At 46.0% G+C, this 117559-nt stretch overlaps 35 protein-coding genes and 1 non-coding gene across 36 annotated transcripts; 26 read left to right on the top strand and 10 right to left on the bottom strand.

Moving 5' to 3' along the window:
- Positions 1–257: 257 nt before the first annotated feature.
- BDP55DRAFT_t234 lies at positions 258–338 on the top strand. Its single transcript has one exon. It is a non-coding gene; the product is annotated as a tRNA-Gly (tRNA).
- A 1597-nt stretch (positions 339–1935) lies between these two features.
- On the top strand, positions 1936–3347 carry BDP55DRAFT_695505 (NADH:flavin oxidoreductase/NADH oxidase; the record flags this gene model as incomplete). Its single annotated transcript, XM_060577474.1, has 2 exons — positions 1936–2528; positions 2591–3347. The coding sequence occupies 2 exons, from the start codon at positions 1936–1938 to the stop codon at positions 3345–3347; spliced, it is 1350 nt and encodes a 449-aa protein (XP_060427208.1).
- A 290-nt stretch (positions 3348–3637) lies between these two features.
- On the top strand, positions 3638–5090 carry BDP55DRAFT_695504 (ankyrin repeat-containing domain protein; the record flags this gene model as incomplete). The annotated part of the gene is made up of 3 exons (XM_060577473.1): positions 3638–3809; positions 3959–4040; positions 4358–5090. The coding sequence occupies 3 exons, from the start codon at positions 3638–3640 to the stop codon at positions 5088–5090; spliced, it is 987 nt and encodes a 328-aa protein (XP_060427207.1).
- Positions 5091–6083: 993 nt separating this feature from the next.
- On the top strand, positions 6084–6857 carry BDP55DRAFT_730661 (uncharacterized protein; the record flags this gene model as incomplete). The annotated part of the gene is made up of 3 exons (XM_060579719.1): positions 6084–6147; positions 6213–6479; positions 6619–6857. 3 exons carry the CDS (start codon positions 6084–6086, stop codon positions 6855–6857), a joined length of 570 nt encoding a protein of 189 aa, XP_060427206.1.
- A 37-nt stretch (positions 6858–6894) lies between these two features.
- Positions 6895–7641, top strand: BDP55DRAFT_634150 (uncharacterized protein; the record flags this gene model as incomplete). Its single annotated transcript, XM_060572634.1, has 1 exon — positions 6895–7641. One exon carries the CDS (start codon positions 6895–6897, stop codon positions 7639–7641), a length of 747 nt encoding a protein of 248 aa, XP_060427205.1.
- Positions 7642–10202: 2561 nt separating this feature from the next.
- On the top strand, positions 10203–11530 carry BDP55DRAFT_556669 (uncharacterized protein; the record flags this gene model as incomplete). The annotated part of the gene is made up of 2 exons (XM_060569612.1): positions 10203–10417; positions 10522–11530. 2 exons carry the CDS (start codon positions 10203–10205, stop codon positions 11528–11530), a joined length of 1224 nt encoding a protein of 407 aa, XP_060427204.1.
- A 3471-nt stretch (positions 11531–15001) lies between these two features.
- On the top strand, positions 15002–15376 carry BDP55DRAFT_730657 (uncharacterized protein; the record flags this gene model as incomplete). Its single annotated transcript, XM_060579718.1, has 1 exon — positions 15002–15376. One exon carries the CDS (start codon positions 15002–15004, stop codon positions 15374–15376), a length of 375 nt encoding a protein of 124 aa, XP_060427203.1.
- Positions 15377–16722: 1346 nt separating this feature from the next.
- On the top strand, positions 16723–19166 carry BDP55DRAFT_670513 (cytochrome P450 55A3). The gene is made up of 7 exons (XM_060575389.1): positions 16723–17084; positions 17194–17457; positions 17549–17661; positions 17749–17932; positions 18044–18202; positions 18299–18488; positions 18653–19166. Exons 1-7 carry the CDS (start codon positions 16809–16811, stop codon positions 18763–18765), a joined length of 1299 nt encoding a protein of 432 aa, XP_060427202.1. The 5' UTR covers positions 16723–16808; the 3' UTR covers positions 18766–19166.
- BDP55DRAFT_634146 (methyltransferase domain-containing protein) lies at positions 19078–20257 on the top strand (the record flags this gene model as incomplete). Its single annotated transcript, XM_060572633.1, has 4 exons — positions 19078–19123; positions 19214–19234; positions 19282–19448; positions 19565–20257. 4 exons carry the CDS (start codon positions 19078–19080, stop codon positions 20255–20257), a joined length of 927 nt encoding a protein of 308 aa, XP_060427201.1.
- A 245-nt stretch (positions 20258–20502) lies between these two features.
- BDP55DRAFT_556739 (ribosomal protein S26e) lies at positions 20503–21115 on the bottom strand (the record flags this gene model as incomplete). The annotated part of the gene is made up of 3 exons (XM_060569620.1): positions 20503–20602; positions 20832–20934; positions 20989–21115. Coding segments are annotated over 3 exons (330 nt in total), but the record flags the coding sequence as incomplete, so codon positions are not given.
- Positions 21116–22368: 1253 nt separating this feature from the next.
- Positions 22369–22899, top strand: BDP55DRAFT_556727 (ubiquitin-40S ribosomal protein S27a; the record flags this gene model as incomplete). The annotated part of the gene is made up of 2 exons (XM_060569619.1): positions 22369–22746; positions 22810–22899. The coding sequence occupies 2 exons, from the start codon at positions 22369–22371 to the stop codon at positions 22897–22899; spliced, it is 468 nt and encodes a 155-aa protein (XP_060427199.1).
- A 283-nt stretch (positions 22900–23182) lies between these two features.
- BDP55DRAFT_695498 (family 18 glycosyl hydrolase) lies at positions 23183–24675 on the bottom strand (the record flags this gene model as incomplete). The annotated part of the gene is made up of 3 exons (XM_060577472.1): positions 23183–23972; positions 24042–24398; positions 24488–24675. The coding sequence occupies 3 exons, from the start codon at positions 24673–24675 to the stop codon at positions 23183–23185; spliced, it is 1335 nt and encodes a 444-aa protein (XP_060427198.1).
- Positions 24676–26271: 1596 nt separating this feature from the next.
- Positions 26272–28324, top strand: BDP55DRAFT_670497 (TLC domain-containing protein). The gene is made up of 2 exons (XM_060575388.1): positions 26272–27613; positions 27685–28324. Exons 1-2 carry the CDS (start codon positions 26729–26731, stop codon positions 28174–28176), a joined length of 1377 nt encoding a protein of 458 aa, XP_060427197.1. The 5' UTR covers positions 26272–26728; the 3' UTR covers positions 28177–28324.
- A 1137-nt stretch (positions 28325–29461) lies between these two features.
- Positions 29462–31787, top strand: BDP55DRAFT_705607 (NOSIC domain-containing protein). The gene is made up of 3 exons (XM_060578040.1): positions 29462–29838; positions 30023–31145; positions 31211–31787. Exons 1-3 carry the CDS (start codon positions 29669–29671, stop codon positions 31442–31444), a joined length of 1527 nt encoding a protein of 508 aa, XP_060427196.1. The 5' UTR covers positions 29462–29668; the 3' UTR covers positions 31445–31787.
- Positions 31788–32348: 561 nt separating this feature from the next.
- On the bottom strand, positions 32349–33778 carry BDP55DRAFT_730649 (ATPase; the record flags this gene model as incomplete). Its single annotated transcript, XM_060579717.1, has 3 exons — positions 32349–32570; positions 32622–33072; positions 33144–33778. 3 exons carry the CDS (start codon positions 33776–33778, stop codon positions 32349–32351), a joined length of 1308 nt encoding a protein of 435 aa, XP_060427195.1.
- A 1006-nt stretch (positions 33779–34784) lies between these two features.
- BDP55DRAFT_507944 (prefoldin subunit) lies at positions 34785–35196 on the top strand (the record flags this gene model as incomplete). The annotated part of the gene is made up of 3 exons (XM_060567686.1): positions 34785–34874; positions 34930–35058; positions 35116–35196. Coding segments are annotated over 3 exons (300 nt in total), but the record flags the coding sequence as incomplete, so codon positions are not given.
- A 286-nt stretch (positions 35197–35482) lies between these two features.
- On the bottom strand, positions 35483–36167 carry BDP55DRAFT_730647 (uncharacterized protein; the record flags this gene model as incomplete). Its single annotated transcript, XM_060579716.1, has 2 exons — positions 35483–36093; positions 36146–36167. 2 exons carry the CDS (start codon positions 36165–36167, stop codon positions 35483–35485), a joined length of 633 nt encoding a protein of 210 aa, XP_060427193.1.
- Positions 36168–37883: 1716 nt separating this feature from the next.
- On the top strand, positions 37884–39660 carry BDP55DRAFT_730646 (Mov34/MPN/PAD-1 family protein; the record flags this gene model as incomplete). The annotated part of the gene is made up of 3 exons (XM_060579715.1): positions 37884–38021; positions 38086–39428; positions 39477–39660. The coding sequence occupies 3 exons, from the start codon at positions 37884–37886 to the stop codon at positions 39658–39660; spliced, it is 1665 nt and encodes a 554-aa protein (XP_060427192.1).
- Positions 39661–40525: 865 nt separating this feature from the next.
- On the top strand, positions 40526–41105 carry BDP55DRAFT_556759 (uncharacterized protein; the record flags this gene model as incomplete). Its single annotated transcript, XM_060569622.1, has 2 exons — positions 40526–40717; positions 40836–41105. The coding sequence occupies 2 exons, from the start codon at positions 40526–40528 to the stop codon at positions 41103–41105; spliced, it is 462 nt and encodes a 153-aa protein (XP_060427191.1).
- Positions 41106–41239: 134 nt separating this feature from the next.
- On the bottom strand, positions 41240–42034 carry BDP55DRAFT_730644 (acetyltransferase; the record flags this gene model as incomplete). The annotated part of the gene is made up of 1 exon (XM_060579714.1): positions 41240–42034. One exon carries the CDS (start codon positions 42032–42034, stop codon positions 41240–41242), a length of 795 nt encoding a protein of 264 aa, XP_060427190.1.
- Positions 42035–45184: 3150 nt separating this feature from the next.
- Positions 45185–46585, top strand: BDP55DRAFT_770240 (uncharacterized protein). Its single transcript, XM_060581081.1, has 3 exons — positions 45185–45401; positions 45464–45839; positions 45897–46585. The coding sequence occupies exons 1-3, from the start codon at positions 45270–45272 to the stop codon at positions 46463–46465; spliced, it is 1077 nt and encodes a 358-aa protein (XP_060427189.1). The 5' UTR covers positions 45185–45269; the 3' UTR covers positions 46466–46585.
- Positions 46586–46617: 32 nt separating this feature from the next.
- On the bottom strand, positions 46618–49065 carry BDP55DRAFT_670477 (kinase-like domain-containing protein). Its single transcript, XM_060575387.1, has 4 exons — positions 48861–49065; positions 47921–48614; positions 47652–47843; positions 46618–47593 (listed from the first exon to the last, which is right to left on the bottom strand). The coding sequence occupies exons 2-4, from the start codon at positions 48605–48607 to the stop codon at positions 46907–46909; spliced, it is 1566 nt and encodes a 521-aa protein (XP_060427188.1). The 5' UTR covers positions 48608–48614; positions 48861–49065; the 3' UTR covers positions 46618–46906.
- A 433-nt stretch (positions 49066–49498) lies between these two features.
- Positions 49499–51331, top strand: BDP55DRAFT_670471 (uncharacterized protein). The gene has a single exon (XM_060575386.1). The coding sequence runs from the start codon at positions 49788–49790 to the stop codon at positions 51129–51131; it is 1344 nt and encodes a 447-aa protein (XP_060427187.1). The 5' UTR covers positions 49499–49787; the 3' UTR covers positions 51132–51331.
- Positions 51332–51380: 49 nt separating this feature from the next.
- On the bottom strand, positions 51381–52387 carry BDP55DRAFT_226732 (uncharacterized protein). The gene is made up of 2 exons (XM_060566119.1): positions 52004–52387; positions 51381–51893 (listed from the first exon to the last, which is right to left on the bottom strand). Exons 1-2 carry the CDS (start codon positions 52252–52254, stop codon positions 51686–51688), a joined length of 459 nt encoding a protein of 152 aa, XP_060427186.1. The 5' UTR covers positions 52255–52387; the 3' UTR covers positions 51381–51685.
- Positions 52388–55708: 3321 nt separating this feature from the next.
- On the top strand, positions 55709–57266 carry BDP55DRAFT_670469 (uncharacterized protein). Its single transcript, XM_060575385.1, has one exon. It carries the CDS (start codon positions 55807–55809, stop codon positions 57019–57021), a length of 1215 nt encoding a protein of 404 aa, XP_060427185.1. The 5' UTR covers positions 55709–55806; the 3' UTR covers positions 57022–57266.
- Positions 57267–57538: 272 nt separating this feature from the next.
- Positions 57539–58942, top strand: BDP55DRAFT_670468 (uncharacterized protein). Its single transcript, XM_060575384.1, has one exon. It carries the CDS (start codon positions 57559–57561, stop codon positions 58855–58857), a length of 1299 nt encoding a protein of 432 aa, XP_060427184.1. The 5' UTR covers positions 57539–57558; the 3' UTR covers positions 58858–58942.
- A 1-nt stretch (position 58943) lies between these two features.
- Positions 58944–61276, bottom strand: BDP55DRAFT_705600 (uncharacterized protein; the record flags this gene model as incomplete). The annotated part of the gene is made up of 8 exons (XM_060578039.1): positions 58944–59442; positions 59464–59724; positions 59769–59974; positions 60005–60060; positions 60162–60355; positions 60380–60405; positions 60438–60748; positions 60803–61276. The coding sequence occupies 8 exons, from the start codon at positions 61274–61276 to the stop codon at positions 59150–59152; spliced, it is 1821 nt and encodes a 606-aa protein (XP_060427183.1). The 3' UTR covers positions 58944–59149.
- Positions 61277–71272: 9996 nt separating this feature from the next.
- Positions 71273–73452, top strand: BDP55DRAFT_556613 (P-loop containing nucleoside triphosphate hydrolase protein; the record flags this gene model as incomplete). The annotated part of the gene is made up of 3 exons (XM_060569608.1): positions 71273–73000; positions 73067–73147; positions 73204–73452. The coding sequence occupies 3 exons, from the start codon at positions 71273–71275 to the stop codon at positions 73450–73452; spliced, it is 2058 nt and encodes a 685-aa protein (XP_060427182.1).
- Positions 73453–79608: 6156 nt separating this feature from the next.
- On the top strand, positions 79609–81433 carry BDP55DRAFT_695487 (general substrate transporter; the record flags this gene model as incomplete). The annotated part of the gene is made up of 5 exons (XM_060577471.1): positions 79609–79753; positions 79812–80482; positions 80533–80882; positions 80944–81227; positions 81288–81433. 5 exons carry the CDS (start codon positions 79609–79611, stop codon positions 81431–81433), a joined length of 1596 nt encoding a protein of 531 aa, XP_060427181.1.
- Positions 81434–82789: 1356 nt separating this feature from the next.
- BDP55DRAFT_695486 (serine carboxypeptidase) lies at positions 82790–84618 on the top strand (the record flags this gene model as incomplete). Its single annotated transcript, XM_060577470.1, has 6 exons — positions 82790–83027; positions 83100–83302; positions 83451–83715; positions 83806–84183; positions 84238–84315; positions 84374–84618. 6 exons carry the CDS (start codon positions 82790–82792, stop codon positions 84616–84618), a joined length of 1407 nt encoding a protein of 468 aa, XP_060427180.1.
- A 659-nt stretch (positions 84619–85277) lies between these two features.
- On the top strand, positions 85278–86043 carry BDP55DRAFT_614288 (carbon-nitrogen hydrolase; the record flags this gene model as incomplete). The annotated part of the gene is made up of 2 exons (XM_060571238.1): positions 85278–85450; positions 85508–86043. The coding sequence occupies 2 exons, from the start codon at positions 85278–85280 to the stop codon at positions 85989–85991; spliced, it is 657 nt and encodes a 218-aa protein (XP_060427179.1). The 3' UTR covers positions 85992–86043.
- BDP55DRAFT_730633 (uncharacterized protein) lies at positions 86032–86583 on the top strand (the record flags this gene model as incomplete). The annotated part of the gene is made up of 1 exon (XM_060579713.1): positions 86032–86583. The coding sequence occupies one exon, from the start codon at positions 86032–86034 to the stop codon at positions 86581–86583; it is 552 nt and encodes a 183-aa protein (XP_060427178.1).
- Positions 86584–87123: 540 nt separating this feature from the next.
- BDP55DRAFT_556810 (family 31 glycosyl hydrolase) lies at positions 87124–89798 on the bottom strand (the record flags this gene model as incomplete). The annotated part of the gene is made up of 3 exons (XM_060569626.1): positions 87124–87428; positions 87474–88143; positions 88194–89798. 3 exons carry the CDS (start codon positions 89796–89798, stop codon positions 87124–87126), a joined length of 2580 nt encoding a protein of 859 aa, XP_060427177.1.
- A 169-nt stretch (positions 89799–89967) lies between these two features.
- Positions 89968–90249, top strand: BDP55DRAFT_670461 (uncharacterized protein). The gene has a single exon (XM_060575383.1). It carries the CDS (start codon positions 89988–89990, stop codon positions 90144–90146), a length of 159 nt encoding a protein of 52 aa, XP_060427176.1. The 5' UTR covers positions 89968–89987; the 3' UTR covers positions 90147–90249.
- A 967-nt stretch (positions 90250–91216) lies between these two features.
- BDP55DRAFT_226651 (major facilitator superfamily transporter) lies at positions 91217–93608 on the top strand. The gene is made up of 5 exons (XM_060566118.1): positions 91217–92147; positions 92199–92258; positions 92328–92566; positions 92620–92906; positions 92966–93608. The coding sequence occupies exons 1-5, from the start codon at positions 91539–91541 to the stop codon at positions 93430–93432; spliced, it is 1662 nt and encodes a 553-aa protein (XP_060427175.1). The 5' UTR covers positions 91217–91538; the 3' UTR covers positions 93433–93608.
- BDP55DRAFT_226647 (S-adenosyl-L-methionine-dependent methyltransferase) lies at positions 93505–95030 on the bottom strand. Its single transcript, XM_060566117.1, has 8 exons — positions 94958–95030; positions 94878–94909; positions 94734–94819; positions 94528–94680; positions 94383–94458; positions 94182–94319; positions 93666–94085; positions 93505–93608 (listed from the first exon to the last, which is right to left on the bottom strand). The coding sequence occupies exons 3-8, from the start codon at positions 94771–94773 to the stop codon at positions 93578–93580; spliced, it is 858 nt and encodes a 285-aa protein (XP_060427174.1). The 5' UTR covers positions 94774–94819; positions 94878–94909; positions 94958–95030; the 3' UTR covers positions 93505–93577.
- Positions 95031–117559: the final 22529 nt, after the last annotated feature.

Raw genomic sequence — 117559 nt, 5'->3', positions numbered from 1 at the left:
CACAACCCTTTCACTGTCAAGCGGTAGGAAAAGGCAATTCAAAGACGCCTAACAACAAAGAAATCTCTGGAGGTACGTTTCAGTCGCAGAGCTCGCAGGAGAGAGAATGCCGTTCAGCTATTGCAAGGAGGCCAACTGTCCTCCCCACTACGATCCACACTCGCCAGATTCACCACATCGTGGCCAACCACACCTCCAGCAGCCCAACTTGAGCATCAGCGGATCCTCAACATCTCATACAAATCCAATCATTGTCAGCGTCGATGGTTTAGTGGTAAAATTCTCCGTTGCCATCAAGCAGCGTCGGGGAGCCGGGGGTTCGATTCCCCCTCGACGCAATCTTTTGCCTCCCTCGAGGCCCACGATAGTTTTTCCACCCGTCCCTCCACCGGCCGGGCTCCGGGGCCTCGCATTGCGGAGGTACAACAAGCCGACGGACCAGATTAGCGTATATGACCGAGATGATCTTTCGATGTTCCTAGTACGAGATGGGTTTCGCCCGGTGGGATTAAGATTGATTCCGGCAGGAACCCGGACAGAAGTTGACGGGCCGGACCGAAATGCAGAGATGAGTATCTGATACGAGGTGCGTAGTTGGGACGATGCACACGAACTACGTTTGGTTACACAGGCGGAAGTCATATCCCGCACTCTACGTACCTTAGGTAAGCGATAATGAGAATGAGAACGAGAACGAGAACGCGGACGACTCACAATGGGATTTGAGCCTCCATCTTATCATCTTGTCCATAACAAAATCGCCAAGAGGTACAACGCCCTAAGGAGTAACAAAAGCCTAGATGTAGGTTCTAGACCGAATGAGGTCACCAGAAGTGTGGCCAAATTTTGAGTGCAACCATCCTCGAACGCCGTGGATGTGGTCCCTTATTAAGCACCTGATTCCTCACGCACCAAACTTGACTCAGTGGAGCCGACCGGAAAGGTGGTTCACCCGATCCGCCAATTCCACGGAGAATTTTAGTGTACGGACATTTGATCCCCCGCCTTTCCCCTGTCGTCAGATTAGAAATCTGGCTCAAAGCTTGGCGGTGGAGGGCACGGGGGGTTACGAAGATCTTATGAATAGAGGCCTACACTAGAGGGAGCACCAGCACCAAAGCTCCGAAACGGCACAAATCGCTCTGTGAATCTGTAGTAAAAATCTGTGGTATACACTGCACGTGCAGGAGTAGTACCGTAATGTTAGAAGAATTGGACCATTCATGACGCGGGAAACCCCTGCGTTAGTACCCCACCATGACGCACACGACCCCTAGTGCATTTCTGGGCCGTCTCTGAGGGGCAACTCGAACGGACTGCTGGCCGAAGCTTGGAGGAGCCGAGCCGAGGGACCTTGAAAGTTTGGATGAAAGAAGAGAGAAGGAAGCCAAGAAGCTTCCTGTTGGATTCAGGGGCTTTGGTCATTGACTCACTCACCGGCGGTGAGCAGGATTTGATTGGTGTATTGTGGTCGGTACTTGCATCTGGCATGCAGATGTTGAATCCCTCCAGCTCTCGTAGACTCTTGTAGGTTACATTCTTCAAAAGATCTGGAATGACGACAGTCATCTATTGTAGAGACTCCGAATGCCGAGTGGAGAAGAACCATTGTTCATCGTCCCATCAGGTGGCGTGGCGGGGGATGGGAAAGAAAACCAGGTCCGAATTACAAAGCAAATGTTTGCGCGGGTTTCAGACCGGTGGACGTCAGTTTGGGCTCCGCTGTTAAAGCTGAATAAACAAGGTGTTAAAACAAGTGGACATGCGGTTCATTGAGACATTACAAAAAGCCTCATCCCTCCTCACCTCAAACTCAAAGATAACCTTGGAGCATCAGGAACAAAGTCACCCACAGACACGTTCATCCTTCCAGCACTAGACTTCTACAACTTTCTAAAAACACCACCACCACCACCCAGACACAACCCACCCAAGATGGCACCCTCAAGATACGCCGCCGAGGCCGTGGACCCTAAACCTCTCGCCGAACCCCTCAAATTCGCCTTCTCAGGCAAAGTCGCAAAGAATCGCTTCCTCAAGGGCGCAATGACGGAGCGCCTCTCCTCCTGGGACCCCAAAACCCCCTCCAACCGCGGCGTTCCCAGCCCGGAGCTCATCAACCTCTACCGCCGCTGGGGCGAGGGCGACTTTGGCGTCCTGCTGTCCGGCAATGTCATGCTCGACTACGACCAGCTCGAGGCCGCGGGCAACCCGATTATTCCGCTCGGCGCGCCCTTTGAGGGCGAGCGCTTCGAAGGGTTCCGCAAGATTGCCGAGGGAGCCAAGGCGCATGGCAGTCTGTTGCACGCGCAGCTTAGTCACCCGGGCAGACAAGTCGAGCAGAAGATTAACCCTTCCCCGATCTCGGCGAGCGATGTGCAGCTTGAGGGGGATGTGATGGGTATGCGGTTCGCGAAGCCTAGGGCGATGGAGAAGGAGGATTTTGAAAAGGTGATTGGAGGGTTTGCGCATGCGGCTGAGTATGTGTACAAGGCTGGCTTCGACGGAGTCCAGCTTCACGGCGCACAGTGAGTTTCTCACCATCTACTCATACTTTGAGCCACATCGAGCAATGACTGACAAAACATAGCGGCTACCTCCTCGCGCAATTCCTCTCGCCCACAACAAACAAGCGCACCGATCAGTACGGCGGCTCTCTCACCAACCGCGCGCGCATTATCCTCGAAATCGCCGACGCCATCCGCGCCCGCGTCCCCGACCCGACCTTTAGCATCGGCATCAAGGTCAACAGCGTCGAGTTCCAAGATGAAGGCTTCTCGACCGAAGACTGCCGGGACCTCTGCTCCGCGCTCGAGGCCCACGGCTTCGATTTCGTTGAGCTCTCGGGAGGAACGTACCAGTCTCTCGCCTTTGAGCACAAGCGCGAATCGACCAAGAAGCGCGAGGCCTTCTTTTTGGATTTCGCCGAGAAGATTATCCCGCAGCTAACCAAGACCAAGGCCTACGTTACGGGCGGGTTGAGGACTGTGCCTGCCATGGTAGAGGCGCTGAATACGGTGCACGGAATCGGGTTGGCGAGACCTGCGTGTAACGAGGTCGATTTGCCGCGCAAGATTATTGCTGGGGAGGTGTCGGCTGCGATTGAGACGCTGTTGGGCGAGCAGGATTTTGGGCTGACGAATATGTTGGCCGGTACGCAGATGAGGCTTATCGGACGGGATCGGGAGCCGTTGGATGTGAGCCAGGAGAAGTACAAGGATGTTTTTATGAAGTCTTTGGGGACGTGGATGGAGGAGATGGGGAAGAATGAGGATGGGAGCAAGTTTGGGTATATTGATATCGAGGGGTTGGAGTTGCAGCCTTTCGGGAAGCCATATGTTTCTTAGGTTGTAAATGAGTGACGGATGCATACTGCTCGGCGTTGGAGGATAGAGTTATACAACGGGTCTTCCGTAGAGTAGAATCAGTCAAATGAGTTCTTGAGTATCAGCTGGTCATCGGTGGGTGCGAGTTGTAATGTCTAGCAGGTTTCTTGGTTTACTTGCGCAAATTCATGACATGTATTGAGCTGCGTCCTTGTGGAATATCATCAGCATGATGACTAAATACCACTTGGCTGCGCACGTAGACGGGATCCCAGGATACATCAGATCATCAACATCAGACGCATCGAATCATGCATGCCGGTGTCCATGTGCCCAAACTCAATTGCAGACTACAGGCTTTCCCTAGCCCTCAGAGATTCTTTATTACGAAAAAACACAAACAGCAAAAAAGCACTGAAGTTGTTACGATGATGGGAAAGCGAACAGACGGAAACAAGCCGAAAGACCGGCGAGGGCATCAAGGTGAGCTCCCGTCGGCACCAGCGGCAGTGACGCCGGTTGCCCCGCTTCTTCCCCGCCGGTGCTCCCCCCGTGGTCCACGGGTGACGGCGTGTCGCCTAAATGCTTCCCCCCCACCCCTGAAGCATCCCTGTCTTCCTCCCTGTTCCCAGAGCTCGTGACAGGGACCTTCCAGGCGCCGTGCACTAAATCCGGGCAGTGGCCTGTCATCAGCCGCCCCCTATTGGCAATCTCGTCCCAACTTGCCGTCTGCCGTGCTGTCACTTCATTCTTTCCTGCCTGTTCACCTGCCACCCATTTTCTCGTCTCCGTCATCACCAGCTCCCACCACCTCACGTCGGCCGCCTCTCTTTTGGAGATAGCTTCAGCAGCAAAAAAGAGCATCACCATCAGCGATGCTGCCATCGACCTCTTCAATCGCTCGACCAAACCACACTCGTTAAATCCATTCCGACCGACCTCATCCACGCCCATCATGCAAGCTCTCCCCATACCCCCCTCCTTCGCAACACCCACGCGTGGACAACTCCAGCTAATCTCTCCCCCTCCAGGATCGAACCCTCCCTCCGCGTCCGACGCGCCATTACAGCAAACGACCCCCTTCTCGTCAAGCGAATCCTCAAATCCCACCCCCGCCTCCTCCACAACCCAGACCCCTCCCCCGAAGCCCTCTCCAACTCGAACCTCCACCTCGCCGCCTCCCTAGGCCACCTCCCCATCGCCAAAGTCCTCGTCGACCACGGCCACGAACACCCGGATCCAGCCCTCAACGAGCACCACCAAACAGCCCTCATGCTCGCCGCCGCCGCAGGCCACACCGACGTCGTCCACTTCCTCTGCGAACGAACCCCGCACGTCATCCTCCGGCGCGACATACGCTGGCGCGACGCCATCATGGAAGCGAGCCGCGGCGGGCACGATACCGTGCTGCAGATCCTGCTGACGTACGTCCCCGAGGGCGCGCGCGCCGCCGTGCAGAGGGCGGATCTGGACGGTAATACGGCGCTGCATTTCGCGAGCAGTAATGGGAACTTGCTTGTGCTGAGGACGCTGCTTGCCGCTGGCGCCGATGCTGAGAGGAGGAACGTGTGGAGCTGGACGGCCATGTCGTACAGCGCTACCGTACAGGCTGAGGTGTACCTCAAGGGGCTTGTTACTGAGGTGGAGCGGCGCAAGATGGTGAGGCAGGAGGTTGAGCAGCTCAAGAACTCTGTCAAGGGGGCGGCTAGCATCAAGGGCGGCGCGGTGCGGGTTGTTGAGGAGGATGTCGAGGTTGAGGACTGAGGCTGTCTAGGATTTGGACGCGCTCAGCCTTTTACCTGTTCCGAGTCACCAGCTCACGGGACTTTGCAGGTTTCTCAGTCGACATAGGCTCAGACCTCGACGGGACTCATCGATGACGGGAATCTCGGAGCTCAGAACTTTTGAGAACGGCAGATGGATCATTCACGGCGCCCCACAACGCCAAACCTCTGCGCGGCACCACCCGTACGGAAGCTGCAGCACTATCCCACAACCGAAGACGTTGGGGGCTCCTCCCTTGTCCACAGCAAACGTCATGTTCGCCAGTATCAGCAGCCTCGTTCACGGCATCTTAAGTCAAGTAACGCAAAGTGGCCGAAGACACCAAATTACGAGGGCCTAGCGAAATGATCTAGTGGAGACAACCATGTCGACTTTCCCCGACCATGATCAGATGACATGTTGGATGATGGCCAACAACACAAGTCAAGAACATGGTGGAAATACTGGTTCCGCGTCGACTGCGCACATAATTCGTACTTTGGTTTTCTTTGGGCCCTTGAACACAAGTAAGGCTTGTGAGACAGAGGAGCAAACAAGCATGAGAATCCGAGGCCTGTTGGCATTGCTTACATAAGTAGCCAGAGATCTCAATTGCTTCAGCCACAGTCCGCCACAGTTAGCCACAACCACCAAATATATCATCATCACTCAAGACTTTGCAATTCCCCCTTCATGTTCATGTGACTACTTTGCAAACGAGCTTGGCGCAGAGAGCTGTAAAGGTCATCATCAATTCGCCCCTTACATTTCGCCGTGGCAATGATTCACCGTCGTGTGCGAACACACCACAAGCTCATCCCAACTCTGATGGGCGGAAAATAAAACTCAGGAGTTGTTTGCCGCGCATCACTATCAAGTCGCTGATAGTTTTCTGATCAATCATTGACAGTGACACATGGTTTTGACCATTCCCCGCAAGCTTCAAGTCACTGATTCACACTACTGCTCAATGCCATATAAATCTAGACCAAAATGACTGACCAAACTCTTCCTCGTCAACATCCGCATTCATCCACGCACACGGCCTTCAAGCTCAGTATACCTCGGGTACCTAGCACTCGAGCAGTCAACCTCGTCCTTTCAATTACACACAGCCTCTAGTCACCGTGGCGTCTCATCAGTCTCGCGACGTCGAGGAGGAGGAGCCAGAGTACCTGCCCTACCCAGCAACCAAGCTCATCATCGCGCAGTACTGGCACTGCTCGCGCGACCCGCCGTTCTGGGGTTACCTTATTGTCGGCACCTTTTACGACCAGCACAACAGCATTGTCTGGAGCACCGAGATCTTTGCCTTCCAGCGTGACACGCGCGGCGGTGATCAGAGACACGACGACGAAGAGGGGCAGTTTGCCGAGCTATCGGATTCGGGTGAGTCACTGTGTACTGTCCTCATGGGTGGTGGTTATTCACTACCAGTCAACCTGAGATTTCAGATGTTTAGGCAGGATATATATAATCCCGTCAACGTTCCCATTTTGCTGACTTTCCTTCTTCTTGGCATCTACAGATTCAAACACCAGCCAAGACTTGAACGACAGATTTTCTCGCAGCCTCAACCTCGCTCAGACCAGCAGCGCATACCATCAACCATCACACGTCCCGACCTACGAATACCAAACACACTCGCACCACCTCTGGGGCCCTTCACACGCAGGCCCCATCCCCGGCACTTGGATCACGGAATTCAACCACGGCCTCGGAAACTGGGTAAACACCTGGCAACCGAATCACAACCACCACATCTGATCCTACCTCGCTCCACTTCCATACACACACACCAACAATGTCCAACCCCGTCAACGGTCCAGACATGGAAGGCCGCCGCCCCCCCTGGGGCCCTCAAACCGGCGCGCCCCTCCCGCGCTGGGGCGAGCCCTACATCCCGCACACCGGCTACGGCGCACCGGCCCCGCCCTACGGGAGCTACTACTACGGATACTACCCCGCGGCGACCACATCCTACCAGCCCTACCCGGGCTCAACAGCCTACGCCTGGCCCGGCGGCGGCGTCCAGCAGCAACAGGGAGGCTACTACGCCCCCGGCTCATATCCCCTCCAACCAGGCGGCCAAGCAACATACACCCCGCGCACAGCAACCGGTCTACCAGCCCTCGACCCGCGCAACCCAGCAGCGCACCTCTCCAACTCTACAGGCGGAACGGGCTGCGAACCGGGGTATAACTACTTTTTCCCCGCGGCGCATACCAAGATCCACGTGTTTCGGACGAGCACACCGCCGTGGCAACTCCCCAACAACGCGCGGATCCAGTTCTCTGCCTTTCACGTTCCCGTGAACACGACCCTCGCAGAAGTGCTAAAGGGGTTCGGGGCGACGAACGCGAATCCGAAGAAGAACAAGTGCTTTGAGATTGTGCAGGCGGGGAATGGGCGGTGGTATAAAGGGTTGTGCTTTTCGGGGGATGATAAGGATATGATGAAGAAGACGGTCAAGGAGGTTGGGTGGGATGGGGAACGGAGTGGGGTTCCTGGGGGGAAGCCTGTTGTTTGTGTTTGGCTTGTTAAGGATTGAGGGTGAGGGTTGCTTGGGCACTTACACGGAGAGAGAGGGAGAGAGGTTGTGGCTTGAGGTTGAGGTGGTGGGCAGGATCGTGAAGATTGAGATTTGCGGATTGTGGGGGGGGGGGGGTTGATAGTTGAGATTTGGGCAGATTTGCTGCGTTTGGGGGTTGACTCGTTCAACTCGGCGTTTTCTCTTCTCTCTCGTTCCTAATTTTCTCCCTTTCTTTTTCTGCCTTCTTTTGCTGCTTGAGCGGATCTATTCCGACTCTAGTGTAATTATCTGGGTGGAGTTTAGGGAAGACTTTGCATTCGCATCAAGCATTAGGCTTTTGGTGGTTTTCGGCTTGCATTCAAACAGTGCACGCGCTTACTTAAGCATACGTAAGAAATGGACCAGAAAAAACCAAAACTCTCTTTCTCTTAGGTCGTTGAGCTAAACCTAAGCTTAAAAAGTTGTTTATTTCCGCAACAACGTCTTTTCCCGCCGTTGTAGTATGTGGTCGGTGTATCCGTCGACACTGCAACCAAATGCAACATCAAATGCCACAATCCTAGGCCTTAGAAAAGATTCACTCCAGTAGGGGAAAACAACGAGTCGAGGCGATTTAATGAGAGGCGGAATCCGGCCGGGTTGCTTAGGGGGAGCGATGATCGCCGCCCGCCCGCCCACCGGCATCCCTGAACCCCGGGATCATTAATAGCGAACACTTGCCAAGAGTCTTGCAACTCTGGTTCGATTTCGATTTCCGATGTTTGGTTTTCGCGCCAGTGAGATGGAGTGTACCATCCCACCGGTACAAAGGAGCTAGCACATCTGTGTCTGATTCACTACGGGGTTGTCTACTACGTAGGCACTTCGGGACTTTGGGACCTTGGGGCTTTGTACATAGTTTAGGAGCAAGGGTTGGAACCGCCAGTTTTTTCGCATTCGTGATTCGTGAATCATGGCGAGGGGAGACCTTGAGACATGGAGAAGAGTCAAAGAAAGTAAGTCTTAATTGATGTTGATTGCATCGCTTTGTGGGAGAGATTGCGCCCGTCTGCCTGTCACCCATTTGCTCTCTATTTGATGGATCATGGATGCGCGTGTTCGTACGGATCGTTGCGAGAATGCCAACGCGCCAAGGGGCCGGACAGCCGGAGTTGCGGATCCGTGGGTCCCGTGGCTGCGCTGGAGACCTGGATATTGAAATTGAAGAGTGTGTAATTAGTTTGGCAGAGCATTGCAGAACTTCACATCCCAAATAGTGAGTTCCAAAACCATTAGGCTTGTTGTACATAGTCCATAAGAAAGACGACGCAGGACACGAGACGAAAGAGTAAACACAAAAGAATGACAAAAGTACGCGTCGAGGTCTCTGGCGGACCGTTACCCAATAAAGGTCGTCTCCTCCGCCGAAATCCACTAGGCGAGCTCTTCCCTTCTTGGTCCGTGGACTGTTTACACCTTTCACGCCAGTCCCAAAGTGCGAGTGGAGGTTGATTGCAAGGGGAGCTCTGGACCGTTGAGTCGGGGTCCTTTGGGAGAAACACCAGACCACTTTGGCAACATGCGCCTCCTTAGCGCCTTGGCGCGAATCTATCTCCGACGCGTGCATCTACTGGGATCAATGTTGGAACATCCTGCTGACAGCTTACAAGTACAGAGTCCTCAGGATCCAGGAATGTCCGAAAGTTGAGTGGATTGAGAGGGAAGTTGTGAAAAGCGGTTAGCCGCAACCGCGCGCAACGGTCCTGTAATCTGTCTTAACGTCGTTGACCAATCCATACATGCTCCCATCCCGGCCCCCACACCCGCAAATATGGTCCCTGTTGAGTTAGCCAAGGCAGAGCTAGCGACATTTGAAGCGAGTGGGATGCGGCTGGGGAGAGAGTCAAGAGACTTGTCAGAGACTATGAGTTGCCACGATGGAACAGTTGTCTTGGAGAGGAAGTAATTCCAACTGCGGATACCTAACTTGACGATGAAATTGACCAAGCGGACTCGCTCTTGCATTGAATCTCACTGATCGACGCAGTTGAGTAAGAACAACTAGGTTGGAAGAACTTCCTACTATGGACGTGATCGATGCCTGTGGAGACTACGAGCTGTGAGCGAAAACAGAGGTGGGAAAGGGTGAATTTGGCATCTCTCGGCTAGGCCATCCCACCCCCTTGTCTCCCGCGCAGACAGATTAGGAGGGATGGTCCGGCTACGGTACATATATCCTGTGATTGACTTTGGTTCGTTGCTAACTTGCCACCTCTCTCTTCTTCATCTTCATTCTTTCTCAAACCTCGTTCGTTCGCTGTGTGTGCATTGCAGAACTTGGCTGGTTCATGTTCTGAAAATTCCCATTCAGGCTTTCCAACCTCACATTCGTTTTTCATATCAACACTCATTCAAAGTCACTCTCTCACACTACCTAGTACCAAACGTTCCTTTGTCCCACCAACAACTATCAACTTCACCGAAACGTAAGAATGCCATCCATCGCATCCACCGCCGCGGCGGTCGCCTTCGCCGCCACCTCGGCCCTGGCGCTGAGCTCCACCTCGGCCAAATCCGACCTCGACGGCTCCGTCTGGAAGATGCTCGAGGGGACCTCCCCCGCCGCCCGCAACGCCGCCGTCGCCCCGCAGATCCGCGCCCGTAACCGCCCCACAAAGCGCCAGACGGGCTGGAACCCGCCCTCGGAGCTCTCGGGCGCTTTGAAGGAGGTGTGGGCGCACTATGAGAAGACGTATGACGGTGCCATTGAGGGGAACAAGAACTGGGGATGGGATCAGATTATGGCGAACAACGGGTGAGTTACATTTCTTCCAGCTTCGTGCGAGGTTTATACAACGGGACCTCCGCTTCCCTGAACAGCCCCCAAATTGCGCAAAATTTCAACTAACACCAGCAAAGCTCCATCAACATCTGCGTCCGCTGGGACTCGACCGCCTCCATCACGGCCGCCCAACGCACCAAGCTCGCCTCGACCTACGCGGCGCAGTACCAAAAGTGGTTCAAGTGGCTCTACGGCTACGACGGCTTCCCCTACGCCAACATCGACGTCAACATTGTCGGCTACGCCACCAACAACACCGCCCTCCTCGAGGGTTCCACCGACGGCCTGGACGTTCACACGGCCTTCAAGGACCCCGACGGCATCCCCGCGTGCGACCCGGCTTGCAACCGCGAAGCGCACCTCGACGGCGACTACAGCGGGTGCAAGGGCGGCGAGGCCAGCCACTTTGACAGCTCGCTGCAGCTCACCGACGGGCTCGAGGGCGGGTTCGGGTATTCGTGGGGTCAGCAGGTGGGAAGGGAGTATATGCTGAACAACCTCGACTCCGAGAATATTCACATCTTGCTGCACGAAATGGGGCATTCTTTTGGTCTGGATGATTTCTACGACTGGGAGCCGACGGGACAGAGCAAGTTTATCATGCTGGCTGGGTCTGCGATGGAGATTACGGATTTTGATGGGTGGATGTACCGTAACTGGTGGTATGAGCTCTCGCAGAAGCGCGGGTGGGCCAAGACTGGATCCGGGGCTGTTGCTTCTGGTGCTGCTTCGAGCTCGGCTACGCCTTCTGCTACTGCTACTGCTACTGCGTCTGCTGCGCCGATTGTCAAGGAGGAGGAGGTTGCTGAGACTCCTGTCCCGACGCCTACCCCTACTCCTACTCCTACCCCCACTCCTACCCCTACGCCTGCGTCATCTTCCTCTGTCGATGATAATGTCCCTGTTGCGACGTGCGCTTCGGCTGCTCCCGAGCCTAGTGCGGCGGCTGCGGAGGAGTCCGGATCCGAGGCGGCGACGGCGGCGAAGTGGAGCCAGTGCGGCGGGAGTGGATACTCCGGGCCCACTGCTTGTGCTTCCGGATCGTCTTGCACCAAGACCAACGAGTGGTACTCTCAGTGCTTGTAGATGGGGTGTGCACTCGAGTTGGAGGCATGCGTCAACCGGGTCAATTGCGTCCCGGGTGCATTCCTGAGAGGGATCTCGTGGTGTGGTTGGACGTGGGCGTAGTTTCTGGAGGGATGGTGGGCTGGGTGGGCAAGCAGTGCACGTTGGCTTGACCTCGCTCGGTCGCATTGCATCAATGTTCTACTTTTATTCTGTGTATTTACCTTGCGGGCTACTTACATGGCCTGTGTACTTCAACCAACGAAATGTAAATATTTTGCATCACTCCGTACACCCTTGAATCTCTCGAGCCTGTTGTTACTTGCAGCTTGGGCTGGAAGCTGGCGCGAACCGCTCTTGTTGCACACCAGAATGCGTGGGATGGAAAGGCAGAGTCTAGCTCGAACCTTTTACTCTGAGCTCTTTCCTCTTCAGCAAAGGTTGCCACGGCCGCGGAACGTGAGGCCATCAACCACTCAGGCTTCCCGACCACTTTCCCCTTCGACTAACGATTATTTTGAGTTTTTCTTTTCGAATCATCACCCCTTCTGTGTAATTCTATGAGGCTGTCGTTCCCTAGACCAGATAGCCAAGTACTGGCTACCTCCAGCAGTGCGCAGCTCCCACCAATTAAATACCCCGGCCTCTGTAAAACAGGGCTCGATGCGGCAGGACAGCCACGTGGGCTGCAAGGATGGCGCAGACGGGAGGACCCGCGCGTGGCAGCGCTAGCGTCGTAGGGGTCCACAGCGCCTCAAACACCTAAGAGTTACCACGCTCGGTGCTGTTCAGTGGGCTTCTCGTCAGGTGAAGTCCGGCCAAGTACAGCGTCATGCACTTCTGGAAGCCCAGTGATCGAGGCGAGCCTTTTGATGGGATTCCCAACATTCTCAACTCGACAGAGGAGAGCTTGGTCGAGGAAAATTCGACAAAAGCGAAAGAAGAGGGCGGCGGCCTTCGTGGTCTGGGCATTCAAGTGGATTACAAGCTGACGTGGGCCGATCACACCAACAACGTAAGTTTCTCAACCAAGCCCTTCTCTCGCATCACTCAATCAGATTGAGCGCAAGGTCGAAGCGAAGATGAACTCGCATGCGCCGGCTTCACCAGTCAATGTGGGGGGGCCAGGACTTGATCAGATGAGGAACCCGTACCTCTCACCGGCGTGAGGCCCCATCATCTCCTACAGCTGTGCGGCAAAGTTCCTCTCTAGCGATAATCACACAATGAAGGTATCGTCTCACGCAAGCTTCTCGTCGACCGGCTTCACTCGCTCCAGACACAATGTCTTGGGATGCGGTGCGGAGCCTACAGTTTCGACCAACCTGGAGCTGTTCTTCAGAAGGGAGTTGAACCTTGAGCTTATTACAGTTCATCTCCAAAGGCTCACGACCTGTGTCATCGTGCCCCATGCCACTCGACAGAGAACGATGCGGGCTTGATGGAGGGCCAGCGCCAACATTTTTATTCGCGCAACAAGCCCGAGAGGTTTGAGAAGCAACCTTGCTCAGTAGCATACAGCCATGCGAGGGTTGTGGCCAGCGAAGTAGGGGCTGAGTATGACCTCACGACAACGACCAGTAAACTCAGGCGTCCCGAGTGGAGGGAATTTGATCCCCATAACCGAGGAATTGCGGTCACGAAGTATGTCGGTCACCAGGCGACGCGGTTTGGTGCAGAGCTCTGGCGAGATTTATTCCAAGCAACGCCAAAGTCTCGCAACAGACTTCTATCGCTCTCCGGGGTTGCGGTCAAAGGGAAAAATGGGGGGCAGGAAGAAGAAGTCTCAACATCCACAAGGACCCTTACCCCATGCTCAGAGAAGCATTTTCATCCAGTCCCGGACTGGCTCACATCGGACTCAAATTCATACTTGTCTTGGAAAAAGGGTACATTTCCCATCCCCGTTTACATTCCACAACACAATTTGTCACCGTTTTCCTGACTTTGCTTCGCAGCGCCACCGACATCGTGGCCAAGATGTGTTCCCCTATGGCACAGGTGAACACACCGCAGGTCACTTGTTTTACACATGCCCAAACTTGCAAGAGGAAAGATCAGTACTACTTCTCAAGGACAGAATGGGGTGGCAAGCGAACCCGCGATAGTATCTGTACCCCTGGGAGGGTCTACTCACCGACGGCGCCGCCCAAGCTTCCCGCTGGGCCATCAACCATTTCGGCTAACCTCGTGCGCCTAGCAGTGTCTGGAGGTGGGCAACTCACTCTTGTTCATGGATGCTGACAGTCTTGCCATCGCGTAGATGGTGGTGGATGTGCCGGAGCACTCGAGCGAGCTTTCGGATAGAGCTCCGATGCTGTTTGAAGCATTGATCCTCGAGCTGTAGGAGGAAGACAAGGCGCCATGTTGACGGTAAGCAGTGCCCCATCGTCTACAGCGGAACGTCAAGCATCCAAGGAGAACGCACACTAATCGGGTTTTCTTTCTTCTCCTACAGACACGGTCCCCGTCTCGTTGGCGGTGAGGATGTTATGCTTTGCGGCCGCGTTACTACGCTTCGCGGATCGTGACCGACGGTGAGTTCCCACGTCGACCTGGACTCTATTAGATTGCTGACGCGTTTTGTTTTCTTTTCTTTTCTTTTCTTTCTCTTTTTTTTTTTTTTTTGCTTAGGCGGCAATGATTCTGGCGTTAGTTACTAGGTCTTCTTTTAAGGTCGGCATCGTGGGTGGTGATGGATTTGATGTCTTGGCAAGGATTCACAGCTCAGTAACTTCGTCCTCCCTTTGAGCCCCCAGGCAGAAACCAGACTGCTGACAATGCTTTATAGACTTGAAGGCTTCTATGCCTCTAGAGAAGAGTCTTTCAAGGGATTCATAATCAAGCTTTTCGGCCATCACGGCCGAAGCCATCAATAGTAAGTCTGCACCTACATCGTGCTTCCCCTCCTCCTCCACTGTTCCTCAACTCCGCCGCCGCCCACACTGAAGGATTGGAGGGACATGCCCGCTGACAGGGCTCGACAGGCCAGTTGCGAACCTCAATGGGAAACAGTCATCATAACAGTCAACCTTTCTTCAAGGCAAGTCTGAAAAGGCATATATTGATTCAAGTGCTAGGTGGGCACTACACTGTTTTATTCGGACTGTATTCTCGTACTTGTGACTTACATCAAATCTTTTCTTCGATAACAAGATACTTGGAATTTACTGCTATCGCCACAGCAGGCAGCTTTTTTAGTTTTTTTCATCCTAGTAAAGGTTTTTCTGAAAAAAAAATCTCCAAGGCAGTACAAATGTGCAGTGACGTGGTAGGAGTGGGAGTTGAGGGGGGCTGCAAGGTGCGCCGACTCCAGAGCAATCTACTTTAGCTTTCCATCCTCCCTTTCGATCACACGTCTCTCTCAACTACCAACTTACACACCCATCATAACTCTTTCAGATCGTTTTTTTTTTTCTCTTTCACATCTTCTTTTGTACAGTTTCGAGTTGTACAGAGTTGACGGAAGTCACTGGAGCGAGAAAGGATGAGATGGCTATCCCGAACCATGACCCCAGCCGAAGGCGTTCCGCTTCACAACTGCTCTCTATCCCACGCAAAGTCCGCGACCCCATCTATGAGCACCACGTCATCGTCGACAGGGGTTACGTCTATGAATCCGACGGTCTTCTCGGTGGCAGGCTCAAGTGGGCCGACAGACAGCCCTTCGATCTGAACCTGACGTACGCCTGTCAACTCGTCGTCGGCGAGATGCGCCATCTTGCCTTGCAGAGCAACACCATAACGCTCTCCACCATTACTTCGGAAGATGGGCACTTCTATGCAGTCGCGCTTGAAGGCTTACGCATACGTGCTGCTCGGTTTCATGGCCTCGTCGGGCGTAGCCTCGACAGATGCAAGCAGTAATTGTTCCATGTTGCTGGAGGCTTCCTGGAGGGCCTGAGATTCCAAGAGTATCAGGCACGGATGAATACTTCTTTCGAAGACCTTCACAATCATGAAGACAACGAACATGACGGCTCCAGCAGTGACTTGGCCGGCGCGACCAAAATACGCGTCAGCCCCCTTACTACATGGCCGGCCAATACCGCCTCTCGACTTGGATTGATGCGCCTCATAAAGTCTGCGCGCGGTAAATTGAACCCGAAACAAAAATGGGCAAAGAAGAGAATGGAGAAAGAAAAGGGAGCAGACAGAGAGAGAATGGGAAACCTTGGGTTCTTGACGTGTTGTGTCTCCTATTGAGTAGGAATGTTTTGTTTGCTAAGTGGAACGCTTTCGATTACTAGCCCTTGAAGCCCGGCATTGTCACCGCGGAGAGGGAGAGAAAATGATTGCTGAATTTTGGGTCCGAAGTGAATGACTTTGGGTGCATTTGAGGGCTGGTCGGAGGCACAGATTGACTCACTTGGAGCTGATCGCTCACCCCGGTTCCGCCCATCGTCATTCGATTCTTAGATCATCAGCCCTATCGACAACAATTTAACTTTGTGCTCCGTACCCAAGAGCCGGCGGGATGGATGCCGAAATACCAATACAGGTAAAAATACACATAGTTCATCGCAAAGACACCTCATCCATCCCCTCTTGCTCTGACTCAAAACACGGTGGACTTGGCCAAGGTACCTACCTAAGTACCTAAGAGGAAACTCCAGAAGATGAACAAAATCCGCGGATATCCAAAAAAATCTTCTGACTCGAGATGACGAACGATGATTGCTTCCCTCGCAGCTCGGTACTCTCAAACGTCCGAGTTTTTTCCCAAATACGGTAGTCTTCATGACTAGCCAGTCGAAGCATCTGACCCACAACGCCCGATGATTCCGGGTCTTCGGCGGGGCTGCGGTGGTGGGGCCAAGGTTCCGAGAATTCGACAACTCCGCGGACCCCCGCCGCGATCCCGCTTAGTTGGTTTGCCCGCTTGCCCTGCCCTGCGGACGCATGTTTCCGAACCCTTGCAAGCTATGTTTTACCCCCTCGTGGACATTGTGACGTTGGCATCAAGGTAGACTTAGCATGCAGCACCCTGCTCATACCCTGCGATGTGTCGGCCAACCGGGTCGTCCGTATTACACGCTTTGGGCTGACGTCGGGGAGTGTCGTTCGCGATCAGACCATGCTGCTCATCGCACACGACGCTGATGGAGAGGTTCGGGATGGTGGAGGCCGTTTTGCTTACTGCTTCACTGAAGATGAAGACAGAAACAAGGAATACACTTTGGAATGATGGATCTACGCAAACAAGGCCTAGGGAAATCAGATATAAATACAAGAGGCACCATCTCTTTGACAAACTAACTACCGTACTCTTTCTCTACAGACAATCCAGACACTACTCATGTTCTCAGCCTCATTCTCTCGTCTATCGTCAACAGCAACCAAGCTCCGACGATACCCTTCCCGCCTCCGTCCCATCCAGAACACAATGACCACAACCACGCCCCCAAACTTCCCCTTCCACCGCGCCTCAGGCCTCGAGCCGCCCGCAGAATACGCCCGCCTCCGCGCAACAGAGCCTGTCTCGCAAGTAAAGCTCTACGACGGCTCCCTCGCATGGCTAGTGACAAAGTACAAAGACGTCTGCGCCGTCGCCACGGATCCACGTCTCTCCAAGGTACCGTCCCGGCATCCCACCCACCTCATCCCTCCGCCTCTCCCCCCACGTCCCCTTGTATCATGGAATAACAAGCACCGTCGAAGCGGAAGCTAACACCACAGCACAGGAGCGCACCCGCGCCGGGTTCCCCGAGCTCAGCGCCGGCGGGAAAGCAGCGGCCGCGAATAAGCCCACCTTTGTCGACATGGACGCGCCGGCGCATATGCAGCAGCGCGGCATGGTTGAGCCGCTTTTTTTGCGGGATCATGTTGCGAGTATGAAGCCGTATATCGAAAAGACTGTGAATGGTCTCCTGGAGAGGATGGTGGAGCAGGGGTGCGACGAGCCGGTTGACTTGATTGACAAGTTTGCCGTGCCTGTTCCTTCATATGTGAGTGTTTTGATTTACACCACTGGAAGAGAAATTAAAAGAAGATGAGTTTGCGGTCAGTATGGGGGTCCCGCTGACGGTGAAAACTCAGATCATCTACACCATCCTCGGTGTCCCGTTCGAGGACCTCGAGTACCTCACCCAGCAGAACGCCATTCGAACCAACGGCAGCGGTACGGCACTGCAAGCTCAGTCTGCAAACCAGTACGTCCAACTTGATGTTTCCCCGCCTCCCCCCCTTTCCGACTCACATGCTTCGTTGACGGTAAAAACTGATACCCCGTTGCCCAGAGAACTCCTCAACTACCTCGCAAAACTAGTCGACCAGCGCAACATCGAGCCCAAAGACGACCTCATCAGCAAACTGGTCGTAGAACAGCTCAGACCCGGCCATATTGAGAAATCGGACGCCGTACAAATCGCCTTCTTGCTGCTCGTTGCCGGGAACGCGACAATGGTGAATATGATTGCTTTGGTGAGCCTCCTCTGTCCACCCCGTCTTTTCGTCTTGCATCTTGAGAATTTGCTACTCTGGAAGCAGACCACGCCTTTGGCTCCGCGAGTCGACTAACATCCAACACCTCAGGGCGTCATCGAACTCTTCCGAAACCCTACCCAGCTCGCCCAACTCAAAGCCGACCCCTCGCTCGCCTCATCGTTCGTCGAAGAGCTGTGTAGATACCACACTGGCTCCGCCATGGCGATGAAAAGGGTAGCCAAGGAGGACATAATCCTCGGCGGCAAGGTAAGCATTCGTCCACTGGAATGATTCCCGGTCGATTTCCTTCTCCCGTGTGTTAATATTGAACTTCGTCGCCGGATGTTCTAACCGATCACGTAGACGATCAAGGCAGGCGAGGGCATCATTGCCTCAAACCAATCCGGCAACCGAGACGAAGACGTCTTTCCCGACCCAGACGTCTTTGACATGCACCGGACGCCGGACCCGAATCACGCGCTGGGATTCGGCTTTGGACCGCATAGGTGTATCGCCGAACCGCTTGCACGCGCGGAGCTCGAGGCTGTTTTTGGTGAGTTTGTCTGTTTTCTTTTCTGACGCTTTGCATCTTATGCGCTTCTTCTCCCCGACGTGTGACTCGAGTCTCGGGCAGGATGGAAGGAATCAAACCTTTCCCTTTCAGAGTCTTTTTCCCACCATAACCGATGGCGCCGGAGCTAACATGTCCATTCACAGCAACGCTCTTCCAGAAGCTCCCCAGTCTGAGAATTGCCGTGCCGATTTCGGATATCGATTACACGCCCTTAAACAAGGATGTCGGGGTGGTCAAGTTACCGGTGACATGGTGACCGGTGGGAGATATTTCTATTTCAGGCAGGAAAATAGGCGGCAACGTAAGTTGGACGGCTTTAAGTTAGTAGGAAGCTCTCGGTAGTTGATTGATTACCTCTCTTCTCTGCTCTTATGATTATGAAGAAGCTCCTTCCATGTGAAATCGAGGTTAATTCGGGAAAGTAAAAAAGACTACATATAGAGGGGAGGACATCAGACGACCAGGAAGGAGGGGTTAAAGCAAAGTTCACCAGTTCGCAAAGGCCCAGCTCGATCCGGGTGCGCCGGTGAAACGCGGCAGTAAGCAGGCATCGAGTATCGTCGTCCTAATGTCGAAGGTTGACGGAGCCGAATTCGGCGAATTTGCTTTTTGGGGTGAGTAATTGCGTGAGATTTTGAGTTGCGAGAATGCCGTTGGGATGTTTGGCTGCGTTCTTATAAGGGCCTGCCTGACTGACTTGACAGGAGTAGAGCCAGAAGGCGGTTGTGTGTCTAAGCAATATCTCTTGATTACAATATTATTGCTGCTCAAGCTATGAACGAAATGCAAGTCGCAAACAGCCAGATCGTCGTGGGGGATAGGAATAAGGCGGCTCCGTGGTACTCCATCGAGGCTCAAATCTCCCCTGAGGCGCGCAAGATGCTCGAGGAGTATGCCGGCATCCCGCCAGACGAGGTCAGAGATCACGTCGTCGCCATGGTACGTCTTTTCTTTCACTCCCATTCCCTTCTTTCTGTCCCTTGATCACTTCCCACAGCACATGAGAAGACTGAACACAGCTTCGACTGATACTCACACAATGTTGCCATCCACAGCGCGACAAGATCTGGGAAGTCTTCCCCTACCCCTGCATCGGCGAATTCCACTTCCTCGACTTCAACCTCTCCCACCGCCCAGGCTACCCGCAACTCCTCGCCCGCCTGCAGGACAACCCGGACGCACGCCACCTCGACATCGCCTGCTGCGTGGGCCAGGACCTCCGGCGCCTCGTCTACGACGGCATCGACTCATCAAAGATCGTGGCCATCGAGCTGGAGCAGGGCTACATCGACGCCGGATACGAGCTCTTCCGTGACCGGGCCAGCCTCAAAACACGCTTCGTCAACGCGGACATGTTAGACGACGGGGACGCGCGATTAGACGCCATAGAGGGCACCTTCGATACCGCTCACCTGGGTCTATGTCTACATCTGTGGACGAGGGAGAACCAGATGGTTGTGCTGAGACGGGTGATTCGGTTGTTGAAGAAGGAGCCTGGGGTGATGATTGTGGGACATGCTGCTGGTCATGCTGATGGGATTGAGTTGGCGGGGATTCATAATAAGCCTGCGTTGAGGCATAACTTGAAGACTTGGGAGAAGATGTGGGCCGAGTTGTCGGAGCAGACTGGGAGTAAGTGGAAGCTTAGGACGGTGGTGTCTGAGCAGATTGGGTCTCGAGGTGTTGTGAGGCCTAGCTGGTGGGGGACCGACATGAGATTTGTCGGCTTCGAGCTCACTAGGGAGTAGAGTTATGTAAATGGAATCAGACAGCGAACATTCAACATGAGGGGCACATATTGCAGGGAGTGAGAAAACAGTGTCATGAAGCATTTCCTTTGCTAGCCTAGGGCCATGGCCCGATTTCCATTGATGAACGTCATCATAAAGACCAATCCGGTTCCCAAACCATGACTGAAAGGAGAACTTTTTCATCCACTGCTCGTCATTGCAAACACCTGAAACACCGCGTACCCAAGTAGAGAAGAAACTCTTTAGGCCTTGGGGGTGTTGGGGACGATCTTCTTGCCATCCTTGTTGTAGCGGACGCGGGGAGGGGGAGCACGGTTGCGGCGGCCCACGACGGAACGGACACTGGGAGAGTAAGTCAGCATTGGGGGATCTTTCACAGGGCCCGAGAGCAACCGTCAGGTCGGCAATCGACCTCCCCTTGGCAGGGAGGGACCGCATCACCGAGGTGCAAGGCACAGGGGATGTGGGAGCTTCGAGTAGCGCCAAGGTTCTTCTGTAGCGCCTGCGCGCCGCGGTCGTGGTGTGAACCAGACCGACGGTTTGCAGTCGTCGCTCCCGCAGACGAACGTACCGGACAATCTTGCCGTGAATGGCGCAAGAGACACAGTACTGCAGCTTCAGGTACATCTTGGGTACGGTGTACTCCGCGAAGACGGAGGCATCGGATATGTCACCTAATGATGGTCAGTCATTAATGTCCGTGTTGTGGAGAGGGATAGAAGGCATACGGATGGCAGCAGACTCGACCATGTTGCGGATGGTGAAGCGCTTGATCGCCTTATCCTTGGGCGTGCATCGCGAGCAGTTGCTGCAGCGGATGGGCTTGACGTGGCCGCGGCCCTTCTTGTTGCGTCCGCTAAAGGAGGGGAAACCAAGTCAGCGATCGAGTTCGTTGAGGGGTATCATTGCGCCTGTGTCCATCAAGAACCTCGTTCGCCGGCGACATCAAGCGAGTCCATGGTTGCCAGGTATCGTATGTCAACGACCGGGACGTGAGGGTAGAGGCACAGGTGAAGCGCGGTGTATGGGGCGGAGGAGGGTATCGTCGTACTTGTTCTTTCTCTTCTTGACCATTTTGGCGACGTCTGACTGTGTGTTAGTAGATCCGTGAAGAAGAGGAAAAAGAGAAGAGAAGAGGTGTATATCAATTGCGAGGAGACGTACTTGATCTTTTCTGGCTTGCTGAGTCAAAAAATCGCAATTGGTGGGTTTCGACCAGGGCGCGAATTGGTTTTGACGTGCCTTGGAAAAAGGTGCTGGGAGGTGGTGGGTGGAGGCTGCGTGCGTGTGAGGGCTGGTCCAGGGCTGGAGGGAGCGACAGAGAGCTGGTGCTTGTGGACCCACCTCTTGGAAAATCCCACTCTGGAATTTTAGGCGAGGGTGCACTTTACGCGGGCAAGTCGCCTCCGGACTGTTGTACGTACCGCATTTCGCACCACACATTCGATTTCTAGGCCACATGGTTAGCCAATTGAAACTCGTCAAGGTCACGTGGCTTCGCTAATTTTCCAGGTCTCGCAAACCCCCCCACCCGGTCCACCCAGCGCCTGCGCAGGACGGATTTACCGTGCGCTGCGACAGACAGCAGTCATTTCCTTTTAATTTTCACTCATCCCCAACTCGAACCCATCTGAGGATCTGCTTAGGAAGGCAATAGACATATTGTCGAGGTACGTCTGAAGATGCTTCTGCTCCCTCTTTGTTGGCCTTGAGCCCGTTACACCTCTTATTCCCCCTTCGTTTTCCGGCATTTCGTCTTTCGAGTTAGTGTGGGCTCTTGTTTTTCCGCTGTTGCCCGTCACTCGAGCGAGTCTCCCTAGGCGCAATCGTGAAATCGAGAGCGTCTTTCGAGATTACCGAGAGGGCGCAATGGAAAGAGTCTGAGTCTTTGGCAGGGTCGAGCGGCGTGTGTGCGAGCCCGACGAGCCTGTAAAATTGCTTCGCCGAAAGCTCAATCGCCGCCGCTTCCAGCCAAAGCCATCGACATCCAACTCTGCCGGATCGAAGTGGGAAAAGAGGAGCATCGAGGGAGACGGACAGCAACCTTTGCTATCCACCCACATCTTTCAAGGCATCCAATTCTAACACTTCGTGACAAGTAGGCAATCATGCAGATCTTCGTCAAGACCCTGACGGGCAAGACTATCACCCTTGAGGTGGAGTCGTCCGACACCATCGACAATGTCAAGTCCAAGATCCAGGACAAGGAGGGCATCCCCCCTGACCAGCAGCGCCTGATCTTCGCCGGAAAGCAGCTCGAGGACGGCCGCACCCTCTCCGACTACAACATCCAGAAGGAGTCCACTCTCCACTTGGTCCTGCGCCTGCGTGGTGGTATGGCCAAGAAGCGCAAGAAGAAGGTCTACACCACCCCCAAGAAGATCAAGCACAAGCGCAAGAAGACCAAGTTGGCTGTCCTTAAGTACTACAAGGTCGACTCTGACGGCAAGATCGAGCGCCTTCGCCGCGAGTGCCCCTCCGACACCGTACGTTGTTACCCCCAACTTTGAATTGTTTCCCATGATTTCTCTTTACTAACTCGTCTCCAGTGCGGTGCCGGTGTTTTCATGGCCGCCATGAACGACCGCCAGTACTGCGGCCGCTGCCACCTCACCTACGTCTTCGACAAGAAGGAGTAAACTTCCTTTTTTGTTTCGCGGGCGCGAGGTTACGGAAAACAAAAAGCGACAATTATGGGAGGATGGGCTCAGGGTTAGCATTCTAGTCGGCAGAAAGCCGCACACAAAACGGGGGCGTTGATGTACACATCACTGGCTGGCAATGACGATGCAATTTCATGACACTATGACCATTCTCTCACTTCTGAGTCTCCCTGCTTGCCTGTGACATGATCGTGACATGTAACTGGCGTTGATGCTTACAATTTTGATCACATAGTGTTGTGTTTTCTCTTTTGTTCCCTCAACCCGCGAACCCATTTCGCAAATTATCGTACTTCGTCTCGGGATACGTCAGACAATTATCCCGCCTCAACAACCCATGCGGACCACCAAACGTATGAACAACATTCCCAATCAACGACTCGTGCCCAGGCTTATCGGCACTGCTCTCCCACCACATGGCACCTCCCAGTCCCCATCCCCTGATATACTCAGCTTTCTTCCTCGCCATGTGCACCGTATCATACGTAACCATCTTTCTCCTCCCCGCATCATACGAGTAACTCGCCCCCGTTTCCTCGTCATGATACTCCTGCGCGCCGGGCATCGGCAGCACCTTGAAATCAAACACGCCATTCTCCCAGCTCCCCTCTCCGACGCCAGAGTACGGCGTGCCCGGGCCATCGGTATTCTCAAACGCGCGGCCGTACAGCGGCATCCCCAGAACAATCTTGTCCGGGGAGACGCCGTGCGAGGTATAGTGCGCCAGCGCGGCGGCGGTGCTAAAGGGCGTCGAGCGTGGGTTGCGCTGGCAGGGCTGCAGGTTGGCCTGGTGGCCGGCGAGGGAGTCCCAGGAGCCGGCGTAGTCGTAGGCCATGAGGTTCCAGAAGTCGAGGAGGGGGTCCATGGCGGGGAGGTTGAGCTTTTGGTAGTTTTGGGCGCCAGCGGGGCAGGCGACTGTTAGTTCGAAGTGGTACCACTCTGGCAGCGTCGAGGCGTACTGGTCCATGGCGGAGCGGACGGCCTGGAGGAGGGCGACAAAGTCGGAAGCTTCTGAGGGGGTTTGGGGGTATTCCCAGTCAATGTCGATGCTGTAGTCAGGTTTGGTTAGTTGGTCTGTCTTGGAGGTAGGGCATGGGAGGCGGGGTTATTCAACGTACCCGTCAAAGCCCAGATTTTTGATGAGGTCGACGCAGCTGCGGGCAAAGGTATCGCGGCCCTGTGGCGTGCTGGCCGGGGCCTTGAAGTTGGACGAGTAAGTCCAGCCGCCAACGGACAGGAGAATCTTGAGGTTGCGGTTGCGGCGCTTGAGCAGGTTCAGCTGCTTCATGCAGCCGTAGAGGTTCGTCCCGACATCGTTCCAGCTGTCGCCCTCCCAGTGGATGTCTGTGTCGGCCCAGCCGTCGGTGAGGTGAACCTCGCCCGAGTCGGAGCGGACGTTGGCAAAGGCGTAGAGGATGTGGGTGAGGTTCTCGACGGGGAGGTCTTGGGGACGATGCTTACGGGCGTAGATTGCCCTGGGAGCCCGATGGTGTTAGTTACGATCTGTGCCTGGGAATACTGCCCCTAGGCTCTCCAGAGCAGGGGAAGACAACTGATAACGTACCAATTGACAAAATAGGCTACCGAGCGGAAGCCTTGCACTGGACCGCCGCCCATTGCGTCTGTGGTGTTTGATTTGAAAAAGGGGATCGGTAGGCGTGTAAAGAGGTTCGTGTAGGTGTGCGTCACGAAAATGGTGGTAAAGAGTACTATGACAGAGGTGATGAGGGCCGTCGAGCGCGCGAAATGCATACAGGACAGGTTCAGGTTCGTTGCCAAGATGTTGGCCGTGGGAAATGGGATATTTAAAGACGACAGGTCAGCTGGAGGGAAGCAGACGGTTCTTGTTGCTGACTGGTGGTGTTTGTCACTGTTAGGTCAGGTCTGGTCCATACAAAGCAAGGTAGCTCAAGGGTAGCGGCAACGGTGATGCAGCTTGTCCGGGAACTTGGAATGAATGGGCCCCGCGTTGGACAAATCCCATGGGCTTTAGGTCACAAATACGAGTGCAACACTGCCCCTCCTGGGCCCCCCCCCCCCCCCCCCCCCCCCCTTCTGTGAGCTGTGCCTGTGCCTGTGCCTGTGCCTGTCCGCGCTCTGTATGGATACCGCGGGTGGTTGACCCCAATATGCGGCGCAATGCTGCGCGCTGTTACTGGAGCTTGGAGCTGGATGAGGCGTGAGTTGTCGTCAGCTCCCACAGCTGGGCTCCCCTCCTGTGTGGCTTTCCCTGGAAGTCACTCTGACAAAGCCACAGCGTGTGGCTGGGCAGCCGGGCTAGCCTACATTTGTGCCTCCAAGGTACCTTTGGTTGGACTCTCGCTTCGCCTTGAGCAGGCGGGTGATCTGCGAGATAGAAGTGCCTTTGTGCAAAGTATCCGAGGGTTGCCTCCCATTGTAGCGCGTATTATGTAAGGATATTTGGCAAGCGAGCTTATGTAAAAGGCGCATGGACCCAGGCACCTCTTGATTTTCGCATGTGGAGAGCACATGTCTGGGCCGTTCCCCTCCCTGCCCTTCCCCCGTTGAGCACCGGCACTTCCGCGCTGTGGTGGACGGGACTTGGCTGCCAACGGGACGTCGGAGACGGTGAACCGCCTGCAGTGTCATGGGATGGCTCCAAAGTGATGGTCGACATGGGATGAAAAAAGTGTTGAGAGCCCGAGCACCGACGATGATTATGGGACCCTAGCCAAGGGTCTTTTATTTTATTTTTCTGTCAATTCGACAATGGTCGTCTATCTGGTCATTTCAAGAAGATTACTATGTCTGGCGATGGCAAAACATCATGTTGGAAGTCGAAGCCATCGTCCCCTCTGACCTAAAGCAATTGGTGCTGATGACTGAGAATAACCATCATACCTACCTAACCTTAGGTAGGGTACCGACACGTCCAGCCTGTCGCGGACAGCGTGTCGGGGAATTGTTTCCATCGAGTCTCCGATCTCCTACACGTTCCGAATTGAGCAATTGTCGACACTGCCTAACTATTCTCTACCAGTGCAGAAAGAACAGCCAATTCGTTTCTTTTTTCTCTTTCCTGGTAGTCATTCCGTGGATAATTAGGTGAGGTGAACCAAGGAAAAGTCTTCCTCTTCTGCCTCTCCCCAGCAACACTGGTTATTGGCCCTCGCGCATAGGGGGTGAAGGAAAAGACGCTGCTTCCCAGAAGATCCCAACAGGGTGGATCTGCAGAAACGGACGGAAAAGGGCAAGGCTGCCTTACCTAAGGTGCCAGTTGCAGGTCATCCGCGTATCATCCGGTGCGGCCATTCGTTTAATTGCCTCCCCGTCGTCTGGCTGTCACTGCCAGCACTTCCTTCGATTAACGCGGGATCCAGTGGTGTCCCGGTGCGAATTAACCCCCCCATGTCTGGAATTAAGGTAGTGTAAAATTGATCTTACCCACTCTATCCGAAAATCCGCCTCTGCGCAAGCCACGGGGGAAATTGCTTCACAAGAAAAATCCCCCGACGACCGCCGCCCCGGCCGTTCGCTACGAAGTATAAACCTTTTCCTCCAAGCTTTCCCGGCCTCCCGCCCTCCTCCCGACTTCTCTTTTCCTACTTCTTCACTTCTGCATGCTCGACAGGTCTTGGTCGGCTCTTGTCTTGTTTCTTGTACAGTCTCAATCGCCAAAGGTGCACGCGACATCCCGTCTCTGCCCTGAAGCCCCCCTCCTCCAAGTCGACTCTGCTCGGGCAAGCCATCTGCAGATCTCCCCCTTTTCGACCTCGAACATCTTTAGGCTTACCAGTTGTCACCGCAACACCCTCGACCGCTCAACACCTCTCAATTCGCGATAATGACTGCCGCCGAATCCCCCATGGCTCAATCTACCGCCCCGGCCTCGGCCGGCAAAGACCAGATCGCGACTCGCCGACGTAGAAAGTCGAGCGTGCGAGGCCACGGCCACGGTCACGACGCCAACGCCCGCCAGCCCTCGAAGCAGGAGCAGCTCGATCGTCTCTCTAAGCGCAGCCGCGCCCGCGCCATCCTCCGCCGCTGCAAGCACATCGCCGTCAAGCACACCTGGACCACACCCCTCGTCATGGTCCTCGTCTTCCTCTCCCTCTACGCCGTCAACCCTACCGAGTCAAACATCATCCACCACTTCATCTTCCTCTCCTACAAGATCCCTCAGCAAGGACTCGATGCCGCCGCCGCCGGCGCTGACTCCGACGCGCCCGCGCAGTATGGAAAGGGTCTCTGGGATATCGCCTTTGTCTGCTTCTACGCCACCGTCCTCTCCTTCACCCGCGAGTTCATCATGCAGGAGCTCCTCCGCCCGCTGGCAAAGTCCCTCGGAATCCGTTCCCGCGGAAAGCAGCAGCGCTTCATGGAGCAGGCCTACACTGCCGTCTACTTTGGCGTCCTCGGCCCCTTTGGATTGTACGTCATGAGCCGCACCCCGGTCTGGTACTTCAACACCACGGGCATGTATGAGACGTTCCCCCACAAGACCCACGAAGCCGTCGTCAAGTTCTACTACCTGTTCGAGGCGGCCTACTGGGCGCAGCAGGCGCTGGTCATGCTTCTCGGTCTGGAGAAGCCGCGCAAGGATTACTACGAGCTCGTGGCGCACCACTGCGTGACGTTGGCCCTCATCGGCCTGAGCTACCGGTTTCACTTCACCTACATGGGTATCGCTGTCTACCTGACCCACGATATCAGTGACTTTTTCATGGCAGTAAGTTCCCGCTCGCAGACGCGTCCAAAACCCACTTGAGAAAATATGCTAATCAGTAACCCCCTACTCAGATGTCAAAGACCTTCAACTACGTTGACGCCCCCATCACCGGACCCTGGTACTGCCTGTCCCTGGCCTCGTGGATCTACCTCCGCCACTTCATCAACCTCAAGATCCTCTGGTCCATCCTCACCGAGTTCTCCACCGTCGGCCCCTACGAGCTCAACTGGGAGACGCAGCAGTACAAGTGCACCCTCTCCAAAGTCATCACCTTCAGCCTGCTCGGTCTCCTGCAGTCCCTGAACCTCTTCTGGCTCTTCTTCCTCGTGCGCATCGGATACCGCTACGTCTTCCAGGGCGTCGAGCAGGACGACCGGTCCGAGGCGGAGGAGTCTGAGGCCGAGCCCATGGACACCATTGAGGAGGTATCCAAGGTCGACGTTGCACCCCTTGCTGCTGGCGGGGAGGCTGCACAGGCAGCTCAGGCTGTTGCGAATGGCGTGGCCAAGGCGGCGAGTGGAGACGGCATCGCGTCGCGAACCAGGAGTCGCCGCGCCGCTTGAGGCCTTGGGTTCAAAGTCACATGGTTCTAGCTACCTGCGTACACTTTTTTTTGGGCGAGCATCCTTTTGCTCGGACTGTTGTACATGTATCATATTCTTCATTTTAATAACGCCTAATGTGTAATGACAACAAACATTGATCACCAATTTCCCCATCGCATCCAGAGTGACACTTGTGAATTGCGAACCACTAAACACACTCAAGCGGCGGTGTAAGCCAGGCAGAATCGCTAAGCTACTCCGATTTCATGATGTCATTGGACGTTTGACTTTCTGGGCCAACAGCCCCGCGACCCTCCGCCAGATGCCGGAAGCGACGGGATTGAAACGATACCACCTCCGGTCTAAAAGCCTGTGGGAATTTCCTCGGGGACTCCGGGAGTTGGTCTGCAGATTCGGGAAGGATGCTTACAGTGTCTGTCTGTGGAGGCGAATCAAGAATTAGTCATGTGGTTCTTTGGTGGTGGATTTGATTTGGTAGAGTTGGTAGTGTATTGTGCTTGAGGTGCTTCTTGGTGGTGGCATGTGATTGGCATGATGATAAGCAGGCGCTGTTACGTTCGACGAGATTGTCTGCCCTAGGTACCGGACGAACAGCTGGGCTTACGTTGGTTGAGGTAATATAGTTATTTAGTGGTTTACTTGAACGATATTGTTGTTCTAATGAATCGCACGATTGGGATCAAGATTGAGTTGCCATCAAGTGTACCCAAACTGCCTTTCAAATGTTGGAATCCAACCAATCTTCAAATCATCATTAAAATTCATTGCTCAACAACCACACAGCCGTTTGCAGCGTTCATCTATTCAAATTGAAGAGAGATTCTCAGTAAACCACTTAAATACTTTACTTGAGTTGAATCAGTCTCAACCTGGCTATGCTGAGCTGTCCGCACATTTCTCAATGCTGAAACTAACAGCTGCGGAAGCACCAGTGTCTAGCTGCTCGCCATGCTTGATGCAAGACACATATCTACAGCTGACATGACATAGATAGTGACGTGTTTGTAGATTCAAGTGAGCAGACATGTTCCATGAAATAATAGCGCTCTCCTGCGATGATACTCTGCTGCTGCTCTCTCTCTCCCCTAGTCCCAAGTCTAGCCATTGAGCAGCATCATGTCTTGAGCCACACCAAGCGGGAGCCCAGCCACAGAGGCTGCCCCACCATCGGCTGCCGGCGTCGTCTCATGCCGGAGGTCGCCCACGTGACCCTCCCACCACCCACACCACCCAGAAACTGGCCCGAGCGTCAGCATTGGAGCTCCAGAAAAATTTCCAATTGACACCAGTGGGGGGAAAGGAAAAATTGAAGAAAAAAAATCCGAACCTTGGATACTTTTTTCGACCTCTCTTTTTTTGACCAGCACTGTCGACTCGCCTCTGCCCACCCACAATAACTTCCGCGAGGCTTGATTGTCCGGTCCCCTCCCGACTTCAATCAACATATTAAGATCAAAGAGAGAGAGAGAGAGAGAGACAGTTTGCCAAAATGGCCGCGATCAACTACCTCCTCTACGAGGCCCCCATGGGCTACGGTGTGTTCCACATCGAGCACCAGCCCGACAGCATTGGCCTGCGCCAGAAGGAGGCTCAGGAGACCATTGCCGACCTTTCCAAGTTTGGAAAGATGGTGAAGCTGGTCAACTTCACTCCCTTTGAGTAGGACTACCCCAATTCCGCGAATTGTTGGCGATTATGGTGGTGGTGGCAGCTAGAGGCTGGAGGCTGCGCGGCAGAGGGGTTCTCAGAAGCGCGTCTCAGACACGGAACGGCAGCATTGGAGACCAAAACGGAGAGGAAATCAGAATAAGAACAACCCTGCTGACAATACTCTCTCACACAGCACCGGAAAGCAGGCACTTGACGAGATCAACCACATCTCCGAGGGTCTCATGTCCGACCACCTCAAGTCCGTCCTCGAGCTCAACCTCCCCCAGACGAGCGGCAAGAAGAGCAAAATCACCATCGCCGTGGCCGAGAAGAACCTGGCCTCCGTGATCAAGAGCTCCTTCTCCGGCATCGACTGTGAGACCTCTGAGACCTCCGAGGTCGCCGGCGACCTCCTCCGCGGCGTCCGCCTGCACGCCGACCGCCTCCTCAAGGGCCTGCAGACGGGCGACTCGACCGCCGCCGGCCTTGGTCTGGGCCACTCCTACTCCCGCGCAAAGGTCAAGTTCAGCACCACCAAGAACGACAACCACGTCATCCAGGCTAGCGCCACCGTCGAGTTCCAGGACAAGGGCGTCAACCAGTTCTTCATGCGCGTCCGCGAGTGGTACGGCTGGCACTTCCCCGAGCTGGTCAAGATCGAGTCGGACAACCTCACCTACGCCAAGCTCGTCCTCGCCATCGGCGACAAGGCCACCCTCACCGACGACCGCCTCCACGACATCGCCGCCCTCGTCGAGGAGGACGGCGAAAAGGCCCAGGCCATCATCGACGCCGCAAAGGTCTCCATGGGTCTCTCCATCACCCCCGCCGACCTCGAGATCGTAAAGGGCTTCGCTTCCGCCGTCGTCGCGCAGGCCGAGGCCCGCCGCTCGACCGCAAACTACCTCGACAAGAAGATGTCCATTGTCGCGCCCAACCTGCAGACCCTCATCGGCACCCCTGTCGCCGCCAAGCTCATCTCCCACGCCGGCTCCCTGACCAACCTGTCCAAATACCCGGCCTCGACCTTGCAGATCCTCGGCGCCGAAAAGGCCCTCTTCCGCGCCCTCAAGACCAAGAGCAACACCCCCAAGTACGGTCTCATCTACCACAGCAGCTTCATCGGCAAGGCCGCCGTCAAGAACAAGGGCCGCATCTCCCGCTACCTCGCCAACAAGTGCTCCATTGCCAGCCGTATCGACAACTACACCGAGAACCCCAACACCAAGTTCGGTGAGGCCCTCCGCCAGCAGGTCGAGGACCGTCTCGAGTTCTACGCCACCGGCAAGAAGCCCGCCAAGAACTCGGACGTCATGGTAAGTTACTCACAGCCACATGTTCCTCCAATCTGTTCCTGAATCATGCTAACACAACTTAAAAGGCCTCCGTCCTGGAGCAAGTCGAGGGCGACCTCACGCTCGACGACGCGGAAATGGTCGACGCCGTCGCCGAGGACGTCAAGAAGGAGAAGAAGGACAAGAAGGAAAAGTCCAAGGACAAGAAGGAAAAGAAGGAGAAGAAGCGCAAGCGCGAGTCCGAGGTCGGCGCCGCCGAGCCCGAAAAGGCTGACGGCGAAAAGAAGAAGAAGAAGAAGTCCAAGTCCAAGGATGAGTAAAGAAAAAGGTTGAAAGTTGTTTTTGTACAACCCTCCTCCTTTCTTTGCACATACCCCCCTTCCCCAACCTTGTTCCAAAAACTCTTCTGCTCTTTTTTTAACGTAGGTCTGGCGGCAACTACCTTGGGCATTTCCCGGCTTCTCTCTCTCAATCTTGTTATCTACTTGTGGCTTTCTTAACCTGTTCTGTGTTCTTTTTTTTTCTTGGGAGTTTTATGGGGGGGAAATGAGAGAGAAAAAACCGGGCTTATTTGAACGGAGTTTTTGGGCTTTGAAAAAATGTTAATGCATCATTCTACATATGTGTGTATGTACAGTTGAAAGAACAACCAACCGAACCCATACCCCCAGAGCAATTCTCTCTCGCTGTCTGTCTTGTTGTCAACATAGGTGAAGAGTGACCCTACTGTGAGACCATACTGGTGTTGTCTATTGGCTATGGGCCTGCCTCGACTCGCACCATAGTGTAGCTCTACCAAGATAGAGAGACCCACAGTTACTCCAGATCAGGGCCTCAGACTTTTGACAACTCTCCCCAAAGATCCCTATCGTTTTTATAGTAGGCCAACTTTTTAGATTTTACGCTGTGTCAGAGAGGGGGGAAAGGATAAGGTAGAGGTTGCAATGCAGTAGACACTAAGAAAGGGAACAGTAGAAGAAAAAGAAAAAAAAGAGTAATACGTTTGATATTTCCCCCAACCCAAAAATGCCGGCCGTTTCAACGCCAGAGGACGCCCCCAACTCTCGACCACAGCCGCCCCCGCCCGGTACACCACCCATACCATCCCAAATAGTTTCTGTTTCTTTCCATTCTCTCGTTCTCATTTGCAAATAGTATTCCAGAGTCTTTGTTCTTTGCAGTAAACACCACTCCGTCCATACCTGAGAAAAGGAGGTTCCCAGCTCATGCGCCCTCACTACCAAACTCGTTTGTCCACTCTATTTGCTTGGAGGCATCATCGTCGGAAACGGTGGGATGCGAGTCCCTCAGAGCCTGCTTGAAGTCCTTGAGCTCGATGATGGGTGCCATCAGCTCCTCCGAGTCGACGTCGTGGTACGTCATCTCCTTGGCTTGGGGATCGCCAGGCGAGCAAGGTGTCAGCTTCTTCTGACCATCGTGAACAACCTGGATACAGTTAGCATCATTTCATCTCAAGCATATGGCAAGGCAACATACCGGCTTAAAGTGTGTAGCTTGGATAATCTTGCGAACGGGCCCCATCAAAGCCTGCTGGACTACGTTGGCGATATCACTACCAGAGAAACCCTCCGACAGCTCTGCCAGGACGCGATAGTCGTCCGCCTGGAGGTGCGTTTCCGTGTCGCCGACGGCGAGCTTGAACATGCGTGCGCGGCCGTTGACGTCGGGCAAACCAATGTGCACGCGGCGCTGGAAACGTCTGCGGATGGCGGCGTCGAGCTGCCAGGGGATATTGGTCGCGCCCAGGACCAGGATGCCCTTGCTGTCGTTTCCGACACCATCCATCTGCACGAGGAGCTCTGTCTTGATACGTCTTGAGGCCTCGGACTCGCCTTCGCCGCGGGGACCGCATAGGGCGTCGATTTCGTCAATAAAGAGTACCGAGGGCTTGTTTTCTCTCGCCATGCTGAAAAGTGCCTTGACGAGCCTGTTTTGGTGTGGATTAGAATACTGCTTGTGGGTTTGCATTCGTATGTGCAGAATCGGCAATCAACTGACCTCTCACTCTCTCCCATCCACTTGCTTACGAGATCGGAACTGCTGACGCTGAAGAATGTGCTGTTTGCCTCCGTCGCGACCGCCTTGGCTAGATAACTCTTACCCGTTCCAGGCGGGCCGTAGAGAAGAATACCTTTCCACGCCTGACGCTTGCCCTGGAACAGTGACGGGAACTTGATGGGCAGCACGACGGCCTCCTTCAACGTGTCCTTGGCGCCCTCGAGACCGGCGACGTCGTCCCACCGCACATTAGGCCGTTCTTGCAGGATGGCGCCGCTGAGGGCGTTGCGCAGCTTCTTGTTGTCCTCGTCGCCGTCATCAGCGCTTCCCTTACCCTTGCCGCCGCCATTAACGCCCACGGCCCCGGGTTTGTTCCCGCCCCCGCCGCTCTTTTTACTCTCTACTTCGTTGAGGTATGTTTTGAGTTTCTCGGCGCGGTCCATGTACTCGGCCGTCTTCTGGCGGATGAGCTCCTTTGACTTTGGGTTCTTCTCCCACTTCACGGCGAGGACGAAGAGCTCGAGCGACTTTGTGTATAGTTGGAAGGCCTTGTCGTACTCGGCGGCGTTGTCGGCATCGATGGCCTGCTTGACCGTGCTAATGGCACGGCCGAGGAAGTCAGTGATTCCCGACATTGTTGGCAGCGGGCTGAAGTTGTCCCTCGAGGAGCTCGGTGATTAAGCGGCGACGGAGAAGTGGAATTCGTGACAAGGTGGAAAGAGCGGGGAAAGCTCTCTCGTTGCGAGTGCCGTCGTGTTCGTCAGCGCCTTTGGCTAATCGCTTCGAGATTGGACGTCGCAGGATGGAAGAATCAATAAGCTCCCGAGCAGGTCGTCGATGCCTGGCGCAAACGGGTGGAGAGTTGGAAGTTTGGACGGGTGAGGAACCTTGCGGAAGCACTTGCGGGCGTGGATTCTGTGACGTTGCCTGGGCAGTTCGTGATGGACCGCTGCGCTAATCGGGGTGCCTTGGGCAGGTGGTGGGGGTGGGGGACTTGTGTGGGTTACTTGAACATGTTCGTTTAGACACATCAAATGTCTACATGCATTACCTGCCGGCGACCTCAAGAACCGGTCTTTGGCACCAAATATGTCATAGCAGACAACTTGAATGCTTCAGAAGTTACGAATGCAATCTTCAAATCTCAAACTCAATCAAGAAAAGTCTCGGATGTTCAGAAAGCTGGCAAGTATCTCGAATCCGCCGAGACTGACTTCCCACCGAGGCCTGTACATTCGACAAGTGGGTTGCTCCATATTCGACTAAACGGTATCCCGATTTGTCTGTCACCACTACATCGAGTGCTGAGTCGAGGTACCAAGGATCCTCTTGCCGACCACCGCTCAAACGTCGAAACAGAACGAATTATTTCCCAGAGCCTTGACATTTTGGAGGCGTCTGATTCACAAACTCGTCTCATACCTTGACCGTTGGACCGATCTGCGGCATTGTTCCCGAGGTTTTGGGCCCTGGCCAACTCTCTGATTTGCAATTTTTACACTCATTTCTTGTGAACCCCTCACACTCATACTCATACCTCAACCATGGCTGAGGTGCAAGCAAAGCTGCAAAAGCTGTCGGAGGAATACCAGGCGCTGCAACAGGGTACGTTATCGAAATACTGCGATAAGGAATGGAATATTTACTCGTGTCTCATTAGAACTTCAGACTACCGTTCAGTCGAGGCAAAAGCTGGAGGCTCAGAAGCAGGAGAACCTCGGCGTGAAGGAGGTAAGTGAACTCCAGGATCCGACTTTCACGACCACAAGGCTGATATAACTTCCAGGAATTCGACAAGCTCAAGGATGGGGAGCAGATCTACAAGCTGGTCGGCCCCGTGTTGCTGAAGCAGGACAAGGTGGAGGCGGAGAGCACAGTCAAGGGCCGTCTGGACTTCATTACGAAGGAGATGTATGTGCATCACAGTTGATTTCCGAAAAGCAGGATTTCCTTACTAACATTCACCAGCGAGAGACATGAAGGTCTGATCAGGGATGCCCAGGGCAAGCTGGAGAAGAAGAAGGGCGACATCATCCAGATCCAGACCAGCGCACAAGCTGCGGCGCAGGCACAAAAGGCATGATGAGGGCGAGGACGAGGGCGACAGCAACGGTGGACGAACGAGATCAGTAAAAAGCAAACAAAATGAAGGTCTGATGAGAGTGGTGATACAATTAAAAAGCTACTAGGACTATGAACTATACCCAGCAATACTCCGATAAGATTCCTTTCAAAAAACGCCATGCTAATGCGCCCTACCCCGGCGGTGATACCCTCGCCACGTGAGATCCCAAGAAGTTTCATTTTAACGGTCATGATCATCTGCGTCATCCTACCCTCTAGTTGAGAGCCATGATGGAAAAGCCCCATGGCAATCCCATGTTGCGCGCAGGCAACTCAGTCGCCCAGCCAATGGCGTTCTGGTACTCGTCCTCAGACGTAAACTCAGCGTCGTTGACCTTGCCTTCGACGGCGCCCATGATGAGGTCGGCAATCTGGCTCGTTGTGTAGCAGCGTCCAAAGATGCGGCTCTCCTCAATGGTCCGAATCATGGCGGAGCGGAGCTCGCACTCGGCGAAGCGGCGGACCTCGCGGTCGAAGCTGGCCTGCGTAACGGGGCCCTGGTGGTGCGCGGCGAGCTTCTGGAAGAAGGCGACCATGCCGGCGATGGCCTGGGCGAGCATGTGCGCCTTTGTCGTGTCATCGAGGTAGCTGGCCATGGAGGAGGAGTGCTGCTCGATAAGGCCGTGGACGTCGTGGTCAAAGGTTGCGTGGACGACTTTGGAGATGCTGTCTGGGGTGGAGAGGATGCCTTCTGCGTCTTGGACGTTGAAGGTCTTTGCGATTTCGGCGTAGCATTGGGAGAGGGTTGTCCAGAGGGAGACGTTGTTTTGGACGGAGGCCTTGCCCATGCTTAGGGTGAAGTGTGACATGGTGCTGTCGATGCTTTCTAGCGGGTTGTTAGTTGCTGATGCGATTCTGTGGTGGGTAGGGCGACTTACTTCTGCAAGTGGTGGAAGACATGGTTGTGATGGGTGTGAAGTCTCACGAAGATTTGGTTATGAGCTCGTGGATGGAGTAGATGAATGTATACTGGTATTGTGACGAAGATGGATGAAGATAATCAAACAAATCTAAGGGATCTCGACATCAACAAAGGCGGAAAACTTCTCCTTTAATCTCGACTGAATTGTAGCCTTGTGGCCTCATCGGGAGATTCCTCCAAGTCCAGGATGGCTCAGATGGTGGCCATCCCTGAATCTGCCATGGCCGGACGGACGAACACATGGCAAGGACTAGTCGACATTGGGCCCCCAGTCTTTGCGGGAGATGCCCGGCGGCGACCCCCATCAACAGTTTGCGAATTACAACAAAAAAGCAAGGCGGGAAAAAACAGGAGCACGGGTTATGGTCATCTCCTCCACATTCCCGCAAAAACATCAAGCCATCTCGCCGTCAGATTTGGGCTGGATGGCAAGATGCGATAGCTAATAACCTGACGACTCGGCACCGCCACGGCCGCAACTTGAGACAATGGGAAACGACCACCTACAACCGTACATAGGCACATTGGGTAACAAGGAACCGGAACCTGAATACACAGTCTCTAGACCGCCAAAGATCTATCTTTGTCTCCCTCGCTCACCGGCGACTAGCGGAAGGGAAAAAGCGTGGGGGGCGAGTGGTTCATTCGACTCGAGCGTCGGAAAACATGCACGTCAGGCAACATGCGACCCGGTTCGAGCAGGCGGTGGAAGCAGTCGAGCATGGTGCCATGTTGAGACTCGAGCCGCAAGAGGATCAATGCAGATGGAAACAGGAAACGGCTTCACCGGCCCGCCTGGGCGCACTTCGGTTGCTTTGGTTTCCCAGGTGCCAGGCTTCCCAGGTGCTGGATAATTACCTTATTTGTGGTAAAGCTGAGTGGTTGGCGAGAAGTATTACAAAAAATTGGGCGCGTTCCGACATTTCCCGACCTTGGAATGAGGCGTGCGCCTGGCCCCTTGCTCTTCGGTGTCCGTTGGGTTGGCGGGCAAACGAGGGAGCTGTCGTAGATCGAACGGAAATACGGGCGACATGACGTCTAGGTCCTTTGTGGTGTAGCTCGATGAAGCCCTGATGCCTGAATTTTTCATTGCATCGTGGCAATACGATGGATCATGGAAAACTTCGAATTTCTGTTCTTCTCTCGGATTCCCAGCTCATGCCTCAGTGACATTCAGGGAGTGGATCCGAGACAATGGCCCGGATCCTCCCGCAATGACTGTTCTTCCTCACCTGGCTGCTCTGATTCATCGGCCTCGGTAAACGTGATGATGTAAGCCATTTTCGGTGTAGTTTTAGTCACGTGACTCTGTCACTGACCACGTGATGCATTCTTGAACGAGGCCCGAGCTCTCTCCCGTGCCCCTCCATTTGGTGCGGACCTTGTCGGTTTCCCCCCCATCCACGGCGGGGTGCTGCTGGGTGTGCTTCAGGCTTCAGGCTTCAGCCACGAGTGGCTACTCTAGCGCTTCGTCATACGGTCCCTGGGACGAAACTCGCAAGACGTCTTTGACCAAACGGTCGGCTGCTTGCTACCTCAAGGCTGCCACGCTTGGCCTTTCATTTTGAGAAACATGCCAACATCTCCCTGAACGGTGTTCGTCACCACCAGCGACCACATAACGAGACATTGCCGAGCTTGAACCACTATACACCCGAAAGCCGGAGAGCTCCAACTCCTCCGACACCACCAAGATGAACGGCCCTTCGAGTCCCAGGCCCGCGCGGCCCATGAGCATCAAGGAGATTACCCTTGCAGCAGAGGACTTTGACTTCAGGACTACGATCCCCTTCAAGTACTGGGCGCGTTCTGCAGATACCCTATTTCAAGAGGTTTGTGCCCCATTTCGCATGTTTGTTCGCTTGCGCAGCACCCGCTGATGACAATGCGATCTAGGCAACCTTTGCGCTTCAAGATCGCGACATACGAAAAGCCTACCAGATGCTATGGCGACACTCGGTCCTAGTTCTTACGCATTTGAAAACACATCCCGACGCCAAGTTGCCCGAAAACAAGGCGCTCACGAAGCCACTGTTCGATCGCCAGAATAAGGAGGTATTTGGGTTACTGGAGGAATTGAAGCCGCAGATCGACCGCGATTACAAGGAATGGCAGTCGATGAGTGCGTCAAAGCAGAGAGAAGACGAGGAATTCACCACCAGACCCACAAGCTATAACGAGTTCGCTGCCCGAGACCCGACCTTATCCGGAAACGCCAAGATTCTCGATGCCGCCGATAATCAGGAGCTTGCAGTCTCTTTGGCGCAACGAGACTATAAGAGGCGAGATGCTGCAAGGAGAGCAACGCGGCAGGCCGGTGTCAGCGCCGAAGAAGAGCAGGAGCGCCGCAAGGGCGGCCGCTGGGAGGACTGGGAGCAGTTCAGCAGCCCGGCGACAGCCGCAGCAGAGGAGGAAGATATAAGGAGACAGATCGAAGCCACACGGCGCCGACTCGACGGAACCGATGGGGGAACAGACGGAGATACCTTCAGCAACGCGCAAGCTTCAAATTACCAGCGCCAGGTGCCCCCGCCAAGAGCTCCTCCCAGCTACTCATACAACTACCCGTCCATATCACGACCAAGGGCGCTGGAATGGGAGGCATCGCCGTTGGAACCGCAGCGCACTTATACGCCGCCACCCCCTCAACCACCGAAACCGCCAAAGGAGGACTTCACGATGATGCGCCAGGAGCTCGATGCGGCACCTCCTGTAAGGCCGAGCAAGGAGCCATTGACGTCGTACAGGCCGCCGTCAACAGCCAACGCGCTCCAAGGAGGCGTTCCGGAGTTGCCAGCCAAGGAGGAGGTAATGCCACCGGCGGCAAAAGAGCGGCTCGCTTTCAAGCCGGCAGCGTATTTGGAGAATGGCGACCCTATCCGACCCGTGTTCCTCCCAACACAGCTCAGGGATACCTTCCTCAACATCGCGTCAGACAACACCCGCAGAGGCCTCGAAATGTGCGGTATCCTTTGTGGACGACCTGTTAATAACGCGCTGTTCATCAGCTGCCTTCTTATCCCCGAACAGAAATGCACACCCGATACGTGCGAAACCGAAAACGAGTCGTCGATGCTGGATTACTGCATCAACGAGGACCTGTTGGTAGTGGGCTGGATTCATACGCATCCCACGCAAACATGCTTCATGAGCTCGCGTGACCTACACACGCAGGCTGGTTACCAGGTTATGATGCCAGAGAGTATCGCCATCGTGTGTTCTCCAAGGCATTCTCCATCGTAAGTCGCACATACTTTTTCCACAACATCGCTAATCCCATCATCCAGATATGGCATCTTCCGCCTCACAAACCCGCCAGGACTTCCTCACATCCTGCAGTGCACGGCGTCGGAAACCTTTCACCAGCACTCCATTGATAACCTATACACTGGAGCAAAGAACCCGCCGGGTCATGTTTACCACTCCGAGAAGCTCGATTTCTACGTGAAGGACTTGCGACCGAAGAGGTAAGGGAGGAGCCGAGAATTTGCCTTGATGGTGAATTAGAGAACTACTAGCTCGTTCAGCTCAGGACTGTCACCATGGTGGATGAGCTGCTGCCACTGTCGACGACGTATCCATAGCGAGAGACACATGGAGCAATATTGTTCCGGTCTATAGCTCAAGGGTGGGCTTAGGGCGATCTTTTGATTTATTGCATGGCGAGGGCGTTGAGACAGCTTGATGCGTCAGCTATTGGTGCGGGGCAGCTCATCGAGCAACTCAACTGGTACGAATGACAACGTCGGGACTCCGTGGACTGTGCAATGCATAGCCATACGGCAATGTGGTTGATCAATGACCTGATGTGCCGACTACTCAACGATGTCCTATTCGAAAATGTGATGAGCACGGCTGGACGTGTATCATCCGACCTCGTGGTCCAGACCGTGGGCCGTCTAACCTCAGATAGCCGATAGGGAGGGTTTTACGAGCTTTATCTCATGAATACCTGCTTACCATGTATGGCTGAACAGTTCTCAGAGTTTCGCAAGAAATGACTGAAATGAATTCCAAATTAGGCCAGAGCGTTTGTCCTGCGTTGTCCGTCCCATGACTTAATCGTGTCCCGTCGTAAAGCTCACCGCATGCCCCGCGGAGGACCTTGGCCGAGCGTGTCGTAGCTTTGCGAACCATGACGTCACTGCCGCGGTCTAGCGACTTCTTCCTGCATGTGAGCTGTCGAGCTACCCTTCTTCTTATAAACACCAACGAGTCTTTTGCGGCTCATCGTCACGGAAAGAAAGAGATTATTGGAAGGAGAGAAGAGATAGTCATCGTCAAATCACTTCGAATCTCATCATTTCGAAAAGAAAACACCCAAATACACTCGAAAATGGCGTTCCCGACAAACATGCTGGGCATCCTCATCGCCCTCGTCAGTGCGTTCGCCCTCGTGCACTCGGCGGACTCGATCCCCAGGTTGCTCAAGTACGAAGACAAGGCCAAGAAGGCGGCGGAATGGAGTAGGACGGCAGAGAAGCAGCTATGGGAAGTCAGATACACCGTCGGAACAGGCTTCGTCGGCGTACGTTCAGCCTCTCACTCACAGCACATCTCCCTCCCGTCCCTCACTCTCGCTCTTTCACTCTCACTCACTCACTCTTCCAAAATCTCATGATCAACTGACAATCCGCAACATACAGTGCCTCGTCTCCGCCATTGGTGGCATCGCCTTCTCCCTCGTGGTTCCCCGCGGCCTAGGCATCTTCACCGTCGGCTTCCCCATCATGCTCGCCGCGGGCCTGACGTACGGACATCAGTACATGCGACAGTTCTGGGCTTCGAAGCCCAAGGTGCCGATGATGAAGGACTTCAACGAGGCGATTTCGGACTCGATGATGGTCCAGGATATGATGAACCCCTTGGCTGGCGCGTGGGGTCTCATGACGTTTTGTAAGCTTGTTGGGTTGTAGGCGGGACTCTGGGTTCTTATGGGATGAGATTACACAGCGCTGGTTGTAGTTCATTTCCAGACCAATATGGGTCTTTGGCATAATGCATCGCATGATAGCGTCTTTCTTCTTCCTATTCAAGTCAGTTTACCTTTTTATGCCCTCGCATCCCTCCTCATGTAAATCCACGAATACCGCCCCCAAAACTCCTCACTCCCAGTGACACCCGCGAACTTCCCACCGGGCTTCACTCCCGCCGCGAACTCATCCAGCTCAGCCTCCAACCTGCCCACCTCGCGGAAGCCCTGCCTCTCAAACGCCTTCTGCCCGCCCATGGACGACTGAACCCAGCAGTACACACCCGGCTCGACATCCGCCTTGTCGGTGCCCCACTTCATCAGAGCCGAGCCGATGCCGCGGGATTGGTGATCCGGGTGGACGACGTAGGTGCACAGGAACCTGCATTTACAGCCCTCGGGCATGAATTTCTTGACCCAGTAGTTCATTGATGCGTTTGTCAGGGCACCGAGGTCGTCGATTTTCTTGGTCTTCTTCTGCTCCTCAGAGTCCGTGAAGAATGTCTCGGGCCGGGGCTCTTCATCCGGTCCGTCGAGGGGGAGGTCAGTGTCGCCTGCGAATCCGCGCCTCACCCAGCCGACCCAGCCCACGGGGCTACCGCTCGTCGCGTCCTCAGCGACAATGACGTCGACTTTGGGGTGTGCGATCCAGGCTTTTAGCGCATCTTGCATGCCTTTTGGAAAGTCGTCGTCGCCACGGATGGAGGCTTTGAGCTGGGTGTGCGAGTCCTTTTTGCAGGCTGCGTCGGAGATGGATGCAAAGGCGGGGACGTCGGCTTCTGTTGCGGGGCGGAGAGATACGGTGGCTTTGGCGGGACGGGATACCGTTGCCGGTATCGGTGCCGGTGCGGCGGAGGTGGTGGAGGATGCCATGGCTTTCAGCAGCTTGGCGCTGAGCTGTCGGGCGATGGGATGGCTGACGGACACCGGGTGCGGGGGGTTTGGAGGGCTTGGCACGGGTGAAGATGCGGTAAAGGGGGGGATGATGGACGGGGAGGGCCGGTCGAGGTGCTTTATTTTACTTGGGTTTGGGACTTTGGATTCACTTTGACGGGTCTCGCTCAAGCTGGGTAGCCCCCGAGTAAGCTGACCGGGTGACTCAATCGGGGAGGGAAGGCCGGCATTCCCGATACGGATGGTGGAAGACGGAGCGGATCGGACTTTTGTGCCGGTGCATCTTGTCTGGCTGTAATAGGAAGGACGAGTGGTTTTTGCTGCGGGTGTTTTCTTAGGTAACCTAGGTAGAAAAGAAAGAAAAGATATTTGGTAATGAACGAGGACGAGAATTGACCCACTTCCGTTAAGATCGCCAGCTTAAACGTTAATCGACCAGGCCAGCCAGACCTTGTTGTTGGAGACCCCGGCCGTCTAGATTCTTCATCTGGATGCATTTTCTCACTTCGTTGTCGGAGATGAGCACGATGGCATAGCCTGTGTGATAGTAGTGATCACTAATCAACCCTACCTACATGAAGCATCGACCGCGGCATCACCTTGGAGTTCGTCTACTTATTAGTGATTGATGCATCGGCAGGGAAGGATTTCTGCCGCTCCGCCGCATTACTGTAGAACGAAGATGAAGCTTTCAACTGCTCGCTGGGTAATGGATGTGGAATATCAATGCACGTGTACATGGGAAATCTTGAAGGATGAGAACAGTACGGGAAATTGTTGCCTTCCGAGCCCTGGCTTCATCAAAGTTCCTCCACACTATAACGACGAATCTCAATGCACAGAGTACTGGTGATGACTTGATCACCTTCTTGGTGAGCATACGACGACCCTGAGCGCTAGACTCAGCCTCTACGGTTTAGTTTTGTTTTGTTACAAGTCACCAATGGTAAAATTCATCAAAGTCTGTCTGCTGGGGAAGTCTGATGCAAAACCTATACGCAGCGACAATGTCATCATTGGGCGAGGCTCTTTCAAGATTCGAAGCGCTATTTCCGACGGAATGGATATAATTGGTTCATTCACTACAGCCTTGCAAGCTCATCTAGATACTATCGTCATAATCATCGTATTCGGGTCAGCGACGCAACTGATGACCTACTCTGCTCACCAGTCTTGAATACCTGGCTTGGTAACGGGACCAAGACTCTAGGAAAGATTTCTTTAATTTGGAATCTCGATGTTGTACCAGGTCGTCCGAGGTGTGCGTGCTGAATGGGAGTCATCTACGTGGTCTATAGACTACGGAGGGTTTAATGTACAGGGTCTGTAGATCATGTCGCGCCGAAGAAAGGACCGTTGATAATGTGGGGAACTCCGTTTCTGTGTCTCCTTTGGGAAAATGTCATATTTTTGGCTACAGTATCACAAGCAGCTGATGCACAGCTTCCCTCGGCAAGGAGCTCATTGGTCACTACAAGGAGTTTGAACTTTCGATTGAAGATATGTTGCGAACTTATGGTGTGAGCTTCTTCCTCAGCCTTGTAAATTCGTCATCAGAACCAGTTCATAGGCAATGATCGTCACGAACTAGTCTTGCTGGATAGAGAACAAGAGAATACGGTACTATCTGTTGCAAATGGCTGTCTCAAAGACTTAATTAGGGCAACTATCAAACGTTACCTAGTAAGCTGAGGAAGTTGTCCCTAGGCATACGGACGGACCTACACGTAACCGGAGTCTCGTGTAACCGTAGTTATTCCTTGATTTTGTTGTATTCTTTAAACTCACAAAAGTCTATTTTACCAAATGCTTAGTCGAAACTAGACGCATCGTCATTTAGAGGAGAAGTGGGTGCACCTCGAATCACTTTGATACAGTGGCGACAAAATGAACCAAGACCGAACCGAAGAACGACAAAGAACATAATCCAAAAAACGGCTACGAGTGCCGTAAAATACCAAGATTAACGCAAACAGTGTGGCATCACGACACATCGGGAAGTTGCACCTTCAGCTGCGCTCGGCCGTTCGTGGTGGATGGTAGAATAACTCCAGACGATCATGGCAGAATCTTTAACACCAGCAAACTTGCGGTTCAAAATGCTCCCAGCTGTCTAGAGCCATCACGCCAGACACACTTCCAGAAGCTCCTTGAACATTCGTTCGGCAACTTCTGCCGTAAAGAGGTGGGGGGCACACTTGTTGTGACTTGGGGGATGGCCACGGAAAGACGTGCATCCTTTAAAAGCTTAACGGTGTTGCTTTTCTGCTGAACTGACGTTGAAATAGGTACGGCAGCATTTTACCTTTGTAATGCGGATAATGCAGGACTACCCTAGGGCAAGATCTGCAAGATGTGCACTAGACCAGCACGCCAGCATCGCAGCACGTCCTTTCGGCTCCATTCTATAATACGGGTACGAACACGTCGGAGGAGTGATTCGACCACGTTGAACGACGGGAAGATGAGAGAACAAGGGGGGCTAGAGTTCCGTAGAGTTTGGCAGACAGCCCAATCCCGGCCTTGCCTAGCGAGAAGCGTGAGAAGGGTGGGAAAGGGCACCGTTATATGCTGTGCCGCTTGTCGCAAGCTTAGGCGGTATGATATGCATAGCAGAACGTTGCTGATGCACTTTCCACGAGAGCCAACCGATTCATTGGACGTTAATGCGACCGCCCCGGCACGGGCATGACGTTAGTTTCTCATCGAATGCCCGTTGCGGTAAGACCCTCGTCGCAGACTACAAGCCACAACCCTGAAACTCCCAGACAACTCAGCGCCGTTGGACCACCACCTTGCCTGCGCGCAGTATGCGAGAAGGGCAAAATCTGGGACTCTGTTGCACCTCTCACGAGCCGTTGGCCGTTGCAAAAGATTATCATGCTGTGGATAACCCTTGGACGACCGGTTACCGCACCGTTGAGGCTTTCAAGATTCATCCCAGCGTTTCATCCCAATATGCTTGCCTGTCGGGACGTTTTATGACGTACTGACAGGTTCCGCGATCGAAAAAGTTTCTTGATGCCCGCGGAGAGCATATTAAGGGTGAGGTAGGGCCCGAGTCATAACTATGGAGGTGGGAAAGGAGGTTTAAGAAATCATAAAAATTCTTTGACACCCTGCGGCCAAGCCCAGTTTACATGTCAAGTTGAACGCCGCAACTCTACTCCTAAATCCTATAATCGAAAAGTCAACAACACCAACGAAATTTACAATGCTCGGCATCGGAGGCCGGCTATCTGCTATCGTCCCCATTATTGCTTCGGCTGTCGCCGTTGCACTTTCTATTGTGCTACTCGCAGCTGGGACAAACACAAGTAATGGGGGAAACAACTACTGGTTGTCGGTATGTTTCGGTTTTCCGCGAATGCTCGAAGTCATCTTTTACTAATGTTCTCGACTTTACAGCTTAACACATCGAAAATCGGTCAAGACATTGTTCAAATCAAGGCGGCCAACGGCAGCGGAAATGGAAACGGAAATGGCGGCGGCAGCCTCATCCCCGGCGTCCCGGGCATCCCCGCCCCCAACGACCCGACCGGCATCACGGAGGGCCTCGGCAATGCTTTGGGAGGCTTACTTGGAAATTTGACGAACGCGCTCGGAGATGGTGTCTCGGATATCCAGGGCCAGCTCGTGGGCAACTTGACGCAGCTTTTGGGTGTCAAGGATAACTACCGCCTCTACCTGACAAAGATGTGCGAAGCGACATACGCCGACGACAATGACCCGAACAGCAAAGTCACCATTAGCAAATGCGAGAGTTACGATAATACGGGGGCTGGTAAATACCTTTATAGTCCTCTTAGGTCGAAGATTATGTGCTAATGCAACGTTACAGGACTGCGAAACATCACCAACTCGATTCCGTCCTCCTTCGTAGTTGGCACCGCAAACGTCTCCGTCCCCCTCGTAGCCGCCATGGCCGGCACCCTAGATCAAGTAGTCGACCTCGCCAGCGGCGGCGCAAAAGCAATGACAGCCCTCCTCGCCATCGGCACAATCTCCACCGGCATCGTCCTCCTCGCCACGCTCCCCATCCTAATCGTCGGCTTCCTCCGCGTCCTCGTCCTCGTGTCGCTCGTATTCTCCTTGTTAGGATCCTTTGTCCTCCCTGCCTTTGCCATCGTCACGACATCTCTAATCTACGGCGGCAAGAGCATGCTCAACAAGTCCATGTCCGCGTTTGGCATGCAGATTCAGACTGGTGGGCCGTTTGTGGCCATGTCGTGGGTTGCGGCGGTTGCGTCTATGGCTGCGGCGTCGTACTGGTTCATGGTTTGGTTTGTGAGCTTTAGACGTACTGCATTTAGTAGGCGTAAGCGCACGGAGAATGAGATTGGCAACTGGCGTGGTATCTTCCGCGAGGTGAAGGGTGATATGCGCACCTGGGAGGGAGGAGAGAAATAATTGAGGTGGTCAGCTGTTTTGTCGCCTGAAGATGTGGCATCGGGCATGCTTTACCTTATTTTCAGGACACATGGTTGAACAGTACATACTGAAAAGGTGGAGGATATTCTAAGATCAACGTATCATATTAGTAATTAAAAATGTTTCTAGTCCTTATTGAATTCACATAATACTAGTACCATCTTCCATTCACGTGTGATGGTAATGATCGTAGGCCGACAGCGTATGTGCATAGGGGCCAGCCGTACCAATGAGTTTCCTACTGAGCACGCTACCTGGATTCCTAATGTACAGGCGCGGACCAGATTCCGTTCTGGTCGATGCGTAAAATGACAACATAGCTGAGTGGCTCAAGATCGTCCACGCAAATTGGTATTACTTCTTCCTCCAGAAACATCCGCAAAGCATTCTCGAATCTTTGAGTCGAATCGTAAAGAAACTCTACCGAATAGTGACAGGATGGCGAGGCTTAGACCTACGCTTGACGACTCCTCCCCCTTGTTTGCGAATCTTTTGTTGTACGAGTTGCGCATCCCGCCGGTCAAGAACTGCACGGGAGTGTACAATAAGTGGAACGTGAACGTTTAATCTACCGCCTTGTCGGGTGACTGGACGGGATAATGAAACAGCTGGCGGATCGTCGATGTCCATCCTACTTGACCACTGGCGAGGAGGTGGTTGAACAGGCTGAGGACGGCGAGGAGAATTTCCTGGAGGATAGTATGGCTCAGTCTTGCCAGGTTTCGTTGTCAAGCCTCTGCCTTCAAATAGAACGTGCAACATCCATGCAGCGGAGGCGCGACGTTCGGGTTCAAGCACCGCCATCGGCGCCAGGTCCTGGAAGGTTTTGACCGAGTCTAAGAGCGTGTTCCTGGAGAGGTTGTAAAACTGTTCCTGGGTACCGGCGCTGCGTGGGGGGAACCTCTTCATTTTGGTCAAAAGTGCGACGAAGGCCGCGTATAGGGACCACGCATCCATCTTTATGGCTCTGCTCATACTGCATCTGCAAGAGGTTCGAAATACGCGGCCAAAGTTCGGGGGCCTGGTACGCGATGGTGCTGCACATCGTTTGCGCGAGCTTCTGGTGGTTGGCGAGTCCAAAATCGGCCAATTGAAAAATGTAGCGGCCTGGGTTGGAGACGTCAGCATCGTACAGGATGTTCTCAGGTTTCAAGTCGCGGTGTACATAGCCGAGGCTTGCAAGATAGTCGAGGGCGCAGAGCATCTGTTCCAGCACGGCCCAGCAAGTTTCCTGGTGTTGTTTGTCTGTCAAAAGAAGCTTGGACATGTTTTCCAGAGAGCCCGCGCAGAAGGGCATTATAATCTCAGGCTCCATCGTGTCGACCTCGCCGTAGCCCAGATATTGGATGATATTCGCCTGAACCAGGCGTCAGTCTAGTGTTACAAGCCGGGAAAAGAAACGATGCCAACCAAATAACCGAGGATAGGACATACATGATTTGTGCTCTGCATGACTCTGAGCTCTCTGTGAAAGATAGCTCGAGCCCTGTTGATGTCGAAACCGTCGTTTTTGAAAACCTTACGTAATTGAATTACTTTGATACCAATCCATGCGGAAGTCTCCTCATCCTGGCTAATGTATACCTTGCCAAAAGCCCCTTCGCCTATTAGTCGGCGAGCTTGCTTATTCTCTCGGACAACGGCATGCTTCGATGTTCGTGGCCTCGTGATTCGATGTGATAGCAGTTCGGACAAATCGGCCCCTGTAGGCATCTCGCGTGATCCCATGGCTCTCAACAAGGAGAGGGATTGCTTGCAGGTAGCTTCTGCAAGCTCTGCGAGGCGTTGGTTGTTATGTTGAGGCGTACTAGAGATGGATCTCCAGACCAGGGCGAAGCTATAAGACGAGATCTGGATATTGTAGCTTTGCCCGTAGAGTATGACGGCCTCGCCATAGACGACTTTGTTGTCCGGTGTGCCTTCTTCAAAGCCTCGTCGAGGGTCGCGTGCAGCGTCCAACTCGATCCTGGCATCTTGAAGAAGTAGCCCGACAGAGACGGTGGGCACTTGCTTCTTTGACCTAACGGACAGGTGCAAGCTTTGTCGATTCTTCGAATTCAAAAGCGACGTGCTCCCGACACATGGGCTCTGAAACAGAGTCTTTGCGTTTGGTACAGACATCGAAGCGCTTTCCCTCATATTAGTCAGAATTCTACCTGCATTGCCGCAGTCACAAATTCGGAGGATGGAAATCACTCACGAGTGTCAAGAGAGCAATTGAACTACGAACTTCGAAGACTCAATTTGGGCCAACAACAAATAACACGACGAAGGAGATGACGAGGAAAAAGCCCAAAGAGTATGACAGCAATGAATCAGATGTGAAAGAGAATGGGATATGGCTGTGAGATGAGTGTTGAGATTGGGTGCTTACCTTGGTCATCTTAAGCAGACAGGATGAAGCGTTTCGGTGGGATCATTCCTCCGGGTGAATTGGCAAAAACTTGCTGTATGCATCATGCCTTTTTGCTTCTTTTCTTAGAATTCACAACCAACATCGTGCAACAGTAGCACCAAGGTCGCGGCAGGTGGGCGAGACCGCGGCCGAGCCGGGCGGCTCGCTTTGAAGTTGGTGATGGAGGCACGTTGGCTGACGACAAGGATGAAGACGGCGTCAACTAAGCGCGCGGATGGGCCGGCTCTATTTCCGTCGGGTAAGTGTGGGTAAGGTACCCGTACTGGCAACGGCTGTTAGTGGGCCTTAGGCACTAAACTGTAGATCCAAAACATCGGCCTAGATAATGCAGCCAGAATTGCCCAGCTCACCTAACTCCCCAATTCCCGGCGCGAGCTCTCGAGCTTTCATCTCAACCTTTCGCACCCTAGACCCTGCCATCTCCAACTCACGACCACATCCATGTCCACAATACCTTCATTAGTATCATGACCACTTGCCGCCTCTCAAGCTATGCCGCGCTATTTGGACCGACTCCAGCTGGGCAGGGCTTTGCGGGACCACGCGAACCCTCTTCTTGAGGCAGTTGCTGCCAACGATAATCTGCACGCCCATTATCTCAAGCGCTTCGAGAGCGACGAACCTCCGCAGTATAATTCGGAGACCTCATCGGAATATGACGAAGATGATGCTCCTGCAGAAGATCCTGAGGAAGTCATTGATCGACCGCTCGACGAAGACGACATCAAGTGGATTTCCTTTGCAATGGGGCCTCAGATAACCCCTTGACAGCTCTATCGCGTAGAAGCAAAGCGTGAGGAGAAGCGAATCTGGACCCAATGCCCTGGCCCAGTCTTTTATAAGCCCAAGGGTATCCGTCGACAAGCCATTGTCGTTCGCCACAATATGAAGAAGCGCTGGGAGAAACTTGGCATCTGGAATCCTGTTTGGGGATTTTCTGGACGCAACGTAAAGCCCAACGATGACCCTTTCAAATGGCGATGGAAATGGGACCAGGAAACTGGCGAAGAGACTGATCGCCAGCCAGCGGAAGAGGACCTCATCACACGTACACTGCTCGCTCGAAAGGACTTGCGACGCGGCGAGCACGTACCGATTGAGCCGCAGCCTTCGCTTGTGCAAGACGCCACTGCCTCCGAGGCCGAGACATTTCTCACATCTAGGCCTTGGTTCCTATACAAGCTTGAAGTCACTGAAGAAAAACAGCGAGCTGGTCGTGTGTCGCTCAAGGATCAGCAACAGCTGCCCCAGGGTTCATGCGCGGAGCAGGTCATTGAGCGATGGAAAGAGCGTGGGGATTGGAAGGATGAGTACGATGAGGACGGTGTTACCTCCTGGAAATGGAGGCACGAGTCTCCTGCCCCAGAGCTCGAAGATCTCACGCCTATACAAAGTATGGCAGAGTCTGACTTGCTGGACGCTTCGGTCATAGAATTCACTCCATCCGAGCTCGATGAGTTGGAAATCAACGAGCTCCCTTGGAATGAACAGCCGGAGACCTATTGGGTTACCCCAAAAGGCTTGGAAAGATTGCCTGGGTTTCCTGGTGAGATGCCGAAAAGCCACAGTGCCGATTACCACTCGCCCCAGATGCCCATTTCTCGATCAGCTCCAGTTGGGACTCTTGGCTCGAGAAAAGAAGCGTCTGAAAAGATAAACAACAAGAATTCGCTCTCTGCAGATGCATCAGAACAAAAACTTCTGAAACCGCAGAAACGCGCATTGAACTGCACACCACAGAAGGCACGACGTGGCCGTCGTCAGCCGCAAACTGAGGCGACCATCTCCCACGATCATGATCAGTCTTCCCACACACCTCGGCGTAGTGCCAGGATAGCCGGCACAAAACGCCCCGCCGAATCGATCCCCACAGAAGCGCCACCTAGCAAGCGACCTAGAGGCCGGAAAGCTTCGCGTGCTGACCAGCTTACCGTGTCAGAGCCTGGCCCAAGGAAGAAGACTTCTGCGAGAACGCGACCGCCGCCCCAAGAAGAGACGAAAGTTGTGCCCAAGCGAGGAAGGGGTCGCCCGGAAAAAGAGGCACTGAAACCTGCCCCGGCGAAGATGACCACCAAAGCCCAACATAGAGAAGGACGTGGCCGAGGACGACCTAGCAAGAAAGAGTCGGAGCCTAGCTCATTGCAAGAGAGCCCGCCTAAGAGAAGACGGGGACGACCGAAAAAGGAGAATCCTGCTACCACGCGTTCTTCTATTTCCAAGAAGAAATGAATGTGTAAACACATGGTCGACGCCAAGAACCACAGCAGGACCGAATACGGCTCAGTATGCAATCTGCGATTTAAATTCTAGCAATATAACGGATGGATGAGAATTGCGCATGAGGAAAGCGGGAGAGATGGAGCTTTTCACCACCAAGGGAGACGCCGAGGATGCAGAGGATTTTCTGTTGATACCAATTTTAGACTAAGGTACACCAATACCATTTGCCATTGTTTTACCCACATCATCTTGGACGCCCTGGTTATCCTGTCATTCTGCTTGCTGCTGCCGTTGACTGACACGCTCAGAGGAACCAACGCTAGGAGCCCAGGGCCAGCATTTCTCTCTACGGGAGCAATACCCTGACAATGGATGCAACTCTCGTACATGTAAAGAGCGTAATATCTTCTCTACGTAACCTATACGAACTGGCAAAGTAATGACTGTTCCGATGCAAAAGCTACAAATAGAAGCCATCCGGGATTTTGCTTTGAGTCATCGTATGCCGCGAACTAGCAGCTGAACAACGCACACTGTCTCTAAATGCTCAAAGCATGTACAGACTAGCAACCAGAGACATAGTTGATAGTGGTCAAACATCCGTCGCCCCAGTGCTTGGAGCCACAAACCCTGCAGCCGTTGGCACGGATATCCTGGTAATCATACCACATCTGGTTGCCGGTACGAGCACAGCCGGACTTGCCCTGGATGAAGACGCCGCATCCGTAGCCTCCAAAGATGTTGGAGCAAGCTCCCGTGTTAGGTCGTCCACTCCTGTTCGCGGTAGTAATTAGGTTTCGAGTACATGACCTCATAAATCCAGCTGAAATGATGTGAAGTAAAAGTTTCGAAAGACATAATCGAGAACAGCCGGAACTTACCCCGGAGCGCCATAGTTGACGTCGTTGTTACGGATGAGCTTGTTGTTCACCGCATCGTCGCAGGACGCGACCTTGAGAGAAGAGCAGAGGGAGCTTCCCTTGCAGTCGTACGAGTCACGTTTGTCGAGTACGCCTCGGGGGACGGGGGACATGTTCATGGCGACGTCGTGATCATGAGAGTGCTCGCCGGGGATCGCCACGGCGGAGCAGCTAGCTACAAGAGCTGAGAGGAAGAAGAGGCTGAAACGCATTTTGGAATTCGATGTTTGTTTTACAGTTGGTATTGGAGAACATTGATGATGGTAGACAGAAAATAACCTCTTTGTTGGAGTTGTTGAGGGCTTTTATAGATTTCTTCTCCACCATTGTTCAAACATAGATACGCGAAGCTGCGCACGTCTGGGATGGCCGGCATGCCCCCGCTTCAGAGTGAGATTGACCAAAACGAAAAGAACCTGATTGATACATCTGACGAGAGGGAAGCTCGGCGATCCGGATGACAAACTTTGGATCCAGAACTTGCCCACCGGCAGCCGGTAAAACTTTCGAATCCCAGTCCATCAGTACTTGAATCCTTTGTGGCCACCGATGGCACGTCGGCTAACACGGGCTGCAGTCTACGGGCCATTCATCGTCAAGATATGGCACTTTTCCTCTGTTAGAAGCCCCGCATGGGCGAAGAACACCTTGAGAGCCTGCTCTAGGTCCCTGTCGCTATGGGGCGGAACGAAGTTGATCAGGTCAAGATTATGTACATGTAATATGGATACAGACTAGGAAAAAACGTATGTAGGCAGTAAGTGTCAGGGGGTTTGCTTCTAGCTAATCGGGCGATTATGCAGAGCAAAGTATGCAGGTCGGTTGCAACCGATTGGATCGGTTCGTTCTGTAAAAAGCTTAGCTGGAAACCAAACTCGGCCCGTTCCCGAGGCGGATGAGGGCACGTTTGTCATTCGACATCTAAGTAGTGGCTCTGCTTGAAGTCGTCTAGTTCAAGTTTCCTCCATCAGCCTGTAGGTCCAGTCCGCTGTTGCCTGATACCCCGCTTACTTCAAAACCATGTCAATACAAGCGCCGTTCATAGCGAGAACTGTCAACGGACCGTTGCCTCTCCAAGTGCTGAAGGCTTCGCAAGTATCTTTGTGGAGGGGAAATAATGCGTCACTCCCTCCCGATGAAGAAACCAAACTTTACTGACTCCCGACACAGAAGAAGGTAGAGAGCCTTGGAATGTTCCGCAGTCAGAATTACAGTGCTTTGAGGTATCGAGTTGGCTGCACCTTATAGCCAACGCTGTCTTAGAGAGTGGACTATATGGAACTTCTTCATTGATTCTAACTGGCAAATAAGTGAGACTGACGTTCAACTCGAAAGTCTAGTCCATCTGATCTTTACGGTATTAGTCATCAACAACCCCTCTTTTGCTAGATTAGTTGCCGTCTAAGCGGTTGACGACAGGTTGCGTCTGCCTTAGTCCTGGCCCACACGCTCCTGGTTTGCTGTGCCGTTGAGACTAGTGGATTTCTTGAAAAAGGCGTGGTTGGAACAGTTTGCAAAAGCATAAGCGAGAAGTGCAGATTTTTCTGAGAGAGGCTAGAGTAATACGAGCTCGTAGTAATGTTACCTTCCTATTGTTTCTTAGCATGGCAGAATACTCTGATGGGCTTCAGACATTCTTCGCTTATCAAGTTTCCTTAACCCCACAGGCGATAGGTAAGCATGTTGTCATCTTTATGCAACCAACGTCACGACAGTTCAGTATGTAGGGGCCATTGACGATTGGACGGGTAGATTAAGCAGTAGTCCAATGACCACTGTTCATTGAAAGAAATAGTGCACTTCATTTCTACATTTAGGCTGGAGAACACTGTCACATAATCAACATGATTCACCGAGCCGAGCTCATGCAGCACAGAAAACCCTTCCGGCCGTGTTGGTTCCCGTCGGCTTGTAGTCACTGTTGCCTTGAGGATTCTTAGACAGGACGGTGAAGTCGCGAACGTTGATGTACACCGGAGGCTCGAAAGACTCGTTGCACTATGAAGGAGTTTTAGTAGGCTGTTTGGGCCCAAAAGCAGTTAGGCCGCACTTATGCAGTATGTGTGAAGGCCGTTTGCTTCGCAGCCTCCGTCGCCAGCGGTCCCACCGTTACAGCTCAAAAGGAATGCATTCGCAGTCGCGGTAAAGAGAAGAGTAGTGAGTCTCATGGTGGCCTAAATATGAGAGGCAAGGTTGGCCAATGAAAATTCGTCGATGAGTACAAGTACATAGCCAGAGGGAAATTTCTTCTGGCTTCGACACAAGAGCGTGGTGGCAATTTGTACTTTTCCGACTTACAGCTGCGTGAATACACCTCGCTGCATCAAAGTCGTTCTCGGATTCCCGGCAGATTTTCAATGCCTTTTGGACAGGTCGGAAACATTGCTCAATTGAACATAATACTCAATGAAGAAACTTATGGAGACTATGCGAGAGCATATTAGATTAGGTAACCGCAAACTTCCTTGGCTGTTATAAAAGAAATAACAACCCAGACCAAGTGACCCCAGGAGCGTCGCACACACACAATTTACTCCATGACACGTATGCCTGAATATACTAAGAACGACGCGCAATTTTTCATGCAGAGGCACAACTGGAAGGGAAGGTGATTGGTTTAGTGAAGCACAGGACTGCCGAGTCGTCGTGGCTGTAATGGTTGGTCGATTTTTGTCTTTCGCTGATTCGATGAGAAGATGTTGTGCAGTCTTGCGTTTCCAGTCTCCAACGTTAGTCGGTTACATGTACGAAGCTTGAGGTTGCTCTCATTCACCGTCCATGTGACTACATTCTTCAGTAAGTGCAAGTTGCTTTTGGGATGAGAACCATGTTGTGTACGTGGTAGAGTAAACCTTAGAGGATAGGCTTTCTAAAGAGACCAGTGAAAACACGAACAACGAAAATATACATCAATACACAAGTGACAACGTTGAACGCAACGATTGGGTTGCCATTTCGCCCTTCCACTTTTGCTTCAACTTTAGTCATATTATATATCGGCCGTTGACAAAAAGTCCTCCTAAAGGTGCTGTTTCAAACACTGTATCGTGGGGGAGTGTTTCCATTTAGTGTGGGACTTGAACTTGTGATGTGAGCATTTGAACAGTTGCCCCCGACTTGAACTTGTGGAATGCGAGCTGATTCTTTGAAGTAACCTTGTGCGCCCATCAATACCTCCCGGTATAGTTAGACCTGGCCATTACTTTCAATGTCCTGCTATAGGTAGGACGTTGCCAACTAATGTAGTTTTCGCATTTTGCCTTACCAGTGGCCGTGCAACGAGAACAGATTAGACATTGAATAACTCATTGATGCTTACGAGTAAGTACTTAGGGCTACCAGCTGTCGGTTTTCAACTGAATGGTATGCTTGGATCAGGGCGAACTGCATCGAAGGATGGACTCTATACCAGATTGGTGAAGTCGGGCGACCCGTCATTGGTCAGCGAGTTTGGTAATTTGTTGTCGTCGATCTCCCGCCACAGCCGATACTTGTCGTCTTCCGACTCCCACTATTGGCTGCTGTTTGAATCCAGATTAGGCAACACAAAGTAGACTTGATTCTGCCTTGAAGATTGCCACATTCTTACTGTCGGGCGATGGGCTGACTGGCGCAGCATTGATAGAGGCTGCTGACCCCCGGTGCCAAGGCTGGAGCAGAGCGGAAAATGCTTTGCTTTAAAATCCCAAGTCTCCTTCTTTTTCACATCAGGTCAAACCTCTGGATTAAAGTCACTTGAAATCTTGTATAAAATTTGATTCAAAATGTTTGACGGCACCAAAGGGTGTTCTTCCATCGACTACGCGGGCTCACTCGTAACGGTCTGCGGAACCGACAGTTATCAATCCATCTGCATCGACGACAACAACGGAAAAATCAAATGCAATATGACTATGGGAAGCACATTCTCCATTGATGGTGATCTTCCTCATTTTTTCTTATCCTACGGTACCATTGCGTGGCTCAGCAACGTCATCGGATTCTACACTTGGTTCTGCATCATGTCCGGCAATGCTCCCATCAATCCAAACCGGAAGCTCAAGCACAAGACACTTGTATGTCTTGGAGGATTCACGTATGCCGTTTTATTGGTGGCTGTTGCGGCTATCAAAGTCCCTAAGATGAAAGACCGAAACCTCAGGCTCATTGCGATCGGACACGTCGTGGCTACTGTCATCATACAGGGGGCCGTTCTTTGTATTATGCAGAGCAACGCCATGGACGACAGGGAGAAGAACACGAAGAACGGCGAAGATCAGATCGTTGAAGGGAATCCCGGCACAACTATAGCAACCGATGCTCAGGACAAGGCTTCCGCTCGTCCCTCCACAGAGTCCGTACGGTCGAACGCCTCAACGAGTACAGCTGTATCAACATCAGAAAAGACAGGGTTCTTGGATCGTTTCACCAGCAGAATCCCTGGAGCGCAGAAAACCGAAGAAGTTTCCGCAACTGAACATACCGGTGCAGAAACTCCAAAGAAGGAGGCAACAGTAGCACAGGGACTTGCCAGTATGTTCATGGGTCTAGCAGTCTTATCCCCCGGCCACCAGATAATATTGTGGGGCGTCATACGCCTTGCGAAGTGCATCTTCGTAGACCGAGGAAACAATGACACAAGGCAACAGCGCGAAACGAGAGACAGCCTCATTCTTTTCGGCGTTGTCTATGGGTTGATCCTCGTCATCAACATCGCCGGCATCCTCAACTATTTCTCTCATAGTGCTGCGAAGTCTCGGGACGAAGAGAGCGTCAACAGCGAGGAAAGAGAAAAGAGGCGCGCCGCAGAGGCAAAGAAAGTGAGGGAAACAGCATTTTTTGCTGTTGGAGTACTGGCTGGGCTTGTTACTGACTGGAGTCGATATTTTGTGCTTGCTGCGGCAGCGAAGGATACCCACGGGCTTGCGCATCTTGGACATGTCTCCAATTTCAGCCTGGTGACTTTGATTCTGTCTAAGTTGTTCGTACTGGCCTGTTAGTAGTGTCACGTTAATTAGCTTGAAATAGAGATACTGCGAGAACACGAGACAGCAAGGGTGAAAATTGAGCCGGTATTGCTACGAAGACTGGATGGCCACGTGTCTAATAACTTATCCTACCTCAAAGCGGCGAAACTAGAGGAATTGGGTGAATTGTGGCAGGAATCCATGTTCCTAATTTTATCAAGTCGATGAAAATTGTCTCAGAAGACTCGAATTAATGATACAGCGTTTATCAGATAGTGCCTCAGCTTATAGCTTCCACTACCTTAGCCAAGGCTGGTCCATCTTGAAGTTCTTGTCAGGCATATTTACAGTAATGAGAGGACGGGCGGTGCAGGGCGAAAAATTCCACTCTTTCTGCGGCGATGACTTCTTGGCTGCATGGCTGCCTATTCATTGGATTGACCATGGGCTGATCATCGCTAAGTTTGGGCATTCAATGACTAGATAGTCCGCCTCGGCTATTTTGCTACGCCGTAAGGCGAACCAACATATCATACCTTAAAAGCAACGAAATAGCTCTGGCATTCCTACATGTATCTACTTCTGGCGCATGCATCTCAGATGACTCGCAACGAACAACTTCTTGAGCACTGGTTAACTTCTATTCGATTGATTGATGCCGCTCATTTAACGGCAGCACTGGGTTTCAATAAAAGTCCTTTTCAATCAAATCTCAGTATGACGACTTCAGCAACAGCCGACTCAACTAGCGAGATTTCAGACTTAGTTAAGTTTGAGAGAAGCTTACGACATTATCATCTATGTTACGGCTACATCGCCTTCGTCAATACAGCAGTTAGCTTGTACATATGCTGCATGCTCCTCCTTGGGAGACCCCCTCTCAATCCCACTGGAAAGCTACGATGGAAGAAAGTTACCTGCGCTTACTTTGCCATCACTTGGGTAGCGAGTCCAATTCTAATGATCTTCATACAACTGCCTCTTACCGAGTCAAGGGCCATGCGAGATCTAATGACGGGAAGCACAATAACCGTTGCAACCAATCATTTGATAGTGCTCGGAGGACTTTTAAACGTCATATTTTCCAAGAAGAAGAAAGATGAAGAAGCTAAGCAAGGAGTGGGCGAGGAAGTCGTGAGGGCCAACGAAACCGAACTCGGTCTTGAGACTGTTTACCGATTGTCAACTGATTCAGCATTTTCAAAATCAATCGTTTCAATCGAAGCGGACTCCGACAACGAGAGAAGCACGGAAAACGCAAGCCTTCTCTCAAGTTTCGCTAAAAACACATCTGCTGCACAAGTCCAATCAATGACGGAATCCGATGAGAAAGGGAAAAGCGCACCACTAGAGAAGAAATCAGCAGCTGATTCCCTGATCCCCCTACCGGACCGGGACACTCAGGTTTCGGTGTTGGTTTCCATGCTTAATCTACTGCCTGGGTATGGCTTGATGTTTCTTCCCATCTACAAACTTCTATCCGTCATCTTAGAACACGAAACAGTCGGTGCTGAGCTTCAGCGGCAGACCAAGGATATTCTTATCTTTTATAGTGTCTGGGTGATGCTTTTTATTGGTGTATGCACCATCATCATCAAAAGAATACGTTCTCTATGTAAGCAGGACGACACAGAGTGTGCCTTTACGGGAGAAGACGAGAAGAAGAAGAGGGATGCACTGTTAAGACTCGGATGGAAGCTGGCGATCGTAGTGTTCTACCTGCTGGTAATAATGTCAACCGTCTGGATGCAATATCTTGTCATTGCGACAATCGCAAAAGATCCGACTGGCATGTCACACTTGCTGCAACTCGAGAATCTCAGTTTGGCATACGCTCTTGTACCAAAACTTCTTATATTTGCATCTTGAGCTGGACTTGTCGACCTATAGTTGAAATTCTAGCTGCAGTAGATACAAAAAACATTGAACCGTAGTCCTGAAATCTTCCAATGGCTAGCTCGTTTTCACATGTCAGAATTCCAAGGCAATCTCACCCAGCTGCTAACAATGCATAGCCAGTTTCTTCCTTATTGCCTGTTCTGAGACTCCGCACTTATTTTCAAAGTTTTGCGAGCAATATGTATAAGAAGACTAACTTCATCGTCGAAACATATTTACTCTGCGACCTGTCGTAAAATCTCTTCAGTGGGTTGGTGCCTACTCATTCCTCAACAAAGGCATCATCTTCGATCCGCAAGAGGTGAGTTAACGCCCAATCCTGATCATTCGCATACGGATCTTTGTAATTCTCAGCGCGGCCGTTGACGGAGGTTGGATAAATATAGGCACACGAAGCGCGGCCGTTTGCCTCGAACAAAGCAAGATTGTTTCTTGTGATACCGTTAGCAGTCTTCAAGGTAGCCGCTCCTTGACGTTGGGTATCGTTCTTCAGGCCCTTGGCGTAGTGATGGAGCGTGATGCCGTTGAGCGTGCTCCAGAAGTGAGGAAATGTATCTCCTCACGTGCGGTCCTTACCGAACCAGTAACCGTCCCAGTGGCGGATCGCGAGGTCGTGAAGGCGGTAGTCGAGCTGTTTGCCCGCAGAATGGAGGAGGATATTGAGGTGTAGTTTGCCGGCGTCCAGCCAATCCTCGTTGCCTGTATAGCGCCAGAGCTCAAGGAGAGTTACAGCAGCGGGGGCGATTATAGATTGTTCAAGGTTGACTTCGAATGACGGATAGGCTTGTCCGCGTGCCGCGATGTTTGTCCATGGGCGAGAAACAGCCCTTGAGCTCTCTCTAGCAATTCTTCGTTTCCGTGCTTCCCGAGGGCGCGTAGACTTTCGAGGATAGGGAGGCCGATGGCGTGCAACTCTCCGCCGCCTTCAGGGTAGAAATTCTCTAGGGTGAGCATGAACCGCTCTAAAGGTGTCTTCTCCGCGGCTATCCCCCTCAAGTTGAGGTCCAGAGCAGCAACTGTGATGCGAAATTGGAGAACCCAATGCCAGTTGTACAGGCGCTTCTTGCTGCCGTCCATCCCGATCGGCCTATCACGCACGAACCCGTTCTTCTCCTACAGCTTGGTAGAGACATAAGCGGAGTACTTCTCCAGCGACTGTCGAACCTGGACATTCTCGGGGCTTTTTTCTTCAGCCAGCGTGCCATGAGGTTGCCCATCCCCACGCGTTCGCGGCCAGGGTTTCGATCTGTAGATGTGTCCTATTTCGCGAGGACGTTGGCTTGGTTATCGAAAACGCGATAGGCTCCCTCTGCGGGCGTGTCGGGCGTAGTATCTTGCTGATTCTCGATCATGAACTTAGTGCGACTGGAGATCAGGTCGTCATATTTCGGGACGGTGTTGAGGGAAAGTGTAGAATTGTAGCCATTGTCCGTGGTGACCACAAGATTCGTCCTGCCTGGACGCCCGGCTGTAAAGTTGTAGTGACACTTACTTTCGTCGCATTGCAGTACTTGGCCACTAACCTTCGTGTTGGTATTGGCAGAAAGCACCGATGAGAGAGATAGAGGCTGTCTCTCGTGATGGAAGTAAAGTAATCTGTCTCGACTCTCACGAATTGCTTGGATCGAGCGGCGCTCTGCTTGAAGAAGTCGTCCCAGTCGCTATGCCAGAACCACGTCCACGCGATCGTGCTCGACGCGCCCGGCTCCAGGATGGGAATAGAAGGATGAAGTAGGAAGACACCCCGCGTGTTAGACAGTGTGACGGGGTCGCGTGACTCGATACTGTAGCCCACCAATGCGCCCTTTGCCAGGACAAACCCGAGATTTCGATAGTTGCCGCCCATTTGGCTCAGCTTAACCTAGAAAGAAGCTCCTCCAAACGCTTAAGCATGTGCATGCGAGTGAGTTTTGACGCAATCACTTGTGTTTGTGTAATGGTCGTTGAAAAGGCCATAGATGGCCAAAGATGTTGTTCCTCGGCTGTTCAGGTTCAGCGTCGAGGCGCCTTTGTTCGTGAAGGTATATGATTCAGTGAAGGACCGATTCTCATCTGTGATGCTCCGGCTGACTAGGAGCTCAAGCGTTCCAGCAATATGAACTGCTTCTACAGTATTGTCACGCTTCGTGATCTGGGGGAAGTTCCAAAAGTTGCGATGGAGGTAATCTTGGCCCAGATCGGCGTACCCTAGACACCAGCGGCTGCCTGTCGGGAGCCAGGGCGCATTGGAGCCGCTAACCACCCAGTTTACGACATCATTGAAGAGAGGGTCAGTGATTTTGTAGATGGCACCGGTCTTACCGTTGATACTTATACGGAAATCTTGGCTGCTCAGGTCGAGGGCCGCGATGAGGCCACCAAGAGAAGCGAGAATGGCAATCTTCAGCATGCTGGTAGACTGGATACTGCTGAAGCTCCATGATAACCAGTAGAAGCCAATCTCATGGGGCCTTCAAGTCTCATTGCTTGTGTATTTGTATGTCTTTCTCTTCACAGGCCTTCGCCTAGCATTCGACCGAGGCTCGTAGTTGCCCCAGTCTTGTTCCTCTCAGCGTGAAGTATCGGCAATGGGACTGAGGAAATTTTGGCATTCAGATAGGCGATATGCTCAATCCGGAATCTGTGATGGGTATGCAGAAAGTGGTTTTCTAACCACACTGAGTTGGAAGAACCGGAGCTCTCCGTAGGTGCCACCCAGGAGGCCCCTGATATCCTACGACAGGTACGGAGTCACCAGGTCGGGGTAAAGATTTATGGAACTGGAAAGTACTCGAATATGCATGAAATATCAACCAAAACGCAATTCACACGGCTATTCTTACCTTGTAGAATGCAAGTCGCACGATTTACCATGTGTGCGAGGTTGTTGTCGGTTCTCGCACTATCTGTTCGCGAAAACCTGCTTTTCTTGCCGCTGAATCTACCCTGAGACCCGAAATTACGCTCTGTGTTGGGAGGATTTGACAAATTTCCAAAGACGATGGTCATGGCATCCGTATCCCCAGGGGCCCACGGCAAAATACTCAGTACCAAGATCTTCGAACGTACCGGGTTCTAGCGCTGGGAGATTACACAACGGAAATCGAAAGCAAGGCAATAGGAAGGTGCACCTGGGGCTTTTTAGTAGATGATATATTCAGCTCCTAATACAGGAAAAGAAGTCAACTTCCCTCTCGCCTAATTTTTCTTGGCATCTGCTGTTAGTGAATGAGTAAGCCTACCACTAAATTACTAACAGCCGAAAACTCTTCACCTCCCCTTACCGGAGCCTATATCCGCAATGGCCTTATAGCCGCCGTTAGGTACCGGACTAATGTCGGCCGACCAAGCCGACCCCGAATCAGGCTCCGGGATACCTCCGGAGCCGAACCCTACCTTAAAAGCTAAGCGACGCCGCAATACCGAAGCATAGCCGACCCGGCCCAGCTTAACAGGAAGCCAGCTTAATGCTACTACCGACGCCCCTACCTCGGCCGAAGGGCCCATAGCCTCTACCGTATCTACTCCGAGCAGATCTACTATAAGGTCCGTCTTAATAACCTTTATAGAAGAAGCTAGACAGTACGAGGTACGGAAAGACGTCTTTCTAACCATTATACGGTCCGTCGATAGCATTATCGCCAGCTTTAATAGTTCTAGAAAGTAGATTGCGAAAGAAGCTACTACCTATGTTATTTAAACCCTTAAAAGACTAATTAATTACAAAATAAGCCTAATAGCGGCCCGGAGTTAGGCGGCTATCGTCGCACTAATAGCGGGTAATATTATTACGGCGACCTAGAGCGGCTAGAGCTACTAGAGCTCTACCCGCCCAAAGGCCATACTCCCCGCTAAGGATCAGCTACAGGCGTAGCCAAAGGAGGACCTCCGCATTTTTGCCTACGTCCTAGAAAAAAGCTTAACGGCCGCTCGGAAAATCGTACCGTTCGCCGTATAATAGATCGTTTATAAAGCCGTTAGCCTAGGGCTAGCGGACCTTCCCTACGTTTACTATATCAGCATAGGTTACTCTCTAAAGCCGCAAAATAAGTAAATATAAGAAAGATTACTTATAAGTAAGGCAAAGCTAGCGGAATGCCTCGGCGCCTACCAGGTCAAGACGCCTATCAAGTAGTATACTTACGTTATACCGCGATACCTAATAAAACTATACAGTATTAGCGGGGATATCCTGGACCCAACTACACTTATTAAAGATAAGGTTTTTATATAGATAGGATAAAAGCCTGTCCTTGCTCGACCGTCCCGCCTTAGGCCTAACCTAGTTACGAACAAAATATCTTAGCTTATATTATTTATATTAAAGGTTACGCCCTTTAGGCTCTTTAACTAAAACGGTAAATCTCTGCCCGTTAAGAAATAAAGGACGCTTATCCGACATAATCCTGGCTACTAGGGCTACCACTCTAACCGGTTCTATAAACGATAACCGATCTATAATAACTGTAGAAGACCTTTTAATTTATATAAAACAGGACCCTATATAGCTAGGCCCTAATATACTAACTACTACGGCCCCTTCCAAGCTAGCTATATAGACTGCTTAGTAAGGCCTTTGGCCGTAAATAGCGTCGTCTCCCTTCCCGGTTAAAAGGAGCAGGCTCGGATCTAGAAGACCGGCTAGAAAGTATCGGATACTCTATATAAGGCTACTCGATCCGATAGTAATTAAGAGGCAGCAGGCATCCTTACCTCTACTAGCTAGAACTAATAACCCGGCGCTAAGTACGCGCATATAAGAACGCCCTCTACAAGCTCGATCATTTACCTTGGTGACGAAAGTATTAATAATAGTAGTATAGATAAAAACGAGGCGGATAAAGGCGAGGGCAAAGACTCCCCCGACAATACCTCTATCGACCATCCTATATTACCTATGCTAAATAAGAGCTAACGGGTAGCATAAAAGCCAAATTATAACGTCGCAAATACCTATACCTACCTCGAACTCGATTTAGAAATATAAGCCGAGAGCGGCGACCCTATAGATGCTATATATTATATAGGGTAACGTCGGAAAGATCTCCCTAGCGTATACGGCTTTCCTACAGCTCTACTAAGAGGCTTAGATAGATATAGTCCTCGTCCAGGAACCTTGGACGGGCTAGAAAGACGGAAATGTATAACTGAATACGCACCCGGGTTTCGACTTTTTCGTCCCGGTCAACTTCTAGGATAGCAAAGGAACTAGACCAAAAATATTAACCTATATATATAAAGGGATAGGGATGATAGTAGAGTAATAGAGGCCTATCTATACAAGAGACGTATTATAATTAGTAATTAATAAAACGATGATTATCGTTAATATATATAGATAACCCCGTAACCCCTATAGCCGTATAATAAGGATATTATTAAAACTTAAACCCCCGGAACAAGCTTTGATTATAGGTAATTTTAATGCGTATTATTATTTTTAAGAGCCCGGGATAAAGAACGGGAACTAGGGAAATAATATTGTAGGCTAGGTAAATGGCTATAATCTCTTTTTTATTAATAAAGTTAGGGTAGTAACTTAGGATTACGGATATATCCTAGACCTAGCTTTTTTTAATATCCCTTTTACGTACGTATAGGTTAGCCTATAGTTATACCCGGGAGCTAACTATAAGGCTATTATAGCTATTATATTATTATTTAAACGCCTAATATTATAAGGAGAGGGCCACTTATAGCTACGGCTATTATTAGTACCCAATTCGGTACTACCTCGGTTAAAAAACCTAATTAAAAGGAGGCTAGCTATAATACCTAATCTAGGGGATTAACCTACTCTGGTAGGCCTAGACGGGTAGATAAGTTATATTATTAAGCTTTTTTCCCGAGCTATTAAGGCGGTCGGTAAAAAGAGAGAAAAATAGAGAAAAGGTATAGCTTAATAAATAAAGGAATATATAGAGGCCTATAAAACGTACCGTATTACCTATAACTTATAAACCTAAGAAATAGAATAGAACGTAAATCCTTCTTTAATAGAAAAGTAGAAAGTATTCTTAAATATTATAAGGAAGGCTAAGCGAGTATATTAGGCCGGAAAGATCGATAAAGTTGCTTTAGACCGGGACCTTTATTAAGTTATAAATTAACAGAAAGCGAGCCTATTAACTAGAGCACCCTTATTAATTATAAATAACTAAACGATCGAGGATACTAATAAAAAGGCCTAAGCATTCTAGAAAGCCCTTCTTGATAGGTTTAGTATAGAAGATAATGTACCGGGTAACCCGTTTAATATACCCGTCGTTCTAAAATAAGTGATTATTTAGTAGGATAATATTAATAGAAAAAAAGTAAAGATGGCTATTTTAATAAAAATAACGACCCTTAATATAAACGGGATCATTATATACCTCTTTTAGGCCTATTAAGGCGTTATTTCGGAGCTAGTTAAGTAGCTATTCTAGTCCTATATATAGGCCGGCTACTTTCCTTTACTTTTCTATAGAATTAAGGTAGTTATAATCTAGAAGGCCGATAAGGATACTTTTAAGCCTAGGTCCTAGCGTCCGATCGCGTTCTTCTTATATTTAAGTAAAGGATTTAAAAAATTAATAATTAAAAAAATAACGTCCTTAGCGATTATTAAGTATATCGTTAGTCCGTAATAGATTAGAGCCCTATAAGGTAGGTTAGTTATCGATCTAACGACCTACCTTACCTATAATATTAAAACGGCCTTTTTAAAAGGGCTTACGGCGATATTTCTAATTATAGATGTAAAAAGGGTATTTGATTCTATCTTTTAGAACCGGCTTATCATTAAATTATATTAGTAGGGATAGCTATATAGCTTAATTAAACTTATCTTTAACTTTTATTATATCCGTATTATTAAAGTCTAATTAGAAAAAAGCATAACGGAATACTTTCCTTTATTATATAAGCTACTATAAGGGTCGCTTTTATTTCCTATCGTCTTTTTACTCTATATTACGGAAATATTTAAAGACGACCTGGACGTACGATTCGGATATATAGACAATATCGCTATTTTAATTATAAGCCCCTCCTTAAAAAATAATGTCGTAATACTTAACCGAAGTGTAGCCGGTATTCTTAAATAGGGTTTAAAAAATAAAGTCTTTTTTAACCTAAGTAAATATAAGGTCATCTACTTTATTAAAAAGTACGGCCAGCTAGTAGAGCTACTAGAGGTTACGGCGGGGGATTTAATAATTAAGGCCTTAATAAAACCTATATGCTAGCTAGGTATTTAGTTCGATAAAAAACTATTTTTCTAGTACTATATCGATATAAAAATAGCTACGGTAAAGAAGGTAGCTTAATATTTAAGGTAACTTATAAATATAAAAAGAGGACTATTAGCGGCCGCTATATAAAAAACCGTCGTTTCTTATATATTACCGATTATACTCTTTAATGCTAAAATATAGTACGTAAGTATTATAAAGCCGGTTTCGAGATGCTAAGTAGAGATAGATATAAATCCGCCTTTTTAAAAAAAACCTGTTAATATAAACTAGAAAGGGCTCGTATAGAAGATCGATAGTATTATTATAGCGGCGGTAAAGGCCGTTCTATTTATTTAAAGGATAATGCTAATTAGTAGCCTTTTTTAAAATGCCGGCTTATTATTAACTAAAGTCGTTTTAAAAGGTATCTATTTATAGGCCGTAGTCCGATTATAAAAGATCGATTGCTAATACCCGCTAATTATACGGCTTTTTTAGTAAGGATAGTAATAGATAAGACTATAACGAACGGCTAAACTTTTATTAAAATATAGAAGACTAACGTTCCTCTAATTATAGTATTTACTAAGCTTATAAAATTAAATAGTAATTTAATATAAAGAAGAGGCTACGAAAGATTTTGAGTGCTAGTTAAAGATAATACCGGAAAGCTATATAATCGTCTTTTCGGATAGCTCTAAGGTAACGAATAGAGCTATAGAATATGGCTTCGTTATTTATTAAAACTCTAAATATATAGTGTAAAGGTATAGCCGACTCGGATTAGTAGAAATATTTAATACCGAGGTTAAAGGAGCGTAAGCCGGCCTTAAAAGGGCTCTATTTATTAATCGTAGTTATCTAATCTATATATATATTGATAATATTAATATTATATAAGATATCTATAATAAGGCGCTGGACTTGTTATAAGAGGCGTTCTTTAAAATCTAAAAAAGAATTAGGATTTTTAATATACGGACGTATTAGTTTCTAGAATACCAAGGTATTAAAGGAAATAAGGCCGTAGACCGGCTAGTTAAAGAAGGAACGATATTACTGGCGTAGATAGGTTAAATAATAATACTAGTAGGTATTAAGTAGCTTATAAAAGAAAAACTATAAGATTATTATAGGAGATAATGATATAAAGAGCAAAGGCCGTAGTATGTAGATTTAAGGCTTAAGATAGTTCTATTTAGCCCTCCTAAACTAGCCTTACTGCGGGCTATATTATATTACCTATTAGCGGTACGATTAGGTTATAGGGACTTTAAATAATATTACTAATATTTTAATTACGACGACGCTTTAATAATATATTTTTATAGAGAGGTAAAAAACGTAGACTACCTAGTCTATTATTAATTAATGCTAGTAAGGAGGTAACGGTAGCCGATCTTTTATTCTTATAGTATACCCGAGCCTATAGGCCTTATAGGATCTTTCGAGGCCTATTTTAAAAGATTAATTACCGATCTATAAGGTTTCGAGGCCTTTCTCTACATAACGGACTTCTTTTAAAAGATCTATTTACGGTAATAGTATTTATATTTATATAAATATAAGTACGGATTATAAAGAACTTCTTAATTCTAAAGGACGATTTAAAAAAGAATAAAACTAGGGTATTAGTGGGAACTAGGGATAGATAGAATGTATAATGGCTATAAAGTATAATTTAGAGGACAATATAAAGAGACGATATATTATAAAATAGGTAGCCTTAGTTTACGGCCCTCTACGCTATATACCCTTTAGGAGGTCTACGGTAAGGGCTCTAGCCCGGCCGCTACGGTGTTAAATACAACAACAATAACAACAACAAGAAAAGAAGTTTAGCTCAGTGATAGAAACATGTGCTTTTGCTGTACGGGCAGACAGGATGCATTCTCAACTGTCTATGTCACAGGATAGACATCATTGTATGCTCAAGTAGATGGCCCCTGCTTCGCCTTTCTGCCTCTTCAAGAATGCCTCCCATAGCGCAATTTGAAGTGAAGTTGTCGCCTACGTCGAACCACTCCACACAATTACCCACTGACATAACATTACATGTATATTCTTGGAAGTCAGATGGTGACGGATGACTCACCTACTATGTATGATATCGTTCTTCAGTTCTCTTGTCCTGCAATGCGAATTATTGTCTGCTTGAGGTTGCATAATGCAAGGGTGACGGCGAGGCTGATCTCCTGCGGTCTCAACTTTGTAGGTTCAACATTGGCCGCATTGCGACCACTTCTAGGGCTGTTAATTTATCCTTCTTCAGAGCCGGAGATGACAAACACAAAACTTATGAATGATGTAATGTATAGCTAGTAAGTCAGCTTGATCTTGTGGCTGTTGGCCTCTGGCAGTTGCGGTGGACCTCGATGTGGAAATGAATAAATGAGCATCACCGATTGACGGAATGTAAACACCAATGTTCCTTCCCGTTCAAGATATTATCTGGTGACCTACGCTTATTAAATGAACAAATATGAATGAGATTTTAGTACTGAAGATTATTGCTGTCAAATGAGCGTCAACGTTGCTACCACAAACGTTGTGTTATTGAGCCAGGGCCTCCATGTCGTGATCGGGACAACTCTAGTACTTAGCTCTCGAGAACTTTGGATATTATTTCAATGTCTCATACGAAGCAAAGAGTCAAGGAAATGACCTGCTGTCGAACTAAAGTACACAACGCTTTTCTGCATTATGATCTAGTTGACCAATATTGCATCGTTGGCGCTCTGGTAGGATCGAGCTATAATTCCTTGGTTGCCACTACCCCATCACATACGACCATACCCATTGGAAAACTCGGGATCCCGTCCGCTCTCCCATAGATAAACCAATGAGGGCCGGATTAGTAGTTGGGTCGGTGACGACCAGCGAATACCTGGTGTTGTATGTTTTTGACGTTTTTGATGGACGGAGATTGATGTGGTGGACCCTCGCCGAGTGACAGGTATCGTGAAATTAACCGGTACCTAAGGCTCTGCCTTTTAAGGCCACCTGCGTCTTATCCTAATCTTTAGCGACTGTCTCAAGAAAACACCTTTTGATCATACTTCTGAGTAAATGTCTTTCTTTCTTACTCTTTCAATTAGAGTAGAGGCCTGGCAGCGTTTGGCGTATCAATCCCGGAAACAGGAAGAATTGAGCTTTCGTTGTTTTGTCGGCTGATTTGCCCCACTGCCCGCTTGATCCACTGCACATTCATACCGGCCAGCGTACAAGGCTATTTTCATTTTGGTCTTCACTAAGTGATGTGGCCGTAGACGTAGAGTTGCACAGGTCTCCTCGACGCGCCAGAACGGTGACCTGCTGCTACAAACGATGCCATTGATGAAGTTAGAGAACATCTGACGAACTGGCTGTTCTGCCCGCTCCATCCCACAATATTGGATATCAGAGTACGTGGCTGGGAAACAAAACTACCCATGCAGGTTCACTCGAAGCAGCCGGCGAAAGGCGGACAGGAAAAGTGATAGGAAAATCGCTTCTGTCAGCCATCACGCTGTCCTATGATATAACCCGACGGCAATAAGAAGCAGAAACTGTGTATGATGCTGTTACATTCATGCGAAAAGGAATTGCGCCGGACAAAGGAGAGGTCCCGAAACTGGGAGCTTGTACTGATCCTGGGGCGTTCTTTGCGGCGTTAATTTGTCTGGGGAAATTTGCGCCGTGTGCCATGAGAAGTTGGAGTTTGTAGGTAATTCTAACTTAATTAATGTCCTTCGCGTCTGAAAGGTAGAAAGGGCGTATCTTATGCCCTATTCTTGTATTAGTTCTTTTTTTCTTGGCATGCTCACCCATCTCTCTTGTAAGTGACATCCAGGACGTCGAGAGGCAGCCTGCATATTGCGCAACTGGAAAATTATCCGCATACGAAACTCGCATTGCAAACTCGAATTGTCGGCGAAACAAATAGTGGTGCATTGCGTTTTCCTTACATCCCTTCCGTTTATATCCGAGTTAATCGCCTTTCTCATCACTCGACGTTGAGCTACTGTGGTACCTTTTCCTCACCCTTGCTATAGAGTACTTTGAGGAAATGATAGAGAGTATTCTGCTTCCCGATCCATGAGCCTTTCTTCTTGTTTGAGGGCTATGCTGAGGGTTATCATGGATACACGCTCGATGAGCTCGCCAACTCAATGCAACCGGCCAATGCGTCTACTTCGTCACGTTGGTGTTCCTGCAGTGGAGCAATATCCTCGCGGTTCGGACATGGAACCAGAGACTCAGTACTGTCCAGGCAGATCCAATGACTAAGAAGAGACCGCGTCCATGGCTTATTGCGAGCGCCATCATCAGTCCCGCTATTGCAATCTTGGTCACCGAAGTTCTTGGGATTCAGAAACCTTTGGCACAGCTTCTGTTCCAATTGGCTCATTCTCAAATCTGACGTTGGGCATCATGTTCACAGATGACATCCGAAAGCTGCTTATGAGGCTGTTTGCGCAAGGTACGATTGCCAGAGTTATGTGGTGAGCAATGTCTCGGAATATGAAAAAAGAAGAATGGGTTGTCTGAGGATGTGGGAGACCAGACTGAATTTAGTGTCAACGCCTACTACCTCGAAGCCGATCTCAAAATAGATGAAAGATGACATAACCAGATACACCAAGGCGTTCTCATTTATGATGGTTCATCTTATGATGCTCGAGCAGTATTGTGTACATGTAGTTAGCACTCCGAATTGCAGAAATATTTATCTAGTAGACTGTTTTCATCTCAAGCAGCAAAATTCAACGTACCTCGCCAATCCGAATTGTTGGCGCGCGCCTACAAGAGACGCTAGGGTTGGAGGCCACACGAAATTGAAACACATTGATCAAGAATGGCTTATCTAGGACTGATCCGGGATGAGTGCGGAACCCTGCTCAGTTGGAGTTGTGTGCCGTAAATAGATCAAGTTTGGGCTCATATTGTATCTTGTTGGCCAAGGATTGAGCCGGGTCTCCTGCATTTCCCAGCTGTGTCAGGTTGCGTGCGGTTGGGTGGTATACATGAGCTGCGCCGCTCCCTCCGGAAATGAACTAATAGAACGAACCAACAAGCCTAACGACAAGACCGTGGGGGTGACTCTTGAGGACTCTTATAATTTCCTTACCCTCCACGGAAATTTGTCTTGATTGACGAAGTTCTCCGTAGCTCTCAGCTCTATACAACTTGCGTAGACTATGGCAAATATGTCTCAAACCAACCTTGATTCCGGAGCTCTCGATGAGTTGAACTCCGTCGAGACTCGCATCTTATTCGACACCACCGACAAGCTTTCCTCACTTGGCATTGGCAAGATCGTGAACCTCCCCCAAATCATTGTCGTGGGGGACCAATCATCTGGAAAGTCATCTGTGCTTGAAGCGATCTCCCATGTCAAGTTTCCCGTTAGCTCCGGCTTGTGCACACGTTTTGCCACGGAGCTGGTTCTCCGAAATGGCACACAAAGACGCGTCAAGGCCACCATTAGGTTCCACAACGATGTTAGACCTGCACAGGTAATTTGGGTCGACTTTTCTGAGGGAGAAGACATTGGCAAAGTCGTTACCGCCGCCAAAGAGCATATGGGCCTCACGGATTCCAACAGGGGATTTTCCAAGGACGTTCTACGTCTGGAGGTCGAAGGCCCGAATTTGTACCCTCTCACCCTGGTCGATCTACCCGGAATCTTCCACACCGCGACGGCAAAACAGTCGGCGGAGGGCAGAACAACTGTCATGGAACTAGTAGAAAGTTACATGGAAAAGAAAAACAGCATCATCCTCGCCGTCATATCAGCCAGTAATCAGCTCGCCAACCAGAGAGTCCTAGAAGAGGCTGCGAAACACGACCCCACAAGGGAGCGTACACTTGGGGTCATTACCAAGCCAGATCTTCTCCATCCAGGATCTCCTGACGAGCTCGAGTATCTCCAAGTGGTCAGAGGCCGCGAGGTGGTGCACAACTTGCAGCTGGGATGGCATGTGTTACGGAACCTTCCAGACTACGGCAAATCCGAGGCAGATCCTGACTCTCGGGACGTGGTCGAAAAAAAGTTCTTCGAATCTGGGTCCTGGGCTTCCATACCGGTGATTCATCGGGGCATCTCTGCTCTACGAAAACGTCTCAGCCACATTCTCCATGATCACATCAAGAAAAGCCTTCCAGGTGTTCTTGGAGAAATTCAGGAGAAGCTCATTGAAAATGAGGCCGAGCTCACACGCTTAGGGCAGGCCAGATCCAGTCATGCCAGCATGAGAGCATATCTTGTGGACATTGCAGGAGGCTTCGAGAGACTTGTTCGCGACGGCATTCAGGGCCATTACAATGATCCATTCTTCGGCGGCTTTGATGGCACTGATCGGAAGTTACGGTCTCACCTACGAAATTTCAATCGAGCCATTCGTCACATCCTCATTGTGAAAGGGTCATCACAGAAAATTTCCTCTGCCGTTCCTATTCCCAAGAGACGGAAGTTCATGCCTCTGCATCTTGAAGAGTTCCTCGAAAAACATCCATACGACCTTCAGATACCCGAAGCAATTGCCTGGTCGGAGATGGCCACTCAACTGGAGCGGCAAGCGGCTGCAAACCAAGGGACCGAGTTTCCCGGATACGCCAATACGGATTTGATTGTGCAGCTTTTTCGGAGACAGTCAAGGCCCTGGGAGGCTGTCGCTAGGCTACATTTGAAAAAGGTTCTCGTTGTTGTAAAGGGCTTCGTAGATCAGGCATTTGAGCACATCGCTGGACCCTTGGGAACTTGTAGTACCACTTCCAGCATTCTGTCGACTTGCGTCGATCCTTTTTTTGATGCAAAAGAGGAGATTATCGAGAATAAGCTGCGGGAGCTTCTTCGACCTGTCCAGCAAGGATACGCGCTTCCTCTTGATGCCGACTTCCAGGAAGCTATGGACCGCAGAACTTCTGACCCTGATGTGGAGAATGCTCCAGGGGACTTCGACAATGAAAACTCAAACGACGGAAGCTCAGAAGGCTCGCAGCATACGGGTACCGGAACTTCACACAGATGCAATGAGTTCGGAACCCAATGGGCCATAGAAACAATGCAGACATTCTACGACGTAAGTTTTGATGTCCAATTCAAACAATCGGCCGTAAACTTACTGACATGACGCAGATGGCGTTGCGCACATTCACTGACAACCTGATCAACCTGGCTTTGGAGAGCTGTCTCATACAGGAGCTCCCAGGAATCCTAACACCGAAGGATGTCAACGAAATGGATGACACAAGGCTGGAGGAGCTCGCGGCCGAGTCGGAGGAGATCCGGGCGCGGCGTACACAACTGCAGAGCGACATTAAGCTACTCAAACAGGGCCTGGATCAATGCCGCCGATACAGGCCCAGAGGCGTGACGAGTAAGTAAATTTCTATGCCTTGCCGACCAAAAGAAGATGGCCGACTGACCATTTCCTCAGATCAGCCCACCAATCCCACTAAGAGCGCTCAGCAAGAGATTGCTGGAAAATTAGGTGAAAAAAGTTCGATCACTTCAAGTTCAGGACCTTCGTGCTGACTTCCGATGGCAGCTAAATCACACGGCCAACAATCAACCCAAGGATCCATACCAAAGGCAGTGCCCATCGTCAGAACCCCCACAGAAACCGAGCAATCGTCCAGGCCACCCCCACCTAAGAAGACGAAGAGCCCGGTGGTCAAATTACCTCCTTCCGAAAGCTATGCTCCAACTACTGTGAAGCCTGAGAATAGCTCTCCAACTAAGAACAGCGGACTCTGGGGCAACACGTACCGAAAACCCGCAGAATTTGGCGACAAATCCGGCAACCTGTTTGCTTCAGTCCCAACTCGTCCTGTGAGTACAAACGGAACACCAGGACGGTCTCCGGAACAGCCAGGAACGTTCGGCTTTGCGAAGGGGTTTGGAGGGCTGGGAGTCACAGAGTCCAAACCCCTTTTCGGTGGGTTCGGGGGTAGCCCAAGTGGCTCCTTTACTTTTGAGCCGCAAAGTACCGCCGCGGCCACTTCGCCGTTCGGATCCAGCGAAGAAAAGGTTCAGGGTGAGAAGACCAGCTTTTTGATTGCATCAAGGCAGTAAAGATGTTCCTTCTCCGGCTCACTTCCGTAAAGACCGCGCAATGTCCATAGGAGCAGTCGTCTTACTTAGTCATTAAGAGCCCGGAAATGTCCCTTGCTACCCTTGCTCCATGTAGTGGCTATGAAAGACTGGGCGGGAAATTTACCGGGTTGGGGAAGGTTGGCCATTTCTTTTCTTCGGAGACTAAAAGAACTTCTCATAAGAAGATACTAGGCTGGCAACATATAGCTTATGTGCTTTTGTATCATCAGCCACTTGACAAGCAACCGCCGCGTAGTGTAGTTGAGGGCACAGATATGGTACCATTAGTAAACTAATTCGATAATGGACAAGATCGCCTTGATTGGCATTATGATGTGAATTGGGAAAGATAAAGAGGGAAGCAAAAGGAACGCGAATGAAACTTATATTTCCGTTGCCTTTGGGGCCATTGTAGTTAAGGTAAGGTCGCAGTTGCTGCAGCTTGCTTGCGGGATATGACGTCTCCTTCCACGCCTTTTGTCGATGGCACAGCCCTTTGTGCAGCCGAAAATTAGCCTCCAGGGTTTCGAAAAGCTTCAGTCTAGGAGTTCACAGACTTCAACGGAGAAATGTCCTCGACATTGACGGAAATACGCAGCTAGACCCTTCGACAAAGTTATTAGAATATTTGCAATGCCAGCTAGTTTGCATGGAGAAGCCAAATTACGCCCAAAGCATAACTGTGTGCTTATAGAGCAACTGTCTGATTTGTGGCCGGAAATGCGACTTCCAGGACTATGCCCATTGTCCTCTCTTAGAGTTGCGGTCAGACACTTCCAAGATTCTCATTTTTGTCGATATCCTAAATTTTACAAGAATGGACGACTTCAGAACACTGAAGAAGCCGGTCAGCCGTTGCATCCGTCTTCCGGCGCTCCTAACTGTATTCACTTGCACTAATTTGATACCTTCTCCATGCTCCTTGACATTTGAGTATACCTCAGTCCCTCGAACTCAACGCACCGATCACTCTCGGTCTCGGTATTGATATTACTTAGGCATATCATCACATCTCTGTCAGCCGTAATATCCGTCTCGAAAATATTCGGCCGGATTCTCCGGATTATGAGACCAAAGTCGTGATGTTCACCACAAAGAGGCTCCCAGCGTTGAACAACGTGGCAACAGTATGATGGGACAATTCATCGTTATTGAACATGAACCGGAAGCATGACCGTCGTCCCGGTGGGCTGAAACCATAGCCAAAATGCATTGGCGAATCGGAACTGCTCTTTGGTCATGACCATGCACTGGGTGAATTCGGCCTTTTCTTCTTTACGCTCGGCCTCGCTCAGTGCACCGATCTCCGAAGAGAGGATAACAGAGTGTATGCCACCTTCGGATTATTTTTTGCCGCTTTCCATTGAAAAAGTGACGTCAATTGAAGGTCGGGGTCAGGTCCGTCGCACAAGTCAGTTGGTGTATCACACATCAGATGAGACCAGGCACACACTAATACAGAATTTGCCTTTGTGGCGAGACTCTCCTCTACGGTGTGGCGGCCCTGGGCGCCTGTTCTCCTTTCCCTGACCTTTTGGAAAATCTCCCGAAAGCTTTTTGATCCTCATTCCCTATCTGTACCTCATTCATGCCAAGAAATGGTCCCATTCTCGCTAGGTCGCATTGAGCAGGCGAGTCATTGGCAAGTAGGTCATCTGAAAGACGCCACTAGGGTGCATCTCGACACCCAGCAGCAACCATAACATCGTCATTGCTTGGTACTGGCACCCGTGATGCTTTAGAAATCGAAAAGAAACAATCCGATTACTTTCACTCCCATCATCTCATTGATGTTTACACAGCCCGAACCCAGTTTGACACTGATCGCTGTTAGCCACCATGGACGAGCTTGGCATGGTCATTATTTGTTTAGAACCAGTTGTTTGATGTGACCGAAGTGCTTGGCAGTGAAATGGATTGAAGAGAGTGGGTGGCAGAGCAGATTCCTTGTGTTATTCAGTTGCCACGGCTTCACGAGGCAGTCTAGTCTCTTAATCTGAGGTGGTATGCAAACTCCAACCTGGTTGAGATATCTTCCTCGGCTTAAGAGACGTGCTCCTTTGGCCCAAAATCGAAGCAAATCGTGAGGCTGACGATGATCCGCGGGGAATAGGACTTCTTTCCCAAATCAACCTGCTAGGCTACAGCTCGTCGAAGTATCCTCATGGGGTTGTTTCTCCGTCCTGCCCCTCGTCGTCAAACGCGCGAGAGACATGCGCCTCCATAAGACTAGATCCACAGGAGCTGTCCTGGGCAATAGGATTCTGATCCAGTTTTCCCGAAGTTTTGATTATGAAGCGATCAATCAAAGACCCATTTTTGGCCAAGAGCGGGAAGTAGGAAAGTGTTAGCTTGCTTTAATGAAGCTTTGGATGTCATCAAATGACAGCTCTTTGACCTCCACACTGAAAGCTGCAAAGGTCTTGGCAGTGGGGTTCTGATCTAACATGTTTCCTGGTGGCTTGGCATCAGACGCTGCAGACATTGGGATGCTACGATCTCCCTTGGTCGATTTATCGATGTCATACACGAAATAAATGCCCAGGAATGCAACATTGGAAAGGAGTCAAGCATACAGGCGGCTTCGTCGACAATGTCGCAAGCCCATTTCGTATAGTCGTACTAACCTGCGTCAGTGCTATTTGATTCGTGACTCGAGAGTTCCGACTCCCGAGTGTAGACTAAGAACCCTAGCCCAAGTGAGACTCTCTCAGACAGACACAGAACTACGCATAGGATGCTAACGAGAGCCTCTAACAAGAGCTCATAGATGCAACCACCAAGAATGCTGGGTATATGTTAGTGTTGAAATCCCGAAGCTTCAAATATTGTGTGCACAGGCGAGACCCTGCCCAAGGCCATCGGTCAAGACAGTGTCCCTGCCATTTTCTGGAGCACAACCCCTCCAAAAGGCAAGAATACACGGGCTATCTGCGCGGGGTCTTAGACTTTGATCGTTGACATCTGCAATGTTACCTTCAGTATCCCTGGCGCCCTCGTGCTCTTGTTCCATTCTAGCCTAGTCTCGTGTGCCACGGAAGCGGGGGGCGCGGTTAGTATCTCCTAGTGCCCGCAGCATCCTACTACGTCTGATCACGATATCAGGTCCCAAGAGAAGAGGCCATCTCTTGCTTCTGGGTAGCTCATTTCTCAATATTCATCTGACGTGCGGCGTTTTGAGCTTCATCGGTATACCCGTCAATAACGACCTGGATCCTTCGAGTGGCTGTCACCCAATTTCTTTGCATGTTTCGTCATACGACCTCAGAGCTTCTCGCCCACAGAAAAGATTCAGTAACGTCTCAGGATATGTTAATGGGGGCCGTTCATCTTCAATTTCCAACGGTTCACTGCAGCTTGGCTACGAAGAGACGAAAGCATGAGGAGGTTCAGCATACCTAGAAACTTGTCGAAGTAAAGGCAAAGTCAAAGACAACATCATAAGCGGATAAGAGATGATATGGTCTCAATAAAGAGCTTTATGGAGCTCAGCCCCAGACAATGACAGATTTCCCTATCAACAAACGACAATTGTACAATAAGTAGCTTCGCTGAGCTCTTCAAATTCGTAACAACTTGCGATCGAGGGATGAAACCCATTGGCTAACAAGACTCGGGCAGGCGGAGCCACGAGCTCCCCGAATCCGGGTAGTCCCCTCTTTGACGCCGAAACGCGGAGGCGTTTCGCGGCGGGCCAAAGCGCCACCTATCCGTCCTCTTTGTGGATAAGCAAGACAAGGTCAAGGCTTTCTTTACCGAACGCGAGCTACCAAGACCGAAACAATAGTTGGAGATTCCCGAGAAGAATGCCCTGGGCTATGTCAAGGTTCAGTGCTGGGAGACGGTGAGGCTGCATCTCGTCGGTATGTCGAGTTGTATGCGCGCGGATATCTTCAACATCCCGCGTGCAACAACGCAAGCGGTGACAGGGAGATCTTCCGGTACGACTTCGGATCGGCACATCTTATTACGGCCTTTCCAATCATGCACTGCCGTTGTTTTGACGTCCTAGGCATGGGGATGCTAATCACACGGGTTCAGTGTCAGGTTACATCGATCTCGAAGGATGAGGCTCTTGGTGTGGATACCAATCTCAACGGCATATTGAGTTGTGTTAATATAGGACGCTGCTAATGGTGGGTGGTGAAAGCGGTGAATGGCTAGACCTCCTCCCAATGTGTCGGCCGAGAATGGGGCCTGAGACGGGAGAGTCGGCGTTCTGTGACGCTGAGCATCGGTGTGGTTTCCTGATGGGGCTCATTTCATCTCAAATGTGCATCAACCTGTGGCCACTAAAAGAGGAGGAAATGAGGTTTCTTCGTGGACTGGTGTGAATGGCTGGCTTCAATTTCCATCAAGACTCTGCCTCAAGAGGCTTGCCCAGACAGAGACCCGAGTCTGTTGTGGCGAGTATTAGAGCAATGAAAGATGCATTTAGGTTGCGTAGTAATCACCACGGTGGCCCAGAAGTCTGGACGGCAGAACCCAAGTCGTTCTCGCGAATTACGATTTGGCATGCAGCTTAGACTTCGGAGTAAAGTCCAGCTCGGCTCATTGTCAGACCTGCACTGGCTGTAGCTGGGCAAAGCCTCATCGTCAGAGTGTGGGATTGGGTAAGTTTAGCTGGGTTCTGCTGGAGATGCGTTTCTCGGCATTAACTCAAAAACAAGACAAATTCAGATGGTACTAATGTACCCCGCGTATCTTCTAGGCGTGGATACTAGTGGCGATACATACGGCCCGATCCCGTCAAATCGCATCTGCATGGAAATGATCAGTTGAATCATGCGGGCATCCCGGAAAGGATCAAGGCAAGACCTGGGCCCCTTTGTCCAAGAAGCATTGGCGAAGGGTCGCGAGGTGCGAGTGTTGAGGGAGGGTAGGGGGGCAGACTAAGTCTCCATTTTACCGAAACGTCGTGGAAGACGTTTGGCACTTGGTTGCCATGATCAGCGCATACAGGTCTGATTCGACAATGGCAAGGGGAGATCTGATGTCTTCTGACCGTCATATAGAATGAGATTTTGGGTGTTGTTTGCCTCAGGAGCAAGGAGACGGCCTGAATTGAAACGATGTGTAGTACACTTGGCGGACAGAGCGTTCTGGTGGTGCCGTGATGCCCCGACGGCATCCGACGGGAGGCGTTTAAGCTCGCACCACCAACTTCAAGGTCCAAAGCTGGGGTCTGAGGGCTTGGGTTGGGTTTTCCTGGTTGTCCGTGAGTCTCAGAGGTGTAAGACCGCCATCCACCAGGGTTTCCCACTGGCCTCCTACTCGGAGATAGATATTCAACTCATAAAAGAGAAAGCCTCCCTGCCCACTTTCGGGTGGTTTTGTGATTTGGTTTCCACGAGGGCGAAAGGCAAATGCCAAGACAAGAGATCGAAGTAATTGAGCTGGTCTTGAATATTCCTTCTTTTGGACACAAACAACAAATCGCCCATCATGCTCGACTACCTGCGCCGTCACAACTACAAGGTGACACGTCACATCACATCTAATCTGTTGATGGTCACCTTGGTATTTGGCATGAGTGTATTCACATTTGGATATGAGGGCTCAACACTCAACACCATTCAGGCCATGACACGTAAGTATCTCATGTTAATTCGAGCACCAGAAAGCCCAAGCTGACAATTGGCTCCAAGCGTTTGAACAACGGTTCGGCGACTACATTCCAGCCAAGAAGGCCTTCGGATTCACATCTAATAAGCTGGCTTACATGAACTCATTTCCTCTTCTCGTCTACGCCGTCGGTGTAATATGCGGAGCTCAGATCGGCGAGCGATGGGGCCGGAGACTGGTATTCATTCTCACCAATATTGTTTGCATGGCCGGAACGATCATCGTTTACACCGCAAAGAGTTACAATCAGCTACTCGCTGGCCGGATGATTGTCAATTTCCACGTCGGCATGGAGGCTTTTCTCATTCCTATGTTCCAGGCCGAGATTGCACCAGCCGCTGTTCGAGGCTCACTTACAGCTATTTACGGTGTAAATGGCGTCTTCGCAGCATTCATTGCGTCCATCATCACCGATGTTACGAGCAAGCTCACGGATGACAACTGCTGGAAGATTCCGGTGGGTATTGGCTTCATTTTCCCGGCCTTCTCTTTATTCTTCTGGGTCCTCATTCCTGAATCCCCGCGATGGCTACTTCGGAAAGGCCAATATGCCAAGGCAGTTGAGAACCTGGATTATCTTTACGGAGCAATGCCAAACTACGATGCTGAAAAGGAGGCCAAGCTTCTCCAAGAAGCTCTCAACACAAGTGAGACCACTGGAAAGTGGAAGGACTTGGTCAAGGGCACGAATCTGGTAAGCGAGCTTCTTCCGTGGTGTACTCCATCCGCTAATAAGCCATTTAGCGTCGTACCGTCAACGGTCTCATCGCCGCTGCGTTGGCTCAGCTTTCTGGTTCATCATTCTCCAACCTGTACGGCACAATATTCTTGAAGAGCTTGAAAGTTATTGATCCGTTCATGGCAACCATGGTCAAGCGAGGGCTCTTGCTTGCGACTGCAATCACTTTCATGTTCATCATCGACAAGGCTGGTCGACGTCCACTTTTCTTATACATGGGCCTCATGCAAACGGCAGTTCTCATGGTCATGGGTGGATTGGGTACGATCTCACATCCAACGGTCGACATCAACAAGGGCATTGTAGCATTGACGATGATGTTCCCCATCTTCCATTTCGTGTCTTTCGGTGGCCCGTAAGTTACCCCCACTCATGCACACAGCGACTACAAGAAACTTTGCTGACGTCCTGTACAGTTTGCAACTTACTAAGACCGAGATTCCCCACATCACCCTCCGAGACAAGTCGGTCATGCTTTTCTGGCTGACTGCCAACCTCTGCAACTTTATCTCATCTTTCACCTTGCCCTACCTGCTGCAGGAACCGGCGAACCTTGGTTCCCGAGTCGGCCTAATATACGGTTCGATCTCAGCCTGCGGACTGGTCTGGGGCTGGTTCTGCATGCCCGAGATGTCCAAGAAATCTCTCGAGGAGATTGATGAGATGTTTGCCGCTGGTGTCCCAGCCTGGAAGTCAAGACGTAAGTTCATCAATCTTAAACCTCGACGACACTTAGATCGCAGTACTGACCCAAGAGCAGATTGGCGAGGCGAACAAACTGCTAGGATCACCGAGTTGGAGAACAATGGTGTGGTGCCTAACGACAGTGACAGTGAGAGGAACAGCATTGCAAAGTCTGACTTGCAACCGGTTGTTCAAGAAAGAGAAAAGACATCTAAGGTTTGAGACCTAGATCTGCCCATTCTGTACATATTTTCACGACGATCGCATGACATGAGTACATGAAACGGGGTCAGTATATGATACGTGAGAAGAATAGTAATGATAATATCTGACTGTTGTTAACTCCCTGTTCTTTTCTTACCGTCTGCTCGTGACCTGGATGTAATCGCGTGGCTTTTGGCGCCAGCGTCCTTCGTATGCCAGCGCATTGGATTCTAACCGACGGGCTCAAGGGCTCCGAAAGTCTACCATCGGCGCCCCTTCAAGGTTTAGTGAGGTATCGTAAGCTAAAAATCAAGTTTTCACGCAGCATATTTTAGAACGTCCCAAGGGCTCCTAAACGTCACAAAGGCGACGGTTGTGATGGCTGACTTTTGGACAATGGAGGGATCTTCCTTGCATGAATGTGAGGCATCCTCCAATTAGCATGTAGATCCTGAAGAACTTGCCATAGGGCGGCTTGTGCATATAACCGTATTTTTGCGTGGGCTCTCGTGATTGGTGATCGTCGCCAGGGGCTTAACTTTCCACGAGACTCTTCTGCGGAACCTCATCTCACATCCTCAACTCACTCTTGAACGTTCTTCTCTTTCGACTACCAGATTTCAAGACTCTAGTAGGCAATCTTTTATCTGTTCTGTAAGCCTGCCGAACAATTCAGCGCGCTCACCCCTGAAAACGAGGCTCAAATTTGGGGACAGAACTGTTCCGTTCGCCAGCGAAACAGTGTCTAATGGTGACTTTGTTTCCCTTTGATCAGACGGCGCGCTCAGACGAAACACCCGACGAGTTGAGAGACAGTCTGGCCGAGGCTACACCACGGGCAGCTGCACGTTGCTGCACAACCTCAAACAGGGAAAAAAGCACGCAGTTGTAGAGCTGGCCGGCTCGCGATGCCCCATCGAATTGTGGTCTATCCCGCCCGGCTGCATCCACTCGATCTGCCGGCTCCCGAGAACTTTACAAGAGGTTTGACGACAGACGCGATCGGCGCGCTGCAGTAGCCTACAGACTTTCCTCCTTCTTACGTTGTATTGAAGCAACTCTATCTGTTTAATAATACTTCCGACTCCAAGAACACGGGTTTCGCTGCCTATCTGGTAACCAAGCAGCAAAAGCTGAAGCTGCTAGAGGTCCCCCTACGGCAAACTCTAGCTGCGTAGATCGGCTAAGATTGTCCTACCTGACGTCCCCGCGCTACACCCTTCTCAATCCGTGCTCCCACACATCGTGCTGAGTTCAAATACCATCCACCTGCCGCCCCTATTACTGCTCGTTCGTCACCCCGCGGCGATTTAATCTTATCTCATCTACGTCTTCTTGCCGTCTCTATCAACCAGTCGCAAAAGCGGTGCCAACATGAGAGCTTTACTTCCTCACTCTGTGGCCGCTCTAGGCCTGGCCAGCTTCGCTGCTGCGCTTGCGACGCCCAAGAGCTACTCTGTCGATAGAACTTACAGCCTCATGTCTGACTTGGGAACGAACTTCACGGTTTATGAGCACGCGGCAACAAGCTCCAGAACGAGATATGTCCAGGACTCGGGAATCTGCGAGACAACCAAGGGTGTCAAGCAATACTCTGGCTACTTCGACGTTGGTAAGTCTCCTCCCTCATCTCAACTCTCACCATCCTTGCGATGACGCCAGACAATCTGACGAGATGCCGCAGGTACCGACCAAAATATGTTCTTCTGGTTCTTCGAAGCTCGTAAAGATGCGAATACCGCTCCAGTAGCTCTGTGGCTGAACGGTGGCCCCGGCTGCAGCTCCATGCTCGGTCTCTTCCAAGAAAACGGGCCATGCACCTTCAACAAAGCCCCCGGCGCAGACCCCATTCTGAACCCCAACTCGTGGAACAATGTCGCCAACATGGTGAGTCTCCGTCCATCCCGGCGTGTGATTGACACGGCCCCACAAGCTTAACACAACCGCGCTCGTCCTTTTACCTTGATGCCTCCGCATCGTCCATCAATGCTATTAACCCATGTTCCATGCTGACGGCGGCACACCCCATCAAAAGCTCTATGTGGACCAGCCAATCGGGGCCGGTTTCAGCTACGGCACGAGTGATACAGACAGCACCGTCAAGGCCGCGCCAAAAGTCTGGGCGTTGATGCAGTCCTTCTACAGCAAATTCCCCGATTACAAGGGCCGTGAATTCGGCTTGTTCACTGAGTCGTACGGCGGCCATTACGGCCCGGAGTTTATCGACCATTTCCAGGCCCAAAATGATGCTATCGACAAGGGCACTGTGAAGGGCGAAAAGATCAAGATTGTCGCTCTCGGTATTGGAAACGGTTGGATTGACCCAGGTACGCGATGGTCCCGAGACGTTGGCGTAAGTTGAGATGAAAGATGCTGACAACTCGTGATAGTCGTCCAATACAAGGACTACTTGGAGTATGCAGTGAACAATACGTACAACAAAATCATCGACCAGCCCAAGTTTGATGAGCTCACCAAAGCTTACGAGAAGGATTGCAAACCTGCGATGGAGAAATGCACTGGTCTCGAGGGACAGAATGAGGCTTGTGTGGCCGCTGAGAATGCGTGCTATGCAGCCGTTGAAGCGCCCATTGAAGCGGCCAAAACTTTCAACGTCTACGATGTCAGAGCTAAGGACGACAAATTCCCGCCGGGAACCTATCAAGCATACATCAAGAAGCCTGAGGTCATGAAGGCCATCGGTGCCAAATCCGAGTATCAGGAATGCCCTCAAGCACCCTACGACAAGTTCACCTCGACTGGTGACGGTAAGCGTGATTAAGCTGAGCCCAAAGAATTTGGAGCTGACCGTATTCTCACAGGCCAGCGATCCTTCCTTACTAAGCTTCAAGACATCACGAAGAAGGATGTACAAGTTCTCATCTGGGCCGGTGACGCTGGTGAGTTTGAGGCATGTCCTCGTGTGGTATCTGCAACGTAGCTGACTGCCATCCATAGACTTCATCTGCAACTACATTGGCAACTACAATGCGGCCAAGAAGATTGGTGGCGAGGAGTTCGAAAAGGCGGAGATGAAAGACTTTAACATGAACGGCAAGAAGATGGGCGAGTACAAGAACGTCAAGAACTTGAGTTGGTTGAGAGTCCATGAAGCGGGTCACGAGGTCCCAGCTTACCAACCAGAGGTTGCCCTCGAAGCCTTCAAACAGACCATGGCAAAGAAGGGCATCTCTTCACCGTAAAAAGTAATCACCGTGTGGCCGAGTTAGCGAGCTTATAATGATCCATTGATCTTTTCATCTGGACCGTGACTAGTGAAGTTGACGAGGGTTTACGTGCATAGCCAGAGACAAGCTGGTAGATCTTCCAATGCTCCTGACTCTAAATCGGCCATCGAAATCGAGCAGCCCAGTGTACTTACTATGGTTAAGCACGTGTGCATTAGTGGGTGATGGAATCAGTACAGAACCATGGCAGCTAGCTCCGTGCGGCGGCATTGGATACAAGGCAAATCTGCAAGGAGGACTGTGGCGGCTGAGAATTACTGTTTTGGGACAGCATTTCATCAAAGAGGAAGATTCAACCCGCATGAGAGACAATTTCGACCCACTTTCAAGGATTCTCGGCATTTGAAAGGCAAAGGCTAAATTGCGAGCTACTAACAACCAGTTGCTTACTGATTCGGGAAAGCGATCAACGCTCCAATTGTTGTTGAATGAGATGTCCGTCAAATCCATTATCCCTCTAGGGCTGAATTGATGGGTACGATGTCCTTATCTAATCCCGCCAGTCATATAAAGTGTGCGGTTGTAGCGTAAAGCAAGTCTGACTATTACATGGCCCTCGAAGAAGATGAGCAGACTTTTCAACTTTGGCTTCTAGATCCTCGCTGGCTTGCGAAATGACTCCTTCAAAGAACATTCGTGTCGCTCTGGCCCAGGAGGCATCGATTGACTTCGACCTCCAGGCCAGTGTCGACAAGACATGCCACGTTATTGCTGAGGCTGGCCGTGCAGGGGCACAGCTGATTGGATTCCCGGAGACCTTCATCCCAGGCTATCCCTTTTGTATTTGGTATGTAATTCTTGCCCTTTGCCTCTGGCACCGAAAACATGTAATCGAGTTCAAAAGGTCACGTGGGATAGATGTTGACCTTACCAAGCGCTACATCAAGAATTCCCTCAAACGAGACTCGCCAGAGATGATACGTATATGTGCTGCGGCCGTAGAGAACAATATCGAAGTTCGTCCCGGATACTCGAAGAACGAGGACGATTCTCTCTACATAGCACAGTCACATATCGGTTCTGATGGATTGATCAGAATGAATTGGCGTAAGATTGAGCCCACCCACGTGGAAAGAACAATCTTTGGCGAAGGTAGTGGACCATCTCTACTCAATATTGCGAGCGTCCCGGGCGTGGGTAGAGTTGGGGGACTCAACTGCTGGGAGCATACTCAGCCTCTTCTGAAATACCGCACGTATGCCCAAGGGGAGCAAATCCACATTGCTGCTTGGCCACCGATGATGCCGGGCAAGGATGAAGAGGTTTTGTGGAACACAATAGTGGAAGGTCAGTATCATTGCCTTATATGGCTACATGACAGCGGATAGCGTCCATCAGTTCGCCAGGTTCCCGTGCGAGGTCCAAATCATGGTCTGGGAGGAATTCTATCTCGAGCCTCACCATTTTGACGCAGTCAGCCACGATCATCGCCGCCAAATCAAGGGTAAGGGCAACAGAATGGACAAAGAGGAACGCGAAATCTCAAAACTTCATCTCAGGGGAAAGGACGAGTCGATCAGCCATTACAAGGCCATCGACAACCAGATCAACTACCTTTCTCGCGAGATCGCCCGGACTATCCGCCACAAGGACCACATGCCACGCTTGGAAGACACCGGCCAGGGCCTAGGTTTCGATATTGCGGTTCACAATCGTCAAACCTCCCGATATCCCGACTTCGCCTACCTCAACTCGACCATCGACGTCTTGCATTTGAAGGCTCCATTGTACCGAATGAGCGTCTCATCTGAGCTAGCGGCCTGGTGCAAGAATATTGAGCACGCTACTGTTGAGTATACTGGCTACGAGGATCCTCGTTGGACTATCGATGTCACATGCGAGACCAAGAGCAAGAAGCGCAACGGAAAAAAGCGCCTTGTCGTCTCTGGTCTCAAGTCCTTGGAGACCGTATATTTCTAGCTTGTCACACATTTTAACACGCAACGGAAACAATAGTTACGACAGCCAGCGGCACTGGGCTCATGTCCCTACTACATCCTTGGCTCGTGTTCCTACTACAAAGACCTGCTGTTGTCAAGTCATCGGATAGATTGACATTGACACAGGGATTGATGTGGAGCGATTAAATTGGAGGGGTCTTCTTGCGTTCCAATTATTGAGGTGCTATTTCTGAGGAGATGGTTTTGGATGGATCACACATCGAGCTGGCTCGCGTACGAGGTTGTTTAGGAAGGATGATTCTGGGCTAGATTGGACACATCGCCTCATAGAACATCGATACCACATTGCACAATCCCCAATACAACTACCACTCTCATAAACGATCTTCTGCTCTCGGGCGTAGCTTAGCTTTTGCAACCTGAACTCATACTCAAGTAAATCGGAATGCCCCATTGATGACAAGAGTGCTTTGTTCCCCGGGCTGGCATCGCTTCACCGGGCATCACGTATGATTCAGAAAAAGCCTATCCTCTCAACACCAAACGGCACCAAATTCGATTACAAAGTGACGGGCACAGTCCACACTCTTCTTCCGCGAGCATCCAACGACTTCTCTTGAGCCTTGGCTCCGCTTACAATCACCGTCCGCTCTTCTCCTACAGGCAACAACACATCAACGCCCTTCTCGAGCCACAGAGGACTCCACTTCTCCTTTGAGCCTTCAGTAACAACAGCCTTGACCTCAACGGAGATCCTCTGCTCCACAATCTCATATCGGATGGTGAACTTGAATTCGGCAGGCACCTCACGGCTGATACCATCGTCCTCGTACCAGCTATCCTCGAAGACCACACCCTTCACGTCTTCGCCGCCCAGTTTCGTCTCAGAGCCTTGGGCAGCAGCTCCACGCAGTGAAAGCGGAGGGAAGATCTCCACGCCGCGCCAGTCGTCCTTGGCCTGGTTCGGGAACTCCGGGTCCGCTTCCTTAAGCGATGTCGTGTCGAGCGGCTTACCCACAGGCACAGCCGAGCCGATCTTCGCAATGACGGGGATAGAGTTGTACCAAGGCGAGAGCACTGTGTGCCACTTACCCGCTTCAAAGTGTTCATACGGCGCATTTGTGTTGAGGAATCCAAAGTCACTGCCGTCGCCCTTCTTCGGGAGATACACCTTTGCGGTGTCGACACCGGGCTCGTAAACGCCACCAATGATGAACGCATCGCCGAACCAGAACTGTGTGTCACCGTCCTTGATCGCCTTCGTCCACACCTCTGAGTCAGCCTCGTAGCCCCAACCGGTCCAACGCTGGGGTGGGGTTGCGGTGTGATGGGCGCGGAGATTCTGGGAGTAGGTGTAGGGGACAAGCTCGTAACGGCGCTTGATTGTAGCCCGAATGATGGGCGTTGCAGTGGGGTACATCCAGGGCTCGATGACGCCGCCGATGAGGTTATCTGCCTCGCTGGTCTTGAAGCAGTTGATGGCGAACCGCGGGGAGTGAACGCCCAGCTGGATCCAACGAACGAGGTGCTCCGGGGTAGGTTGGGGTCCTTCGAAGCCGCCGATGTCGTGGCCGTAGCACTACGAATGTTAGTCTAATTATGAGATTGGGATGCTCTTGGGTTACTCACGTGGAGGAGAGAGAAGCTGGCGTTGAGGGCCAGAGAGTTCCCGCCCCTCATGGACTCCCAGGCGGTGACGTTGTCACCACTCCAAGAGGCACCGCAGTACTTCATAGTTCCGGCCGTGGCACTACGCGTGAGAACGAAAGGTCGCTCCTCAGGCTTGCCCTCGATCGTTGCATCATGAGAAGCCTTGCCCATGAGCTCGGTGTGGATCGCGCGGCCCCAAATGCCAACATCCTTGCGGCTGAGGCCCTCGGGAATCGGTACTAGATCCGTCTTCTCAAGGGCGCATTGCCACTCATCATCGGGCACAGTATACTCATTGTTATCATTCCACATGACATCAATACCGACCTTCTTCAGTCCAACGACACCGTCATACCACCACTGATATCCGGCGTTGCTGGTGAAGTCCAGGTGGCTTCCCTCTCCGCTCTCACCTCCACCAGCGCTCCAAAGTCTCGTTACTGCAGTCTTTCCAGTGGACGGATCCTTGAAGAAAGCACCGTCTTCAGACAGCTTCTTGTACGCGGGATGCGTAGCAAGCACGTAGGGCTTGACATTGGCTAACAGGCGAAGACCGTGCGAGTGCGCCTCGCGGGTAAAAGCCCTCGGGTCAGGGAAACGGTGGTAATTCCACGTAAAGACATTGCGAGTCTTAGGTTCTTGCTCAGCAACAGTGTACCCGGAGCTCATCTGGAACGCAGAGAACGGAATATCGTGCTTCTCGCAGTTCTTGATCCACCCCATGATCGCTTCGTGGGCCCGCGGAGTGTCCATAGCGCTGTACTTCATGCCACCGCCAATGTAACCCATCATGTACCGCGGCACACGTAGTGGAAAGCCAACGAGCTCCGCATAAGAGTGTACGACTTCGGCAACGGTCTTGCCGACGATGGTGTACTCCTCGAGACCGCCGTGAGACTGGCGATGCACCTTGTAGGCACCCCACATGCCGTCGAGCTCAGATCCGATGGACCACGTCGAGCGGGAGTGGGCTGTAGAGAAGATGCCGACGGCGCCTTCGGGCGTGACATTGATGAGGAGCGGGATGTGCTTGTATAGCGGATCCGTGCGGTAGGCGTCGTATCCAAAGGTGTCACTCGCGGAGATGATGAATCCGCGGCCCGCAAGGTCCATCGGCGCCGCCTTCTCTCCGAGCCCCACGTGGAGTGTGTGCTTCTTGTAGGAGGAGTAGTGAGCGATGCCGGGACCGTCCGCGGCGTAGGAGCGGAAGGGGAGGTCGGCGTGGATGGGTTTTACGGAGTCATCTTGGCCGACGTATAGGGATACAATGGGCGTGTTTGACCATTCAACGACGGCTTTGACGTCGGAGGTGGTGAAAGATTGTGACTTTTCTGACGTCTTGACTTGTACATCTTTCGGGGCCAGGTCTGTGCTGGGCTTGTGTGCGCTGGGGAAGGGTGGGACAGGACGCGTCTCCGAGGTGACGGTTGTACGGAAGACATTTGACCTTACAATTTCGAATGTGAAGGTGAAGTCCTCAGGGTGGCCTCCTGAGGACTTGAGTTGTATGGAGGATGCCGAGGCAGCACCCTTGACCTCTTGGGGCGCATACCCGGTGGGAATCTTTTCGTTTTGGAGGAGCATCTTCAGCAATGTGTGTTCTTTGTGATGCGTCAACCTTCTCTCAATTGACCCGGCAGTGGGCGAAAGTTGGAGTTCGGGCGGCCTTATTAATGCAATGAGGAGAAATGAAGGCGGACCTGTGATGTTGCTATCGAAGGAAGTGGGGGGTAGGAGGTGTTCTAACTTCTAAGCTATGGGATAACGGTGCAGATGAACGTATTCTTAAAGTTTGAGGATTTCCGATGTCGCAGTACACATCACTTTTGGCTAAACGGAAGATATCTGACAACTTTGTCTAAACTTGGCAACGCGAATCGCATCGTGAGGAGGACTCGGACTCGGCATCCGAGTAAACGACTACAACATTGAACCCACCAAGCTCGTGCGAATGGTGTCCCGAGTTACGTGTAGCACATCAGAATGTCATTGGGGAATGGGGAATAGCTTTCCCCGAAACCATCCCGAAATCCACATCCCCCAGACGGGACCAAGGATACGAACGGGGAAAAGCTGGATCATCGTAGTCATCTCAAGAGACAAGACCAATGATGTTGTAGCCTTCTGACTCGTGGTGGAAATTCATGGCGGTGCATCGTGTCATGAGCCGCCCCAAAAGTAGTTAGATGCCGACGACAATGCCGCCCCAAAAGAAGAAATTTCACCGCCGAGCCGCTGCGGGGGACGGCAACAAGCCGGAGAAAACGGACTTCTTGCGGCCAATAGACGGCGACGTCGGCCAACCTCCGAGTCTGTTGCCGCGTTGTCGGTCCCAGTTCTTGTCTGATTGTCTTAGTCTCCAGCTGTCATCAACTCTCCTCTCTCGTTCGTAACTCCGTGTTGTTCCCCCTCCCTCCCTCCGCATCGTTCACGCGATTCATCTCAAAATCTGGAGACTATGGGGGACAATCTGGGGCAGTTTGTTGCACCGATATTCCCGTGCTTCCCAATGTTCCCCCAACAAATCCCCCAACTTCCCCCGCGCGGAGTACAAATCCCTCTCCATGTGGGGAGTTGAGCTAATAACCTCCACCCAGACACCAGACAGCCAACCATTCCAGCCACTCGTGATGCTTCAATCCTCGGGTTTCTCCCCGCCACTCGGTCTCGTGAAATCTCCTATTCATCTCCCTCTACGATACACCACTCGTTGACCGCCCTCAGTGATCTCAAGAGATCCGCGGAGCCCGTGGGGGTCTAGTGTGCGTATCGTTGTGCCGTAGTCCGATGACAGATGGCAATTCTACCAGGTGGAATCCCCGCGTCGAGAGGTATATTATTCGAAGTCTACTTTCAAATCCATCATGGCAGCAGTGACCGTGTGAAGTTGGTTTGGCAAAGTCTGGTCCCGTCGTATCGAAAAAGCTGCAATACGAAAAAGAATAGGGCCAATTGGGGAATTAAACCACGGCGTCACCCACGGAAACAAGCCTTTGGCGGCTCAAAGACGGCATACTAGCCACCTTGGCTGAGTTCCCCCTGCTGTCATTACCAAGGCCGTGGTCCGATGTCTGAAGAAAATGGCACTAAGTACCCTTGTCAACCCCCTTCTCGGCGACCGACTCGCAGCCCATACATCAGCCGACATGTTTTGGGACAAGTGCCGCCCATATCTATAATCCCCGAGTTCTCTTTCCAATTCTATCCGAATCATCTTCATGTTCCACTGAAGCTCTACGTTCTCGTCGTAACTTGCCTTTCTGTCTGAAGAAGGACCTTTCCATCACTTACAACTAGAGGCACCCCTTGACAAGTTTAAGCAACATGGCCACAAACGAGGACCAGAACAAGGCCCCAGTAGACCAAGTCGAACACGTACCAGCCCATCAGGAAACCACAACCCACCGCCGCGATGCCGCCGCAGAACTCCTGGGCAAATCTGGCGCTTCGCCGGAGGACCGCGTCGTCGTCATGCCCGCAGACAACGCCCGCGTCCTGCGCAAGATTGACCTCGTCATCCTGCCCTTGATGCTCTTTGTCTACTTTCTCCAGGGCATCGACAAGTCCACCCTCGCCTACGCCTCCGTTTTTGGTCTCATCGAGGACACCGGGCTCGTCGGGGACCAGTACTCGTGGCTAGGGTCCGTCGTCTACCTCGCCCAGCTAGTGATGCAGTTTCCGCTTGCATGGTTGCTAGTCAAGTTGCCTGTTGGCAAGTTCACCAGTTGCATGGTTGCCTTTTGGGGTATCACCTTGTCTTGCATGGCGGCAGCGCACAATTTTGGTGGGCTTCTGACCGCGAGACTCTTTCTTGGGGCGTTCGAGTCTAGTGTTGCGCCTGCATTTGTGGGAATTACGCAGATGTGGTGGCGACGACGTGAGCAGACGCTGAGAATCAGCTATTGGTACGCTATGAATGGCTTCACCAACATGGTGCGTTGCGTCGACTTTGAGCCTCTTCAAAACTTTACTGACGTCCACTAGTTTGGCAGTCTCATTACCTATGGCCTGGGACACATCTCTTCTCCCCTCAAGGAGTACCAGGTAAGCCCTCAACTCGGACAGTGAACAACCAGTCGCACCAAAAGAACAAGTACTGACTAACATGCTTAGATCATCTTCATCTTCTTCGGTATCATCACAGTGGTCTTTTCCATCATCATGTTCCTCTATATGCCTGATTCTCCAGTCGAGGCCAAGTTCCTCAACGACCATGATAAGCTGATCGCCATCGAACGTCTCCGCATGAATCAACAGGGTGTCATGTCCCGCGAGTGGCGCTGGGATCATCTCAAGGAAAGCATTGGTGATATCAAGACGTGGTGCTGGTTTTCTCTCGTCTTTTCCATCTCGTGAGTCCCTTCGCCCCCTTTTACAGACCTTCACACGAACTAACGTCTGCTAGGATTCCCTCTGGAGGCATCTCTACGTTCGGCCCTCTGATCATCAAGTCCTTTGGCTTCGACTCCTTCCAGACTATTCTGTTCAACATCCCCTTTGGTTTCGTCCAGCTCGTCGCCACTGTTGGCGGCTCTTGGATCGCTACAAAGATCCACAAGAAGGGCCCAGTCATCGCTGGTCTTTGCATTCCACCCATCGCGGGCTGTGTCATGTTGATGGTCCTTCCCACCAGCGGTCAGCAGGCCGCACGTCTGGCGGGATACTACCTCATCTCTGTCTACCCAGGAATTAGTAAGGCTCATCAGCCCGCACACTATCAGCATAAAGACGCTTGACTTACACTTGCCTAGCACCCCTCATCTACTCCTGGTCCGCTGCCAACACAGCCGGCGACACCAAGCGAAAGTGCACTTCCGCCGTTCTTTTCATCGGCCAATCCGTTGGCAACGTCGTCGGTCCCCTCCTCTACAAGCCCGCCGAGGCACCTAGGTACACCCGTGGTCTAACGTCCAACCTCGTGCTATACTGCGTCATCGTCGTTCTTGTCGTCCTCGTGAGCCTGTATCTCGCCTTCCTCAACCGCTCGCATAGCAAGCGCCGCGTGGCCATGGGTAAAAGCGCTGTTATTATCGACACAAGTTTGTTTTCTGCCGCTGAGGCCGAGAAAGCTAAGCGAGAGCAAGCCGCGCAGGCTGCTGGGGATAATGGGCATGAGATGGCTGCGGCTGGGGAGGAGCAGGCTGAAGAGAACGTTGGTGCGAGGGCGTTTGACAATTTAACGGATTTGGAGAATGAAGAATTTGTGTTTGTATTTTAGCAGCTTGTCTATAGAAAGACCTTTTGATACCGACGAAATGACACTGTTCGCACAAAAGGAATGTTGTTGCAGATAGCGAACCACTCTTAGTAGGCAGTACTAACCTCACCCACAACTCCTTATGGCGTTGTGGATGAGGGCACCTCTAAAGAGGCTTCCGTCCATAAACCACATGGCTTCTCAACTGTCAGTAATAACTCAAAAATCAGTCATTGGTCAGAATTGTCACTCACAGGTCATAGATGCCATGGTAGGCGCCTTCCTTCATCTCCCTGCGGACCTCCGCAGTTTCAACTAACACCTCTTCCTTGGTTCGACCGAGGACGCCACAAAAGACTCTGAGAGTAAACCCTTCCAGGCCTTCGAGCATTTGGGCCAAGTTGAGCATACCCAAGTCCTTGTAATGTGGCTCCTTGGGCCAGGGGCCCAGGGGGGCTTTAAGACGCTGGTGGAAAATATTTTTAAAGCCAGTGTCCGTCACCCAACCTTCCAGCTTCGGTCCAGGAGAGGGTTCTCGCCCGATGCTCCTCATTGTCTTCAAGAAAGTCTGGTTCCAGGGCCAGGTGGCATGCTTTTCAGTGTATGTGCCATCATCTGAGTAAATCTCGGGGTCCATCTCGTGGAACTCGGCCCAGCCTCCTGGGTTCAAGTGACTTTCGTTCTCCATTAGTTTCATTCCATGATTGGCGAGTGTAAAAAGGAAAAGTATTTTACAGAAGTGATTGGGGTTGCTTGAAGCATCGACTTACTCGTAAATGTTCTTGACCAACTTGGGCCAGTCCGCTATAGAAGCAGCCATGAACCGACAGAAGATGAAGTCGTATTTGGTTTGATGAAGCCACGGACTTTCGACATCGTCAATTTCGAATCTTACATTCGCAGGAACCCTAGAAACGATGTTGGCGACAGGATGACCAAAACTTTGCTTGGAAAGCTAGCCATGAACTTACCAAGACGGCTGAATAGCACTGAGATCAACACCAATAACCTCGGCGTTTTCAAAGATATCGCCAATTTCGACAGCCCCTGGAAGAGTTGTTAGCCACGCGGAAGCGCGCCGAATGTGAACATGGTCTTTTCACGCTGAGCACTTACAGATACCGGTACCAGTGCCAACATCAAGAATTCGCTGAATCTTGTCTTTCTCCAGCGGGGCAAGAAACAGCCTGTTCTTGATTGCTTTGACCATCATGGCGTGTGTCATGTCAAGTCTCTCCATTTCTACTTCGTCGTTTGGCATGATATAAGCTAAATGGGTTAGCTCGCAAGATTTGCCAGGTATTGAATGCAGCAGAACATACACCCGGGCCGGAAGGCATGGTATCGCCGGCCATACTCCATAGGGTAATCAATGACACTTGAAGACAAAGAGGCAGTGTAATTGGAGCTTAGTGTGCGGCCCGAGTCAGTTTTGCGATCTGTCAAGTGAATATGTCCGAACCTACATCCGCTCATCAATAGTTGACGCATTCTCAGTCTGTTACATTGTTAGCAAAAGCTTCCAAGTTACCGCGGAGAATTTTACATTGGAGGACAGTGCTCAGATTTGACTTACGGTCTCTCCTTCATCTGCCTCAACAGTCACGTTGTTGACGACTTGTGGCATATTAGCTGGTGGGCTACCGGGCGAGCTTGCTTGATCTTGAGCTGGAGGCGACGCGGCTTGTGCAGGTGGTGGCGTCGCGGCTTGACTCTGGCTATTCGTCGTTTCAGCCATCGTAAGCGCAAATGTTACGATTTAGTTTTACGGTCAAGATTGAATCACAGGGCTGCCGAGTCGAAGTTGATGAGTCTGGATGATGGGCAAAGTTCTCAGTTCATCTGTCGGGGAGCCGGGCGATTGTCCAGCCTTTTTGTAATTACCCCTCCATCCTCCGTCGTTTTCACTTTGGTTTAGCGAAATTGGCATGTTTGCTGCAGACATATCTGTTCCTTATCGTTGGTGCTGTGCCTCAGAAATGCATCAAAATGGAGAAAATCTGCAGCCAAAGATGCTGAGATTGGTCGCAAGTCGAGATCGCAGAAAGCTGTTTCGTGTCTTGTTAGGCTCCGCAGCATTGTTGATAGGCAACTAAGCCAATGAGGTGTAGGCGCTTACGGATAGTTCTCGTCGGATACCCGGCCAAATGCGAAAACCAACCCCGGAACAGCTATATAGCCAATGCATGGGAAAACAATTATTCACATGCACTTCTTAAAAAGTCGGTTAGCGAAAAGATCCCTTACTTGAATTCTCTAGAAACTCGCGTGGTTGAAATTAAGTTAGACTTTAGTGTTTTATCTATTTTATCAGATCTTAATTTACTTTATTATATATAGAAAACTAAAATAAACATATAAGCGGCGACAGCTTTAAATTTTATTTTCTTATCAATCACGAAACTTTCTAGTACGATAGGTATAAAGAGATAAGTAATATTTTTATAAAGTGAGAATTAAGGTAAATATTTATAGGAATTGATATAGAGGTATGCAGAATTGATACAGCGGCATATACCTTATAGCGGCATGCACGTTTGCCCTTATAATTAGCTCAAAATTTTAGTATATTTTTATAAAAGCGTTAAAGGTAGTTATAATAATATTTCGATTAGTTAATAAATCTAGAACTCTTATATAATAATATATCTATTAGACCGTTCCTTATAGGTCGTTAAAATAGTCCTAAAGGTAATAAATTAATTAATATTTAATTACTTATACCTTAATTATAGCGTCCGATTATAATAAATAATAGATTATCTAGATAATATGTAAAATAACCTAGCTATAAAATTCTTTATTTACCGTTATTTAATACTATTTTCTATTTACTCTATTACTTTTAAATACTAAGTTATAACGGCCGTCTATTTATACGACTTTTTATTATTTTTCTTTTATTAAGAATACCGGACTAATTTTTTATTTATTATTAAGATAGATCTAAAATCTAATTAGAACTTAGTTAACTGGCCCCTTATAAACCCTTAATTAAGGACGATTTATTACGACTTTCTAATAGGCGGCCTTATTTACGGCCGGTCGAGCTTTAATTATTACGTATTATAATAGTTTAATATCGAGATTATTAGCCCTACTAAGGTAGTATAAGCTCTATAAGAACTTATTATATTACGTTCTTTAATTTATTATAAAGTAACGTTATAATCTTTAGGTTTAAAATTTAATAATAAGGATTAAAAAAAGACGTTTTCTAAAGCCGCTACTATAAATAAACTTCCTATTTATTAAAAGTCGATAATTTGGTTATTTTTAAAAAGATCTTATAGTAATATAAAATATTAAGTTTAACTAATATAGAATAATTATTATTATACTTTTTAATAAGGAGCGGAAATAGCCTCTTACTAGAGGGTATTACCTTATATATAAGCCGGTATTATTTAGCAATTAATTTAAAATACTTTAATAAAACTATAGTCTAAAGTTTATTAAGATATTTTAAGCGGGGATTAATATACTTTTGGCCGGTAAATACCTCGTCCTTTATATAGGCCTAGCAAAAACATAGCTTTTAATCGTTAATTATATCCTATATAACGTCTATAAGTCGATATAGGTAATTAAAACTATTAAAAAGGTAGCCCTTAATATTATTATTACTTAATTTTATACTAAACGTAATACAAATACCGAAGTTCTAATATTTATAAATTAAATAGCGGGCCTATTATACTTTTACAAATAAGTATATAAAATAAAGATAATATAAAATTAAGCGTTAATTATCGAACTCTTTATAAAGCTTTTTCTACGCTTTTTTAAAAGAGTATTTAGTTTTAATAAAAAAAATAATAAACTTTTATATAATAAATATATTACGATAGGTATATAGGATAACTTAATCTACCGTTATATTAATATATATGCGGTCCTTATTACTAAGTTCCGTTATTATTTATATTACCGAGTAAGGATCCTCTTTATTAGACCTACTATTTTTACTATTATTACCACCGGTTTTAAACCACTTCTACTTAGCCTTAAATATAATGTTAGAATTAATATAATAAATATAGAGCTATTACTAGGTATTTAGAAACTCTTTATTAAATATAGCTTTTATTTATTTTTTATAATCTATAATAATAATTATAGGGCGACAAATTAAATATTACTCAACTAATTATTTAATATTTTTAAAGAGAAATTAGAAGCCTTCTAACCGTTCGTTATCGATAAAACTAAATACTATATTATAGATAGACCTAAAGTAGGTCTACCTAATTACTTAGAACAATAAAAACTTAAAGCGATTAATATTATAAATATTATCGAAGCTAATTACTTCTAAAAATCGCTTTTATATTTAAAGATAGTAAAGAAAGGTCTAAATAAGCCTAATAAGGCGGTCCGGCTTATTATTAGCCTACTTAATAATATAAAGAATTTCCTATTTATTAAATAACTTAATTAATATAGCTATTAATAAATAACTGTTTAGCTTTTCCCGGTTTAAGTATACTTTAATATTATAGATATTATACTAGGTAAATATAGAATCCGAAAATTACTTTTATATAATAATACGGACGTTATATACCCGAATACTAATATAACGGTTTATATTTTTAATAAAATCCTTAATAAGCTAGGTAAGCTTTCGGTATAAAGGGTAAGTAGATGCTTTAAGGTTTAGTTAATAATTATATTAATTATAGCAAGGGTCTAGTAAGTAGCGTAAAAGCTATTTACCTTCTTCTTATATTCTTATAATTATTTACTATTCGTAGCCGTATTTTTAAGACTTTTACTATTGGATTTTTATACTTTTTAAAGGACCGGGTTTATTAAATTGATTATATTAAAATAAATATCATATAAACTAACCTATCCGAAAGATATATTTATACTATTTTACGATACTAAATCCTTTAACCTTTATAAATATATTAAATCGGTTAAAAAGGGCCTTTATAATAAGCTCTAGGCTACCTAGGATCGATAAGTTTAGGATAGCGTTTAAAAAGGGGAAAGAGGATTTCTCAAATTAGGTATAATAGGAAGCTATAATTTAGAAAGATAATGGACTTAAAGGAGGGTCTTATTATAAAGGTAAATTATTACGCTTTATATACGGTAAAATAGTAATAATATTAAGATATCCCTTTTAAGATTTCACTATACCTTTACGGTAAAATCTCTAAAAAATACCTTAAGATTTTATATGGAAATCCCGGGGAAATCTCTATAATATCCAATAGCCTTTTATTAAGAATTCCTAATAAATTCTTACGGGTTTTACTATAAGGTCTTTTACTATAGTAGCAAAGAAATTACGGTAAAATCTCCCTAATATCTATAAAAAATCGTAATAAATACCCTTCGCTAAAAAAAACTATTTTGTTTATAAAATCTATAGGATAGCGGAAATATACCAGTTACGTTTTATAAATTATTTATTTATAATATATTAAAATTATAAGAAAGTTATATATATAAATAAAAGATTAAATAGAATAGATAGTTATTTCATTAAACAAAAACCTTAATTTATTAATCTACCGGCTATTTAGTATAATTATAAATAGTACTAGCTATATTATTATAGTTCCTCCGTATATTCTTAGCCGAGGTATAGGCTAAGTATTACTACCGCCTATCTAGCATCGTTAATTATATTGATATTATTAATATTAAATAGAGTACTAACATAAGCTAAAGTAAATTCCTTTTTATTAATATATTTAACGAGCTTATTTAGGTCTAAATTAAAGAGCTAGGACTAATTATAGTACTATATATATATATAGGCGGTACTAATAGTAAGATAGAGGTCTTTAGCCGATCTATTCTTAACTATATTAACGAGGGTAATCTTATAAGCCGTAATATAGCCCTTATAAGCTTCGGTATTTATTTTAATAAAGCGAACGGTATTTATTAAGATTTTTAAATTATAGAGAATCTAATTTAAAAGAAGTTTATTTATAAGTTTATTATTAATTATAAATAAACCGATAATAATATAGAGAATAATAATTACATAGGGAATATTAATAATTCCCTCTCCCTTATAGACGAACGTATAAAGGCTAGGATTCTAGTTAATTATATTAACCAGGCTAGCGTTAAAAAGGCTAGTAAAAAGCTATTTAAATATATATTTATAGAATATATAGTTATTTATAAGGTATATAATTCGGTTTTAAAATACTGTAATAAAGGTAAGGGCCTTACTAGATTAGGTATTTACGGGAGTGGCATAGGCGGCTATAAATAGGTTATATATAGTGAGTTTATTTTTATATAATATATAGTATATTTTAATCGGGATTTTAATAGCTTTATTATTATTAAAAAGCTCGATAATATTACGCTTATTAGTAGTTAAAAGACGGGTCTCGTTAACTATATCGTTAATTTAATATAGTGTAATTTCTAAATTATTTATAATAAGGTTAGGAATAAGTATATTAAATGCCTCCTTTAAGTAAGTATATATATTTAGGTATTAGATATAAATAGTTATTATTATTTTATAGAACTCTTCTTTCTTTATATTGCTATAGATATAGTCCTTAACTAGGCTGCGTACGACCTTAATAAACTTTAAGCCTTTATAGGCTTTTTTAATTATTTTACGCTCTTTAATAGTGCTTATAGTACTAAATATACGGTTAATATATAATACCGGGATAATTAAGCAGTTTATTTTATATATATTAAGAGTTTAGATAAATTATTTTTAGTAGTTACGGGGCTAGCTATTAGGTATAATTATAAATTTATTATTAGAGTATATAAAATCGTCGGAGGTTTAAGAGTTATATTTAGAGATATTAGCTATATTTTCGGTATTTATAGGGATATTTTAATAGAAGTTATTACCTAGGATTAATACGGGGGTCTAAGGTATAGGATATTAGGCCTAACCTTTATTAAATAGTATATTATAGTGAGCGATAGGAGGCTATATATTAAAATAAAAGATTTTATAGGCTTCTTTTTTATTAATAGTTTACAAAAATATTACTTAATTTTAAAAGATTATAGTTTTAAATATATTTTTTATAGGTATAGATATCCTTTAATAATAGCGAAATTTTATAGTTAATATACGAGTATTAGATTCTATAAAAGAGTCTAGTATACCTTTTTATTTAATTTAAAATTAGAGTTTAATAATTCTTTACTACTATAGATATAAATTACTTAGAAATAGTTATTAAAGGTGAGATCATTTGATTACTATTTGTTCTAATAGGCGTTATAATAGTATTTATAGAATTAATAGTTATAGGAGCGGTGTTTACTAGTAATATTAAGGACTAAGTAAAATACCTTAGCTAGAAATATAAAAATACCTTTAATAAAATAAAGATTAATATAATTTCGTAGTAAAATTACGGATATTAGAAAGTGAAGTAGGGTATATAATAGGTAGGTTATGAAATATAAATATAGGAAAGTGGGCGATAAAAATATAATTATAGTAAAAGGTTAATTACCTAGGGCGGTATCTCGAGTCTTAAATATAGGTTAACGACTATCCGATTATAGGTAAAAGCTATATATTTTTATAAAGATAAATAATCTCTTTGATATCTTATTTGCTAATATTAAGGTAACGAAAGACCGTTATATTATTAATAAAAGCTTATTAGTTAGTAGCTAATCGTTATAAATGGTAGGGATTTTTTTTAATAATTACCCCTTTTTAATCGGGAACGTACGTTATAGTTATTCTTTAATTTCCTTATAATATTATAATAAAATTATCTTAATTTTATTATAGTAAAATCCTTTTTATTTAATATAATTAGATTATTCTTTATTTTTTTTACGGCCTACCTTACTTTCTTTAATATGTTATAGGTAGTTTATTAGGTTCCCTTATAGTAGGCTATATTAACGTTAGGATATAGACCGGTTAACTTAACGTATGCTTATTATTAATCTCTACTAGCTATTTTTTAAAAGCTTTTATTAATTCAAATAAATTTATAGTATCTATATCTATTTATATATTATAGAAGTATAGGTAATCTTTTTATTTAATAAGATATTATATTTTATACGATCTATATCTATATATTTAAGTACGTTTATTTAATATCTATTTGATTTTATAGTAGTTATATTAGTCTTTTTATTTTTTTTATCGTGGGTTATTTATATTTATTAGTATTATTAGTAGAACGGTACGGTTAAACGAATCGGTTTATAGATCCCGAATTAGGATAAGATATATTATAGATATTACCGGATATATATTTATAGTTAGTAGTAGGTCGAGGCGGTAAGTTAGTAGTCCGACTCGTTCTAAAACCTTAATCGGTTTAGTATATTATAATAAGATTTTCTTTAAAAGATTTCTTAAGAGCTTATACCCCTTTCTTAATTATAAATATACGAAATTACTAAGGGTAAAGATTATATATTAATAGCTTTTATTAAATACGTCCTTTATATATATTTACCCCTCTATAATAGAAAGTTTTACTTCCTTCTAGAATATATCCTACTTAACCTTATTAAATATAGCTATAAGTAGGCTTATTAGGCTATTAGTTTTAAAATTATATAGTATCTTATTAGGCGTATATTAGATTATAGCTATATAGTTATTATTAAGGTTAAATTATATAGGAATTACTCTATAGAGCTAATTTTTATCTAAAAATGTTATATATTAAGTTTAGAAGGAGGATTTTATAGTTTAGTTTATTCTTTTTAACTATCTATCTATTGACGGATAATAGATCGTAAAGAACTTAAATAATATATTAAGTTCTTTCTATATAGTTTACTAGAATTAGGAGAGAAACTTAGGATCTTTATCGGAAATAATACTTTTCGGAATTCCCTAATTATATAGTTATAATATTTAAAGAAAGCTAGCGGCCTAGTCGGAGGCCGTATATATAATATAGCCTAGTATAATAATAACGGATTTTAAGAATTTATTAGTTACTATAAGAACGTAATTGTAAAATAGGAAATTTTAAAGTTTTTATAAAGAATTATCTGCTAAAATTTTGGGTAAACCTGTAATAAAGTCTATAATAATTATATAAAACGGAATTACCGGTTGTTACGACCTAATATATATAACTAAGACTAGGGCCTGCCCTATAGACTTCCAATAGTTATAGCGTACTATATATACATATATAAATGGAATATATATGTTATTTAAGGAACGGAAGAATTATAAAATAGGTTACGTATAGATAAAAAGGGTAATTATAAAATAAGGTAATTATAATAATTATTTTAAATGATCGTTTATTAGTATCTATTTAGTAATTATTAATAAATAGAGTATATATATAGATAAAGGATATGTTTATATTTAGGACCTATATATAATATAGACTTAAGCCGGGTTTAAGGATAGACTTTTTATAGCTTTTTTAATAATTAACTTAATATTAGATTTTATAATTGCTTTTAGCTATCTTTATTAAGAATACTTTCTAATAAGATTATAATTAATTACCGAAGTTTTACTTATTTTACGATTTATAGATATAGTTTTAAAGAAGTTATTTATAATTATAATACTATTTACTTAGCCCTCGTAGCTTTAACTTCTATTAATATATTTATTATAATTAACTAGCCGTAATACTTTAATTGCTCTTATTTAATAAGTTTATTTTATAAAAGATTAACTAAATAGTATAAACGATATCTTTTAATAATATTCTACCTATTTCTTTTTTTTAAGGAGAAATAGCCTAAGAACTTAGTTAACGAACTAGCCGTTATCGATAATAATATACTTAACGTTTTATATAATTTTAATAAGGACGCCGTCTTTAATTATAAGACTTATATTTAAATAAGACGTATTATTAATAAGGGTACCTAATATAATAAAGAATTAGTCGAACTCTTTAATAATAATACCGTATAGTTATTAATTATTTAAAAGAAAAGTAGCGAAGATATCGCTACTTTATAAAATATAATAAATAAAGCTATAATAGCTTTAATATTAAAAAAAAAGAAGCCGATAGCCTAAATTAAGAGGTTGGAACCCTTAGAGCTACCGCTAGTATTATCAAAACTTTAATAAATAATAAAGAAAAGCTTAAGCTTAATATACCGACTATTTTTAATAATATTAATAGATACCTTAAGGGGTTCTTAATCTAGATTAGAACTTACTAAACCTTTTATATTACGAATTTTTATAATAAGACCGAGTAAGTTATTTACGTAATAACCTTTTTTAAAGGACGAGCTTTAAAATAATTCGAACTTTTTTAAAAGGAGTTCTTTTATAATAACGGCTACTTTAAGAACTATAAAGACGAGACCGCTATAATTTTTATTAATATAATAGGATTTTAAAACGCTTTAGAATTACTCTTTTAGGACCTAAATAAGGTCCGATAGGCTAAAAGAGATTTAAAAAACCTTAAATAAACTAAATCTACCTCTTACTATATAGCCGAATTTAAAAGGCTTTTAATAAAACTAGACGCTACCGAGTAAATATAAATTTTTAATTTTTATAAAGGATTAAAAGACGAAGTTAAGGACGAGATATTTAAGCTCGATATTCCGAAAGAATTTTTAAATTATATCGAACTCGTTATTAAACTCGATATTAAACTTTATAAACGATATAAAGAGAAAAACTAACGATTATAAGTTAATATTAGTAAACGGTATTAATCCCGACCTTTAGAATAAAAAGAAGCTTTACGAAACTATTATTAATAATAAAAACCGATATTTTATAGATAGTATAGTAGACCTATAGACCTTAGCGTTATTAAAAAAGAAAAAGACCGATTAAAAAAAGAGTTTAAATACTATAACTATAATAAGCTAGGATATATAGCTAGGGATTACCGATAACCTAAACGTATCTAAAACTAACCCGTCCCGGAAAAAAAGGCCAACCTTGCTATTAAGAAAGTTCCTTATATATAACTATTATAAATAGGCTATTATAATAATAGCTACCTTATATATAAAAATAATAAAGAATAAACAGGATAATACCCTAAAAAACTAAAAAACAAAGGACGATTAGGATATAATACTATACCACTACTAATTAAGACCCTAACGGTAATAAAGAAAAAAGAACTCCTAATCAAAACTATCTATATAATATGATAAAAAGATAGTAATAAAAAATTTATTTATAAAGTTAAAAAGTAACTCGAAGACCTATCCTATAAAAATAAAATCGAAATATATAAAAGACTAACTTTTAATTTTAGTATTATAGACGAAAGAAGAATCAACTTCTAAATTAAAAAAAAAAAAATTAGTATAGAAAATAGCTCCTACTACCTTAATAAAGAATTACCTAATAATTTGGACGAACCTTATAACGTCGCTCGATGACGTATTTAAATAGAGATTAATTATAAGGCACCGCTTAACGTTAACGATACTAGCTCTAAAAAGGACGATGACGAACTAAGGTATAAATATATCTATCTATTTAAGGATGATTAAGTTATTTAGTTCTACGGAACTAAAGAATGTAAAAAAGACGTAATAACCCTTTATATAGAGAAAGACTATTCTTTACTCGACCCTAAAGACCCCTTTTATAAAGAATTGTTTTAGGTAGAATACCTAGACGATAAGTGCTTTTAATATCTTATACCTAAATAAAATAGCTACTTCTACTTATAAAGGCGTAATAGTAAATATATTAAGGATATCTATATAGATAACTAATTACCTAGTTGGACGCTATAGTGCTATAACGATAATGATAAAATAATATTTAGTCTAGACCTAAACTTTCCTATAAGGTGTCTAAATAGTTAATATATAAACTAAGAAGACTATAGATATAACTAATACTAAATCTATTATATTAAAAAGGCTAAGGCCTAAAAAAATTTTTAAAACCGATAAAAAACTTAATAAAAGAAATAAATATTAAAAAACTAAAAAAGCTAATTACAAAAAAATAATAAAAGGCGAGATTAAAAAATAAATTCCTATACGCAACTAGATAGTATAACGATATATACTTATAAATAAGACTCGAAATTTATAAAAAAAAACTAAACGCTATTATTAATAATAATGTATAAGAAAACTATATCTTACTAATGGTAATAAATAAGCTCGACCTATTATAGATATAAAAGAATAACCCTTACCGACTATAAATAATAAAAAGAGAACGAGTTAAATACGATTTTAAATATATTAATCGAGAGACTATATACCTTTCGATATATATTAACGATCGGCAAAAATAACTAAAATACGATATTATAGAGATTAAAGATATCGATATTATCCTAGGACTCTCGTAATTATAAAAATATAACTTATAGATAGATTAAATAACTAGCTAAGTCTAATAAGAGAATCTAATTATTAAACGACCTTAAAAGAAAAAAGGTTTAAACGGATTTTTAATAACTCTTAAAAAAAATAAATAAATACGATATATAGCTTTTATTAAGACGGTAGAAAGCTTTAAAAAGTTTATAACCGGAACTAACGATTAAGGATCATAACGACTCTAGATTATACTTAAAAAGTACCGAAAATATATAAAACTATTTATAAAACTTAAAAAAATAGGATTATTAGAATATAGTAGTTAAGATATAAAGATTAAACTTAAAGAAGGAATATAACCTAGATTTTACCTATTATACTTTATAAATTAAAAGGAATAAGAATACTTTAATAAATATATCGATAAAAAACTTAGTAAGAGATATATTCGACCGTCGAATTCTCCTATAGGATTTCCTTATTCTTTATATTAAAGAAGAGAGGAAAGAAATTAAGACCTATAATCGATTATAAGAAACTTAACGAAATTACTAAAAAGAATTACTATCCTTTATCCCTTATTATAAAATTTAAAAATCTATTTTATAGAGCTAATTAATTTACTGCGATAAATCTTAAAGAAATATTTAATTAAATTTAAATTAAGGAAAGAGATAAATAAAAGACTGCGTTTCGAATATATAAAAGACTCTTTAAATACCTCGTTATACCCTTCGGACTTACTAACGTACTAGCAATATTTTAAACAATAATTAACTATATATTTAAAGAATACGTCGATATCTTCGTTATTATTTATATCAATGACGTCCTTATCTTCTCTCCCGACCTCGAAACTTATAAAAAATATATCCATATAGTATTTCAAAAACTCTAAAATACTAAACTATATACTAAACCCTTTAAATACGAGTTCTATATATAAAAAGTAAACTTCCTTAAATATATTATTACGCTAAAATAAATCTATATATAAACCTCGAAAATAGAAGTAGTTAGGGACTAGCCTATATTACAAAACGTTAAAAACGTATAAGGATTTTTAAGATTTATTAACTTCTACCGATAATTCTTTAAGGACTATACCGATATTATTAAACCTCTTAATAACCTAATACGAAAAGATAACCTATTTATTTAGGATTTTTAGTATAAAGAGGCCTTTATTAAAGTCAAGAATATAGTCGTCTCTAAACTAGTAACTATAATCCTAGACCCCTAAAAAGCCTTTAAAGTTAAGACCGACGTTTTAGACTTCGTTATAAAAGCAGTCCTAAATAACGAGATGAATAAAGAAAACTTTATCTATATTACTTCTACTTTAAAATATTCTATAGAGTAGAATTAAATTAGTAGATCTACGATAAAGAACTAATAGCTAGTATCGAGGCGTTTTGAGAATAAAGACTATAATTATCTAGAACTAAGTATAAAATTATAATCTATATAAACTACAAGAACTTTATAAACTTTATAATAAATAAAAACCTAAATAAACGATAGGTTAGATAGAGTAAGTTCCTATCTAAATATAACTTCTAAATTATCTATTAGAAAGGTTTAAAAAATAGTAAAATAGACGCTCTTAATAAAAGACCTAACTACGAGGTTACGGTCCCTAAAGAAACTTAAATTATCCTTAAACTAAATAAGGATAATAGCCTTATATTAACTATGAAGTTTCTCATAATAGCTAGAAAAATTAATACTAGCCCGATTAAAAAAATAACCTTTAAGCTTATTATAGAAATTTATAATATACCCGTATATAGCTACCAAAGAGTTACTAAAACATAAAAACGGATTTACTAATATTATAATAAATCTATTATAAGTACTAAGATTACGGAAATAATTAAGGACTGTACGATTTATAAAAAAAGTAAGAATAACCTATATAAACTATATAGTAAGCTATAACCATTATAACCACTAACGGAAATATAATAATCAATCTTATAAGACTTTATTATTAAATTATTAAAGTCTAAAGAACCACTTACGAATATATAATACGATAGTATCTTAATTATAATCGACCGACTTATTAAGTTCGCCTATTTTATACCCTATAAAGAAGCTAGTAGTACTAAGGAATTAATATATACGTTTTTTAAAAACGTTATTATTAACTACGGTACGCTAAAAGAAGTAATTTTTAATAGAGGCTCTTTATTTACTTTAAAGTTTTAGAGATCCCTAATTTTGTAACTTAATATAAATTACAAACTATTAACCACTTTCTATTTATAAACCGATAATTAAATAAAAAGAATCAACTAGATTCTCGAGACATACCTCCGTTATTATATAAACTACGATTAAAACAATTAGGTAGTATTACTGCCAATAGCCTAATTCATATATAATAGTATAGTTAGTAAAAGTATATAAGAATCCCTATTCTATTTAAATTATAAATTCTAACTAATAATATATAGAGAAGTACGATAAGGACTATAAACTATAAAAGCAGTAATAAATATAACAAAACTTAAAGAACTCTAGAAAAAGATATTTCTAAACCTCGAGTTTGTACGCTAACGTATAAAAAAGAATGTAGATAAATTAAAGATTAGAGGACTAACTTTAAAAAAGGGGGATAGCGCTTATTTCCTTTACTATAATATTAAAACGAAACGACTAAACGATAAATTAGACTATAAAAAACTTAGACCTTTCGAAATTATCTAAAAAATCTTATTAGTTAATTATAAATTAAGACTCCTAAACATAATAAAGTGCTATCTAATCTTTTATATTTTACTCCTTAAATTAGTACCTAAAGGCTTATATATAAAAGATCATATTATCGTAAAACCTAATAAACTAAAATATAAAGTCAAATAAATTATCGATAATAAAATTAAAAACGGAATACTAGAGTTCTTAATTAAATAGAAATACTATAGATATAAGGAAAATATATAGGAACTTATTATAAACCTCTAGAATTCTTAATAACTTTTTAAGGATTATTAAAAGATAGTATTAACGGTCCTAAAGACGTAAACTCGTCGCTAATCTTAAAAAAAGACTAATTAGTATCGTTAAGAATGCTAGTAACCTAAAGGTTATTTACGACCTACCGCTCGTAAATATTTAACGTAAGAAGAACGTTATTTTCCTTTTTTAACTTTTATATATTATAAAAAAAAGTCTTTATATATTTCTCTTTTACTTTCTTATAAATCGCCTAGATATGAGTAAAGCGACCTGCTACTTTAAAGAGTTTAGATTATATCCGAGCTAGCTTTTTATAAAGATCGAGTAAAGTATTATTAATTTCCTCCTCCTTCTTTTTTTATTCTTAACGTTAATTATTTAGCCGTTATATTAAAAAAAATATTAATAAAAAAAAGATTATGATAGGTAAAAATAATATATTTACGACTCGATATAATAATAAAACCGTTATAAGGACGCTTTAAGTTTTTATAATCTTAATATATCTTTATATTATTAGCCATTCGGCACGGGCGCTTAATATAAAAATATCGAGTATAAGGTATAACGTTATTAGAACTAAAACGATTAAATACGTCGTTATAAACTAAATAAAGTTTTAAAATAGTATTTTTTAAAGAACGTTTCTTAATACGACCTAATATCGTATTAGTATATTATAATAAGTAAACTTAATAGACCTTAACCTAGGCTATAAATACCTATTTATAGGTCTATAGGACTAGACCTTTAGAAGGGAGATTTAATATTACGACCTAATATATATAATTAAGACTAGGGCCTGCCCTATAGGCTTGTAGCGGCTACGGTACGACTATATATATATAGGTAAATAGAATATATACGTTACTTTAACGGAACGGAAGAACTATAGATTAAGTTATATAATAATAAGAGATAAGGAGATCCGTATATTAAAAATACGGATCCCGTCCTTTTATAATACGGAGCCCGTATATTTAAAATACGGAGCCCGTTAAGTAAATATACAGATAAAGGATATATTTAAGAACGAGACTTATATATAATATAGATTTAAGCCGGGCTTAAGAATAGACTTCGTATAGCTTCTTTAATAATTAACTTAATATTAGATCTTACGATCGCTTTTAGTTATCTTTATTAAGAATACCTTTTAATAAGACTATAATTAATTACCGAAGCCTTACTTACTTTACGACTTATAGATATAGCTTTAGGGAAGCTATTTACGATTACGATATTGTTTACTTAGCCTTTGTAGCCTTAACTTCTATTAATATACTTATTATAACTAGCTAGCCGTAATATTATAGGACCTTCATATTATTTATAAGCGGTACTTTAGCGGTTATTATTTTAGTTATTATAGGGTCGTTAATTAATTTAAAAGTTACGTTAAGGTTATTATTAATACTTACGTCTTATATTAGATTCCTACTTACGATCTTTTTTTTTTTTTTTTTACTTATAGAGTTAATTATCGAGCTTAATAGCGAGTTTATTATATTAGAGGAAGTTATTTAGTCTATCGAATAGGACTAATTTATCCTTAACCTCGTCCTTTAATCTTTAATAAAATATAAATATTTTCGTATCGTCGGTAAGGTCTAGCTAGGTACTAAGACGTCTAAACTTAATAGAGTATTCCTTTATTAATTTAATTTATCGGAGCTATACTAGGTCGCGCTTAGTTTATTATTTTTTATTAAGGTCCTAGAATAAGAACTTAAGGGCTTTTTCGAACTTATTAAAGCTGTAATAGATGTTATATACTTTAATAAAGTACTCGTCGAGAGTTTTTTTATTAAAGTATTCCTTTTAAATTAGTTTGAACTATTTAAGGGCTCGTCCTTTAAAGAAGCTAGCGGCGTATATAACTTTTTTAATTTTGTTAGTAAAAACATTTTTTAAAAAGCCCAAAGTAATTAAATAAAGGATTTTATCGATTTATTTATAGGTCTATAAGACTAGACTTTTAAAAGGGAGACCTAATATTACGACCTAATATATATAATTAAGACTAGGGCCTACCCTATAAGCTTATAACGGCTATAATATACTATATATATATAGGATTAAGGAATATAAAAATTACTTTATAAAATAAAAGAACTATAAAATAAGTTATGTATAAATAAGAAGAATAATTAAATAATAAGGTGATCGTTATAATTACCTTAAATAAGCGATTATTTATATTTACCCTTAATTATTAATAAATACAGTAAAATATTATAAAGGATATATTTAAGAACGAGACTTATATATAGGATAGATTTAAGCCGGGCTTAAAAATAGACTTTTTATAGCTTCTTTAATAATTAACTTAATATTAGATTTTATAATTATTTTTAATTATCTTTATTAAAAACCTTTTAAATAAAGACTATAATTAATTACCGAAGCCTTATTTACTTTATGATTTATAGATATAGCTTTAAAAAAGCTATTTATAATTATAATATGTTATTTACTTAGTATCGTAGCCTTAACTTCTATAAATATACTTACTACGACTAGCTAGCCGTAACAAGAGGCTATAGTTTAAATAAAAAAAGAAATATACTAAAATAATAATTATTAACTAAGGACTAAAACGGGCTAATAACAATATAATATCTATAAGAATATTAATTATAATATATAAATATATTAATTTAATAAGGAAATATCTAAAGAAAAGGACTCTAAATAGGTTTAACAAATTAATAAAATAGGCGTTAAGATTTACTAATTTATATGATGTGGTTGCGGTTCTATATTTCACTCGCTTATCTATTTTACTCGCTTATTATATACGTTAATTAGTTTTAATAATATTTATAATATTAATTATTTTAAACTCCCTCTTTTTTAAATTACTAGATAAATATACTTTAAATTTATTTATAATACTATATTTAGCTTTATTGATAATAAAAGATTAAAGGGTTTTTAGTTTCTTTTAATAAATATCTACTAACTTATAAACCGATATTTAATTCGCTACCTTATTATTATTATTATAAACTACGATAAATAGATAAAGGCTATATTAAATAAGTAGTTTCTAGACGTTTAATAATAATTTTATATTTATTATATTAATTTTAACGTTATATTCAAGGCTAAATAGAAATAAATTAAAGACCGTAACTATAACGGTAATAATAATAAGTCTAATAATAAAGAATATTAATTATTAATATAGGTAATAGCTATATTAAATAATAAAGATAAGGCCTATATTAATATGCTTATTAATAAGCGCCCTTTTTATATATATTATAAGGTCTTTATAATATAAAAGCTTATTATTTTTATTAAGATTAAATAAGCTTTTAAACAAGCTTAGGCTAAGTTTTATAAAGAGTTTAATAATTAATACCTAATCCTTTAATATCTTTATATAATATGTTTACTTTTAAAAGTATAATAGGCCCGTTACTTTATCCGAAAACATTAGAACTTTAATATTTATATTATTTTTAAGATTAAGTTAAATAATATTAATATTAAGAGTTATTTTTTAAATAGTTTTAATTACTTATATCGGCTTATTAATATTATATAGGATATAATTAATAATTTAAAAATACGCTTTAAATAAGCTTATATTAAAAATAAAGTATTTATAAGCTAGAAATATATAAATACTTATTTTAAATATTTAAACAAACTTTAAATAATCCTTTTTTTTAAAATATCTTATTTTAATTAAAAAATAATACCGGTTAGTAAAAAAAATACTACTGTTTAATAAAGGACTATATCTAGCTTTTTTAGAAATTATAGTTTAAATTATACCGCTTTAATTAAGCTAGGTATCCTATATTACTATAAGATCTACTTTAAAATAATAAATTAAATTATTTTTAATACATAAAAGGTATATCTTTAATAGTTTTTTTAAAAAACGTCTTTTTAAAATCTATATTATTAGATCTTTAACTTTAAAATTATTATATCCCTCCGTAATAGGCTAAAGAATATAATATAAGCTATTTTATTATAATTAGCCTTATTTAAAAAGAGCTATTTAATTAGTTAAATTAGTACTATTTATAATAATTAAGGCGTAAATAGTAAAATATAAGGCCGCCTATTTAAAAGTAAAAATAAGTCGATATTAATAAGGCTTATATAAAAGATAAGTTAATTAAATTAAAACTAAATATTAAGCTTATTATTACGATAAATAAAGAGCTAATTTAATATTTTTAATAAGAGAAAAATAATAAAGAATTATATAAATAAATAGCTAATATAACTTAATATTTAAAGGAAATAAAGCTAGTAAGAAATAATTTATGATAATAATAAATCTTTATAACTAATTATATTATAAAAGATAATTAAATAATAAGCTTTTTTAGATATTATATAATCCTAATTCGAGATTTATAAAACTATTATATAAATAGGCTATTGTACGTACTTTTAAAAATATTAAATTTAAAAAGATAAAAAAAGCTATATTAATATAGCCGCCCTTACCGCCTTTATAAAGAGGTATTATTTTTTTAGGTTAATTATAAAGCCGAATAGCGCCGCCGGTATAAGGGCAATACCGGTATATTAATTTATAACGCCGGTATATTAATTCCTAAAATTAAAACTATAATATTAAAAAATAGTATATTATAATCGTAAATAGCTTTTTTAAAATTATATTTATAAGTTATAAAGTAGAAAAAGCTTTAATAATTAATTATAATTTTATTAAAAAGGTTCTTAATAAAGATAATTAAAAATAATTGTAAAATTTAATATTAAATTAATTATTACAAAAGCTATAAAAAGTCTATCTTTGAGCCTGGTTTAAATCCATCCTATATATAAGTCCTATATACTATTTAGATAGTTCTTTTATAGTTAAGATTATAATATAAATTTTATAAAGATAAACCGCCTTTATTTTATCGGTTCTATTTATAAACCGTTTATTATTTATCAGTTCTTTTTATTATTATATAATTTATTTATAGTTTTTTTTAATTTAAAAGGAGTTATTTTAAATTTATTTCTTTATATATATAGTATAGTAGCCGTTATAGGCCTTATAGGGCGAGACCCCGGCCTTATTATATATATTAGGTCGTAATAGATTAGGACTTATTATTACGGCCAGCTAATCATAGTAAGGTAAGTTCGTAGAAGTTCAGGCCGGAAGGACTAAATAATAATAAATAAGGTTTATTAAATAATTTCGGGGGAGGTTATATTTTATAAGCTATAAAATAAAACTTTAATAATTAATAGTAATTTTATTAAAGGGTTCTTAATAAAGATAGCTAAAAATAATTATAAAATTTAATACGAAACTAATAATTAAAAAAGCTATAGAAAGTCTATTTTTAAACCCAGCTTAAATCTATATTATATATAAATCTTAATTTTAAATATATCTTTTATTCTATATTATTTATAATTATTTAATTATTTACTAAACGGTCGTCTATTTTATTTATTTACGAATATCCGTCCTATTTATTTATAAATATCCGTTTTATTTATTTATAAATATCCGTTCTTTATTTTATTATATAATTATAGTTATGTAATTTATTTATAGTTCTTCTGTTTCGAAGGGAGTCTTTTTAAGTCCGTACTTATATATATATAGTATAGTAGCTACTACGGTCCTATAGGGCAGGACCTTGGCTTTACTATACGTATTAAGTCGTAAATATCTTAGGTTTTTTTAGATATTAATTAGCTAATTTTTTATTATTTTAATAGGTAAGGTAGGCGTTATTAAAATATCCGGTCTATAAGAGTTATTTATAAGGTACTTTAATATTTATTTTAGGGGTACCTTTAATAGCTATATTAATAGTTTTAGCTTTCTTTTAGAGCCTTTTAGGCTATTTATAATCTCGGGCTATATATTTTAGTTTATTATAGTTATAATATTTAAAGTCCTTTATAAGGGGTCTTTTAATAATAATACTAAGGTCTATAGGACTATTATGCTATTTATAGAATATTAGTTATTATTTTTGCTAATAGTTATTGTTTTTAAGACGTTCTTTTTATTTTAGAAAGTTCGTTTAGTAGCGTTTTTTTAAATTGGTTTAAGGTCGTTAACCGTTTTTTTTTTTTTACGTTATTTATAAAATCGGGTATTAATCTAAATAGCTTATTTTATATAAGGTAGGAATTCGATAGGTTAGTTTATCTTAATTAATTTATTTTTAACTTTATTTTTTAATCTGGAGTAAAAAATAAAGATATAAGTTTTTTTAATTAAATTAAGGCGTATTAAAAGTCTTTTAAATTTAGCCATATAATAAAAAGTAGACTTAATTTATTAAAGATTAGTTAAATTACGCTTTATTTATTATTTTTTATTTAGATTTTAAAATAATAATTTGAGGGTAGCTTAAAAGCTTACTATATTATTAAAAATAATAATAGTCTCGGTTTTATAATTTTTAAAGTAGCCGTTATTATTAAGGAAGTCTTTTTAATAAAGTTCGAACTATTTAAAGGCTCGTCTTTATAAAAAAGTAGCTATATATATAATATACTTAGCTTTACTTTAAAAGTTTATAATATAGAAGGTTTAATAGGTCCTAATCTAGATTAAAAATCCTTTAAATCTTTTTATAATTCTATTAAAAGTAGTCGGAGTGTTAAATTTAAGTTTTTTTTAATTATTTATAAGGGTTTTAATAATATTAATAGCGGCTTTAAAAGTTCGAACTTTTTAAATTAGGTTACTAGATTTATTAATTTTAAATTTTAAAGTAACTATTACTTTATTTAATATAGATCGTATATATATAATATTTTTATTATTTTTTTTTTAGATTATAGCTAAGTAAGCGGTATTATTATTAAAGAGTTTAATTAATTCCTTATTATATTTAGTATTCTTATTAACGGTATATTTTATTTAAGAATAAGTATCCTTATTAAATACTATATCCCCGTTCAAATTATAAATAACGTCGGGTATTTTATTATTTTTAATAATAGCTAGTTCCTAAGCTAGGTTCTTTAATTATTTTTTTTTAAAAGAAGAGGTAATAAGGGGTATATTATTAAAAAAAGATATTGTTTTTTACTATTAGTTAGTTTTTAAAAAGTAAATTTATTAAATAAGAGCTATTAAAATGTTATAATTAGTTAATTATAATAAAATAAGTTTATAAAAGTTTAGGCCGTAAAGATTAAATAATAATAAATAAGGTTTATTAAATAATTTTAGGGGAAGTTGTATTTTATAAGCCGTAAAGTGAAATTCTAATAATTAATAATAAATTTATTAGAGGGTTCTTAATAAAGATAGTTAAAAGTAATTATAAGATTTAATACGAAGTTAATAGTTAAAGAAATTATAAAAAATTTATTTTTAAGCCCGGTTTAAGTTCATATTATATATAAATCTTAATTTTAAATATATCTTTTATTTTATATTATTTATAATTATTTAATTGTTTATTAAACGGTCGTTTATTTTATTTATTTATAAACGTCCGTCTTATTTATTTATAAATGTCTATCCTACTTATTTATAAACGTCTATTTTTTATTTTATTATATAATTATAGTTATATAACTTGTTTATAGTTTTTTTATTTTGAGGGGAGCCCTTTTAAGTCCGTATTTATATATATATAATATAGTAGCCGCCTCGGTCCTATAGGGTAGGACCCTGGCTTTGCTATATGTGTTAGGTCGTAATATTATATATCCTAGTTTATTATAGTTATAATACTTAAAGTCCTTTATAGGGGGTCCCATAATAGTAGTACTAAGGTTTATAAGATTACTATACTATTTATAAAATATTAGCTATTATTTTTGTTAATAATTGCTATTTTTAAGATGTTTTTTTTATTTGAGGAAGTTTATTTAATAGCGTTTTCCTAAATTAGCTTAAGGTTATTAACCGGTTTTTTTTTCTTTATACTATTTATAAAGTTAAATATTAATTCAAATAGTTTATTTTATATAAAGTAGGAATTTGGTAGGTTAGTTTATTTTAATTAACTTATTTTTAATTTCGTCCTTTAGTCTAGAATAAAAAGTAAAAATACGAATTTTTTTAATTAAATTAAGGCGTACTAAAAGTTTTTTAAATTTAGCTATATAATAAGAGGCGGATTTAATTTATTAGAGGTTAGCTAAGTTACGCTTTACTTATCGTTTTTTATTTAGGTTTTAAAATAATAATTTAAGGGTAACTTAAAAGCCTATTATATTATCGAAAATAGTAATAATCTCGGTCTTATAATTCTTAAAATAGCCATTATTATTAAAAAAGTCTTTTTAATAAAGTTCGAACTATTTAAAAGCTCGTCCTTATAAAAAGGTGGCTATATATATAATACGCTCGGTTTTACTTTAGAAATTTATAGTATAAAAGGTTTAATAAGTTTTAATTTAAATTAAAAATCCCTTAAGTTTTCCTATAGTTTCGTTAAAAATAGTTAGAGCGTTAAATTTAAGTTTTTTTTAATTATTTATAGGGGTTTTAATAATATTAATAGCGGCTTTAAAGGTTCGAACCTCCTAACTTAAGTTACTAGATTTATTAGTTTTAAGTTTTAAGGTAGCTATTATTTTATTTAATATAGATTATATATATATAATATCTTTATTATTATTTTTTTAGATAGTAATTAAATAAGTAGTATTATTATTAAAGAGCTTAACTAGTTTTTTATTACGTTTAGTACTCTTATTAACGGTACGCTTTATTTAAAAATAAGTATCTTTATTAAGTACTATATCCCTATCTAAATTATAAATAACGTCGGGTATTTTATTATTTTTAATAATAGCTAGTTCTTAAGCTAAGTTTTTTAGCTACTTTTTTTAAAGGACGAGGTAATAAGGGGTATATTATTAAAAAAAGATATTGTTTTTTATTATTAATTAATTTTTTAAGAGTAAACTTATTAAATAAGAGTTATTAAAGTATTATAGCTAGCTAGTTATA

This window comes from Colletotrichum godetiae (genome assembly GCF_030913485.1).
Source record: "Colletotrichum godetiae strain CBS 193.32 chromosome Unknown BDP55scaffold_32, whole genome shotgun sequence".
Taxonomy (NCBI): domain Eukaryota; kingdom Fungi; phylum Ascomycota; class Sordariomycetes; order Glomerellales; family Glomerellaceae; genus Colletotrichum; species Colletotrichum godetiae.
Note: the sequence above shows the minus strand (reverse complement) of the source record. Positions and strands in the feature narration are given on the sequence as shown.

What these genes read in the sequence shown, in the direction of transcription:
- BDP55DRAFT_670513 (XM_060575389.1), top strand. Translation starts at nt 16,809, where the DNA reads ATGTTCTCAGCCTCATTCTCTCGTCTATCGTCAACAGCAACCAAGCTC. An exon ending in CCGTGCCTGTTCCTTCATAT is followed by an intron (nt 17,458 to 17,548) that starts GTGAGTGTTTTG and finishes GTGAAAACTCAG; the next exon opens with ATCATCTACACCATCCTCGG. An exon ending in ACATAATCCTCGGCGGCAAG is followed by an intron (nt 18,203 to 18,298) that starts GTAAGCATTCGT and finishes CCGATCACGTAG; the next exon opens with ACGATCAAGGCAGGCGAGGG.
- BDP55DRAFT_670497 (XM_060575388.1), top strand. Translation starts at nt 26,729, where the DNA reads ATGACTGCCGCCGAATCCCCCATGGCTCAATCTACCGCCCCGGCCTCG. An exon ending in TCAGTGACTTTTTCATGGCA is followed by an intron (nt 27,614 to 27,684) that starts GTAAGTTCCCGC and finishes CCCCCTACTCAG; the next exon opens with ATGTCAAAGACCTTCAACTA.
- BDP55DRAFT_705607 (XM_060578040.1), top strand. Translation starts at nt 29,669, where the DNA reads ATGGCCGCGATCAACTACCTCCTCTACGAGGCCCCCATGGGCTACGGT. An exon ending in GTCAACTTCACTCCCTTTGA is followed by an intron (nt 29,839 to 30,022) that starts GTAGGACTACCC and finishes TCTCTCACACAG; the next exon opens with CACCGGAAAGCAGGCACTTG. An exon ending in CCAAGAACTCGGACGTCATG is followed by an intron (nt 31,146 to 31,210) that starts GTAAGTTACTCA and finishes ACAACTTAAAAG; the next exon opens with GCCTCCGTCCTGGAGCAAGT.
- BDP55DRAFT_770240 (XM_060581081.1), top strand. Translation starts at nt 45,270, where the DNA reads ATGCTCGGCATCGGAGGCCGGCTATCTGCTATCGTCCCCATTATTGCT. An exon ending in GAAACAACTACTGGTTGTCG is followed by an intron (nt 45,402 to 45,463) that starts GTATGTTTCGGT and finishes TCGACTTTACAG; the next exon opens with CTTAACACATCGAAAATCGG. An exon ending in TTACGATAATACGGGGGCTG is followed by an intron (nt 45,840 to 45,896) that starts GTAAATACCTTT and finishes GCAACGTTACAG; the next exon opens with GACTGCGAAACATCACCAAC.
- BDP55DRAFT_670477 (XM_060575387.1), bottom strand. Translation starts at nt 48,607, where the DNA reads ATGTCTGTACCAAACGCAAAGACTCTGTTTCAGAGCCCATGTGTCGGG. An exon ending in TCATGCAGAGCACAAATCAT is followed by an intron (nt 47,844 to 47,920) that starts GTATGTCCTATC and finishes CGCCTGGTTCAG; the next exon opens with GCGAATATCATCCAATATCT. An exon ending in ATCTTGCAAGCCTCGGCTAT is followed by an intron (nt 47,594 to 47,651) that starts GTACACCGCGAC and finishes TCTCCAACCCAG; the next exon opens with GCCGCTACATTTTTCAATTG.
- BDP55DRAFT_670471 (XM_060575386.1), top strand. Translation starts at nt 49,788, where the DNA reads ATGAAGAAGCGCTGGGAGAAACTTGGCATCTGGAATCCTGTTTGGGGA.
- BDP55DRAFT_226732 (XM_060566119.1), bottom strand. Translation starts at nt 52,254, where the DNA reads ATGCGTTTCAGCCTCTTCTTCCTCTCAGCTCTTGTAGCTAGCTGCTCC. An exon ending in GTCAACTATGGCGCTCCGGG is followed by an intron (nt 51,894 to 52,003) that starts GTAAGTTCCGGC and finishes CGCGAACAGGAG; the next exon opens with TGGACGACCTAACACGGGAG.
- BDP55DRAFT_670469 (XM_060575385.1), top strand. Translation starts at nt 55,807, where the DNA reads ATGTTTGACGGCACCAAAGGGTGTTCTTCCATCGACTACGCGGGCTCA.
- BDP55DRAFT_670468 (XM_060575384.1), top strand. Translation starts at nt 57,559, where the DNA reads ATGTATCTACTTCTGGCGCATGCATCTCAGATGACTCGCAACGAACAA.
- BDP55DRAFT_670461 (XM_060575383.1), top strand. Translation starts at nt 89,988, where the DNA reads ATGAACGTATTCTTAAAGTTTGAGGATTTCCGATGTCGCAGTACACAT.
- BDP55DRAFT_226651 (XM_060566118.1), top strand. Translation starts at nt 91,539, where the DNA reads ATGGCCACAAACGAGGACCAGAACAAGGCCCCAGTAGACCAAGTCGAA. An exon ending in TGAATGGCTTCACCAACATG is followed by an intron (nt 92,148 to 92,198) that starts GTGCGTTGCGTC and finishes GACGTCCACTAG; the next exon opens with TTTGGCAGTCTCATTACCTA. An exon ending in CTCTGTCTACCCAGGAATTA is followed by an intron (nt 92,907 to 92,965) that starts GTAAGGCTCATC and finishes ACACTTGCCTAG; the next exon opens with CACCCCTCATCTACTCCTGG.
- BDP55DRAFT_226647 (XM_060566117.1), bottom strand. Translation starts at nt 94,773, where the DNA reads ATGGAGTATGGCCGGCGATACCATGCCTTCCGGCCCGGGT. An exon ending in AGTGCTATTCAGCCGTCTTG is followed by an intron (nt 94,320 to 94,382) that starts GTAAGTTCATGG and finishes CATCGTTTCTAG; the next exon opens with GGTTCCTGCGAATGTAAGAT. An exon ending in TTGGTCAAGAACATTTACGA is followed by an intron (nt 94,086 to 94,181) that starts GTAAGTCGATGC and finishes GGAGAACGAAAG; the next exon opens with TCACTTGAACCCAGGAGGCT.